The 115,397-nt window shown below is 40.3% G+C and overlaps 6 protein-coding genes and 1 non-coding gene across 8 annotated transcripts; 4 read left to right on the top strand and 3 right to left on the bottom strand.

Annotated features, from left to right (window-relative positions):
* The first annotated feature begins 3,058 nt into the window (after window positions 1–3,058).
* Window positions 3,059–5,924, top strand: LOC139290197 (CD209 antigen-like protein E). The gene is made up of 6 exons (XM_070911897.1): window positions 3,059–3,176; window positions 3,500–3,589; window positions 4,126–4,203; window positions 4,862–5,004; window positions 5,163–5,263; window positions 5,422–5,924. The coding sequence occupies exons 1-6, from the start codon at window positions 3,059–3,061 to the stop codon at window positions 5,567–5,569; spliced, it is 678 nt and encodes a 225-aa protein (XP_070767998.1). The 3' UTR covers window positions 5,570–5,924.
* A 1,450-nt stretch (window positions 5,925–7,374) lies between these two features.
* Window positions 7,375–12,357, top strand: LOC139290187 (CD209 antigen-like protein C). The gene is given in 6 exon segments (XM_070911885.1): window positions 7,375–7,432; window positions 7,539–7,643; window positions 7,646–7,807; window positions 11,724–11,731; window positions 11,936–12,036; window positions 12,210–12,357. Coding segments are annotated over 5 exon segments (498 nt in total). The 5' UTR covers window positions 7,375–7,432; window positions 7,539–7,564.
* A 6,058-nt stretch (window positions 12,358–18,415) lies between these two features.
* Window positions 18,416–35,931, top strand: LOC139295056 (centrosomal protein of 95 kDa-like). Its single transcript, XM_070917135.1, has 21 exons — window positions 18,416–18,440; window positions 19,235–19,363; window positions 20,024–20,131; window positions 20,389–20,499; window positions 21,734–21,854; window positions 22,243–22,361; window positions 22,788–22,987; window positions 23,788–23,857; window positions 24,104–24,171; window positions 24,533–24,732; window positions 24,882–25,011; window positions 25,355–25,472; window positions 25,884–26,086; window positions 26,558–26,653; window positions 27,513–27,663; window positions 32,450–32,619; window positions 32,782–32,856; window positions 32,988–33,140; window positions 33,556–33,702; window positions 33,845–33,916; window positions 34,368–35,931. Exons 1-21 carry the CDS (start codon window positions 18,416–18,418, stop codon window positions 34,542–34,544), a joined length of 2,643 nt encoding a protein of 880 aa, XP_070773236.1. The 3' UTR covers window positions 34,545–35,931.
* On the bottom strand, window positions 35,408–41,474 carry LOC139295065 (uncharacterized). Its single transcript, XM_070917147.1, has 7 exons — window positions 41,322–41,474; window positions 40,671–40,927; window positions 37,735–37,806; window positions 37,372–37,474; window positions 36,572–36,665; window positions 36,367–36,445; window positions 35,408–36,239 (listed from the first exon to the last, which is right to left on the bottom strand). Exons 2-7 carry the CDS (start codon window positions 40,904–40,906, stop codon window positions 35,987–35,989), a joined length of 837 nt encoding a protein of 278 aa, XP_070773248.1. The 5' UTR covers window positions 40,907–40,927; window positions 41,322–41,474; the 3' UTR covers window positions 35,408–35,986.
* A 5,072-nt stretch (window positions 41,475–46,546) lies between these two features.
* Window positions 46,547–105,602, bottom strand: LOC139290153 (E3 ubiquitin-protein ligase SMURF2-like). The gene is made up of 20 exons (XM_070911850.1): window positions 105,551–105,602; window positions 80,376–80,414; window positions 77,324–77,432; window positions 71,813–71,946; window positions 67,972–68,037; window positions 67,325–67,409; window positions 66,704–66,787; window positions 64,668–64,879; window positions 62,297–62,381; window positions 60,549–60,707; window positions 59,324–59,380; window positions 52,319–52,532; window positions 50,128–50,231; window positions 49,792–49,906; window positions 49,147–49,325; window positions 48,525–48,662; window positions 48,214–48,334; window positions 47,780–47,981; window positions 47,450–47,525; window positions 46,547–47,324 (listed from the first exon to the last, which is right to left on the bottom strand). Exons 1-20 carry the CDS (start codon window positions 105,600–105,602, stop codon window positions 47,225–47,227), a joined length of 2,331 nt encoding a protein of 776 aa, XP_070767951.1. The 3' UTR covers window positions 46,547–47,224.
* Window positions 105,603–106,749: 1,147 nt separating this feature from the next.
* Window positions 106,750–113,670, bottom strand: LOC139291101 (importin subunit alpha-1-like). 2 transcript variants are annotated; one of them, XM_070913026.1, is made up of 10 exons: window positions 113,605–113,670; window positions 113,345–113,485; window positions 112,700–112,788; window positions 111,865–112,133; window positions 111,295–111,389; window positions 110,046–110,333; window positions 109,618–109,851; window positions 108,911–109,093; window positions 108,128–108,277; window positions 106,750–107,449 (listed from the first exon to the last, which is right to left on the bottom strand). In XM_070913026.1, exons 1-10 carry the CDS (start codon window positions 113,668–113,670, stop codon window positions 107,360–107,362), a joined length of 1,605 nt encoding a protein of 534 aa, XP_070769127.1. In that variant the 3' UTR covers window positions 106,750–107,359. The 2 variants fall into 2 exon arrangements, with proteins under 2 accessions (XP_070769127.1, XP_070769135.1); XM_070913034.1 differs by having other exon boundaries at window positions 110,046–110,309.
* Window positions 113,671–114,455: 785 nt separating this feature from the next.
* trnar-ccg (transfer RNA arginine (anticodon CCG)) lies at window positions 114,456–114,528 on the top strand. The gene has a single exon. It is a non-coding gene; the product is annotated as a tRNA-Arg (tRNA).
* The last annotated feature ends 869 nt before the right edge of the window (window positions 114,529–115,397 follow it).

The following is a 115,397-nucleotide window of genomic DNA, read 5'->3' as shown; positions in this document are numbered from 1 at the left end:
ATACAGAGAAGGACAGAGACGTTAACACCAACCCTGAATCTGATATAGCTGTTAGTAGCATCTGAGACCAGTCAGTGTTACAATAGCTTTCACGCAGTGGATGTGTCAGTCCTGAGCAAGGCTTTATCTACTGTAACATACTATAGTTAGCTAATGATGGGTTATAAGTTTTGGCCTTGGAAGTCATACTAGTGTCAGGTCACTACTGTAGGTAAGACATTAGCCAGGCGGGCTAATGTTTGCAGTTTATGTTAGAGCAGACAAACATGAAATCTATTGCTTAAGCTACACTTCTGCTCTTGAATTGTTGGTTTTGGAAAGGAGATAAAAAAGAAATACACAACCCTCTAAACTCTTTGGATACTTAGGCCTGTCGTGCCTTGGTACAGTTGCTATAGCTATGGTTGTCAATCACTGTCTACAAAAATACAAGTTGTAGTAAACCAGATAACATCCTAACGTAGGTTCGGTGTCGAAACACACATAAAGAGTTGACTCGTCCAGTAAGGCTGTCAATGTGGTCGAGTTTTAGTATTTTAACATTAGTATTTAGCTAGTATTTAGCAAGACAAACTTAGCATATTAGTGTAGCTTACTAACAATTGCATGTTATCATGTTATGTTGGCATTCAAAGGTCCCACTACTTCTTTAATGTGATTAATGTGATAATTTATTCATACAAGAGACCATGCAGGGTTCACATCCGGAGTCTGTGTGGTTATGTTAACTACTTAACTTTTGAATTTGCTTTTATATGCATTTATATTTTATATTTATAAATGACTATTAAATTAGCAATATATAAATGTAATTTCAGAGACAGAGACAGGATTGTGGGGCCATGCTACTAGTGTAGCTAAAAACACTTGATGATAGAGTACAATTCAATTGTTGTTAAACAGTACACATACAATAAAATTATGTGTGTTATTACCTCTTTCTTTTGCATCCCCTCTGCCTTTCCGCTGACATCTTGGTTGCTCATTAATATTTTCCAATGTCTCCATTCCCCCCTGGTTGCGTTAACATTTAGTGAGAGATTAAGGTCAGGGTAGTCTGATCAGTGAACTGTGTGTTTTTAGCTGAGCTAATACACTTATTACAAAATGGTAACAAAACAGAAAGTCAGAATAGAGGAAGAAACAATTATGTGGCAATAGATCAGACATCACACTAAAATATGTTCCACTTGAATGACTGAAATATAATAATAATAAGCAATTTCATTTTCTTGTAGGGGAGTTGAATATAATTCAAAACCTTTAATACATGCCATTTCTTCATCTTCCGTTTACCTTTGTAGTTACTCTGGTATACTCTAATAGACAGTGTCATTTTTCAAAATTGCCTTACAAGTCATCTTCAGGCACCAATGGAGAAAAAGAACGGTGAACTGATTGTGAATCCCAATAACAGTACAGTCATTGTTATTCTTATGCTTGATGGGAGAAGGTGCCTGCATCTATTGGGCAGATTGAGGTGTTTTACTGTGGTTGTTTTAGTTGTTGTTGTTGTTTTTTATTGTATTAAAATGAGTAAAAATCAAAAATATAGAAAAATGAAGCATGAGCAAGGGTGCAAGATAATGAAGACAGAGAAAAAAAATTGCTTAGTGGTACATATTGTGTTACGTGAAGTTGTGTGTATATATATAACACATTCATGACAACTCCTCCACTATTGCCCATCACCAAATTAACTATAAGAAATATGCGTCATCTGAAATAACCATACTTCTGCATACTTCTCGAGCTCAACCAGTGATGACGCATTGTGTTTCAACATAGCACATATTGTTGTGGTGCTGTTGTCATATGACTACGGGAAAAAAATATTATTTCCCTTTTATTTTATATCTAAATGACTCACAAGGGCCCAGATGTCACATCTATATAATCTATTATTGCAGTAAACATCTCTGTCCAATATTTGCAAAGGATTTAAATTTTTTTTTAAATATTACTGTTTAAAAATGGGTTATTTTTTCATTTTTTTAATGGCTCAGAGCCCATAGATATCCACTCCTTTGCAGTGAAATGTTTTAACAAAGCCACATGTGTGCTGTTGTCATTCAATGACTAATTTAATATTTTATCAGTAATTTAATAGGTACATTTGTCCTTGATTCCATTCTAATATGATCTATTGATGATATACATTGTAAATATTCACAAACTGAAGGCTAATTGAGTATGAGAGAGTAATCCCGTGATGTTTTCGAGTGTAATAGTTGTGTAATATTAAAGAAACAGAAATTATGAAAGGACAGTAGAAGACTGCACAAGGACGAGAATTGTATGAAAATGTGCTTGTTTCAAGGCAGAAAGAGTAACAGAACATTCGACGACATAAAACACATCAGGAAATACCCTACTCGTGAATTTTGAAGGTTTAACGTGTCTTAAAAAAGTGGCTAAATGAGACTACAGAGGTTGTCGAGGACATTAAACGTCTTCATGCCAAACACAAAAACTCATCTACTCACTAGTCCACCTTTACAGGTGTTGTGTTGTGTTTATACTCTCTCTCTCTCTCTCTCTCTCTCTATATATATATATATATATATATATATCTGGCAATTCCATTTACGCTTCAAAATTCATAAAAGTGGTGTTCATTTGTGAAGATTATCTTGCTGTAAAAAACATGTAAATATCATAAATATCTGTTTGCCACAGAGCTTATTTTCTGCAATAATCCAAAATCCAATATGCAATAATCCAAAATCCAATGTCGAGGGAACCAGTCTGACGCTGACCTCCGGGTTGGCCTATAAGAATATGTCATCCCTGCAACAACTCTATTGGAGGCGTCTTTGAAGTGTTAAGATCTTCCATTTTGCAGGTAACCAAGAATCTAGTTCTGGCTGGAGCAGCAGTCAAAGGCTTCAGTATGGAGAAGTGGTTTCAGTCAAAGAAAAATGGGGAAGAACAAAAATGTGTTGCATAGTTAGCGAAAGAGAAAATTAGAAAAGATGAAGTGGATTACACATCAGTATCATTCTTAGAAAACACGTTCTTTATCACTGTTGTCACTCTCCAGTCCAGTGGTAAAAATATGGTGAGGTTTGTCCAATCTGAGCAATCTGAGATCACTATGGATTACGTGAATCTACCTGATGCATCAGACAGGAATAATGCCCTAAAGAGTGGTGGAGTGACTGCAGCAGTGCCTGGTAAGACAGTTTAACAAACATTTTAACCAGAAAAGCAATATTGATAAAAATGTAATTTTGCTGTGTGAAAATGTACAATGTATAAATATTTATAATGGTTTACAGAACTGCCTGACTTTGTCCTGCACACATCCTCAGATTTGGTAAACCTTGGATTTTACAGTTCCTGTGGATTTTCAGGAACTTGTGTGGTTGTTAAACCCAGATGCCAGGTCACTTGCCCACATACAGTCCTCCCAAAATGCAAACAGAGCTGAATTTTCCTGATAACTGCTTTTTGAAAACTTATTGTGTGCGCATGTCTGTCTGATCTCTGCACTCAGAGAGAAAACTCTACAGACTGGTTGCTGTGAGCTTCGGACTCCTGTGTATCCTTCAAGCTGCTCTCAACATTTCCCTGCGTCTTGCTCTCCGTGAGTGACATCTATCATGGACAACACCTCTGCACCTTTCTGTCTTTGCTGCTGTGACTTGTAAATTTCCCCGCTGTGGGATTAATAAAGTCTAAATCTAAGTCTAAGTCTAAGTCTTACATCCCAGTTCCTCATAACTTTTTGTTATTGCATAAGAGTTTGTGTTTTGCTGAAATTCAGACAGATACAGACGAGTTGGGGGAATTTTAGAACCAGATACAATCACGAGGCATAATAACAGTACTAGAAAGTTAACGTATTACTGTAGCAAATGAGAAGATGATGGGACTGTCCAGTTAGTTCATGCGTCTTATTTTTTGCCATTACAATAACATTAAACCAAAGTCACAACTTTCAGCCCGTAAACTTGCTTATCGTCCTACATACATTCAAGCATGGTTATACCCCAATCTCCTCCAGTCCACGCGTTGAGCAAGATACTGAACCCAAATTGCTCCAATATGCATGTGGGTAAAAGTGTCGGTTTAATGTAATGTAACACATGAATTCTGAATGACGTATTTCTGCTCTTTCAGACAGTTCTGATAGTACAGTCAGCTGCAAAAACCTGACTGAAGAGACTGATGAGCTGAAGAGAAAACTGACTAACTTTGGTAAGTATGAGAATGAAAGTAGTTGTACCAATAATGAGAGTTTGCATCCAAATGGACATACAGTATATCAGATGAAAACACACAATAAGTCTTGTCAAAGCCAAACAGACTGATATGATTATCTACTCTTGTAAATAAAGACTTTACAGTCATAGTGGGGTTTTGTTTTTTGGTTAAAGGTGGTGTTGTACTGGAGGGGGACAAAATACTAAAAACACCTCACACCTGCAGTCCGGTACAACACCACCACTAACTACAACCTCAGTGCTAAAACATATAATTGAATTAACACCTCTATGGCAGTGTCAACAAAAACTGAACATCATAGGCATCATAAAAGTAGACTTTAAGGCAGAATTGTATTGGATGGTGTAAAGGGACTACTGAGTGTAAAGAAAATATTCAATTATTAATTCATAATTTAAAGACAGATGTAAGGACATGGAGTTATTACATTTACTGACCTTTTTTATGATTGTCTTTGTTTTACTTTTAACTTTATTATGCATCATTTGCATTTGATTTTAATTAATTCATAATCACTTTTTGGTTGGTCCAAACATTGGTCAATTTATTAACTGATTATAATCAAACACTGCTAAAGTAAGTAAATAAATAATGACAAACAAATTTTTGGATAATTTCTTATCCATAACAGATAAGTATTTCCAGCAAGGATGGGTGTATTTCCATCCCAGTTTCTATTACATTTCTTCTATCAAGAAATCCTGGACAGAAAGTAGAGATGACTGTCTGCAAAGAGGTGCAGATCTGATGATCATCAACAGCAAAGAAGAGCAGGTGTGTATATTATGAATGAGTGAATGAGTATGAGTTTGAGGTTAAAACAGGCAATAATAAGAGAAAGAAGAGAAGTATATTGAATGTGAGGTGCAGGGTGATTGAAATCAGTTCCATTTCTGTTGATTACTGATTACTGTTTTTTCTCCGTAAACAAGGACTTCACAAGAAAATTGCACAAGCTCATGTGGGTCGGACTGACTGACAGAGAAATCAAAGGGACGTGGAAATGGGTGGATGGCACTCCACTGACCCAAAGGTTCACGCATTTCCCTTAATTTTCTTTTTCTATAATGAATCACAGGAAACATTTTCATTCTGCGACTTAAATATGGCCACCTTCCAGTATGTTGCTGTCCATCAAATGCTTCTTGGGTTGTGTTCTTTGTTTAAAGATGATTTGTTTCATGTTTTCAGTTACTGGGGCCCTGGCGAGCCCAACGGTTTTAAAGGCAAAAATGAAGACTGTGTAGAAATAAACTTCGATGATTTGGACAACAGCTGGAATGACATACCATGTGAAAGTCAAAACTTCTGGATCTGTGAAAAGATGGTGGCTTTATGACTCAGCATGTACAACCCTGTAAATTCACTCTGTGTTCAATCTGAATGCACAAATTCACATTTCACATACAGTGCTGTGAAAATGTGAAAACCATTTCACCATCCAGTGACTCTGTACATGTGAGTGACTAAGCTGTACCCATGCCTTTATGTTGACAATAACAATCGAGCTAAATGTATGTTGTCAAAGTGTTGTTTCTATAGATAATGATATTTCTTGACTCAAGCCCTTATCTATATTCAGCCTTCAGGTGGGTTGTTGTCATTATAGTCTTTCATCCAGAACAACAGTGCTCTGAATCCCACCTGACCAAGGTGATATTGGTAAGGACAGCTGATGACTACTTAATTAAGTAATTTACCAACATTTCTGCTGTCCACATCTCATAATAAACCTTTTGTCTTTGAACATGAGTGAGATGATTGCTTGGCATAATGTCAAGGGAAGAGAGGTGAACTACTAATTAAATCTATCTGCGAACCCCGATCAGTGCCAGCAGATTTGTCCTTTTGGATGGCCTTCATTTCTGCTATAGCCTCTGGCACAATAAACGACTTGTTAAGTTCTGCTACTTGTGCTGACAAAATGGCTCAAATGAATCAATACAGATGTGTAAAGGTACATATACAAAACTTTGGTATCACAAAACAGTATTGAATATTGTTTCTGTAGTGACATCTGTGATAGAGCTATACTTTATATGATTTCACTGTATTACTGTTTGTGATATTGTGTGGTTACAGATTATCTGTCTGATTGTGTTGAAAAGCAGCCGTTACCTTATTGTGTCATGTCGGACAATTTTAATAATGATTGAGGTTACCAGTGCTGTGTCACCTGTGTGTAAATAAGGCAGCACTTGCTTTTCAAACATCATTAAAAGTGCAACAGACAGACAGACAGATAGATAGATAGATAGATAGATAGATAGATAGATAGATAGATAGATAGATAGATAGATAGATAGATAGATAGAGCACTAACCAAAACGGAAAGCACCGTCATACATCTGCAACTTACAGGCCAAAGGTGGTCACACCACCAGCCCCCAGTTTCCTGTTAAGTAAAGAGTCAAATGCGTAAATACAAAGTAACTTTCATCGTTTCAAAAGCACACTCTGCAGACCAAACTGCACCGTCCGTCAGTGCAGCTGAACATCATGGATGAACTGTTGGATATCTATGTTAATATAGAGAGACCGTCAGGTAATCCCTGCAACAGGAAAAGGGAGCTGTTTTTTGACACTCTGGAGCCGAACAGAGCTGAACCCGCACTCTCAGGTAATGAACACATGCAAACAGGTTAACATTTTGTACAGACTGGCACACACATGCACAATACACTATACTAACAGCTTGTCTAAAGGAATACAAAAACTGAAATGACCTGTGTGAGAAACAATAATGTGGAGAAAGAGTCAAACAGTCAGGGACAAATACTGTCTATTAGTAGTTTAACTAAAGAACAGAAGAAGCCCACAGTACATGACGACATACATTTATGTCGACTCATACAATACTTTTGGATGGTTGCATTTCAATGGGTGACTTTTGCTCCTTTGACTATCATTAAAATCACAAACCTCCCACGCTATCCAAGCACCCCAAACATAACACTGGCTTTCGATTTCAATTCACAGATTAGTTCACTCTCTGTTATGGGTTGTATTATGAGAAGCAACAATAGAAGGGCTTGATTTTATTTGACTTGACTTGACATTGAAATACAAACAAATGACAAACATTGCATTTTACCTTCAGCTGCTAAAGATGTAAAGAAGAGTTCCTGCAGAGCTGCTGCAGTGTTTCTGGTTCTGCTGTGTCTCCTCCTTCTGACTGGACTCATAACTCTGGTTTTTCTGTGTGAGTACTTTGTTAGCACGCTGATAAAGCACTAAGAAGACAATACTGGTTGACAGTGTTTATATATTTGTTTGTTTATGTTTTTATGTTTATGTGTCAAACACAGTTACCACAAGCAACTCTGAGCAGGAAATGGAGATGGTCCTGTTACAGACCAGCTACAACAACCTGACCAAAGAAAGAGACCAGTTACAGACCAGCTACAACAACCTGAACAAGAAAGACACCAGATATAGACCAGCTACAACAACCTGAACAAAGAAAGAGACCAGTTACAGACCAGTTACAACAAACTGGTTACAGAGAAAAAACAGCTGCAAGAACAATTTGAAGCCCTGACCAAAGAGAGAAATGATCTTCAGAGAAAGCTTCAAAGTAACTAGAAAATACAGTTTCCAAAGAGGTAGTGGTGGGACTGCTGGCTGCTGAATATGTATGTGTGAGTAGAGCAATGAAAGGTGTTTTAGTGTGAGGACTCAAATGAGTTTCAGAGTACGGAGAAGGAGTTGATTTACATACAAGTGTCTTAGTTGGAAAATGGGTAAAACAGCTGAGGTTTTCACAGAAATGTCAGTCGATTGTTTTTTTTATACATTTAACAATGTGTGCATGTGTTTCTCCTATATGGTGGACATGTATGTTGAAAACAAATGCGTTTCAAGATACTTTATTTTAAATGAAATACGTTCAAAATAAAACAACAGGGACTGTCCAGAGGGTGTCTATTTATTCATCAAAATAGAGACTGACCTGAAAGTGTCATTCTTTATTCATCAGTACGTGTATCTGTGTGTGTGTGTGTGTGTGTGTGTGTGTGTGTGTGTGTGTGTGTGTGTGTGTGTGTGTCAAGGGACTCCTGGGTCAGACTGGTCACTTACTAGAGATTCACATGAGCAGGAAGCAATGAAATTAGTTGAGATTAGGCCAACCTGAAAGATAGCATCGCCCTGGTTCGCTTGACAAAATTCCAATGGGATTTTTCCATTGGAATTTGGATTATTGCAGAAAATAAACTCTGTGGCAAACAAACATTTATGATACTTACACGTTTTGTTCAGCAAGATAATCTTGCCATTTCAAGTGCAATCACAATATCGGTTTTCCTGAGGGGAGATGGCAATAGGCCTTTTTCACATCAGACATTTTGGCATGACATAAAAGCACAGGTGTAATTGATAACATTAGAAATGGCTGCATTCCATTTAGTTGAGCTAGGGTCCTGGTTTTGTGCATGCTGGCTTTGCTTACTGGAAGACTTCATGGAATTGAGCCATCGTTAACAAAATGTGTTTCACCTGTGCTTTTCCAGCTTTGCGAAGTCAAAGTGTCTACTTTGAAAAAGGCATATAAGCAAGTGAAGTGAAAAGACGTGCGCCACTTATTCAAATGTCCAGCAGGTGGCACTGAAGTATTAAAGCCTTAACAAAGAATAAGGCTTAACTAAGAATAAGGCTACTAGACATGATCAATCTGTCTTTATTAACAGGCTACGTACCACAGTCCTTTAAAGTAGCTGTAATTAAACCTCTTCTTAAAAAGCCCACTCTTGATCCAGAGGTTTTAGCCAACTATAGACCTATATCTAACCTTCCCTTTCTCTCCAAGATTCTTGAGAAAGCAGTCGCCAAGCAGCTGTGTGATTTTCTACATGACAATAAGTTGCTTGAGGACTTTCAGTCAGGTTACAGAGCTCATCATAGCACAGAGACAGCACTGGTGAAAGTTACAAATGACCTTCTAACTGCATCAGACAAAGGACTTGTCTCTATACTTGTTTTGTTAGACCTTAGTGCTGCATTCGACACCATTGACCATCATATCCTATTACAGAGACTGGAACATTCAATTGGCATCAGAGGAACCGCACTAAGCTTGTTTAAGTTGTATTTATCAGACCGATCTCAGTTTGTACATGTTAACGATGAATCCTCCATGTACGCCAAAGTCAGTCATGGAGTTCCACAAGGTTCTGTGCTTGGACCAATACTATTCACCTTATATATGCTTCCTTTAGGAGATATCATTAGAAAACATCTCGGAGTAGTCTTTGATCAGGACATGTCCTTTAACTCTCACGTAAAACAAACTTCAAGGACTGCCTTCTTTCACCTCCGTAACATTGCAAAAATCAGGAAGATCCTGTCTCAAACAGATGCAGAAAAATTAGTCCCTGCATTTGTCACGTCTAGGCTGGATTATTGCAATTCCTTATTATCAGGCTGTCCCAATAAGTCCCTGAGGACTCTCCAGCTGATCCAGAATGCTGCGGCACGTGTACTGACAGGAACCAGGGAAAGAGATCATATTTCTCCTGTATTAGCTTCGCTGCACTGGCTCCCTGTAAAATCTAGAATAGAGTTTAAAATCCTTCTCCTGACCTACAAAGCTCTTACTGGTCAGGCACCATCATATCTTAAAGAGCTCATAGTACCCTATTACCCCACTAGAGGACTGTGCTCCCAGAATGCAGGGTTGCTTGTGGTTCCTAGAGTCTCCAAAAGCAGAACAGGAGCCAGAGCCTTCAGCTATCAAGCTCCTCTCCTGTGGAATCGGCTCCCAGTTTGGGTCCGGGAGGCAGACAGACTCTCTACTTTTAAGAGTAGGCTTAAAACTTTGCTTTTTGATAACGCTTATAGTTAGGGCTGGCTCAGGCCTGTCTGGACCAGCCCTAGTTATGCTGATATAGGCCTAGACTGCTGGGGGACTTCCCATGATGCACTGAGCTTCCCTCCTCTCCTGTTACTAACTTTATATCTTCCCCGGAGGTTCTTTGTGCTTTGTCGTCTCGCAGGTTCCTGTGGATCGTGGTCCTGGTACACCTGGCTGCTGCCGCCATGGGCCTGCTTGACTCTCATCACTACAGTTATTATGTTCAGTTGTAGTTCTGTCACTATTAAAGCTGTTATTGCTATTATTAATCTCAGCTATTATTACAGATGTAACTACTATTATTAGTCAAATCATTTCCATTATTATTATAATTATAGCTGCTATTTCTACTGCTAGTGCTGCCATACATCTCTGCCTGTCTGCTTGTCTGATCCACAGGCATTTTAAATATGGAAAGAAATCTTTCCTTCCTTTTTTTATTCTCCTGTTAGTAGCCTCTCTCATTTTGTAATGTGATGCTGGTTAACAGTATTTGTCTGTTGTTTATGTGCCAAACACAGACACCGAAGGCAACTCTGAGTGGAAAAACCTGACCAAAGAAAGAGACCAGTTGAAAGAAGAGTTGAAAACTTGACAAAAGAGAGAAAAGATCTTCAGAGAGTACTTCAGGGTAATTTTTTATTTCTTAATCCTAAATTACATTCCTAAATTATATTTTTAAGACAGTTTTTTTAGGTCTTGGGATGTTACATGGGCTCCACCAATTTTGTACATCCAGGTGAAACACACATTGAAGGCTCCTCCTCCGAAATTTTTAGGGGGGCGCTATCGAGCCCCCTTGCTACAACTAAGCCCAAAACCCATATCAGACAACAAAATAACCCCTTCTGATGTGCGTGCCATGTGTCGTCAGTTTTCAAGCATCCCTAGCTCTTCAAAAACAGCTTCCTGTTTCATGGCGAATAATGCCTTGCTGCAGCACTATCGTGTGATGAAACCTAAAATTTAAAAAAGTTTTCTCAGTCAATGTGCAGGTCTGAAGAGAATATTAATGACTATGTTCTTTTAAAATGTAACATTCAGTCCAACCTCAATCATTTTTGTGCAGTTCCTAGCCTTTGTGTGTTTCTGTGATTAAAGACTGTCTGTAATTGTAATTGTATATTTTATAATTGTAGTTATTGTGAGCATGTTAGCATGCTGACCCTAGCATTTAGCTCAAAGCAGCGCTTAGCTTCACCCAGTCACTAACATGGCTGTGGACTCTTAGGTTTGTTGGGATATAAGTGATAAATAAGTGATAGTAATGAAGTATTCAATGATTCTCCTTAAATCTATCTATTGACTGATCATGTAATCATTGTTTATTTTTATTTATAATTTCTAAGTGTTAACCCCTTCAGTATGTGAAAACTGCAACTTGGTTAAACCTGTTTTGACTATTTTGTAGGTTTCTGCTACATTTATACCTCTTTGGCTCCGAGTATATATTATCTGTCTGTTCTTGCATAGATTTCTTGGTTATCCATATTTCCTCCTAATACAATGCACTTTGTTGCCGGAGAAATTAATAAATTAATTATTTTTGTTACTGAGATATATGTCCTCATTCACAGCTCACTATAACCGACAAGGATGGGTGTATTTTAATGGTAGTTTCTATTACATTTCTTTTATCAAGCAATCCTGGTAAGAGAGTAGAGATGATTGTCTGCAAAAAGATGCAGACCTGATGATTATTAACAGCATCGAAGAGCAGGTGTGTGTATTTATGCGTATATTAATCCATGTGTGAGACAGAAACATAAAAAAATATTGAATGAATGCAAGTTCACTGAGGTAGAGGTTGGATTCAAATGTAGTATGTTAATGATTGTTTCTCTCTATAAAAAGATTTTCACAAGACAACTGAAGGATAACATGTGGTTTGGACTGACTGACATAGAGACAGAGGGGACATGGAAATGGGTTGATGGGACCCTGCTGACCACAAGGTTCACACATTTTTCAATCTCTTGAGCTAGAAGAAAAAGCTTTACATATTTTTGTATGCTAGTATCTGACTACAGTTTTAGAAAAAAACATCACTGTCAACAATATCAGTTGATAAAATGTTTCTTGGGTTGCGCTCTTTACAAAAACCTTATTCTTTGTTTTTGGGTTTCAGCTACTGGAATCAAAATGAGCCTGACGGCCATGAACTCAAAGAAGAAGACTGTGGAGAAGTAAAAGTCCATGAAATGGAAAACAGCTGGAATGATAAACCATGTGATATGCCAAACTTCTGGATCTGTGAAACAAAAGTGCCTCTCTAACTCAGCCTCCAAACTCACCAGACATCTACACTATATTGCCAAAAGTATTCACTCACCCATCCAAATAATTGAAATCAGGTGTTCCAATCACTTCCATGGCCACAGGTGTATGAAATCATGCACCAAGGCATGCAGACTGTTTCTACAAACATTTGTGAAAGAATGGGTCGCTCTCAGGAGCTCAGTGAATTCCAGCGTGGTACTGTGATAGGATGCCACCTGTGCAACAAGTCCAGTCGTGAAATTTCCTCGCTCCTAAATATTCCACAGTCAACTGTCAGTGGTATTATAACAAAGTGGAAGCGATTGGGAACGACAGCAACTCAGCCACGAAGTGGTAGGCCACGTAAAATGACGGAGCGGGGTCAGCGGATGCTGAGGCGCATAGTGCGCAGAGGTCGCTAACTTTCTGCAGAGTCAATCGCTACAGACCTCCAAACTTCAGATTAGCTCAAGAACAGTGCGTAGAGAGCTTCATGGAATGGGTTTCCCGGGCCGAGCAGCTGCATCCAAGCCATACATCACCAAGTGCAATGCAAAGCGTCGGATGCAGTGGTGTAAAGCACGCCGCCACTGGACTCTAGAGCAGTGGAGACGCGTTCTCTGGAGTGACGAATTGCGCTTCACCATCTGGCGATCTGATGGACGAGTCTGGGTTTGGCAGTTGCCAGGAGAACGGTACTTGTCTGACTGCATTGTGCCAAGTGAAAAGTTTGGTGGAGGGGGGATTATGGTGTGGGGTTGTTTTTCAGGAGCTGGGCTTGGCCCCTTAGTTCCAGTGAAAGGAACTCTGAATGCTTCAGCATACCAAGAGATTTTGGACAATTCCATGCTCCCAACTTTGTGGGAACAGTTTGGGGATGGCCCCTTTCTGTTCCAACATGGCTGTGCACCAGTGCACAAAGCAAGGTCCATAAAGACATGGACGAGAGAGTTTGGTGTGGATGAACTTGACTAGCCTGCACAGAGTCCTGACCTCAACCCGATAGAACACCTTTGGGATGAATTAGAGCGGAAACTGAGAGCCAGGCCTTCTCGTCCAACATCAGTGTGTGACCTCACAAATACGCTTCTGGAAGAATGGTCAAAAATCCCCATAAACACACTCCTAAACCTTGTGGAAAGCCTTCCCAGAAGAGTTGAAGCTGTTATAGCTGCAAAGGGTGGACCGACGTCATATTAAACCCTATGGATTAAGAATGGGATGTCACTTAAGTTCATATGCGAGTCAAGGCAGGTGAGCCAATACTTTTGGCAATATAGTGTATATAAAACTCAGGACAATACTAGTTTTACAAGTTTCACCAATATTACATCCCCACTAAGCCAGCTAAATGTGAAAACGCACTTTTTTTCTTTCTGTTTTGGCCTCACAGCCACACTAAGTCCATGTGCAGACGCACTCGCGTTCTGTGTTGCAGTAAAGAGGAAAACTTTTCTGCTCCCGCTAAACTTCTCTGTGATCGCCATCATCAGCCAATCACACAACCTTGTCATTGATCTGTGTTTATTTTGCCAGATGACTTCATGGTGTAGAGATTTGATCAACTGTCAACATGTGAAAATGTGTTAATTGTTGTTTCACAATAACATCATTTTACTTTAAACTAAGAGGAGGCATGCAACATTCTCCAGCACTGGAAATGCTGTTCACTTTAGTTAACAGGTAGGATTTGTGAGGCCAATCAAATCCCAGTTTTATGCTCTTAAGTTGTTTGACAACTGACTAAATTGTCAGTTTGGTCGTATTAAAACACAACACAGGTGATCATGGAGGGCAGGAGGGGACAGAACAGGCTGAACCTCGTGAGACTCAGCAAAGACACCTGCCTGTCTGTCCCAGTCCTTACCACATATTGGCTGTGATGCACGTTTTTCTGTTGTTTTGGCATTTCAGTGTGGACTTCACAAAAGCAACCTGAATATGCTCGTGTGGACACGCACATCATTTTTAGGTGTTAACAGCATTTTCAGATTTTCTGGTTTAGTGTGGATCTAGTCTGGAACACAGCACTATTACTACAGGGCTGCAGGCCCATTAAAATACATAGAAACAAATATCCAACTAGGTTCACTGCTTTGGTTGTAAAAACATGTTATACATGCTTTGATTCACTGCTAAATAAATGTCTGCTTTTTCCTCATTAGTTGAAATCATACACTGACTGACTTTAAATCCTATAAATGTTTACCTTAATAACTATAATGCAGTACAAACTGGTGGTCCTGGCCGTCAGTCACTCTCTTCAAGATTCCCTCTGTTATCAGAACTGGGTACTTTCCAAGTAAGACTGGGATATTAACCAACAGATGCTTGGACAGTCATGATTGATGCTTTGCTGTGCTGATGCATTGTGGTTCCATTTCATTCCTGTGAAAAATACTTCTAGAAAAAAAACTTATGATGTCTATTCCACCTCAGTATGGTTAAATTACTGTAAAACCAATCACCACGAAACTAAAATGTTTACCAGTTCCATTGAAATGAAAAGTTGAATCCATTTACCGTTACTTAATGCCAGGTTTTCCTAAATGTTAAAATATATTATATATAATATTTATTGCAAAATCATGTCCGTTCATTGTTTAAACATTTACTGGTACAAACGGACATTTACAATCTATCTTTTATTATCTTTTCTGTCATAATTATAATACAGCATTACAATGGCAATTTAAATCACACCTATTGTGCATCAAAATCTGCCTGCAGAATTTCAGTGCATGTTCTGCCACGTTTCCACGGTGTCATAAGCTCTAACTTCTCTGTGATTTCACTTCCTTTAACTCTGTGTCAACTTGATATCTATTCCTTGGTTTCAAACCCTCAGAAGCAGAAGCAGGCAAAGAAATGTGCAAAAGTGGACCAGAAACTGTACTAGGTGCCTGTTGGCTAATCTAAATGACAGATGTAACCAAGTGATAATTTAAGAAACATTATTGTAAAGATGACAAACAGACATCTGTTGTTGGTCTGTGGGACACCTGAAACAGTCACTTCCTTTTCCGTCTTCTTCCAAAACACACCGGCCATCAGATAACCAGGGTACTTAAAATCTATGTCCTGCTTTTCCTGCTTTCTTCTTCTACAGCAGCCTTCCTGTGTACTTGCTGTGGATTTGTCCACAGTTTCCACTACAGTGTCAGAGATCAATGGCAACTCCTGCACAGACAAGTATGACCTGAGTATGTACACAATAATTGTTGTGGATAGTGAGCACACACACTCGCAAAGGTGATGGAGCATGCTGAGAGCTTAGGTGACTCCTAGGATGGACCTTACCCCCCTTTATAAGCCTGCATGTTTGCCTGTTGTGCAGTTGCAGCCATACTGTCCCACTGGAAGCAAGAGGAGACTGAGCTGAAACTGTGTCATGTGCATAAAAACGTACATTACAATGTGGAATGGCATTAACAATATAATTTATTACAAGTAGCAATGTTGTTTTTACGCCAAAAGGATCGATGTAGTGATTATTCGGTTAAGAGCTCAGCAGCCACCTATTTGCAACAGGTTATCACATAATACTTATTTCTGTGGCTTTCGCTGTCATTCAGGAAGCTTTTAAACAGGGAGGAACACACTGTATATCACGGCTGACCTGACATCAGTGCTTTTTTTGCAGTGCTGACACACTTAGACTTAATAGTTAATATCAGTGCAGTTATAACAATTCTAGATACTGATGTTGGATTGAGGTTTAAATTCGGCCACATGCTTCTTTGGTTGTGCTTTCTGTTAATAAAACATATTTGTTGTTTGATCAGCTACTGACACACTGGGGAGCCCAACAGCTATCAAGGCAGAGATGAAGACTGTGGAGAAATAAGGGTCTATAAAAAGGAAAATCAGTGTAAATGGTGGCTCTATAACTCAGCATCCAAACCCACCAGACTGAGCTGATGATGAGATAACATAAGAATATATATTAAGTGATATATCCCATGAACAGCCACATGTTAGCTTTCCTAATTTGGCCATTTGGACCACAAACTAATTTCTCTCTAGTAATGCTGTCAAAGGTTCTTGTTTCTGGCCTGTTGGTAGCCAGGTGCTTGAGTTTGGTTTTAAACTCAGTTTCTTTAGGTTGACCTGTAATCCTTTTTCTCTGGACGCTTTACTTTTTTTAAGACACTGTCTTGAGTTCTTTTGTTGTTTACATGTTGAAAAAACTGAGTTTGAGACAGAACTTCTAAACAAAGAGAGCAACTCTGAAAGTTGAACAAATAAACAGAACCCATAGATTAGTCTAGTGTAGACTTTGAATTATAATGTCAGCAAGTAGCAGTCCTAGACTCGCTGCTGCAGCTTCCTTCTACCAGAGCTCAAAATATTGTCAATTATTCATGAATATCTGTCCTCATCTAAACAACAGCTTCACATCAAACATTAAAGTATCTGTCATGTGCATCACCCTCACTGTATTAGGCCACTGTGTCATTTCCTCTGTACTGATCCTCCGATAATGAACTTTTTGTTGCTGTGTTGATTTTGCCACTAGAAACCTGCTAGTACACAGATTTATATCTGACAGTTCTGTAAAGTTCAGTTCAGACCTTTTAATCTTCTCTTTTGCTGCGGGGAAATAGATGTCTATTCTTGAGAAACTGTTCACACTGTTACAGCTCAGTTGGCCACCTACTGTATCTCTAGAGGTGGATTTAAATGCATCTTGCAGGCTTTGTATTTCATAAGACAGTGAGTGAGTGAGTATGGGTGACATAAGGAGTGAAATGAGCAGTTCAGCTCATCAAAACTCAACATCTTGCGTCTTCTCCAACACACACTAGAAATGCATCACTTGTTGTTATTGGTTTGTTACTATTACTACGACTTCATGTTCCCTTTATTCAGTAATGTTGTGGCACATGGTAGAGTATAGCCACACTGGTAACGGTAGAAGTGTTTTAAAATTACACTTGACTATTGCCAAAGTGGGCAACTTCCCCAGGGATCAAGACCACCAAGGGCCTCAAAAGCCCCATGTTTACTGTGTGGCAATGAGTTTGTCACTTGATTTATTCCAGCACTACTATGCACTACTAAAGCACTATAAACTGACGTGGTGACATGGACTTATGTGACTTATGCATTTTATCTTATCCATCGTTAATGTTATTAGTAGCACTAGTGCTTTTCTTACTATGACAAGACAAAACGTGTGCTGTGAAAAAGGCCTCTGAAGCTACCACTGTACATAATTGGCACTTGAAGGCAATTGGATACATTTTCAAGGTGACACTATGATTAAATGTGAATTCCTTACTATTGTAATTGATTGCTCACAAAAACAATGAGTTGAAGGAAAACTAATAAAAGGCAATGTGAAGTGAAGTACATATTCACACTGGGCTGATGTAAAACAACAAAAAACAAATCCACATTCAAAGGATAATGTTGAAATATAAATTAAATGTATCCTATGGTTTAAGGTTTATTTGACAACATTATCACCTGCAGACAAACAAAATCTGAAATACAGATATACATATTTATCACAATAGACCTAGTAATCATTAGGATGGGTGTTCAGTAGGTGTTGTTCATCCTGTTGGTGTTGGACAATAATATATCATAATACCCTTTAACCTGTGAAAGTGTGGAGGCTTTCCAGCCTTGATATTATCAGCTGAGTTGATTAAAAAAAATGTTTTAAATGTTTGATGAAAAAAATTGAAAAGAGTAAAAGCATTTAAATATATTCTTGTTGGTTTGAATGACAAGAATACATTGCTATGTAGCTTGCTTTCATAGCATACATTGGAATTGGTGGTTGCTGTTAACTTTATTAATGTTATGTTATTGCCTGCGTTATATACAGTGACCAGCAGAGGGCAGTACGCACACATCATAGGAAACTTCCGGAAACAACGAGCGTATCATCCAATCAAATAAGACTTTTATTTTAAATTGGAGGCGATAGTTCCTTCTCCCCACAACAGAACCAAAACTGACCCCAACTGTTCAGGACAGGGCCGGGGCTACGGGTTATACGAGACTCTTTTTCAGCTAGTCAGTGTATTTGAGCTCCAGCGGCCTCTCGTCGACAGCTGTTTCATGGGAACCCAGGAGGGAGACAGAGGTAAGGCAGCCGATACTCGGTGCTCCAGTTCGGACAAAGCTAACGACACGTAACGCTAACTTACAGCTAACGTTAAGCGCTAGCTGCGAGATTAGTGTTGCTTTCCTGCTGTCACCGAGCCTGTCATCACCTGTACATGCATTGATTACGTTTTAAAGATAACTTTTAGTATAAGGGTCAGAGCTAGAGCTCACAGTTTAACGTTCTCTCGTAATGTTCCCGTTAGCAAACATACCGAATTAGCAACGTTGGCTAGCTACTTACGAGTAAACTCAACCGGTAAAGTTGTGGTAAAACACGTTAGAGGTGACTTAAAGGTGGCAGGTAAGTCCTTTTGTCATTCCAAATCTACGGCCACTTTGTGTTATTTGTTAAGACTTAAATGTATTTCATCCAAACCAGCTAGTCTTTAACGGTAGCTAGTGTAGTGAGTAGTTGTGTGTATGAGACGGGGAGAGATGACTCCCCGCTCTCTAACTTAAGTTTGCCGCGGACGGGCATTAATGATTGAATTACCATCATCACCTCTACAGGAGGTACTGAACCTGGTTTGCGAATAAATAACCAGTGAATATCACCAAAATAAGCTCTCCCGAAGTAAAATTATTCTTCATACATGGTACACTAATGTCTCCTTTTATTAAGGAAGTATAAACAAATTAAGATGCTTCAGTTTTAAATCTATTTTTATTCAATAGGAACACTTTCTAGATATTAAATTCCCACTTAAGGACTTCACTGTTGGACATAAACAAGACTTACCCCCCCCCCCCCTTTTTTTTTTTTTACTACAGATTGGGTAGATGTGGCAAATGACCTACTCAGCAAGTGTCACATAAACCTGAGGCTGAGGAAACTGACGGACTGTGATGCAAATATTTTCCTTTCTCTGTATGAAAACATCTTGGGGGAGAAAGTTCCAGGTAAGAGCAAGCTGCAGATCTACTAAATGTCAACACAACAGGTCAATAGATAAATAGTATGTATCTATTTTCATGAGGGATTACTTGTTTTGGTTATTTTTTAAGCATCAAATGCCAATTATTCTCTCTGTTTCCAGCTTCTCAGTTATTGTTGTCCCAGTTGTCTTATGTGATAATGAAGTGAATATCATAAGATTTTGATGTGTTGGTCAGACAGATAAAACAAGTAGTTTCATTTAATTCAATTAAATGTTTCATTTATAGACATTTATAGACCAAGCGATTAATAGATTCAGAGTAATTGATGATGTAAATAACCATTATTTGTAGCCCTAACAAGTTCATTTAAATTCTAATCATAAGGCCGAAAAAAAACTTAAGGTTAACAAGTTGTGAGGTTTTAGTTTAGAGTATGATCTCCTGAGTGTGCTTAGTTTGTCAGGAATGCTTCCTAAGACCATCAAACATGGCATCATGAGACTGTTAATGTCCCTGAGCTCTTTCCTGCATTGTTAAGTACAGTAAAGGCCCAAAGTGTTCCAGGAAGTGTGAACGCATGTTTCTGGAAGCTTGGAATTGTTGTGTGCATTTCACGGTTTCTGTGGTCTCATACATGCTTTGGTTATTCACATTAGTGTGTGTGTGTATGTGTGTGTTAAGATTACATTGCAGCACCATGCAGTCAAGAGGATGACGTCCATAACGTTCAGTCTGTGATTGATTCACTGTCCCTGGATTACCTTCAGATCAGTCTCTCGCACATTACAGGTATAATAAACATTTTCACTCTTCACAATAATATTGATTAAGTCATGTGTCTGTATAAGAGAAACACAACTATGATTCACTGCTACATACAAGCATACCTTTCACTTGGATTGAGTTGAGATGGGAGAAATATTTCGCCATCAAGTCACTTTATTTTGGGCTGCATGGCCAGAAACACAAGGACAATGCAATCCCCTGTTTACTTCAGCAATAAAACTGTACTGAGTATAATGCTGAGGGTGGCTGTGTGTTGATAGGAGAAAATGTTGTCAGAGGGGACAAAGAGTCTATCAACAACCTCCTGGAAATCTTCGATGGCCTCCTGGAATATCTCAAGGAGGAGATAAGCGAGGAGTCACAGAATGGGGGTAGGAAGATTAATTTGTCACTTTTCCCTCATCATCTTAACAGATAATATGCGTTTTTGTTTTTAACAAAGGCATTTATGAAGATATGGATCTGAACTGTATTTTTACACCCAAAATGGCTGTGTTTCATGTTACAAATTGGTACCTTATCATTTTTAATCACATATTTTAAGGCTTCATAATGTATTAAAACTTTCCAAAACAATTCTTAGGGTAATTTTTGCTTTGTTTGGTGCTGTGCTAATGTTAATTAAAGAAGAACACCAATGCACAACAAAATTGTTGTTTCCAAAAACAGATATTGTAAATATCAGATTATTAGAACTGAATATGTTTAAACCTCAAGACATTAATACCATTAATACATAGTTTTCATCATTATGTGGCAGAACGGCAGCCAGAATGCCATTTTCATGGCAGCCTTTAGCATCTGGTGTTTTCAGTTCAGCCTGAAACGGCTATTTCTCCTTTGTACTGACAAAGACATAAGTCTCTGTAGAGGTGAGATTATTTGTCTGTCCTTCAGCATGAACTGGACATAATGTGTCCTAAACCCAGTTTAAGACCAGCTGGTGCAGGACTTTATAGAGAACAGTCAGCGCTCTTTATTTGGCAGAACTGAGCATGCCTTTGTGTGAGGGGCCGTCCCTCAGACCATTGGCAAACAGCAATTAGTTAGTAGTTAATAACTGTGTCTGCACTTACAAATGTTACAGAGTTTATAAAACGCCTGATTAAATGTCCTGGATGTGGAACAGGGAAATTGGTATTGAGTACAATAGAAGCTAACAGTGGTCTATTTACTGTGATGTGAATGCAGAATGTTTGAGTTGTTAAGGGCTGAAATGTTTATTAATCTGATCTGTGGTGGCATTGATACAGTGTGGTGTCTGTCTTCAGTGACAGTGACAAGTTGTGCTTCTGCTTTTAATACTTAGTTTAGTGAGTAGTTGCTGTATTTGGCAAAATTTACTTTTGTGCTAAAAACTACAAGATGGCCTCAGTTGTTTGTCAGACTTTTTTTTTTTGCTGAGAGGTTCAGGTTTTCAAACAGTGAATTTCCACATCAGTGTATTATCAACATTTTGTCAGTTTATTGAATTAAAGGTCATGTGTTTTTGTTCCTCTTTAAAATTCCACGGAAGTATTGTTTTCTCTTTGTCGTTGGTTCTGTTTTTTCTTAGTTGTCTGTTTCTCCCTCTGGGTCACTTGTACTGTTGATGTCTTTTTTCAGAGGAACTGAATGACAGTCTTAATGATGATGTTTCTGGTGAAACCAAGGAGCCAACAAGTTGCAATGCCACAGAGGACAAGGAGACTAAACTGGGGGGAGCATCGTCGTCATCCAGTGGAGAGTAAGGGCTTCTGAGAGAGAGGGGGAGGGAGGGAGGGAGGGAGGGATGGATGGATGGATGGATGGATGGATGGGAAGATCGCAGTTACACAGGCCTTGCTCTTTTACCAAGAAAGGGCAATGCATGGTAGAATGAATAAAAACCTCTAACAAAGTCAAAGAATACCAGCTCTCTCTGTTTAGTTTGAGCTCGTCCATAAACCAAAACTAAACCACCTGACAGTCAGGTTTGTTCCACATGATTCTGACCATATCATTCAGCTTTAGTGCAGATCCGTGCTGTAAATCCTGTTGTGGTTTGATTAATTCAGAGCAAGCATGTCAAAGTAAACATCTGTCATTTTGATATATAATACTTTTGGTAAATAATATTATGTCTTATCATTCAGGTCTGCTGTCCATTCCAGTAAACATTCCCTCCATTCCTGGGACGCTGAGGAGATGGGATCAACTAGTGAGCTCATTGGGCTGGGAGTCTCGGCACGCACATTCACAGCCAAACAGGAAGGTAAACTCAGCCCATCTTTACTTGTCTCAGTGACACTTGCTGTGTTTTGGCAAAATGCCATGCCTTGTTGTCTTAATGCATACAGACTCAACCATGTTACTTTTGAGAGGACGTAAGTTGTCTTATGCACTGATTAAAGTTGTTGGTGTTGTTGTCCACGGTATACAGTTACGTAACCTGTCGTGTGGCTTTGCTGCAAACCACAAAGATATTTTAAGACCATTTTATTTATCAAGACTGTGAGAATGTTTGGCAGACGAGCCATAACCATGTTGACATGAACGAAAACCGTGATGTTGCCTTCAAGTATCATTTATATTTTGATTAATTTATTAATATTAGATTATTAAAGAATTTAACTTGTAACTTTAATAACATTCAATAAATCTCCTGATTAATCTTTCCCTCCCCAAACCTTGGATGCAGCCACCACCTCTGGTCCTCTGGACACCCAGGATGCTCCACTGACTGAACCGCTGCACTCAGCCATCGCTCTGCAGCCACCCAACCAGAGCAACACCCCCCACAGACCCGACACAGACCCACACTCACCCAGCCAATCGCCCACAGCTGCTGGTCTCAGCCAAGGGCACGCAGGGGAGGAAGCTGCTCCTGACGCTACAGAGGTAGCTGTATGATACAGCCTGATGTGTTTCAATTCATTTACCTGTTATTTGCATGCAGTTTGAAAGGACATGCAAACGTTGTTATCTTCCCAAAGTTCTAGAGGTAATGAGATATGTTACTATATAGCCAGCAATGCAAGACTGTCTCTCTCTGTCTTTTTCACACACACACACACACACACACACACACACACACACAGACACACACACACACACACACACTTACACTTCCTATTTTAGTGATTCCAGGACAATATAGGAAGGGTAAGCGTATGCTGACTGATTCAAAATGGCTGAGACAAGGAGTTACTTCAGTAATAAACTCATGTGTTTACTTTTTTGACCTGACTTGACTTTTTAACAATACTGTACTAACAATGACTTACCAAACTTATTTAGGGCCATTTCAAGTGATAGTGTTAAAGAAAACATTTTCAAATCCAGACAGACTTACACCTATTTATCACTTTTTAAGGAAATTACTGAAAACAGAAAGTGCCGTCTGACTGACGGACACCTCAGCACACTTACTTAATAGCAGGTCTTGACATGCACAAGAGCTTGGTGTTGTGTGGCTGCTGACTCGCACACAGCTTAACCTATGGCCTGCTTCTATGACTGAGTACACAACAACCTCTTTATTTGAAATGACTTGACCCATCACATGATTTTAGAAAATGGACTTTTATGAGCTGCAGATTATGTTCAGTACTAAACTGTGTCCCTCTGTAGTCAATGTTAATGACCTCTGCTCAGCTTCACAGTAATTGTTTTCTTGCTCTTTTCCCTTCCTCACATAGACCTCTAGACCGGTAGCTGAGACAGTTGTTACCAATGGGCTACAGTCTCCTCCCCTTTTCCAGTCTCCTGGTGAGTAAAACAAATGTGCCTTCATCCTTATCCAGAACAGTTTGATTTCTTTAACTCTACATCACAAATCATGTGATTACAAAAGCCTCCTAGCACTTGATGGAATTGATAGGAGTTGATCTCCAGCACAGCTAGCAAACTGTACTTTTTTATCTGCTCTGGCCATGTGACAGCTAACAAGTGAAAATCCCCCTTCAGAGTGAAGTGTAACTTAGTTCTTGATGTCATCTTTTCCTCAATTTCCAGCTGGGAGTGAGAAGTCTTTGTCCAGTCAGCAAAGGGCCAGGACAGAAGTGGAGGGGGAGGCACTAGAGGTAAGAGAGCAACAAGCCTTCACCCATGCAGACACATTTGTTCATTGATCATGCCTCGTAAACAACCCAGCTGGAGGTCAGGTTTGGAGCTGTGTGTGTTCCACTGGTTGCTCTGTTTAAAAAGGGTGGACACAAGATGATAAACTGATGCATACAGTGACATACAGTATGTGACATTTGTTGGAGATTATAATATTGTTGTCATGTGAAGGTAATATCGGCCCTGCTGATGTATCCACGTTATTGAGAGGGAACAGATTCATTCTACACAAATGCCACCTTTTCTTGTTTTGATTTTCTATTTTGGGTTCCTTTATGTTCACCAAATTAACTTGACTCTCTTTTTTTTGTCCAATCTCAGCCAACTAACGGGGGTCCCAGGAGGGTTTTGTTCCGCACCCAGCCAGATGTGCTCTTCCTCACCCTGCAGGATGAGATGGCGGCCTCGACTCCTTCTCCACCAGACACTGAAGAGGAAGAGCAAGATGAGGAGGATCTAAGTTATACACAAAAACACCCGGACAGAAGGACAGGTCACAGAGATACGGGGCCCGGCCTCAGGTAAGAGAGGTGCAGCTCCAGAGAGCAGTAGGAAGCTATAGAACAAGGATGTCCCCGTAGAAATTATTGTTTTGTATGTGGACAATGTACTAATGCTTATTTCTCTGACTATTTCTCTGCCTATCTCTGCTGCATGGTGTCTCCCGCAGCAGTAGCAGGTTGGAGGAGGAAGGTTTTGAGGAGCCTCTCTTGTATCGCAGACAGAGGAACAAGCAAGCGGAGGAGGAGCTGCATCACATATCTGAGAAACTCTCCCATCGACTTGAGGAACTCGATCAGGTGTGTGTCCCAGAATATTGTCATGAATGTTTTTTGTATGCAAGCAAGAGAGATTTTGATGTGTCTCTTTGTTCGGGGTGGGTTTAAGTATGTTTACCTGATCTTTATTTATTTTTAAGTGCAGGTAGGTATGGTCAATTACATGCAGATGGCTTTATTTCACCAGTATAAACCATTCAGTATCGGTATTGACAACTTTCCTGGGTCCATACTCTTTAATCTTTAATTGCAATTACTTTACAACCATCAGAAGATGTACTGCGTGTACTTCTGACATTTTCGTATTTGTGTATTATCCCTTTTTATGCTTTAAACAACAATGTGGGACATGTAATTCCCGTAGATGCTTAAACGAGTTATGAGTGAAAGTGGAGAGTCCAGTGAGGTCCGAGAAGAAGACAAGCAGTCCCACCACAGTGACAGCATCATGGAGTGTCGCAGGACTCCCAGACAACACACAGGTACACACACATCATGGCTAAAACACAGTGAACAAAATTATTATCTTTTTAAAGAGGAAATCCAACTGCTGCCTTTTGTGTTTTAGCTCATTAACTACAGTACAAATTGTTTATACTGACATTATTTTCAGCAAAAACACCACAAAATGTTTAATATGAATTTCACAATGTCTTTTTAAGAAATGTTCCTAATAATTAAAAATATATATATTATGTTAACCATTTCAGATCTCATGCTGTGACAGATTTTGGTCAAATCAAGGTCCTAGTTCATACCTCATTCAGACTGAGGAACTGTGAACCACAGCACCTCCCATATGAGAATTTTATCACCACAACACAGTAGATTTAATTAGTGCTCTGCACCGATACTGAAAATAAATATTGAATTGTAACATTTATTTGTTTCAGGAACACCTGACGCTGAACTCACCCACCGCACACGCTCGTTATCCCCCTCCCCTCCACGGGTCCGTCACTCCCTGCAGGGACAGTTAGAGGACGCCATGGCAGAGGCCTTGAGTCTGGATGATGGGAGACAAACCAACCTCACAGCTTCTGATCATTCAAGGCGAGAAGCGTTTCACAGACCGTCTCACAGAAAACATAGCAAGGTATTAACATAGTCATTGTTTCCCTTTTAAATTCAGTGTATATAATATATCTGAGATAAAACTGTTAAAGTTCCCATAACACTTCCTTTTCGTGAATTACATTTTAGTGTTTTTCTTGTTGTTTTATTTTATGTTTTAAATTAGAGTCAACAGCTGCTCAATAATAGGTTCCACAACACTGGCAATGTCAGACCCGGCTGTAATTTGCAGACTGCTCAATAGATTTAAGTGCTACGTTGAAGCCTGATTGGGAGGATTCTAGCAGTAGTTTAGAGACAATCAAGACCAAGTTGGGGGATTATGTGTCTGAAACTGCCTGTAAAAGTGAATGCAGTTTAAAAATGCAAACACTTCTTCACTGTCTAAAACATCTTTGATTTAAAGCTAAAGTAATTCTTTAGCTTCTGCTCTTGTTTCTATTCATCATGTAATGTACCTAATAAATTAAGAATGAATCTCTCTCTCTTTCAGTATCTGGAGAATAAGGCCTATGAGGAGGAGTTGAAAAGATATGAAGACAAAGAACGGGTAGATCTAGACAAGGCGCGCCTCAAAGCTCAGGAAGCCGTAAGTCATTAGCATGATGTCTCTCTCAGCCCACCCTTCCTTTCTCTACATCACATCCCTGTTTAGGACTTTGAAGCAGAGCTTTGTCTGTTTCTCATATTGATTTATTCCTCATCACATGATTTTTAAAAATATTTTTCACAATATTGGACAGTATGTTAATCAGGGTCTACACACCATTGTGACCGTGTTACATCTGTTTCATTTCTGTACTAAGACAGTTTCAGTTTGAATATGTGCTACTATTTACTAACTCCATTCTTGTCTATGGTCGCTTAGACAAGAATAGTTCCTTACTTCCCCTATGTGGAAATTAGTGACTTTAAGTGATCAGTTTATCAGATTTTACTGTAACCAAGGTATTATACAGGCAGAAATTGCAACAATGACCTATCGAACAGTTTACTTCACAATGTGATAAATAATAAGTCACAACCTTGAGATAACAGAAGAAAAAAAATTGTTATCTGTCTGTGCACTTGTACATTACGCTGCACCAGTGGAAGCAATTTGTGAGTTAGTCATAAAACAGTTAAAACTTTAGGACACGTTCAAAAAAACATGCATTCAAACAAAAAAAAGAACGCTTCCTCAATAATCAACGTTCACTATGAAAATATAAATTTCACCTTATTTGTTAGTTTGTTCTACTGGAAATTGAAGGAGAGCTTAACCCCAAAAGTTGGTATAAAATGGAAAGGGGGTGGGGGGGGGGGGTGGAAAATATTAAAGCGAATTACTGACTGTGGGGCAATTTGTCCCAGTTTGTTAACAGTTTAGTGTGTGTGTGTGTGTGTGTGTGTGTGTGTGTGTGTGTGTGTGTGTGTGTGTGTGTGTGTGTGTGTGTGTCTGTGTGTAGGAGCGACAGTACAGAGAGGCCATACTAAGGGATGTTTCTCAAGCCCCCAGACCGTCCCCAGCTAGAACAAAGGCCCCGCATAGGTCACAACGCAACACACAAACCACACCAGGACGGAGAACGCAGGAGGCCCCCAGGAAAGCTCCATCAAGTAGGTTAAGACTACATGGACCTTTCCGTACAGCTCTATTTTCCTGTGTATTAAACATGTCTTCCATTCATTCATGCTTGGACACACTGACATATAGGCCTGTATGTAGTGCTGCAGGAATATGGCTAAAAGTAAAATTTCTATTATTTTTCTAAATATTATAATTATCCAAAATGTTTCCAAACACAATGGCACCTTACCATATATTCACTGTAGCATTTCTTACCACTAGTGAGCTAAACTATGCTTATCTGCCTTTACTGCTTTACTCTAATTGTGTTCCCTCTAAGCAAATGAAATGTTATTACTTTGGTCTGACGCTACAACGCCACAGAAAGCTTTACATAATTGTTTGTCATCAAGCATCTCCAACTGCATAATAATGATCCACCTTAAGGCACATCTGAAAGAGGGTTCATGCCCAAATTCAGATTCATGTAAGTCAATCACATCTAAGACAAGAGCACCAGACACCAGGCTCCTCAGGTGTCTAATGGGTCGTGGGAGTCCGACACTGAGGATTCAGAAATGCTTGTCTTATTAGGTTGTGATGACTGAGCCTTGGCATTTACAGACACCTTGTCCTTTGGCTGAAGTTTCCTCTTGGGCCGTGTGTGTGCCTTATGAGTGTTCATATTTATAGCTTCAGGCTGGTTGGCCCACTTGCGCTGATAATGGCAGAAGTAACAGCTCTGGTAGGCTATGAAGTAAGGGCCGCGCGTGCGTTTGCTAAAGCGGCACTTCCTGTTGCATATCGGGCAGTTCTTCATCAGCTGCAGGATGGCCTCCTCATCAACAATGTAATGCAGAGTCGGTCTGTTATGGGCAGAAAAGAAAGCTGAGAAATGATGATGATGATGACGTCACACAGGTTGTATGAAGCACGACATACACAAGTTGTCACTATGGATATATTGTCGCAGGTGAAGCAGTGGTAAAGGGGCTTTAACCTGCATCACTGTAACCAAATGGGGTGTAAAAAAGCTCTGAATGAATATCCTGTTTCACAGAACTGTCTGCTTTATTTTCAGCTACATTGTTTAATTAGCACATTAGGGGAACATGATCAAAGTTACTTGCTGACTTACTTCTCCATGGTTGCAGTGCATGTCTCAGGTACATTTACTTGAATGCCTGTGAATTAATATCAGTATGGTCAGTCAAAATTATTATTATTATTAACTAATTTTAATAGTCATTTTCCAACAAAGTTAAAACCAAAAACATAATTTATAATAGAGTGGACAACTTTGACAACATCAGCAGCAAACAGCATCCATCCAAACACCAGGCTGAGGAACATCAGAAACTTACTGGACAAATATTGTTTGGATGCAGACGTTCTCTTGATTAACTGTTTGCATATAAATACCTGTCTCTTCCACACCTCTCATGACCTGTTAACACAACAGTTTACTGACTGTGTTGCATTAACTAGGTCCCATGAACAGCATGGCTGCCATCTTTACACATATAGCACCTATTGTGTTGCATTAATTGATCACACATGCACCTGTAAACCACAATAGACAGTGAGGATCATTCACGGTCTCACCTGTGCTTCTGACCTGGCCTGGTGGTCTGTCCATTACTGCCCAGGTGTCCTGCAGCTGTAAAATAGCACCCCAAACAAGTATTCCACTACTACAAACGTGGAAAGTCGTATGGTGGGGAACTAAAAATATCACCCCACTCCGCTCCATTTTTCTCCTCCGTTATATACCCTGTATGTAATCCTTTCCTTTAACCGTGCCACCTACTGCATACCCACATTTGTATGATTTTTCATTTTAACATTGTAAAACCAACCTATTAAATTCATAGTATTCCTTACATTTTTGTTACAAGTATGTAGTATAGTATAGGATGTAGTATAAGTAAGTGGCATATTGTGTAAGTAACATCTTGGGAAACTACTCTATTGTATTAATTGGTATACTAGTACATTAAAAACTTACAGATTGCCCTTGATCAGATGGAAGGATTTTGACTGGTGTTGATGGCAGAGTTGTCCTCTGTAGAGGCAGTGTCGAGGATGCAGAGGACGGTGTCCTGCCAGGTCCACCAGTGTTCTGTAAAAACAAATACAATGGTAATACAACATGGTTTACATCAATACTACATTTTATTTTGAATGCATTGCACTAAGAGACAGACTAAGAGAAAGTTTGTCCAAACTTTTGACTGGTACTGTATGTGGTATGCGATTTATTGACTAAAGTGAAGTGTGACACTTGTGAGGTATGTCTGTGATGCAGAGGAGGGTGTCAATGTGCCAGGTCCGCCAGTGTTGTGTAAAAACACCAAAGAGTGAGTCACGTTTAGAATACAACTGAAACTAGTGCAGATTTGCAATAGCTGCGACCACATACACGCATGCATCCACGCGTACAGCCTTACCTGTACGCGACAGCGTTTAGCAGAAGGCAGCTTCGGTTCCTCTTCGTGCCTATCAATAGACGAAACCGCAGTTTCTTTCATTTTTTTCCACCTGTCCTATAACTTTTCCTACTCCAGCAAGCCGCTATATGGAAACAGACTTCGCCGCCAACTTTTACAGACACACGGGAAGCTCTGGTCAAGCCTATCCAATAGGAGCGGCCTGGGCAGGCAACGGGCCCGGTGCACTGTTGTTGTAGGTTTTCAGCCCTTTATTCTCTGGTCATGTGAGACCGATTTCAAAACTATTTGCAGTCTTCCTACTGCATAGATAGCCACGTTTTATAAACAAAAAACAAAACTTTGTGCCATCATTGCACACTTCAGCTAACCTAGCGGCTAACATTAGCTAGCCAGTACTTCTACAATAAAGTCTACTATCGGTCGGTGCCCCATCAGCTGTTAAATGTATGTGCTCAAGTCAGTGGTAACACATGGCACATCTAAGACAGGCTCACAGCAGAGTCACTTACCTGAGGTGGTACTGCACGGGTTGAAAGCACAACTTCTCTCGGACGACCTGGTTCATTAATCACTGGTACGCCATTTTTACATGCAAAATAACGTCATCTAATAGTCAGACTTGTCCTCAGCATAGTGGAGACTTTTCGTCTGTCTGTCTGTACTTGTGTCTGCAGCGATGATGGGAGGGCTGGCAGTCAGAGGAGGAGGAGGAGGACTCTGATCTGTGTTTACCGCACACACGCACACCACGTGTGCAACCTCCCCTGGTGTGTTGATACTATTCAGCTTGTGCAGATGTGTGTGCACCAGTAAGGAAACTATGAATCCCAGATGGTTCCACGTTATTTGTACGTCATCTTAACATCGTTAAACTACAAGTAGAAACCATCTGACAAAGCCTCTACCACCACTGTCTTAAATATAATATTCGAGGAAGAGTTTCCTGCTTTTATTTAGTTTTGTGGTGGTTGACGTCCAACTTCATGGCGCAGTTACTGCTGAACGTCCAATGTTCCCACGTCCTATCAAAAATCCCTGTTTCATTTAAAATCACTTGCTCCAGGTCCCCAATCCCTTTACGACATGCAGACACAGAAATGTAGGACGATAAAGCTATGTGTTATGGTAGCAGGGATTAGCTTTGAGTTTAGCTACGTGATTCTGTAGCTACTAGCTATCTCTTACCTCCGCTCCCACGTCGGGTTTGGCGACAACAGGAACAGCTGTAGGTTTCAGGTAGTAGTGTTAGGGTGTTTTTGATCCGACCTGGTGTAAGTAGTCATCCCTGTCGAAATGTTCACTACATACACGATAGTCTGCCCCTCGTAGTTCTTTGATACTTGTATTGGGGTGTATTTGTAGAGCAGCTAGCCACAACTTGAGTCTGTTCTTGTCGTAGAATGGCAGCCGATGAAAACTGCACGGCGTGTATCTTGTAATTTTATTTGTGCAATTCGGAAACTTGCATACACGAACCATCTTCTCGCGGTTGGTACATTCGAGGAAGCACACAGGCCAAAACGATAGTGAGCCACATCACCACACACATGTACATGACCACGGCAGGCAGGTCAGGATAGCTCAAATAACTGAACCGGTCTGTGGTGACATCCATCAAGTAGTTAATGTAAATGAATGTCAGTTGCAGCTCTAAATATGCATACAAACTTTCTGACATTTTCCCCTAGAAAACAGTTGGCGACAAAGTGAGTGTGAACTTCTGAAAATGCGGGGGGGGGGGGGGGGGGGGGGCAGTATTATATAAGTATTATAGTTCTATAAGAACGAATGACTGGTATAATTGACTAAAAAGCATGTCAAACATTAGCATCACATTTCCTCCAATCAAATGAACTACCCATTTTGAAGAGATTAACATAGCAAGGCCTCATCGTGGTGGAGACATGGTTTTAGTCATGTTAAATTGAGGCATTGATACATCTTACTGTGATTCTTGGGCACTGAATGGCCGATACTTTGTCAGGTTTGTGCTTTGAGCGTACAATAACTATTAACCAGCAGTGCAGTCAGCATCCTTACCTGTGCGCTTACAGGTTTTACAGCATCATCCATTCACAAAAGTACTTTTGCTATTGAAGTCTTACAAATTGTAAAATTCCTATGTGAAATCAATTGAAAAGGTTTAATATTTCACAGCAACTTTTTACTAAACAAATGTCTTATCTCTTGTCTACTACTGAGTGTTCAAAACCCTATGGAGGCGGCACATATGCTGTATGCAGGGTTGCATGGCAATACAAATATCAAGAAATTCCTGTTTTTGTTACACAATATTACATGTATTGTCAAAAAAAAAGAAGTAATGTGATGTCAATGTAGCTTTGATTATACTGGTAATGTTCTGGTTTGTGTCTCTCTCCAGTGAAAGTGAAGGAGAATGAGCTCCTCCCCGTGCTCCTGGAGGAGTTGCCCCACCTTCATATCTCCCCCCACGCCCTGGGTCGGATGTGGGAGCAGCAGATGCAGCAGGTGGACAGACTCCACGCCCAGTCATCCTCTCATAGCCAGCATCGCAGCAAACTCTACAGCCAGGTAGGACTGTGGCCATTATAAGTCACAACCAAATTGACTTGCCAAGTGAAGTGAAATGTACTGGCTGCCCGACTTTAATGACTTGTCTTTCATGCTCTTTAAAATCTGGAATGTGTGATTTGGTGGATGGATAATTATGTAAAACGCCTGCTTGTCTGCCAGGTGGAGGAAGCCCAGAGGAAACATGACCTGCTGGTGGAGATCATCCACAAAGACCAGGACCACAGCAGGCGTCTGGTGAGCATCGATGCACACAAGTACACAACTCTAGGCATCCACATGCAGACAGACTTTACCTGCCTGTTCTGGACATACAGTATTTGTCACACCACACTGCCCAGTTACAAGCTTAAATGTTTATCTTCCAGAGGGACTTCAAAGAGCGCATCCAGCAGCAGAAGTCGACCCAGAACAGACTGAGGGAACAGAGGCAGCAGATAGCACGCGCCAAGAAGTACCACAACGACTACCATGTGCAGCACCGTGCCCGCCTGATGAGGGCACGCACCAAGGAGGAGAGGGTGGGTAGTGAATGCCATTCATAACTTTGTGCTCCAGTTGTCTAACGATTACTTACAGTATTTATCTTTTCATCATCATTTTCAAAGCAAATCAATACGTTTTAAAAGCTGGAATCAACAAATGTTTGGCAATTCTGATGGCTTCCACAAGCTACAAGGACTCAGTGGACTTGAGGCTGTTTACACTGTCTTCTTATCCAGCTCTCCAAACTTGATTAGACAAATTAGGTCCCTCTCCCTGTTGTCACTATATTACTATAATATTTAGATGCAGAGTATTGTTTCTTGATATCAGATTCTATTCTTCTACAGTTCTTCATTCCTAAATTAAAGATTCAGTTACAGACCATGTGATTATCTGGCATTAGTATTTTGGGCAACATGATGACCCAAGTGTGTGTCTGTGTGTGTGTAGATGTTTCGACAGCTGTTTGAGGAAGGTTTGGAGCTACAGAAAGTCCGGTTGAGAGAGCAGAGAGCCTATGCCAGAGAGCAGCGGCTGGAACACCAGAGACGACACGAGGACCAGATCAAGTCAATGGAGAACTACTACAAAGACCAAGTAGGACACACACACAGACAAAAACACACACAGTGAGCTATGTAAAAACCAGCAAGTCACACACTTTCGTAATGTTTTAAGATGGACTTTACAATCTACTCATAAATTCCAAGTGAGCTTTAACGTGCCTTCTCTCTTTCAGTTTTCACTACTAGCTGAAAAACTTTCACAAGAGCGGCAGGAGATCCAGGTTCGGAAAAAAGCTCAAGAAAAGGTAAACCCTTTACTTATTAAATTAAAAATATATATATTGAAATTAGTTACCTGTTCAAACAGTCTGTTGCACTTATAGACTGTAAATGTTGCCATTAGGCTGCATAGACGGCATTGGCAGATTATATATTAAATTAATTTCTATTCTGAAAACAGTGTATAGGCACAAGTTAATTGGTTTTAGGGAATGTCTACTTGTTTACATCTGTAGCTACACCTGTTGAGAATTCGTCGAGCTTGCATCACTTACAATGTAGTACAAGTACTTATTAGGGGTCTCTGAGCAGACCTGCCCCCCCCCCCCCCCAGGTGCAGGTCCAGCTGCTGTTTGGTCTGTTCAAGTTTATGTTTAGATTTGAAGCAGAACAGATGATTCACTTTTCCCTTTTGAAAAACAATTTAACCCGGTTGAATTTTTAGTGAAGAACATTCACCATTCCCATTGTTTGTAGGCTCTGTTGAAGATGAAGCGAGAGCTGCGTTCCAGGATGGAGCGTGAGATTGGTGAACTGCAGAAGATCATCATCCAGAACAATGAAGATGACCATTTCCAGGATCTGGAGGTCCAGAGGCTACGCAATCGGGTCCAGATGGCCTCCTTCCAATACAACACTAGCTATCTGCACTGACCAAGGAAGCGAGACACAAGGCTGTTTCAAGCTCCGCTCAATCAAGGCTGGATTTACATCCGAGGAACGTGCCGCAAAAAGACTGTTTCTGCCATTCTCAACTAAGTGTATGACTATATCTGACAGCTGAACAGTACTGTCTCCTCGGCATCTTCCTGCAGAGATTTGCACAGGAAGAGGAAATTCACATTGTAAGAACTTGTACAAGTCCTGATTATTATTAATGAACCAAACACACTCCGACAAAATGTAGCTATTAGCTTATTTAGCTAACTCTTCCTCTCACCTCTGCTGCTATACCTGAAATTCATGACACCTTGGACCAAGTCCCCTTCTTCCATGGGTTTTAGTACTTGATACCTAAGAATGTTTTAAAGTGGCTCCATCACTGTGCAGTCTTAATGTGCTGATATTGTAGCAGACAACTAGTAAAAATGTTCTTCCTCTTGCCAAATAGGGACCACAGATGCAAAGTTAATAAGTATGAATGTCACACACTGACAAGAGATTTTTAACTTCCTTTTTCCCCCCCTTAAATGTGCGATGTCTTCCTTTTAATGTTTTAACCATGCCAGTGGATTATTTATTTTTTAACTTTAATGTTTGATTTTTAATTAACCTGGTGTTGTGCTGTCTGATCACCAGGTGCAATGATAATCAGTCCTGACTTCTTTTCCTGATAATTTTAAACCAATACACAAAGGGTTGCAATGTTAAAACACTGTCTACTGATGTCCATTGTATCTAACGAGCACACAAATGTCTTGTCATTTATTAAATGTGTGGGCTCACTCATCTCCTCTGGCTGGAATGGGTCACCGTTAAAGGTTCTGTATTATTAGGTTATTTGCATGAGGTGCAGGTTTCTGTTAAGTGTTTTATTGACGTTTAAGGTTGATCCTAATACAAGTGACCAAAGTATCAAAAACATAAGTCACTGAACAAATCCGTGCCGAACAAATGACTCAGTGGATTACCACTGAGTCATTTCAACATTGTGCAATATTGCTTGAAAATTTGACAACAATCCTTGTTTGAGCAGATGAGTATTGTGAAACTATATATTGGCATAAGGATGGAAAAGGATCAAATGATTACTGACATCTTGAAGTAAGAAATCTGAAAAAAGTTTTCCTTGAAAAAACAAAAGAATGGTCTAGATTTCCTTGGGGAACCAATGTGGCAAGCAGAGGCAACCTCTCACTTGCACCAGATGGTTCTTTGATGTGTGTGATGGCATCAGGACATAAACACACAGAAGTTGACGACAGCTTCGTGATATTCCAGAGAAAAACAGCCAAACTCCACAGAGGCAGCAGAATAACCACAAGTCCAGCTGCTGAGTCCACCGTGTCACAGGTTAATAAAAACAAAGATATTCCTGGTTCATTGTGCTCTCAGTACAGCCGCAGTCCACTTGGAGCATCATTTCAGATACTATCTTAACTAGTATTACTGCTTGGCGACATTGCTGAGTTGGTCTGTCCGTGTGCTTTTCCATTTATCTGGAAATCATCGTCATCGTCATCTGGCAGATTAGTCCATTTACACCGGTTTTGACAGAAACAGCACGTCTGGTAAACCACGAGCTTTAGTCCTTTGACGTGTTTTCTAACTGTACATTGTCTGTTGCATTCCTGGCATGACTTGAACAGCTGAAGGATGCACTCTTCATCGACGATGAACTCTGATGAGCTGAGAAAGTTGGAAAAGATGCATGAATAGCACGGCAAGCTCTTATTTTAATATGCTCCGTAAACGAAGTATCGAAATAAGGCTCTGTATGTGAAGCGGGGGATGATATGAGTGAGAAAAAGCATACCTCCCCAAATCCACCAGGTAGTGTCCATCTCCCACACTTAATGAGGTGCTAAAGTCTTCATCCTCATCTTCTTGAATATCTGTGTGGATCCATTTTAAAACAGATACCAGTTATTACTTAACTTTTGCTGCCCATACACAATTTTCTTGCAATCTTTAAATTGTTTTTTTCTGGAGGAGGACTTGCTAATGTGGAGATGACTCACCTCTATTTTCTTTATTTTCTGACATCTTGTTGGTTGTCGACCACTCGTCTTGACTTTTCGGTCTTTGACAAGCAGCATCTTTTTTCCCTGACTCCTTCAAAATGGGACAAGGAACAGCAATCCATCAGTACAAAGCGTAGTGAAAACAGGCAAAATAATTTCATTTATTTAGCACATTTCATACACTACAGCCTCACAAATTACATAAGACATAAAACTGATTATAATTAAAATCTATCAAAAAATAAGTTTAGATATAAAAAATAAGGCCCATAATTTGTAAAACTAAAGTGCTTTGTCTGCAGCTAAAACGTTGCAGATCATCAACAGAGGTGGAAGCAGAACATATGGAAGCATATGTTTAAAATTCAAATGAAAATCAATGATGTTTGATGCTTTCACTTGCAGCGCACAATGTGTTTCGGCTAGAAATGTCTGAACGTTTGTGCTTTAAATTAACTAGAGTAAAAAGCAAGTTCTCCTATCTGTGGGATATCACATTATCTTCTGGGTACTGCTTTGGAGGTGGAGACTATACTGAATATTCTTCAGTGAGGACATCCACTTTTCTCAATCCTCAAATGTTCCAAAGATTTTACCCCTACAACTAACAAGTAATTTTCACTTTTGATTATACTATAAAATCCACACATTAGAGAAGCTGTAACCAAAGAATGTTTGGTGTTTTTTTAACTTGAAAATTGAGAGAAACAGTCGATTGTCATAATAGTTGGCAATTCATTTTCTGTCAATTGATTGAGCGACGTTTCAGCTCTACATGGGACATATGTCACATTTACCTTTCCATTGTCAGACAACTGGACAGAAGGAGCAGCACATGTTTCCCGCTCAACTTCATTTGGTGAACTCATCATAAACGGGTATTCATAATGCAAACTTTCACTAAAGAAACAGACAACAGAGAAGCACAAGGGTATAAATTAAGTTTTACCTCCGTGTGTGTGTGTTTCGGCAGGATTAACATGTTATACTATTATTCACCATTATTGTCAAAAGTACGATAAAAACTACAATGCGAATGTTTTCAGATGGCTTTTATCAGTTACAGACAGACACAGTAATGTTAGCACAACTATTATATATATTATATAGGAAGTGGTACTAAAATTAAAACTAACAAATATACACACAGGTCCTCTTACCAGGTTTCAGTTGAAGAACTCCTTAGAAGACTTGGCCGTTCAGGTCGAGTCTCTGACTTGGTCCGAAGATAACTACAAACATAAAACATGTTAGTTAGCTTGCTGGCGAATTCATATAGACACATACTGTATATGGAAACACACAAGTTTCTACATTTCATTAACGTTAGTTCACATTATGGTTAGTTACGACGATACAGACCTAACCTACCTGTCCAAGAGAATAAAAGCCATCTTTGAATCCGTTTTAATACCGCATAGTTTCTTAACTTGTTTCCACTTTGTAATTGCCGCACCGATGGTTACTCTAGTCTTACTGCGCCGTTTGTCACTTTCTCTTTTAGCTCGCTGGCCTTCCTCTGATCTAACCCTCTTCTTCCTAACGGAAAAGTCTGCAGTAAGTGACTTTTGGGGAGCTTTGGGCGCCATATTTGTTCATCCCATCATAATGACATCACGTCCGGTGCACCGCATTTCTAATAAGGTCGAAGAATATCACGTTACACCTTACTGATAATTCAATGACTTCTCTAGCTTTATTTTATGAATATGTACTATTTTGGTTCTTAAAAGGTGGGTTCAGCGATTCTGGAGACTGTCGATTTTCGAACCCAACAGCCAAACAAATAGACCCCTCCCTTCAGTGTGCCCCCCAAATTCATGGACGCACATTGCCAAGGCAACGACACAACTGGGCAATATGGCGGAATCCAGTCAGTCTCTTTCTCATAGCTGTAGCAAAACAAACATTATAATATGAAACGTCATCAAACAAACGACATGCACGCAAACAAACACAGCGGAGAAAAAACTAGCGAGAGTTGGTTGTTTAGATTGTTTTTACAAACTACTGTGACTAAAGACATAGTCGTAGCTTTGTAGCTAAGCTAACAAGGAAGGTAACGTTACCTAGCACAGCATTTAGAATGATGCATCAATCCAAAAACCCCACTGTGCAAGTAAACTTGTGTTGTGTTGAGGTCTTCGAGGCTATAAACCCCGTCGCAAACGTTGTATGGACGAATACAATGATAACAACAAGTAACGTAACTAACCTTAGCTAGGTTGTGGGTTAGCAAACTGATGCTACAGTTTCTGTTGCGAAACTAACGAGGACGAGTCAGCACACCAGCTCCACACAGCGACACTCACAACAACAGCATATCTTGCAAACTAGAAAGTAAGCTGAATGTCCGCCGGCAAGTAATTTAACGTCGTCTTACACACAAATCACACACAATCACAACGGGACAAAACAATGCTAGCCCATTGATCCTGTGAAACAAAGCAACACGAATGTTACCCACCTATCTAGCAGAAACAGGGCAACCTCCGCATCAGAGTTCATGTCTTTCAACTCTCGGAGGTCTCTCCACCGATGGAAAGCCTTGCCGATGTTAACGCGGCTCTTCGACCTTTCCTGATCATAAAACTTCTTTTTTATTTTTTGTTCTTCTGAAATCCTCTTTTGTCGTTTCTCGGCCATTTTTCCTTCTTGACAATGCGTTTACACGTTTGCATGTGCCAGATTTAGCGTCCCCCTAGCTCCTCTGCCATTCTCCTGCCCCGAGCAGAAGCACGAGCACCACCTGTTGCGGATGGGCTGGAATAGTGTTGTGTGTCTCGGTCCGAGCCTTTGTTTGCTTCTCACTTACAGAGCCACGGCTGTGTACAAACATTGAATGTTTTTTTCAGCGCACACACAGAACAGACAGCTAGTGGACTGTGAGGATATATTTCCTGAATTTGACAAAAAGTGTATTGAATTAGAATCGGTGACCCCACCTTTAAATCAGAATCAGAAATACTTCATTGTTTCCCGGGGGGAAATTACAGTTACAGGTGCTCCCATTCAAGAGTAGAAAGTAGCATACATTTAGAAATGAGAAGTATGTACAAATATAAGATATAAAAAAAAAAAAAAAAAGAAATATACATTTACAATATTCAAGTGAAAACTAAAGGTACATTTTTTTTATACAATAACAATGTATATGTACATATATATATATGTGTGTGTGTATATATATATATATATATATATATATATATATATATATATATATATATATATATATATTTCTGATTGCGGCAACATATGAGAACATCCATTAAGAAAATAAATAAACTGCAAAACTCGACAATTATCTTGATAATAGATTAATCGTTTGTTATTTTTCAAGCAAAACTGCCAAACATATGTTCAAGCTTCTGAAATGTGAGGATTTGCTGCTTTTCCTACCTTATCTAACATTGTAGTGAACTGAATATCTTTGGGTTTTAACTGTTCGGACTAAAAAAAAAAAAAAAAAGCTCTTCTAAAGACGGCAACTTGGCAACGGCTCTTAAGAATTGTGATGGGCACCTTTTACAGAAGATATATCTATATATCTATATATATATATATATATTGTGCCAATGTGTAACCAATTTTAACTGTTAACTTCTTACACACTCATAGGTAGTTTACTCCTTTCTTTTGTGTGTAAAAGTAGTATATGCAAAGCAAATTGTGACTTCTTTTTACCACACTATAAATAAATGTAGTGGAGTTAAAAGTACAACATTTTCCTCTTAACTGTAGAGAAGTAGAAGTAAAAAGTCGCATGAAATGGAAACACAAAGTAATACAAGTACCTAAAAACCTGGATTTAAGAAGCCTAGGGTACTTGAGTAAATGTACTTCGTTACTTTCCACCACTGCACAACAGCCACAGTATTTAAATCACTTAAGTCATACTTATTTGATTATTATTTAAATGCTTTAAGAAACACAATTTCCACGCGGATTTACTCATGAAAGCCTGGTTTAACAGGTAATTTTGCTTTATGAAACATCCCTAAGCTGTCTGTCAGTCTATTGTGGGAGCGAGGCACAAGAAATATGCAGGAGATACCCATAGATATGTTTCTAACCTCACAGGTATTTTACTTACATGTTTATGAGAAAGAAAGCCATCTCAGCGTCAGTCTTGAAGCCATTCTTGTCCCGCAGTTTTTTCCAGGCACTGTACGCCGGGCCGAGGTTTACTCGGGTCCTTCCTCGCTGTCTGTCATTCTCCCGCTTCGCTCTCCTGGCTTCCTCCGATAGCGGCTTCTTAGGTTTCTTTACATGCGGTTCAGTCAATGAAGGTCCTTCTTCCATGCCGTCACCGTCTTCCATTTTCACCATTCATACGATGTTGTCTTGTAGCTAAAACATGATAAATTCAGGCTAAAAACAAAGGCTAAACTGTGGCTCTTATTTTTCCTGTTTTGGCTCCTCTCGTCTGCCGTAAGTCAGAACGTGTTTTTTTTAATCGAAACTTTAATGAAACCCGTATCACAAAAGACAAAGGCAACGGAACCAAGACATCCACTATACATGTATGTATATATAAACATATGTTTTAATACATGCAATACCCGAAGATAACCTGCAAAGGGTATAGTTATCCCACTTGGATGCAGTGGTGGACATTAAGTAAATGTACTCAAGTATTTAAAGGCAGAATGAGTGGGATTTGTAGGTTAGGGTTTGTAAACAAAACATTCACAGTTGGCCCCTCCTCCCTGGCTCAAGGACACCAGAAGCTAACGTCACCTACCTGTCCAACAGAAAGAACGCCAACTTCGCGTCACTCTTCATCCCCATCCTCTCCCTCAGTGCTCGCCAGCGGGTGAAAGCCAGCCCCAGATTCACTCTCGTTTTGGAACGAGCTTTGTCCGACTGCTGTTTCGCTTTGCTATATTTGCGTTTTTTCGGCGCTGTGTCTGCCATTTTTGTTGCTTCCTTTTGGACGCCTACTTCCGATTTGAACCCGGTCGCTCCGGGGCCCCGACTCCCACAACGCCCAAAAACTGACGCCCAGAAACGTCCCGAACACAGGCCGAGGGCAGGCTCTCTGTTGATAGAGTCTGACTCACAGGATGTGGGCTGGGAGTATAAACCTGCCATTATATTTATATTATATTATATATCTGTCACAATTAAATTCTCCCCCCTTCTGCTATCTGCATGTTACGGTTTGTGTTGATATTATTATCCAAAATTCAAGTACAAACCTTTATGGCATATTCAGATAACCAAAAACGTATAGGCGTGCTGACACATTATTTCATTAAAAAAAAAACAACAATACATTCAAACAAGAAATTCAGTTCGATTAACAGTGAGGCTCTTATTCAAGCAGCATAAACAAGTCCAATAAAGAAAATAGAGTGCATCTGTCCATCATGCATTGAGGAGATTTTGTAAATAGCTTGAGTCCATTCTTCCATCCGTTGATATGTGGCTTAACCTTTAAATATGTACACCTAAAGTGCTAACCGAACAAAATCAGGTTGTTTATCAGAAGATCCAAGCTTTTTGTCTATACATTGGGTTTGTTGGGCCCAATACATTGTTGAGCTTTTAAATATAAGTCATAATGTCGACTTAATCTCAATTGCAAAACAGCATATATAGTTAATATTTACCATCAGATGAGGTTTATCTGTAAAAAACGCAATTAGTTTTTGTGATAAAATGTGATTTTTGTAATAATGATGTTTATTGCTTCGAATTGAACATTTGAACACAACTGAAAAACAAGAAATTCAGTTCGATTAACAGTGAGGCTCTTATTCAAGCAGCATAAACAAGTCCAATAAAGAAAATAGAGTGCATCTGTCCATCATGCATTGAGGAGATTTTGCAAATAGCTTGAGTCCATTCTTCCATCCGTTGATATGTGGCTTAACCTTTAAATATGTACACCTAAAGTGCTAACCGAACAAAATCAGGTTGTTTATCAGAAGATCCAAGCTTTTTGTCTATACATTGGGTTTGTTGGGCCCAATACATTGTTGAGCTTTTAAATATGTCATAATGTCGACTTAATCTCAATTGCAAAACAGCATATATAGTTAATATTTACCATCAGATGAGGTTTATCTGTAAAAAAACGCAATTAGTTTTTGTGATAAAATGTGATTTTTGTAATAATGATGTTTATTGCTTCGAATTGAACATTTGAACACAACTGAAAGACAAATGTACACACAATAAATTACTGAACACAAATTTATGCTGGTCTACATACCACATGACAGACAGTCATGAGTTTTACTCTGGGTGCAGCAATTTCTTGCACTTGATGAATGTGCAGGCAAGCAAAACTTTATTTATATAAAGTTTCATTCCAGGTGGAAGCACAACGTGCTGCACAGAGCGTGAGCTGCTACAGAAGTTGCAGCCACAAAAACTATGTGGATAGTGTAAAGATAAAACATTATCCATAAGTAAACACAATTAAAACAGCAATACCACATTGTAGAAATACTCCATTACAAGTAAAAGGTCTGCATTCATTTTTTATTTCAGTAAAAAAGTACATCCATCAATGTGTGCATCACTTTACTGTTGCAGCTGGTAAAGGTGGGGCTAATTTTAATTACTTTATAAACTGCTGGATAGCTTTACCTTTTCTTGACCTATGACAATACATCATTTATTTGTTTGTTTTTTGTGGGTTTGGTCATTTTTCCTTCCACTTTTCTCCAAAAGACCTCCAAATTAGTGCAGTCCAGAATGAGTTTCTGGGTGGTGTCTGGGATGCAAAGTTCAAAAGAAGACTATCCTGCACTTGAGTAGCCACCATCTGCATCCTTACACAGTAGCTACAATTTTTAGGTATTTTCCTTGAGTATTTCCATTTCATGCTCCTTTATACTTCTATTCCACCACATATCAGATGGAGATACTAAACATTTTACTTTACTACATTTATCTGACAGCTATTACTAACTTTGCAGAAAGTACAAACAAAATGCCACATAAAATGTATTGCTGTAGATTTAACTATGTAGAAAATAGGTTAAATTATCTCTGTGCATCAGTAAATAATCCAATAATAGAGTATATGATAACACGCTAAAATACTGATAATTATTCTGTAATTTTGCTTTTTACTTGTAATGGAGTATTTTTAAACTGATAATTGATACTTTTACTTGAGAATCTCAATTCTTCTTCCACCACTACTTAAAAATCATTAAGGAGCTCCTGAAGCAGAATCATATTATGGGTAAGTTGAAAGGCTCACTGTAATTTCCAATTTCAATAAATGATTCAGGACATTTCCCCTTTTGTCCTTTACACTTTGAGCGGGAAAGACGACAGTAATACACATGGTACTATAAAACATAATGCTGTGAGGTCCAAACAGCATAGTTTTATTGCTCAGCTTTCTGCAAGGGTACAAGAAGTTTATTACTTTGCTTCTTTAATGTCCTTATGTACAGGTGTCAGTTACAAGCTCACAGAGCAGCTGATGTGAAAAACTATGAACACATATACTGTAATAATAAATACAAAAACAGATAGGAAATCAAAAGAAATAAAACGTGGTGCAGTTAAAAAAAAAAGTTTTCTTTTTCTGTTTTGTACTGAATTCAATCAAAAGTCATTTACACACACACAAACAAAGAATTTGCACATAAACCTGTAAAGTTGTACATGAAAGTGTGTGTGTGTGTGTGTGTGGGGGGGGGGGGTTGCTGAACATTACTCAGCTTGTTGTGATTTGTAACCAATGAAACAATCATTAAAGTACATCATTTTAACTGGATGTATTCGTAATGTATTCAATTAGATTCATCAGATCAATCAGAGACAAAGAAATCTCTTCATATCACAGGCGTTCAAAGCATCATTGTCGAGAATGTCGGACCAATTTGTTTGCTTAACTGAGGGGTAGTCTGATTCCCCCTCGTCACGAAGCACTCAACCCCCACAACTTTTGCACTGAAGACTGAGCCAGCCAGAAAACTTGGTGCCGACAAAGAGTTACAAAGAGCAGAAGTGGACTGTGTGCACTGGACAAACATACATGTGTGCATATCAAGAACATGTGTGTGTATATATATGTTAACTACATAAAAAAAAACAAAAAAAACAACCAGTCCATTAACTATTTGGTAAATAGAAGGAAGTGTCTGATTATAACTTGGAGCCCAAGTATGCATAACGTGTGCAAAAAAACTTGTAATGCATTTCTTTTCTGCCTCTGAGTCAGGTTATTAAAAGGTAAAATCAATTAAATTTCTCTGTAACTGTACAAAGATGACAATTTCAATGTATTCTGCTTTGTTTCTCTGTCTTGTCTCATGGTGACCACAAAATAAGTATCAGCTATTGTTCATGGTTACAAATAAATGCAGGCAGCATACATAGAAAGAAGAACATTTAACTGGTGTTTCCAAGTCCAAACGTTTTCTAAAAGTAATAATTATAATGCAAATAAATAGGCTTTTATCTGCTGAGCATCCATTCATGCACAGGGTTTTCTTTGGATGGAGGCTCTGGTGACGGGAGGTGTTCCTCGCAGTTGCCTCTCTGGTTTCAAGTGACTTTTCATGTTGGTTGAACATTTTCACCGTGGTAGCACCCAGGAGTTCAGCAGCAGTCAACCTCCAACATTTGCAGCTCTGAGGTCACCATCAGCATTCAGTCTGTTATATATAATTCATGTTGCAGACAGACTGCTCTCCCGTGCGTATGAAATAATATTGCTGTTTGGTATTCTGCGGTAACGCAGACCTCCAGAGAAGCAAATATGGCCATTCAGGTTCTCCTATGACGGTATGTGTGTGTTAATAAGTGAAAGTGATTGACCAAAAGAAAGTGTCACTTTAAAACTGCCAACCTTTACACTCTATCATGGGTTTAAAGACAGGGCCTCTGAATTAAAGTTTCCATTAAAACCAGTTTCACCCCTCCTCACATACTAGCCTAATAAATGTAAAATAAAAAAACTAACAATTTAAAAAACAAAAAGGACAACTTCACCTGAGAATGCAAAGAGGTCTGTGACAGACACCAACATGCTTGCATTTAAATTGAACAGAAAGAACAAGCAACAATATACAAAATAGCTATGCATTTGTACATATATACTCAAAAATTACAGGTGTATAGATACTTTTTACTCTGTATATTTCTAATGTAGTCGTATAGCAAATGAAACATGATATATTTTAATCTAACGTGAAGAAAGCACTCCTGCCATCACTGCTCAGTTTGTAAAGTGCTCTAAAGTGACAAGACAGAGAGTTAGAAATACTCCTGTCTTTTAAACTGATGATGTGACTGAAAATAGACGCCTGCCTTGAATAGCTTTTTATTAAGCCTGGTCCCATGGACAGTTGTGCCCTTTTCACATACGATCAGGCAGGGAGTTACGCTGGGTTGGACTAAAAAAAAAACATGCATATTTGTAATTACTGGAGACAAATGTGTAAAAGCGGGAAAAGGAAGACGAACCAGGCTCAAAAAAGTGAGGTTCAATCAGCTCTGCAGCTTCAAATACAGGATACTGTGCTAGTAGAGATGATGGGGAATTCATCTGTAAAATGTCTACCTTCCTAGCATTCACACGCACACTTGTATACACATGCAGAGACATACAGACACATGTTTACAAGAGCTGTGGCCACACTGCGGTGATTCAGGGAAAAAAACCAAACAAGATTCATACCTTCTTCTTAACCAGAGTCCGTCCCTAATCTTTAAACAACCCACGACAAGCTCGACTCAAACACGCCACAAAACATCAGACCCACATCCAAGTCAGTCAGTGTGAGCTCCATTTCAAAATGATACATTCACAACTTAAATTACATGGTTTTACAGTTACACAATGACTGCTGGTATGGAAATTAAACTAATTGAGGAGCATTGCTGTAAAAAACGATTTTCTATTCTGACTTTGAATGAGCAACTTTTTGAAAGAGAAAGCATTTTGGAATGAAACCCTTCAAATATCAAAGCATTACACTGAGGTAGGATGAATTTGTGGCACTCCTACAACATGAAGCACACCAACTCTGCAGCCATGAGGACAGGAAGGTGTATTGGTTGAGGTTAAGATGGCTACTAAGGGCAAGATATGGCTACCTGCAGTGTTAAAGATTCAGTAGCATGACAATGATCAATTCAATCAGTTTCAATTGCAAAAACAAAACAGTGACTCACTGTTCTCAAATGCCTAGGGAGAGTTTTAAAAAGAAACACTTTTGTAAGATGATGAACTGTAAGTTGATAAACTGCTTCCTGATTGGTTTAGATTTAATGTGAGCTGACCGGGCGGTGACGTTTCTTCTGACAGCTCACTCGCGACAACTCACAGCTGCTGAAAGTAACGCTGCAGCTCTTAACTTAACATCTCTGAATTTGCTCTCTGTATTTCACACAAACTACACCAAAAACAAAAAACAAACAAAACCCAAACAAATAATTGAATAAAAAATAAATGACAGGGGTCGACTCTTTAGCAGCTGTTCAAACAGATATCGATAAGGAAAGAATGTGAAGAGCTGTGGGAGAAGTGGAAGACTGCAGGCTGGTCGAAGACGCACCTATCAGCCTCTGAGTGAGCCTGTCGGCACGTCGCAGTAACGGTGATAGCCTATCAGAGTCCTGCACACAGTTACACATGTTCACACACAAGCACACTCTCCAACGTGTCTCTCATTCCACTGCGAAGCCACAGGTCTCCTCGATGGCCGTCAGCAGCTTGTCGTACAGCTTGTCGTAGCTCTCGTAGGGCGGAATGTCAATCCGATTGAAGCTGGAGGGAAGAGGAAGAGAGTTTATATAAAAGAAGCTGTGAGAGATTGAAAGGTATCGTTTTCCATTATCATGATAAAGATTTTGTGCATTTTATGTGTGTCTGCAGGAGCATGTGGCACACACCAGGTATGGGCTTTGGGCAGATTGTTGGTGTTGGCATCGATCTGATGAATGGTGAAGAGTCTGGGCCCCGCAGCACCTGCAGCCAAAACACAAACAGGATCCATCAGGAGCACTTCAGCAAATACAGCCTCTGTTCCATTAGCCAATGCCAGATAAGTTGCTTATCAGAGAGAATACAGAATATTCTTTGTGTGTGTGTGTGTATATGGCTAACATTATAATCAGTATTTTGCGAAAGCTACTGGAACAGATGCTCAACCAGAAGTGTGGCATGACCTCAGCTCTCCATAGCTCGACTGGGAAAAACAGGTTAACACAGAGAGTAAGTACCCTGTAAGGCCTTGAAGCCTTGGAGCGGGACTCTGGATGAGCCAGTAACAAACTGCAGCAGCCGGGCCCTCCTCTCCTCGTCGAACGACTCCACGGCTTTCCAAAACCACTTGACGATGTTGCTGTCAGGGGTGCAGTGCTTCAGACGGGTGTTGGACTTCCAGTCAGTGATGTCGATCTTTCCCAGACCACACACTATCAGCTGAAGGTAGAGAGAGAGATACTTAAATATTAACTTGTATTACATTATATCAGAAAACTGTGTTATTGTATTAAGGAAGATGGCATAGATAGAATAGAAAATATATTTTTTGTCAGCAGACAGCAAAAATAACAATTATACACATGAGGGTGTGACTGTGTAAGAAGGGATGCTGGCGATAACTGAGACTGTGAATGGACCGCTTTTATTGTGAAATATTCGTCTGTTGTACCTCCAGTTCTTTCTCATCGAAGGATTTCAGCAGGTGTTGAGGAATAACCTCGTTGAAGCCTTTCTGCAGGGCCAGAAACTGAGCCTCGATGCCATGCAGGAAACGCCAGTTCACATACAACCTGCAGAGAATAAACACATAGGGAGTCCGTCAGTTTGTTTAACACTGACACAGATTCATCATCGTGTCACTGAATTAATGACAAGTCGTGTGACAACAGTGAATATATGGTAATTTTGAGGGCTGAAACTGAACCTGGTTGCTTACTGCATGTTGTGGTCACACCCGTGTCTTTGTGTGTGTGTGCATACCTGACATACTCCTTCTTGGTGTCCTCTGAGACGGGCATACTCTTGCCGTTGGGTTTGAGCTCATGTTGGATGATTTCTCCGTAGGCATTGTGCTCTACACAGAAAGTGTGATCCAAGACGCCAGTGATGTCATTATCCCTGAAGAGGAGGGAGGACAGGTTAGAGATGGTCAGTGATGACTCAGCAGAGATTACGACGTAACAGTAGGTGACATTATCATAAGTAAGACGTTTTAGGTCCTGTCAAGGGAAGATCGTAGCAGCGTCTTGATGTGGAAAACACTCATTCTTAAAAATAACTCCCCGCTGTGTCAAAACACTCAGTTTTACAGTTGTCATCAGCTTTACTGGCAGCAGAGGGCGCCACAGTCATTACAAAGTTGAGGACAGTCTGTGTGTGCATCTTAAGTGTATGTGCTTTTAAGTGTATGCCTTTTTGGTACAATAGGAAAACCAGTATGTAGTCACAGGTTACAGAAAATAACTTTAAAGTAAGTAACTGCTGGGTAACCTGTATTTCTACATGACAATTGCGTTTGCACTTGCACTTAGTGTTAATACCAGTAAGTAACCAGTGAGAGAATTTAGAAAATGATGGGTTGCCTGGAAACAAAGAGTCTTACAGGATCCAGACAAGGCTGTTGTGGAGGTCGGGGTCGACAGACTCCATATCGTCCAGCGTGATCGGTTTGCCCAGCAGCTGTTTGTAGAAGGGCAGAGTGAAGCCTCCGTCGATGTAGTGGCCGTGGAACACCGCCATGCCCATGATACGACCCACGAAGTGGAAGTAAGACAGGTGCTCCTGCACATTAAACAGGGGTATTGAAATGAAGCCTTTCATTCCTACCAGTTTTTATATTATATACATAGATTCAGATTACACAGCTTCAGTTTTTACCACAATGCCAGTACCTAAGAGGAATACCCAGGTTCATTTACAGCATGCATTACCAAAACAAAGTTATATCATTAAGAAATGCTAATTAAGACAATGAATCCCTCATAAGCCTTTTTTATATACACATGAAATTCATGTGATGTCACATGACAGATTAAATTAATCTGAAGACTCGCTGCCATATAAACTTTACGGAGCATTTTTAAAAATGTGTTTCTAGCTTGATCATCCCAAGATATCCTCACAGCATCCTTGTAGATATTCTAATAGAAAGACATTTCAAGCTTCTGTTGGCATCTGATGACTGGTTGAATACATAAATTATTATCATTACAAGTTATATATGATTATAAAACTAAATCATTCCCACCGGGTTGACAGCAGAGTCAGGGTTAATCTGTAGAGTGTAGATGTCATCTCTGGAGTACTGGAACAGGCCGTAGTAGGGGTTCAGCATCTCGTGGGACAGCAGGTATAACCATTCCCTAACACACACACACACACACACACACACACACACACACACACACACACACACACACACACACACACACACACACACACACACACACACACACACACACACACACACACACACACACACAGAGATTCGCTGTGAAAATGTACTTCAAATAATGCTCAAACAAGTATAAAACATGTTTGCTGACATTTAAAGCCACAGGAAAATAAACACGTGACAAAGTACCTTGCTACCCCGCCATAGTCCAGTCCCTCTTCTCCTCTGAATTTGATCATCAGTCTTTTCCAGAGATCCTTTGGACGCATCTTCATCACCTGCCGGTACGACTCCTACAATTCAGCACATACAGAAAATTTAATATGATGCAGAAAACAAGACCAGCTTTAATATCACAGAACATGACTCTACAATATCATTTGAAGGACAGCGCTATTACCTATTAACTTTGGAGATTATCTGGTGTGTGTGTAAAGCAGTTTAACTTTTTAACTAAGTTTAACTACAAAGCTAAGATTGATACGACACCAACACACACCTTCAGAGACACCAGGCACTCACGGTGTGTGAAGATAAACGGCCTGCTCTGTCCAGATACATGTGCCGTGTCCCTACACTTTGGTTAGACTGAGGTATGCTTAAGTAAGTATGCTTTGAATATCGTATTATCTAATTTTTGGACATTATTAGCAGTCAGTAATAATCCAAACTGCGTATGGGACCCTTCTTCTTGATTTTCCAAAATTCTTTTTACAATACACATTGAAACCATTGAAGGCTCCAGTGAGATCAAGCAGCTAGCAGCAGTATTAACGAGAACTATACCAATAAGTTGTTACTAGCTAGTGATGGGAAATGATCTGATTCCTGCAGTAGACGTCCGTAACTCAGCTCGAGCCTGACAGGGCCCGCATACTGCACACTTGGGGCAGACTCTAGCCTAAAATACAATAAATATTACGAGCATTAAATATTACTCGTAAATTATTGCTTTAAAAATAGTAAATCGATTCAAGAGCATCCTGGTAATTCTGTCTCTGCGTCTCTTCATCCAACCTCTCCCCCCAGTTATAGTTAATTAAGTAGTCAGTGTGTTTGCTTTTTACATTACATAAGAGTCATCTCTCTGTCTGTCCTCTCAGAGGAGTCCAAAGACTCCGAGGTAAACACAGCAACAGCGCTGCTGCAACTGTGAAAGCCTGACAGAGCTAGGCCACACAGAGTCGGCTGTAAGATGCTTTTAAACACACACACACACACACAAACTAATCTCCATTGAACTAATCGTGGAATGGACACTGAGTGAAATATTTAATTTGTGTTAAGCACATGTCAACTTGTGGCACAGAACACAGACTAGAACCACTTTAAGTACATGCACACACTCGCATGAACACACTGCCAGCTGTAAACTGTAGCACTGATTCCTGCATGAAAACCTCAAGTGGATCTGCAGGGCTGGTTTTCACACTTAACTTTCCCCTTCCACAGCTGTCACGTCGAAGGAGGATGAAGTCATATTTTTCATTGCTTAACTTGTAGTCATGAAGTTATGTCTGGCCCCGAATACTTGCCACTGCTGCCTTAGCTCCTTTCTTCACCCGCTCCTTCCCACCCTCCCCTCCCCTCCCCCTCCATCTCCATCTATTTAGCAGCTGAAATCATCCAGAAAAAATGCCTTGCCTTGGTAGAACAAATGATTGGGAGAGCAAGAAAAAGAGAGACAGAGGAGGAGAAGAAAAGTAACAGAGAAATAGTTTTTTTGTGGTGTTTTCTGTTCTGCTTTTCCCTGGAAATCATAAAGCGATTCTAAGTACTGGTTCTGTGTTGCCCTGGGCCCTTTTCTGGTGCACATCGTAAATGGGGTGAAAGAATGTCAGTAAATGCACAGATCTGGTTTGTGAGCGTTCCGCTTTTGTTTTCATGGACGTTCAGAGTTTGCATGACGCTTTGAATGCCAGATAATGGATTTTACAAACACATGGTCAATGCACATTGTACACATTTATGGTAAATTCTGGGTTGTTATGCATTCGTTTATGTGCATGTGTTCGCAGCTGTGCTTAGATGCCCTTTAACAGTCAACCAAATGTTTCCTTTTATGGTTTAAAACACATCAGAAATTTTTGTTTAAGGGTGTCATGTTCAGGAGTATCAAGAATGTTTTTTTTTAGCTGAACACGTGCACTCCTGAAGTGGAACATTTCAGACAAATTAAGTGTCAGGCTCATGATGTTTCATAATCTATAAACTTAAAGAAAGGTAGTGTTTGTCTTGCAGTTTCCTAAGTAGCATGACTGTTCTTAATAGCATTAGGCTACTTAAACAAGTGCATTGTTAACATGTTGTTTGTGTATCAGTGTATGAAAGGGTCATCCTCTATTCAGGTGTGTAGTTTGTCTTTTTTTTTTTTTTTTACCTCAAATATCTCCTCACGGCAGACCTCGATGCGGCAGTGGCCAGCCTGGGGTTGTTGCTGAGAAAGTTCCTGCCGCAGGATCTTCAGCTTCTGCACCAGGTCTCTCTTGTATTTGGGCACCGTCAGGCACTCTGCCTCTTCAGGCAACTGGGCGGGTGACAGAACTTGCTGAGGGACCCCAGGACCACTCTGGTCCTTCGTCTGAGGCGGATGACTGGTGGGGATAATGTGGATGAAGGAGAGGTTGAGGATGAGCCGTCAAGGAGGGATGGAGGGAGAGCAACAAGGTATGAATGGGCAGATGAGTGACAAGAAAGAAAAGAAGAGTCATATGTCAGTAGGATTCACCATTCACTTAAACAGCAGTATTAAAACAGTTTGTCCTGAGCTGCTCTCCAATTTCCCTTTGATGTATTACAGCTGTTTACTGTCACATGGTCATTGGGATATTGTATTTGTCTTGTGCACTGCTTTGACTCCAGTGAAGGAAACAGATTTATACAAAGATAGAAGAAAGAGGGATATGTCCTGTAGGGAATTCCCCAGCCCCTTCATCTCAAATATCCTCTAACCGCTGAACTGGGGAGTTTTGTAAGAATTTCCCTCTCTAGCCCTCACCCTCCTCTCTCCTCTCAAAGCAAAGAGCACTAAACAGAGCTCTAAGCCCCGAGTAAATCTGATCCAGATCTGTGAACAGGCTGAGGCTTTGACCAGACGCTTGGTAAATATCACCACCAGGAAAGACCGAGAGAGGGAGATAAACCCTGAGTAAGCAGAGAGAAAGAGATACACACAGACGAAAGGAAAGAGAGAGGGGAAGAAATATACAAAAGGAGAGCGGTGTAAGAGTAGCTGGCGCCTCTGGCTAGCTCAGCTGAACAGATAAGTTGATGTGTTCTCTTTGCTCTCCTTCATCACGCATTTCTCTCTGACATTTCCAACTTTAATCATTTGAATTCCCCCCTAAATCATTACTCCAGCTGCGTCTCTGTGTCTTCAACTCGTGTCCATCCCTAGACATCTTTGCTTCCTGTCGGTTGTTTCCCAGTAGGTACCCCTGCCCACCACGAACTGCAACTGGAACTTCCATCATCCGACCACCCTTCCTCATACTAAGAGGTGGAGGAAAAATAAAACAGCATTTCTGTAAACTTCAAGTCTCGTTTTCGTCGACTGGCACAAGCACTGAAGTTGACTTTCTCTTAGCTGCAAATTCATGTTCATGTTTGCCTGACAAAAGTGCAGCCTTGTTTTGTAATTTTGCAATTTCAAGACAACAAGTGTGGGAAAGGATGCGAGCTGGGAAGCATGCCTGTAGTACAGTGGAATGAGGAACTAAACTCGAGGAACTTAGCTCTAGACCTTTCGCCCCCTTTTGCTCTCTTGCCTTTCAGGGCCTGTATATTCTAAAAAAGATGGGACAACTATAACATTCAATCTTGACAAAGGTGGGCCATGGTCAGTGTTTTAGTTCAGCCCTCCTCCAGCCCTCATTGTGGTGTTGGTGGTGGGATGCCTGGGTGGGCCCCGTAAAAACATAATCCATCTCTCCCTTCAAGAGGACAGCAGCCCTCATTTTCCTGTGAGCAGACGCTGAGCCAGCAGAGGACTTCTTTAAAAAGAAGCTACTGTCCTCCGCTGGGAGTGTCGAGGCTGCTGTCGGCCAAACAAAGAGGCCTAAATTGGAATATAAAAAGGAAGGAGAGACCTTCTAAGGTAGCAGCACATAGCCACCCACTTATTCCGACACTCGTTGCACACTTGGGTTCTCTGGTTCAGTGGGTTGAAAAAGGCCTCGTCTATTTGGGCTTTCCAAACTAAACGGGTGCAGTGTTTCGCCAGTCTATCCCTGTACAATCAAGTACGCTACTATTTATTTTATTGGCAGGCGCTGGGGCTCCTAGCATGTCAAAGAAAGGGTAAGACTGCAATGGAGCAGTCCTGAAAACCACTTTAGGAAGGAGGAGGGGAAGAAAAGATGGCCTTAAAACAAAATGGAATGAGTTGCTTTTGGCTGGGAGGCTGAAGAACCATATAATAAAGCGTAATTTCAGCGCACTTTTTTTTTCCTTCTGAGGACACAGTGTAATTAAAAATACGTTTCGACATAGTTCAGCGTCTCTGGTTTCCAAACGGGACGAGCTCTGCATATTTGATGGTAAATATAGAAAATACAAGCACAGCAAAGCTGAAAATCTGCTCGAGCCAAAAGAGAGAAATGGTTCCTATTGCTGTGACAGCTCGGGTGAAATACGACGATTGGGGAGAAATATAAACTTTCAAATTCAATATAAGAGCCAGAGGACTTTATTATTGTTATTCCAAGGTGGAAGGAGCGGGAGGAAAAGAAACTGGAGAAGTCAAGTAATGAAGGAGTGAACGCTTGCCAGAACTGGGTCACCTGCACCTGAACCTGCAGAGTCATGATAGGCATCCATCCTCTTTCTGTGTTTGCAGGGAGGCAGACTGGGTGTGTGTTAGGTGAAAGAGTGCAAGCACGAGAGCACAAGGCTGTGTGTTTGTGTGTGTAAGAGAAAGTGAACTTGCTTCTTTTCCACAGCAGCTGGCACAGGTGGGCTGAAATTAGTGTTAAGTAGGTGTAGTGGTGTTAAAGCCACACCAGGAACCCAAACACACCCACTCTGCCCCCCACCCAGCCCAGAGAATCAAAGGGCCCTTTATGAGTCGATCTGGTCTGAGTATCAGCTGGTGCCTGCTCTTTTACACTTGCCTAAATAGCAGGAGAGGACAGAGAGGTCGGCCAAACACTGCAGCCAACTCTACAGAACGTAGAGGCAAAGTGCGTGTGTGTGCATGTGTGTAGAGAATGATTTACTTGGACAATATGTGAGCGCTTTGCCAGTAAACATGTGATCTCTAACATTCTTCCCACCTACCAAGCAACCACATCTGTACACTTATACCAGAAATACAGGAAACCAGCAGCAGGCAGACTGCAGTGATGAGACTGCCTACTGACAAAAATATGTTGCATCTGACAAAACCATGAGAATACCAAATGAAAGCATTGCAAAATGTTGCCATTACAGAAGACAATCTGCTGTACTTTCTGTATGCACACTTTCTCATAAAAATATAGACATTACATAAAATATGGCAAAGTCACAAACCTAGAACAGGCAGAAATCATACTGCATACAGCATATGAGAGCAAAAAACCAGTTCACACCGACTACAGACTGCCGTACATTGTCAAATAGAACAGGAGTGAAATTATTTTTGTATTGACTTGATCTTTCAACTACATGACCAAGGCCCTGTAATCCTGCTCACTCCCATACAGACAGCCCTACAATGTTCCACATACAGACAGATTTACCCTGCTATATATACTGTTTAGACGGCTGGCATTTACTGTACCATCAAGGCACATGCAAGGTTTGAAAAGTACAGTAGATATGTCAAATCCTGTATATATTGTACATATATACGTATACTGTGTGAGGGCTTTATTGCTAAACCAATCATTTGCATTTATATTTATCTTTCACAGGTTAAATACACCACACACCTGTAATGTACCAAATATAATATATAATCACCAACCCTAACCCTTAAAACATCAATGCAAATGTTGATATAAATGTCATGAAGAATAATAACTCGGTTGGGAAAATACCTGCTGATGCCCACTAAACCTAAATCTAGCAGCAACTATAAATACCTTCAGCAAACACTGATGTAATCTTTCAGACATATACTATGAGCTGGTTCAAGGGAGGAAGCCAAGTATGTGAGAGACAGTGTGGCAGACCACAGTAATGCAGCTGTGTCTGACTGTCTGACAATTCAAGGCCTTCATCAGTCTAAGGTCGATGGCAACAGGGCTGTCTGAGTCACATTTAAACCAAGCTGTGTCCTGGAGGACTCTGTAGACTGAGGTGCAAATTGCAGATTCACAATGTTGTAATGTCAAATCTGTTCCACGCCGTCTAATCTTGCAGACAAAACACAAACTGTTTCTACAGACGAGGGGTAAAACCCCCCACTAAATAACAAAATGGGTTAAGAGATGCAATGTAAATTAACAGTTGTTAAGTTCTAGGCAACAAAAATTTGTCTGCAGTTTTTGTTAGCGGGACGATGAGGACAATTTTCTAAATGAAACAAACTACTGTAGTCAAACCTATAAACTTGACAGGCTTCACATGTATCATTAAAATGACTACCTATGGTTAAAGGAAAGCTAGGAAAGCTTTAAATTGATTGATTTTTTGCCTGACAACACTGGGGAGGTAGTGACACTGCAACACTTCATTGACAAAACACCAGGCACTAAGATGCATCCCAAGAGCTCGGTCAACCATCACGTCTGGCAACTCAGCATCCAACAGTTTCCTCTGATAGAAACAGACTCATTATTTCAGTATTTCTACGATCAGTCTCTTTTCAGGTCGAGGCCGACAGCGCGGCTTGCTGTAGCGTTTTATTTCAAGTCAACACGTTTCTTTTTTTCAGTGTCTCTCCTGACTTAATCAAATCATGTCTCTCTCCCCTGTAACTGTTAAATTTGTTTGACTGACCATCTCTGTTTGCTCCTTTGCCAATATGCTGCTATATTTTATTCTTTTGATTTCATTTTGTATCTGTCTGCCAGAAAAGAAGAACAAGAACATTAAAAGAGAGAAAGATGCATCCCTACAACAATAAAAACATATTGCAATGGTACACAGGAAACAGAGGCACAACAGCTCAATGTTTCTCTTACCAGTATGCAAGAGAAATTTCCCTTTGCGCTCCCTCTCTCTGCAGTATGCATACTTTTCTTTGCAACTCCTTTCCACTGAACAAAATCAAAATACTATCTACAGAATTCTGTAGATAGTATTTTGAAGAAAAACACAAGATGCATTTTTGCTTAAGCCCCACACACAAGCATGAGGTAACATGCACTCAGCTGGTCCTGACATGCAACCCCCCTACAACCACCACCTTCAATCTCCCTATATGGAAACAGGTCAGTGCAGCGCTGCATTGTAGCAGGGTCATGGTGTGTGTGTGTGTGTGGCGGACCTATGTGGATGTTGGGTGAAATATTCTTAAATCCTGGCGTTGATAAAAGACAGATGTCTTGACACTGAGCCAGCAGAGAGGCTGATAACTTTAACAGTTTTTGGAGCACAGCAGAGGGCGGGCGGCAGAGGAGAGAGAATGAGTGAGGACAGAGGACAGAGGAGATGAGATGATAAAAAGAAATTAATGAGGACAGTTGGAAAGAGGAGAAAAGAAAAGGTAGAAAAGGTATGGCAGTGGTTTCACTAGTTGTACTGGTTTCTCTTGATATAGGAGAGACGGTACAACAACATTAACACTTTTGTTAATTGTCAAATGTATGTACAGTACAGTATGTGTCTCCCCATGTGGCCTCTGTATTTCTGCTTGATGTTGTTTTAGTTTGTGGGCCCACTATCAGTCACTCTGGGTGTTTAGAGTTCAGCCTCTCACCCAGTAAACAATCCACCATTAAGTCTGTGTTATTGAGACCATTTAGCACGCCCAATAAAATGTTCTGTTTCAGAGCCAAAGCTGAGAAAAAGCTTAAATTGAAGAAATTGTATTTTCAGACAACCGCACTGAACTAATCTATTCTCAGTCTCTCTACAACTTTGAGAAACATACATTTAAATAAAATACAGTTAGATGTTTTTAGACAATACACACACACACACACACACACACACACACACACACACACACACACAATGATACATTATAAATATTAAAATGTATTATACATTTTAAACTTAACTTTTAACTTAAGTTAACAAAATGATCATGTCAAGTTCTACTTTTGCACTACTACACTACACACTACTACTACTACATACAGTTGATTTGGTGAATAGTCTTAACGTTACAATAAAAATCTGCTGCGACACAAACTGTCCATAAAGAGTGTTTAAAGATTTTGTTTTCATTAATCAGCGTGCATCACGGCAAGCTGCATTCGAAATTAGAGCTTGTTAATTTTGACCTTCTCAAAGTCCTAAAACTTTGTCTGGACTCCCTCAAATCTCTCCTAATAAGGAATCAGACTAGAAGTTAATGATGCCGACTGGCTAACATAGCTGAGCTTCAACTCACAACCAGAGGCTGTTCTGACACATATGGATACTATTTGACCAAATGACCAGATGTTGATTTCCCAAACATGTCTATCGCAGCCAGCCGCTGTTATTGAAAGAAGTTTTGACAAAGAATTTGCACTAAAAAAGCAAAGGGGGAAAATCTCCACATCTCTCCATGTTCCTCTTGTGCTAATGATTCCTGCCTCACACACTGGCCGGCGGAAAGGGAGCTTCCTGACAGCCAAAACACCTGAAGAACAATCGTAGAAGTCGGTTGATCATATATCTAGATCACGAATGTCATAACTGTACTAGTTGTCATTTTCTCTAAATTACTCAGCTGAGGAGCTGCCACGCTGCTAAAGCATCTAGCCCGAGCTGCGGTGCTAACACGGGTTTAGTATCATTTTCCTGAGTGGGGTCGGCGGCTTCACCAGTCCTCTCTGCTGGTTTAGCTGCCTACGAGCTGATCTTCAGTGGAGGCAGACTGCTGACAGACAGCACAAACACACTGAAAGATGGACTGACAGTCCCCGATACAGACAGCCAGTGTGTGTGTGTGTGTGTTTTGAACTTGAATGACATCCACATGAAAGTCAAGCTCGAGGAAGGTTATGCACGTATACACATAAACACACACACAGAGAGACTGGACATTCCCCTCTGGAAAAGATCACAGTCAGCATTTTCTCTCATGATAGTGTAAGAATGTGTGTGTGGGAAGCTTTGAGTGACTGGCTGCTGAACCTGCTTTATACAGACAGCTGGAGTGTATGAAAATGTCTCCCAACCTGTGTGTGCTGGTTGCATTGTTCACATGCATGTTTGTCATAGACCATGTGCAAGAATGTGTATGTATGAACACACGTGTATGTCTGCACAAATGTCCGTGTGTGTGTGTGTGTTTGTGGGTTACCTGAGGTTAGTGTTTTGGCTGTCCATGGCCACACGGGAACCATTTGGACTTGGGCTGCTGGAGAAAACAGGAGGGGAGAAGGGAGGAAAAGACAGAGAAAGACAAAGAGGGCGAAAAGGGCATAAAACAGAATGGGAACGACAGGGAGGAGGATTGGAGCGTTGAAAACAACAGGGGACGGGATTTACAAAAGGGAACAACGAGGCAGGACAAAGAGAAAAAGAGTAATACAGAGGAGATAAGTAAGAGGACACAAAGAAACAGAATTAAAATCAAAAAGAGAAACAAGAAAATGACAACAGAAGAGAAAAGAAGCAGAGACATAGGAACATGGAGACGAATGCAGAGAGGAAATGGATGAAAAGATAGCAGCATCAGTGAGAAAGGCAGAAAGAGGAGGATGGGAAAAGACAATCAACACAGACATGAGACAGGCAGAGGACAGGGAGAAGGACAAGAAGAGAACAAAAATATAAGGTGAGATGAATGAAGCCAAGACAGCCATCAGTGATCATTTTACAGCAGACATATTAATTGCTGGTGAATTCATGACTGTAGTGTGTATCACAGGTTCCAAACTGTTTTTCCCCTCTCTTCAGGTTATTCCAGCATCCCCAGACAGGAGTCATCATGTCCATTTCCAGGACGGATAGTGTGAGTGTGAAGCCGCTTTTAAAAACACTAAGCCGCTGACACTCCTGCTAACAGTCATCAGTGGAAAATAATTCAGAGACTAAAGAGAGGTCCGTAAACTAAACCAAGACCGACAGCACAGTTGTGCGTCAGCAGTGAGTAGAGACAAAATACTGGACTTGGTTTAAAGCCTTAACATATAAAAATAGGCATCACATGAGCATAATATGTGCATTAACCCCACGATGTGTCTGAAACTTGTTTGAAGCATCACATTTTGATTTGTTGTGTTTCCTTTCTTTTCCAGTTCATTTTCCTTTATTTACATCTGTCATAAGTCTATGTTTTTGCCATCACTAATTTGAGTATTCAGGGTAGAAGGGACCGTTAACTATAGCAGTAAAGCAGCAGTAAATATACATATTTGCGTGCAGCAACATATTTGACCATTTCTATTTTGGAAGAGTTTAAGAGTTGTGTGTAATTATACTTGATGCTTTTATGTAGAAAAAAAGTCATTGGTAACACAAATCTAAACCACAATATTTCTTTGTTCTGGGGGCTCAAACGCATCAATGACTGATACACTCACTTGAGCACTAGATGCAGGTTAGCAGATAACCGCGGGTCTGTGAACTGTGTTGTTCGATTGTTGTGGTCGACAAAGTAGACGCGGCCGGTGGCTGTGTTTCTGATCTCCCAGCCTGGTGGCAGTGGGCCCAGCTCCTCACAGTTCACATTGCTTAGGTCCCTGAACGAAGAAAAAAAGACACATAGAAACCATTAGCGACAATGATAGTACAATTTAAATGTAATTCTAAATTGAACTATTAATACATACAAACACATATACTGCATAAAACAGGCCGGCTGACAGAGCAGCAATGATCTTTGACTAGTTTAAGTACTTTAGGATTATGATGCACTACTATATAATTGATTGGCCTCAGATGGGAGATAATTACCTCCTAACATAGATTATAAAGTAATTATATAATTAAGTTGCTTAACAAACTCCTTAGCTGCTGAATCCCATCGGAGTCACTGTCCCTTTGTGGTGTTCAGGATTTTCTGAAGAGCACAATTAAACAAGAGACCCTGCTCCACTGTGGTTTTACATTTTTACAACCGTCATTAGGTATGATGTATTGTTGGCTGCTTTTCTAAAGTTCAACGGTAAGTAGTAGTAATAAGTAGGTAATTGCTTTTAAAAACACACAACTACAATAAACCTGTTCAATAAATATTTCATTTTTAATGAAGAATAATTTAATAACTGTAAATAAATGTCATCCTTTCAATAGCAAATGTAGTGTTGTACTGGTAGAAGTGATGAAATATGGGTTGGCATTAACATTTATATGAAGCAGTACGTAGACATTTCCTTTACAGCATGTTCACAGGACTCAGCCAATCAGAACTCAGGACGAGAGCACTCAACAGACCCAAGAGCATCAGTGACATTAACCTCGCCATTATCCTTCTGACAAAGTAGTTGTTCTAATTTCTTGATTCCTCTTCTCTTCTGTAAACTGACATCCCTGTCAGGAGAAACCTCAGCCCTGATCTGGGACAACGCCGTAGCCTAAGGAGGACTTGTGCTTGTGTGTGTGTGTGTGTGTGTGTGTGTGTGTATGTATACTTTGTCCTTGCGTGAAGTGAGGACACATCACTCAGGGACAAAGCACATGCCTCGCTGCACTCATCACAACATACTGGGTCATTTTAGCAGCTCTGTCCAAAATGACCAAACCCAGAGGTTTGCTGCTGTGAGTTGGATGTTAAATGCATGTGCTTCATCGACTGAGCTGCAGCTACACCGAGACATGGCCAAAAGTGTAGCGCAATAGCACTGCTTGTAATCTCTGGTGAATTAACTTGTGGGCTATTGAGAGTTGGTTCTGCATTTGATTGAATGCAGAACCACTGGCCTGCGGTGAGTTCAGCTCAACATCTGTCCAAAAATGTTCTTCCAACTCTACATCGGACTCAGGGGTCATTAGTTTGGCTGGCTCTGACATGAGCCTGAAATTTGACTAATAAGACTGTTTTTGAACACAACTGAGCAATTAAGTGAGAAATTAGGTTTGATGCAGCCCAGTCAAGTCCAGTTTGGGCCTGTCAGGTTTGGGAATATACGTCAGGTTTTATATTAGGATTAAAAACAATACAGACTGTCAGCACTGCACTGCATTTATCATGTGTTTAAGCCAATGTGTCTCTGAGATAATTATGCCAATATTAATAGCTCTTAAAAACATTCATCAAAAGAAAGTACTTTATAAATGGATACAAATTTGGACCATGAAGATGGAAAAATATAAACACAAAAGGAGTTACCTGGGCACCCGGGGGTCATGCCAGGTGCTGACTCCAGTCTGTGTGTGGAGGAAGTAGACCTGCCCCTGCTGAGTTGTTCTTTGCTCTGAAACAGAGAGAAAAAAATGATTGGAATTAATATGTCAAAAAGGCAAAAACACAGCACTGAAACAAGATTGGAAGTGTTGTTCTGTAGTCTAGTCCTGGTGGGTACAAGCATGGAAATACAGTTTGTGTATTTTGGAGAAGGTGAAGTCTGTTTATAATTGATGTGACAGGCAAACTGCAGGGACAAGAGTTTCTTAAGGTGTGCGCCAATGTAATCAATTAGTTCCTCTCCAGTCTCCAGTCGGCCTGTCCCAAGAGGACAGGGAGAATAAAATGTGAGGGGAGTGTATCAAAGACTTCCATGAGTGTTTTCCCTTGCAGAGTTCCTCAATGCATCCTAGCTGCCTTGTTTTCTCTTAAAGGTTGTTGTGCGCTCTGAAAGTCAGCCCTTCCTATTAATCTCCCAAACCAAAAGGAAATGGAAAAAATGCTGCCACTTATTCCAAACCCACTAATATAATATATTGTAAACAAATAAGGGAACCGAGGACACCAAAAAGAAATCAGAAGAGAATCATTCGTCATTGGCTTGTTGGATATTTGGTTCCATCCAGCTCATGGATGATTGGAGAGTGAGTGTGTGAATGTTGGCACAAAGTGTGTGTGTGTGTGTGTGTGTGTGTGTGTGTGTGTGTGTGTGTGTGCGCTGCACGGGCGTGGTGTTCATGTGTGTATATTCACCCACTAATCCATCACAACCCCCCCACCCCAACTTCCTACTGGCACAACTAATTTCCTACCCACCTCTCCCTCTCTTTTTTCCCCTCACACACACACTCTCTCTCTCACCACACCCAGCCACTGGTTCAGAGGGTTCAGCTGAGAAAGAAAGCTCACTAGCTGTTGGGCATCAGTGACTCACTTTGTCCGACCTTGGCCAGCCTCAGTGGACACAGCAGGATTGCAAAGGGGGCACAGGTCCAACAATGCCATTCTAAAATCGCTGGCATACAGCACCACACTTAAAATAATAATTTACTTTACAGACTCTGTGGGTATTGTGGGGTGCACTGTGGCTGACTGTGAAAAGTACACTTTTTCTGAAAAAAACGTTCTGATGTTTGCATGCCGTAAGTAAGGCCAGCTTAAGAATTACAGACATAAAAAATAGCCAATAACCTGAAGTTATTCTCTGAGCTACACACCAAGCTATGAATACCCCGCTTTCCCTCTGTCTCTTCACTGTGGGAATATCAGTCTGCAAAGCCAAAACATTCCAACACTGGAAAGTGTTTGCAAACAGTAGAGGAGAGGAGAGGAGAGTATATTAACACATAGCAAGTGTTGATTGCAGTTGTCATGATGTGGTGCTGTGGGAAGGAGGGAAAGGAGGAGAGGGATGGGGTTAGTAGAGAAGTGAGTGAGCCCAAGGACAGAGCAGGGAGACAGACAGAGAGAGAACAGGAATAGAGGATAAAAAGGGCATTTAAACTCTATTCTCAACATTAAAAAAAGAAAATGCTCAACATATCACTGCCTCCAGGCTGCAAACAAGATACAAGGAGCAGGTCATCATGTCTTTGATGTGTGTATCTTGTATTTTTGTGGGTTAGGGCAGGGACTCAAATTGCCTTATGCCTTGATATCAGTAACACAGTTCTCAGGTGAGAACCACTCCCTGACTACATGCCTTGACCACCAGCAGGAGGTACCTTTGCACTATAGTTGCGCTGAAACATCTTATAATAAAATGTAAGCATCAACACAGTGATGTACTGGAAATTTTTGCAAGAACAAATTGGATGAAGTGACTAGTGACAAGGCTGAGCTGTCAAATGTAACCAGCATTTGTTAAAAGCATCAGACCGGGGTCTGTCAGGTGTGTAAATACATTTTCAGGTGACCTAATTGTTTTGATACTGAGTTTACACCATGTTCAATCCCTTTCCAAGGTAACAGCCCAAAACTAGATAGTAACTAAGTCTGTGTTCAGAACTAAAAGGGAAGAAGCATTCTGGCAGTGAAATAACCGTCAACCAGTTGATTCTTCCTCTTGATTCTGCTTCTTTTTATTTTTTTTTTACATACATATTTAGTGTTCAAAAGACAGCATAAATTATTTACATGCTTCTGAAACTTCAGGACTGTCAGCCAGCCAACACACTCCACACAAAATGTTCCACAAAAAACACATCACAGTAGAAAATGAAGAAGATTGCTTCAAAATGCAACAATTTATTGAGACCTTATCACTATTTTCCTACTTTACCAGATTTAATTTTTAAAAGATAAACAGTTAGCGAAGGTGTATGTGTGTGAGTGTGTTGCTAAGTGTGTCTCTCACCATAACCCTCAGGCAGGTCAGGCGGCGTATGCAGGTGCGTTCGACTCATGTAGTTACGATGCCGCTGAGATCGAACCCGTCTCTCCTGGATCCGCTGTTCGCCCGGTGGGACGCTGGCCTCGGCCCCATTAACAGGTGTCATCACTGGAGTGTTCTCGTCCACCACGCAGCTCAGCGGACGCCCTGATGGGCTGGAGTACTCTGACGCTGGCCTGGGAAAGAGCAGAGAGTGCGCATGTTCATGTATATGCAGGCTATGGTCTTCTTTGAGTGCGTGTGTGTGTGATCTTAAGTTTCTCTATTTTAAAGTTTTAATTTCTAAATATACATACATTCATATATCATATGGATACAAAATTTAAAGAGCATTTTGGCTAAATGATACCAACTAACTTGCTGTGATCTGGATGAATAAATTGATAAGTACAAGTAAACACAAGTGTTTGTTTTCATTCCTAAGAGTTACATGCATGGTAGAGTGTGTTAAATGAGTGAGTGATAAGTGGTTGACTTTCAGTTTTGGTGAATGTATGTGACTGTGCACCATGTTTTCCTCTACATGCAGGAAACTGGGTGTGGGGGGCGCAAAGAGGTGCGTTACTGTGTGTTATAGGTGTGCTGTGGGTCAAGTCACAGGTGAAGCCAGCTTATTTGTTCTTGTGATGTCTAGACATACACACAAGTATAGTGTAATTATTGAAAAACAGCTTGTGTCATCAGTCTTCAAGTAAAAAAATGTATTTCATGGTTATGGTTATGGTTTATGTGCTAGTTAACAGCAGGACTTATGAACAGATATCTGACACTTACTGTATCTGTATCTGTATCTGTGTGTGTTTGTGCGTGTGTGTGTGTGTGTGTGTGTGTGTGTGTGAAAATGTGTGCGTAGCATGTCTGACCACTGTCTGGCTGTCCAGAGTTACTGACGCCTTGGCTATCTAAAACCTTGGACCCTTGTCTGTCAACTCACAACCCACCTCCTCCTTCCTCCCATTTCCTTTTTCTCCCCCTCCCTCATGTCCCACCTCTCCCTCCACTTTCCCTGGTCCTTCCTCCTTTGTTAAACCATTCTTTTTGTGAAGTATTTTACAGCAACACTATCCCCTTTTTGTACTTGGTCAGTTAATACCAAATAAAATACTATATATAATTGTATGAAATTTTAAATAAGGTAAAAATGATTTATTAGGTAGGTATTTGCTGCTCCTGCAGCCGCATAATCAAGAAAAATACCTTATTCCTCTTTCTCCATTTCTTCTTTTAACTGTTTTTCTTCCTCTTCTTATCCTCTGTCATTTCTTCCTCCTCCACCTCCTGCTCATCTTCCTCTTCAACTCAACCATTTCCGCCTCCCTCAATGCCCTACCACTTAACCTTTTCTTCATGACTTCCTATCCGTCCTACCTCGTTCTGATATGCTGCCTAGGGGCCATTAGAGATGTGTAGTAAGACTGGGTGAGGTGGTGGGGGTGGGGGAGTTGGTGCTATTTGTTTGCTTACTTTCCTAATGGCTCCACTGATAGCGGCCAAGTAGGAAGGCGACAGTTGTTCCTGCAGGAACAGGGGCCAAGTAAAACCTGGCTGCCCGACTGGCTGGCTCGTTTATTTAGGTGTGTGTGTGTGTGTGTGTGTACAGCTATCTTTGTGAGAACCAATTTGAGCTCTGGAGTGAGAGCATTTTTAGAAAGTGAGGACATTTTGGCCGGTCCTCACTTTGGGACAAACCTTCAAAGGGCTGTTTGAGGGTTTAGACTGAGTGTGTGTGTGTGTGTGTGTGTGTGTGTGTGTGTGTGTGTGTGTGTGTATGTGTGTGTGTTGCAGTACGGTGGGAGGGCTGCTTTTTTGTAAAAGGTCATGTTTGTTGTGCATTATATTGGCATGACTGCTGTACATAAGGTAGTAGAAGGATTAAGGATGATATGATTTGGGCCATGGAAAAGCTCCCATTTTAACACGGCCCACTTTTAATATTATATTATATCATTATTTATCTTTAGTCATATTTGAGGATTTGTGCTCTATGTGTGCAGATGTACCTGGTAGGTCTCTCCCATTGCGTGGTACGTGTGATGTGGTTCAGGTACTGTATCCTTCCAGAAGCTGTCCTCCTCTCTTCCCAGCTGTTTCATGACAGATTAAGACAAACGGGTGAGGAAAAAAAGCATCATACTTGAAATAAAGAAATCAGAAATGAAAAACAAAACAAAAAAACAATCACTTTTGTCTAGTTTTGACACCTCTAAAAACATGCTCATCTAACAGTGCTGTCAATAATGTGTCCTTTATTTTATAAATAACCTGAAAAAAGAGAATCGCCAATGGTCATACTACTGAACCTTAACACATTTAAAACACATCAAGCAATGCACAGGAAAAGAGTTAATGAAAAAGTTGATATTCTCTCCTTACAAACCAGACAAAAGTCTCAAAGGTAGGATAGAAATATTCACAACTACTGTTAACAATTATTAAATATACCTTACTTTTCAAATATACAATACACACCTCCAAACTATGGATTACTTCACTGATATAATTTGTCTGTGACAGAATCAAATGAAAATAGCTCCAGAAAAAAAGACTTCAAGCAAAAGCAAAGTACTATGCAGACTAATACGGCAGCTCATTTCTTTAAGAAAACCTGTGATAATACTGACCCATCGGGTAAGTCATTGTCGAACAGGCGACTGCAGTCCACCACCGGCCCTCCTGTCCCAATGCGATCTCTGGACTGAAGACTTACTACAGAGTTAACAAAGATAAGGAAGACGGTGGATCAATAACATTTTCCTCCCAATACAGTGCGGCTCAAATAATGACTGATATTTAGTACATTCATCATTTTGTATTAAGTCCCTATTGTATGTGGGTTCCTGTTCCACTAATGCTTTTTATACTTTTTTTGTCTTTTTCATGTTCTTCCCATTTCCTTCTCTCCTCTGACATTAATGCAAAGGAAAGCAAAAACATGAAAATTAAAGACTTTGTTGGTAACAGATATTAAATATATTCCAAAGCCAGAGAATAAAAACAAAAATTCCACTCTGTGGTTCAGTGGTTAGGTAATGAACTGAGTCAGAGTATTGAGACAGAGGATGCAGTCTGGGTCTATTTGTGCTTTCTAGTGTTTAAATAATGCAATGCAATGAAACATCCAGAGTTGTCTCTACCAGGACTTGGCTCAAATGTCAATCATAATTTCAAATATTGTTTAGTATGAGAATGATTAATGTTAGTTATTTGAGGCTGAATTTCTGTTTTGTATGGAACTGAAATTGTGCGTGTATGCATTTGTGTTTCTTACCGACTATTTGTCCTCTCACAGTATCATTGTCATTGGGGCCCAGCTTATTCAGGTCCAGTCTCTGATCTGCAGGGAAAAACCAAACAAGACACATAACCATTGATTCAGCATCTGCCCCCGTTCACAACCATCAACACATCCAGGTACTAAGCTGATGGGAAACTTGTTGTATTTCAGTAACTGGGCGTTCCGACTGAAAACATAACTGCAGAGGGCTGCGTTGGTGTGGGCGTGTTGAGACGATGAAACACTATCTAGAAAGGCCGGATTGAGAAATAGATCCATGCACAGTGGATGTTACCTTGTAATGTAACTGGATGTAACCCTGGAAAGTTATTGCGACCATAGCCACGTAAATAGCACCTTGTTCAAGGTAACCCACCGGGGATAAAGATGACCAGTGATGAAAAGCCTTTGGAACCATTATTTTGTTAAAGATAGCAATATTGTCAAGCAGAGATCAATTTTGTTTTTGGAAATACATACAAATTAATTCACAATGTTCTTTAAATTTATACAATCCACAAACACACAGGGCCTCAATTATTTTTTCCTATGCATGAGTCAAACAGGACATAGTGAAGTAGAAAGTTAAAACTCTGATATAATAAATTAAGTCCGTATACAAGTGTGCCTTTAAAATGTTAAAAATACAACAGTCAACTCTGCAGCTTCACCGATTGTGTGTGAAATAATTAAAACGTGGAGACACAAAATATCACAAATTCTGGATGCAAAATGTGTTTTGTCATTCAAAGGATAGCACTGCCAGACAGAGAGCACAGAAACACAACCCAGGAAGACTCTGAACAACGTCCAGACACAGATACATTCAGCAGCCTCTCCCCCCCCACACACACACCAATCACACAGGAAAACATGTGCATGACCAGAGTGATATCAATTGGTACCCATTAACAATGCAACCTGTGTGTGTGCGTGTGTGTGTCTGCAGGGTACTGGCTTACTTAAATATAAAAAACTGAAACATATTCAGACATAAGATGTGTGAGAGGACAAGGAAGGGCAATATGCAGAAAAGGCGTGAGTGAGTGAGAGAAAGGAAGATAAAAAGATGCCCCAGTTATCCACTAAAACCAAAGTCAGACTGGATTTGTCAAGTCTTTGGTTAGCCTGTACGATGTCGCCTGCACATAAAACGATGTGTATTTGCATGTAAAGACTAAGCAGATCTAAACAACCCTATAGCTTGTTTCCAGGAGAGGGAGAGGGAGAGAGAGAGAGAGAGAGAGAGAGAGAGAGAGAGTGTGAGAGTGAGAGTGTGTGTGTGTGTGTGTGTGTGTGTGTGTGTGTGTGTGTGTGTGTGTTTGTGTGCGCATGTGTGTGTGTGTGTGTGTGTGTGTGTGTGTTTGTGTGCGCATCTGTTCCGGATACGTGTCTAGACTAAACAGGGATGGTCTAAGCCTTACATGGCTGGAATATTAAGCAGAGAAGAGGGAAACAGAGAGACAGAACATTTACAGACCTTTAACCACAAGCCCTCACCGCACCATTCAATTCCTCAGAGCTCAGAAAACTGTGTGTTACAATGAACAAACTACATAAATGTGTGTTAATGTGTCGGTTAATTTAGCTTACATCTGTCTCTGCATGTGTGTGTATATGTCTGTATGCATATGTAAAACCTGTGGTATCAGCTGCATCACAATCAGTAAATATAATTAGCCATTACATCAACACTATAAACACTACACACAAATAAACAACAGGGTTCAAAGCGGGTGTGTGTATTCAGTCAAGTCCTTTTGAAAAACTGGTGGTGTGTGAGTTAGTGAGTTTGAGAGTTCATAAGTGGGACAGAGGACTTAGAGGTTTGTGTCTGCGATGCTACAGGAAGTGGAGCTCAGTGCAGAGCCAGACAGACTTCTAGTAAACTAGACAATCTTGCCGGATGCCCTTTTGGTTTGCAAGAGTGTGTGTGTGTGTGTGTGTGTGTGTGTGTGTGTGTGTGTGTGTGTGGGTGGGTGGGTGCAGGAGTGAAACTGTTTTGTGTGAGTTTGTGTTTGCCTTGGATGACAAAGTGAGCTATGTATATGAATATGACTTCTAGGAACCAAGGCAATTCCAGTAAAGTCTGTGTGTGTGCTTGTGTTTTGACGTTTGTCTGTGTGTGTGTGTGTGTGTGTGTGTGTGTGTGTGTGTGTGTGTGTGAGAACGCATCTTGGTCAGACCACAGACTGGGCACTGTCCAGCACACAGGACAAGGACAAAGGGATAATGTGAGCACTGGTGTCTTGTCATAGATCATGATCATGTCTCCCTGTCCACTTCCTGTGGCTGCGATCAAGTATAATTTCTGCCATGTTGGCTGCACAGTAAGTGGCTGGTGTGGAGCCTAACTGGAGCCTATACAGTCTGTTTCTGGATGTTGTGGGTAAATCTAAGGGCACGTCCTTTGGCAATCAGTGGGCTAAAAGTATGGCACCAGGCTTCCATGGCCATCAAGGTCCCTTTTGTGGCAACACTGAGGCTGTTGTGGTTTTTGGTGGATTAGGGGGTGAACTTTATGAGCCAAGAATGCCATTTAGGAGTCTTTACATTACAGCATGCATTAAAGCATAAGCATTTAACTTGACAGTTTGGAGTTTGGCGTAAGAGGCTGTTACATCAGGGCCAACAAAACTACAACTACCTCTATTCATGGAAGTATCCAACTATACAGTTTGGATAAAAAAAGCATCCAACAAATGTCAATAATATTCGGACAGATAACTCCCTTAAGTAGCTGTGGGGTGTGACTGGAATGGATGAATGGAGATAAGGAAAATGTGACTCAGTGTGGTGTGTTGAAGACAGGTCAGGAAGATGTATTGAAGGAAAGGAGGAGAATGAGCGGAAGGAATGTTAATTTCACCGTATTTACTACAGTTATGTGTGTCAGTATCAACTGACTGATACTGCCAACAATGCAGACAGGGCTAACTAGCATGTGGCCATGTGGACTGCACAGAGAAAATAAGTCTGAAGCCATGAAATAAAGAAACTAACCATTTGAGAATGTGTGTCTGTGCAAAAATCATAGCTGTTCCTTTGTAGGTTACCCACGTAAGCCTGAGATCAACTCTGTGTTCTACCGAGGATTATCACTCAAGTATCCCAAAACAGCATCCTTCTTCCTCTTTTTTTGCATCTTGTGCCAAACAGTGACAATAAATATATCAGCAGGACTATGCTTCTAAGAATAAAAGCAATTTGTTTCCCTGACAGAACGTCACATTGCTGTAAAATGAATTGTGGCTATTGATTTAGTCCCAGGTGCCAGATGTCTGCAGCAAGCAATATTTCTGATATGTGTGGCCTAGAGGAGTTGCTGGTGTATTGTGCCTATAAATCTTATGGCAATGAATAGCTGGCACTGAAGCAGCAGCAGGCTGCGAGCTGTGGATGGGACAGCGGCACTGTTGAAAGAGCTACAAAATGTAGCAGCAGGCTAGCTTGCTATCAAACTGCTGCAGCCAGATAAAACAGAAGCACAAGCAAGGTTCCCCTGATATGAAGTTTGTGTTGTTGTTGGAGACACTAGGTCTGGTCTAGACATTTATCTGTCAGACTAAGAGTGCCGAGTGTAGGATGTGTGTGCATACATGTGTGAAGAGAGGTTAACATGGCTCACCCAGCTGCTGTGTAGTTATTCATTTATTCATTCTGTATTTCCCAGAGCCTCCCCATCACCTTTCACTAACAACCAAGACTGGCACCTTAGGGTAAAGACCACAGTGAGCATGCAGAGGGAGCATGAAGAGACCAGACATCAGTGACCTGAGTGTTCAAGGACACAGAGGATTGACACACACAAACACAAACACAAACAGGTACTTACAGCCAGTGTCTTTGAGTCTGTTGATGGCGTTGGACAGGAGGCGGACACAGCCCAGGAATCCTGCACCCTGCTTTTTGTGGATTTTCTTGTGGTTCCATACACTGATGGTGATTGAGTCTGCCTTTCCAATGTATCTGACAGGGGAAGAGAGGGAGCAACGGAAAACAGGTTAATAAGGCATTAAAGAGGAGTAGTTTGTAATCCTGACAATGTGTATAAAATTTCAAAAGGTCCAATGAGACATGGTGTATGCTTGTGTGCACATTGTTCTTTGAACTTTGAGCTCCCCCGCAGAGTAGGTTTTCATCAACACACAGGGTATGAAAGATTGTTAATTTAATTAATAATTAAATTTAATCATAAGCTACGACACGCTTACAGGCAACACATTTTCCAAAACATTAACAAATACACTGACTAAAAACACAGCCAAAAACTTCTATTTCACATTTCTTCCAGCTGCTTCTCCCTGACAGCATGAGAACAATGTACACCGTGTTTGCGGTGTAGACTTTCAGACTGTGTAATGAGGCCTATTAGCTGATTTTAAAGTAACTTGTGTGTATGTGCTTGCGTGTTTGTGCAGATTTAGCGTAGCTGAGGCTAGTCTAGTCGTGGTTAAAGAACAGAGGAAGTCCCCGTGATGTGCTCCACCACTGTCTGAGACCCAGACAGCTCCCGCAGTAAACACAGAGTTCAACATTCAAATGCACAATTACACACACACACACACACACACACACACACACACACACACACACACACACACACACACACACACACACGTAATTACAGCCTTGCTGCCAGCACTGATACCAAGCTCTATATTATGCTTTGTATGCACTTGTGAGGAGTGGGGTTTCCCTACTAAACACATGAAAACATATAGGTTTGGTATGTACGCCAAATCACAGATGTTTCTGTTGCACTGAAATCAAACTACAACGTGTGTGGGTTGCACTTCTTTTTTTAGTGTCCAGTGATTCAGTCTCTCGCTACTATCAGACAGACTGATCAGGATGCAGTAGCAGAGCATCTTGGCACTTTCACTCTTTCTCTCTCAGCAGATGCTTTTGTGTTTAGGCCTGTGCTTTACTGCACATGTTGATTATGATCTAATTCTAGCCATTTAACACTATTAGATGACAAATGGATGAAAGAACACGCTGTTTGTTGCAATTAAAGTTTCAATTTTCTTCTCCAATAAAGGTGAGTTAATTAAAAACTTATGTGCCAATAAGTGGATACTTACAGACAGATAGAAACCACTGTAGGTACTCTGATCCAAACCATCTATCTTGTAAAAGGCTTCCATCACACCACAATATGACAGTGGTGGTTATTCAGAATATTTCAATAGTTACGACAACGTTTTTACTCAAAGATGCAATGAGAAATAATAATTTGATGAGACAAATTTTGACCAAGCTCATCCTTGATTCTTAGAACAGATGTGCTAAGCATTGTACTGTTATGCTTCAATCTGGCTCCCTGCGTTTTGTGTGCTGTGGTGCAACTCATATTGTCTCTCTGAGGACATTATAGTGTTCTAAATTTAATCTCATGCTCTTCCCTTCACACAGTATGACTGTGAGATTAACAGGTGTGTTGTACAAAGCACAACACATCTAGGAGCACAAAAAAGAGAACTGAAATAGCAGACAATGACAGAGTGTCTGACAATAAGATAACAGGTAGAAAAAAATATGTTATTGCCTCACTCACAATAACTGTGCTAAAAACAGTGTTAGGGAATCTTGTCCTCTAACATAACATTGCAGCTACTGAGGTAACTATTACAACACTGCTATCAACAGCAAATGTATACAGATGGGGGTGGGCTGAACTGCTGCAACTGTCAGCACTGATTAATAACTGGACTCCAATGCTGATAGAAGACGACACAATATAACTACAGACTGAACTGACTGTGACTCACTGTCCTCTACAGACGGATGTTGGCAAAAATACAAACTCTCAAGGCCACAGTATAACTTGGTGTGGAAATTAAATTAATTTGCTTTGCCCAGACAAAAGGAAACACTGGACCACGTTTCTGAAGAGGACTGCTGTCGAACGCACGAATCCAGAGCTGCATAGACCAGTTCTCACTTTGTGACCATCTGAAACTGGTCAACATCACTTATTGGCTTTGTTACCTTGAAGAAAAGTGTTCATTAGCATTATTTGCATCTCTATCCTTACATGTTATCCTTAAATATTTCAAAACATGTCTAGGCTTGGTTTTCTAGGACAATTTTGCAAGTGATTACATAATACCTACTAGATGACAACAAAAATATTATGCCAAGATAATGTTATAATATAGACAACATCAATTAGAAATTAATTCTTAATTAATAATGTGATAATAATTCATTGTTAGATTCATCATTTTATTAGGAGATTCCTCTTGTGAATGCTGCTCAGGCTTCAAACAAAACAGTATGTGCAGGGTTCTCCTAATGTTCTTGGCATTTTCATTTTTCTATTCACTCCATTATTCAATTCCATAAGAAACCACTTAAACCTTCTTCGTAAACAAGAACATGAAACAGAAAATATGATGAGCTACTAAATGCTAGTGGTCAAGCACAGAGACAACACAGTTAGAAACAACATCACACACACTTCATTAAGTGGTTACGGCCACAACAAAAATAAGGATTAGCATTCCTTATCCTACAGACAAGAGCAGCAGAGGGAAAAAACTTCTTGGGTCAAATCCAGGTTAGCTTTCCAGGACATACAAAATCCAGACATGCACGACTTCCCAAACTTTTTCTTGCCAGGGAACCTACATTACATTGGGAAATCAAAAATAATATTTCTTTCCAGATTGGAGATATTTCATATTAATGTTGGACAGCCTTCAGTTGTTAACATCTATAAAGACAAAAATAAAATCAGAGTGCAGATTCTACAGCTCTGACGCATCCATATCACGTACCTTGATCTCTGATTTATGTAAATTGAGTTGATGCCAAAGCATTCTTCCTCGATTCCCTCAAAACAGATCTTTGCTATTACATTAAACTAAGCACCCCATTTCACTTCTCTTCATCCACTTTTGGACATGAGCTTCCACAGACATTTCCTGCTTCTCATAAAGGAAAATTGTGAATATTTAAACAATTATCTCACTTGCAAAGCATAATGAGTTGGTGCTTTTTGAAGGTGGTTGAATTGTGCCAGTCAAAGACTGAGAAAGACACAACACTTATTGAATATACAACCAAAACCATGCCTTCTCCAGGCATAGAGAAACAATTTGCTTTCTGTTAGCAGTGTCAACCCATGTTTTTACTGCGCCAACTCACTGGAGACAGGGATGAAGCAGAGAGAAATCTTCCCCAGGTTAAACCACTACCCATCAATGTCTGGAGTTACTCACTTTTTGATTATACTGTAGGTGGGTATGTGTGCCATACAGACCTCCAAGGCTTCTGATAGGTAGGTTGTGATGAGAGTCAATTTGTCAACTACTTCCAATGCATTTTTAATATAGATGGACATAGGGAGAGTAAAAACTGACTGTAGCAGTGCTAGTGCCACTGGTATGTTCAACATTTTATTACTGTGGACAAACCAAATCTTGCTCAGGCAGTATGTGTGGAGACTGGTAAGGTAACACAGGCTCTCATGAGGGGGACATGGTATGCACAGCACAACATGTACAGTATTTAATATGGAGCGAAGGCAGAGGGAGCAGAGAGTGAATCTGACCCTCTAACCAAAGCAATGTGAAGAGTTGTACTAAAAGGGCTGGAAATTGGAGGCCAAGCATGAGGAGGCAACTTGCCAAAACCAGACCTACATACAACTGTGAGTTCATGAACTTTCGACATTTACAAAATGTTTTCAAAAAGTTGTCTGGGTCTATATGTCCTTATACATATTTTTGCACAGGATACCAATATAAATTATAGAGCATCAACTGTAGTTAAAACTATATAATTTTTGTAGGGTACGTATGGTACATGGACATAATGATATATCAGTATCAGTGTCATGTGGAGAAAAGACCCCACCTCCTAAAGCTGGAGGCTGGAGATGGGGGTGTGGCGAGATGGCAATCTGCCAAGCCCACACTCCCATCTGCTTTCTGTGGCATGTTAGCCATTTCCTGAACCAGAGGAAGAGGCCAGGGGTCGCTGGCGGGAAACACACTCCTCCGTGAGGGCGGGGATTGAGGAGGAGGTAGAGAATTATGTAAAAGGAGGAGAGGATCTGGGGTTGATGTTGACAGGGCACAAGAGGCATTACAAAACAGGTGTGTGCTTGAAAATGAAAGTATGCCCAGGAAGGTAAGATGTTTTCACCATATAACTATTCATCATCTTTTCTTTTGTAATTCATGAGTGCACCCCTTCCACCTACCGTTCCCTTCACGGCTCTCTTTCTCACTAATGCAAATGTCCAACTCTTTCTATCAGGCTTCCATTTCCGCTTACTCCTTCTTCTACTACTACTACTGTTTCCCTCCATCTCTCACCACTACATAAACTTGGTCGCCAGTGGGTCCTTTGGGGTGATCACTCCTTGTAACGGCCTGTCGACACAGACCTCAGTTCAGGGAACATTCACAGCACACAGCCCCAGTGAAAACACTCCTCCTGCCACCGAGTCAAGTACATAGTTTCATAGGTGCACTTGTGGAGTGCAATGGTCATTCTGTTCTTGTCTTTTTGTAGGCCATAGCTTGAGGCCAATGGACAACAAAATGACCACATGTTGTAACTTTTCTCAGCAATGTGAAAAGCAAATATGAGAAGCTTTTCCCTCCTGCATCCCTTTTGGTTTCTTTGACCATTGTATTATTCATGGATTTAGTTTGAAATACCAGTGATTTGCATTTACATTTCTGAGACTGACAGAAAGTGAAAGGAGAGAAAAAATTCAGGTTGGAAGAAGAAGATTCACAAAGGTTGATACGTGGCTTACCCTAAAAGAGATAACTAAAATAAAGTAGCACTAGAAATGTGTGTTGGCCTATTTAAAGCCACATTTGGCTCAGTGATAGTGAGCAAGCCAGAAAAATCCCAATTCACAGAGGACTTTGTTCAGGAGTGCAAAACTATTTAGCAAACCCCATCTTCTAATACCCAAAATAGGAAGAATCTATGATTTGAGAAAGAAGGAATTCATATCAGTACGAGTTATGTTTCCCCCCTCCAAAATAAATCTCATATGCATACGTCCTGGTGAGGCCTGAGATACGGAATGTCTACAATCTCACTCCACAACATGTTTTGTTCACATGTAAAACAGCTCAAAAGCTTTATAGATGGGTGTTTCTGCACACAGTAAAGAGGCAACTCAATCTACATTCCTGAAACTCTTGTCAAAGCAGTTCCACACAGAGACATACTAGAGAGCAAATCCAGTATGCTGTTTCAGGTGGTGCGTGACCACATACACATATCCACACACACACATTTGTTTCTTAATGAGGCATAAATGTCATACCACAACACGTCACACTGCTCCACAGTGCTCCTGTTGACTTACAGATCATAATGTTGATTCCACTTTGGGTCCAGCGTATTTCTCACAGTATCCGTAGAGTGGCATTGTCCTGAGCCGTCCACCACCACTTTGGCAAAAGGGTCTGGCAACCCTGTAAAAAAAAAGACAGAGGCAAGTGAGAAGGCTTTGTTTGGCAACTGTACAAACCTAGTGAAGTCACCAATACCCAATACCCCTTTCATGAAGGAAAATGTGTGTGATGGTGTGTGCAACTGTAGATGTACACACTTCACTCTTAACCATAAAATCACACAGAATTACTTCACATAAGTACCTATTAAAGTTCCATTTCAGGTCTTTCCAAACACTCCCTCCCTCTCACTTTTTTGACTAATGGGGTAGTCTGCTAACTGCCGTTGAGCATTACATTTTATCCCCATCTCTACAGGAAACACCACAACCAAACAGTGTCATGAAACCAGGTCAGACTGCACATGCTGACACTTTCACCCTGACCACAGATGTAGGCTTTGCTGTGTCCAACTGAGAAGGCTATATGAATGAACACCATAGGAAGGTCACTGGCCTCACTGTGCAGGTGTCTTCTTGTATTGATCTTGGTCACCTCACTATTTCATATGCTTCCCGATATTCTAACTTGTCCAACCACTCCAAACATCGTGCAGGACATGCAGGTTAAACACAGTGTTTTGTGAGGTAAAATATTGCTCTTACTCTTCATCTGTGATAGTAATCACAAGATGGCGAGCAAATACTGTTGACAAAACCTTCTCCAAAGAATTCTGTGTCTGAAACATCTACTCAGCAAAGAGATGGAGTGCAAGTGCAGGCATATGTAGAACAAATGTAGAGCAGTTGTAGTCTGGTCGCTGCAATTGTGGCGACGCGTAGCAGCAGTCTCCTTTATTTGTTATTTTGCTTTGTTGTTTCTGTTTGTTTGATACTCCCTGCCAGGAGAAGGGGAATTTGTACAAGCTGTTGTCTGATCCATTGCCATCTTACGATCATGAAGGTTTTTTTTTGTGATACTGGTCTTTTTTTACGGCCATTTTTGGCCTGCAGGAGCACAACCATCCTCGCAGACTCAAGTGCAGCCGAGAATTTCTGAGAACCATGCACCATGTTATACATCTGGAAGGAAGGAAGGAATGTACCCCACTAGAACCAGGACTGTTCGAGTGAGGAAGAAGGGAAGGAAGGGAGGAGTGCTCCAGAGACTACGAGACAGATTATGCTCACTAATGTGCAGTATTTAAGGTATAAGATTGGATATGAGATTGGATCAGGAACCTAATAATACTGGTACAGTACAGGGAGGGGGCATGTGTTTATATGTAAAGACCTGCTGGTGTGAAACAGTGTGCAGCCAGGAGTTATTGAGTTATTAACTGTTTCTCTGTGCACTTTTTATCAAGAGCCAGGAGAATTTCTGCAATTATTTCATCACAGTTGTTTATATCCATCCTAAAGCAAACGTGGACAATACGTCAGCCATCATTAAAGTGATGCAGTGTTTACAGAGCATATCCCCTGATGCACCTAAGCTTTTTATGGAGGACTTTAATTGCTGCTCTGTGGATAAGTCCCCTCACTTTTTTCCAGCATGTTACCTGTCCTATGAGACACGTAAGATGCTGGACCTTTGTTATGGGACCATCAGGGGAACTGAAGCTCTGAAGCTTTTTGTCTTTCACTGCTTTCTCTAATGGTTTTGGTGACAAGTGGCAAAACCAACAGTGACGTTGGCGTTAACCTGTATTCTTGTGTTTACTTGTGTAAGTATTATATGTACTGTATGTGTATTGTATCGATCGCCATTCTCTTTATTTGAAAATAATTTTTTGGGGCATTTTTAGTTTTAGTCTTCATTGAATAAAGACCGCTGCAGAGAGAGACAGGACATTAAAGCTTTACTCAACTCTACAATTATATGGCAAGTTTTTACACAGTTTCTTATTCAGTTGGAAATCTGATACGGGATTCTCCTCACAGTGTTAATCTGTTTTTTCTCTGAGCATGCATGTGCATTTTAAATGTGTCAGAGTATATACCTCTGGGCACCGATACTTCACTCAAGCCAAACCTGTTCAGTCACCCTTATTCTTTCGTGGGACTTCCCTCTTTGTGTGTGTGTTAGACAAAAATGAACTCGCTTTTGTCTGCATCCATGGCTTCCAGGTTAATGGAGAACCAAACTACTAGCTAAACACCCAGCTACTGTTGCAATTTAGTGCTTTTACTGTGGCCACAACTGGCAATTAAGGTAAAAAATGTGAGTTGCTTAGGGATATTCTTTTGTGAAAAATGTCTCATAAGTGAAACTAAATTATACATCTCCTCTTACATTAATGCCAGCGGCAGAGGGTGGCCTCCTGTCCTGATCATCTAAACATAAGTTAGTGAAACGGCCTAAAGCAATAGTAAATTAGAAGCCACAAAGAAAACACACTTCCTCCTCCCTTGGATGACATCCAACAGTCAGCATTTAAATCTATGCATGTTTGTGCGATTTTTAACCCATCAAATTCCATTTTACTAATGTGTCGTGGCACTCTACAGTTTCTCTATATCCACATTAGCTTGTGTTCTAATAGAAAGCCAAAAATGGCTCAGCAGGGTCTACTTGTACCACTTACCAACATATTCAAGTCTCCTTATTTTCCTCCACTACAAAATTGGCAGGATTTGACATGCTATGTGATGTTTTTATGACAAAATGCAAAGTCAGATGTCTTCTTGACTACACTGTGAAGTTCGTGTTTATTCTCATGTAATTGCCACTCCTGACTACATACGGTGTAATTTCTGTCCAGTTTAATTCAAAGCTTTTTAATCAAGTCCTGTGCTTCTGTACCAGTGGATGTGATACCTATTGCTAGAAGTTAGGTTAGCGATGGGTCCCTGTGCGTGCCAGGCCTCCTGGTGTGTATAACTGACAGACAGCTCCTAAGGGACTTCATTTCAAGCATGGCTACAAAAGCCAGCAAGCTGCCACTGCTGACAAAGCCCATTCTAATGCACGAGGGAGGGAATGGGACAGGAATAGCACCATGTAAAAATAGACTCTACTTACGGAAGAAGTCTTTCTTTGCCAGGTTCTTTGCACACAGGACTGGAAGAGAAGACATACAGAGAGACGTTAATGACAGGTTAAAAATCAGATCAGATTAGACCTAGATTTAAAGAAAAAAATAGGCCAAAGAATGTTTGCACACAAAAATGTGGATGTCCCCAAATATAAATAGTCAGCTTTCAGTGGTATGTGATTTTTACACTGAATATTTACTCTAAGAAATTATGCAGTATTTCACATTTACTTTTGAAATAAAAAAACAAGCAGCACTCCAAGAGCATGTGATCTATTTATATAAAACACATCCGCAGTGGCAAATGTGTTTCAGTCTTTACTCATCATCAGTGTGTAAGGCAGCATGTTAGTGCATCATTAGCCTTCTGTCTGCTTATATAGCTGTTTTGCACTTTCTTTAGTCTTCACATCCTCACACACTGCTAGTGATATTACAAACTCTCAAAAAGATTCTACTATTTAATATCATTTGAAAAATGCAATAGTAACGTGTAAACGTGAGCAACATTTTGATTAGGCTAACTGTAACTCTGATAATATTTTTAGAAAAAGTCAAGCTAACTCAAAGATTTCATTATTTATACATTTCTGTCTTAGCTGTAAAACTTGACACAGTTTCCTTTGAGTAATCACTGATGTCTTTTTGCCAACATATTGGTTTGTCCATCCTCACTGTCCCGTCTCAGGCCAGGAGACCAGTTTTAAGAGGTTCTCCTTGTAAAATATTGAGTAGAAAAGCACTCTCTCCCGTATGAAGCAAGTCCCGAGGGGGGGGGGGGTTGCATCACAGACAACATACAATGGCTTTCAACAGAGACAGAGCAAGCAAAAGAGTTAGTCTGTGTTTGGGTTTGTCTGCTGTTGTCTTTTTTTATTTCCCTCCCTAAATGTCTCCCTCCTAGTGTGTTGGAGGGCCTAGGTGAACTGAAGCAGGCAGATGCTTTGTTTACAGCTGGCTAGACAATCCTGTGACAATTATAGAGCGAGACAAAGCAGGCAACGCATCAACAATTAAGAGCAGTGGCAGAGAAAGGTAATAAAAACCACAGTGAAGGTAATAAAAACCACAGTGAACTTTAAAGATGTAAAAGGGAGTTAAATAAACATCACGGACTGCCAGCAGACAGATCAACATCCTAATTACTTGTCTGATTAAATTAATTATAGGCAGTTCTAAGAGGTCTTGAAAAACTCACACACAATCTCTCTGCAAGTGCTTCCACACATCCATCTTCTATATTCAGTTCTTTCATCTTCTACATTCAGTTCTTTCTATTCACGGTCATGGGCAGGCACTTCCACTTCAAAATCAATACAGGCACAGGTGACCCCTCTCTCTTTTTTTTCCCAGCTGAATCATGGCCTTAGTCTCTGGGCAAAAGAGTAACTACCTCACTTAATCTTCAACTACAAGATTTATGTACAGGTTAAACAAAAGAAGTAGATATTCTGCAGCTCAATGTGCTTTATCTTGCATTATTTTCTGCCACTTCCCCTCTACCACTGTGTAATAAAGCAGAAATAAGGGTAAGTTTGTGTAGAGTTTCAGACGTCCTTATTTATTTAAGCATTGTGCCAATGACTAGACAAACAGCTAACTTAAACCTACATTATGAAAAGCGCTATTGCAATTTCAACTTTGTATGCTATAACGACAATTTATCACTAAGCTGGTTTCCCACATGAAAAGCTTTGTTGTTACTCCATCTTTCAAGCACATTAAAACACCTACGCCAAAACAGTGCTGTGCTGGAGACATCATGTACATGGATTACACAATAGATCATGTAAGAGTATGTGAACCTGCCACGAATGAGAAACAAGCACCACTTCAGAAAAAAATATGGACATGCCTGGGAAACCAACCTAGCATTACACCCATTCAATGTGGAGACCGTGACAGTGACCAAAATGACACAGTCAGACAAATCAGACAGAATCACACAACATGGGAACAGACGATCCCAACACAAACCAAATTACACCAACTGGCCCGACAGGATGAACACTAACCATCAGCTTGTCAGGGGAAATTACACTGCCAAAGTCGACAATATGGGCGCAGGCCAAATCGGAGGCAGCCAGAAAAGCCTCCTGTGGGATAAAACGGACACCATGTTGTCGGCAGACAGGAGAAAAACAGGAGAAAAAGAGGCCTGAAGTCTTGGCAGGACATTTGTGGACGGAGAATCCAACTCTGAGACAAAAATCAGCCAAAGTTTAAATGGGTCATCATCTTGGGCCTTATCCCTTGCCTTGAAGATATATGTATGAGCCTATTTTGTGCGCACGTATTCCAGGGTATTAGCAGCAGAGGTTTAGTGACAAACTCTATTCGATCTATTCGTTTGAAAATCTTATTTATTTTTTATTTTTTTAATCCTGCATGTTTTATATCCACATTTACCAGCTGGCATTCTTCTTCTTCCCAGCCTTTGCTGGCACCCTGGGGCATATCTTGGCATGTTATCGCCACCTGTTAATCAGTGGAATAGTGCGTCACCTGCATGTGCACTAACAAAACAGGGACCCAGCCATCGAAAACCAGCTTCATAGCACTACTAGAGGTCAACTCCATTGCGAACCTTTAATACTGCATACAGTTTCTTAGTCAGGACAAAATGCTGTGATTGAGTAAAAGCTTGATGCATAATGTGTAACAGGCAGACAAGTAGCATGGCTTTAGTTTATCTCTGATATAACCTGTAATAATCACAAGTTCCAGGCAATGGCCAACTAGCCCTAAACCGGAGTGTGTTATGGGTCAATTTCTTGAAGATATTCACTCACAGGGAGAAACCTGAATCTCATAATATGACAAGATTTAGCAAATCTTGGCTCAAGGCCCTAATTTTATGGAGTCTGAACAGAGATGGGCTTGAGAGTAGGTTTGTATAATCATAGTATAATAATCTCTAAGAAAAGGTTTTAACTCTAGCAAACTATATTCATTTGTCCAACTTTATGGCAAATCGTAGCACAGAGGACTCAATTGAATAGGCTCCAAAATATGCCCTAACTATCTGATCATCTGAATTGCCATTTTGTTTCACTTCATTCATTCAGTTCAACTGCTGATCATATAAGAGATGTTGGCTATGATTCAGAGGTCTGGACACTCCTTCAAAAAGTGTTTAAAAATGTTCTGTGACATTCAGCTAAAATGTTATTATTACTAAATTTTTGATTTTATCATAGCCGGTGTCAATGTATTCGCTGTGGGTGCTCACGATTGCTGAAAAGCCAACACTGGTAAGTAGCCACTAGGTTTGTGTGTACTGAGCACTAAGACTTGGCTCTCTGGTTACCAAACTATGCTAATGAAGATTAAGGGATTAACCTGCACACTGCTCCACTGTCTCAGCTACAATTACCACAGAGGGAAAAGCCTCTCTCATTGTCATCAACTGTGCTGCCAGGCACAGCAGGCTGCTGCTACTGATGATGATGAATAGGTTCAAAGGGGGCATACACTTAACAATGGAGCAATAATGACAGGCCAGTGTTTACAATGATAAAACTACCATTGAGGTTTTCATGATTTGTGAAGGCACAAAATTACGGTGAAAAAATGTTCAGATTCTTCTAAATTAGTGCTACAACAGCCTGTCTCACATAAAAAACAGATGACAAGGTACCGAGAGTGTATGCAACAACAAGGTGCACGGTGTAGCCACCTAGACATGTGTGTTATTAGCTTTAAGTGTTCTTTACACTTGGTTTTCTCTATTCAATGTTTAGCTAGTCAGCAGCACTGAGTCACTGTAGAGAAAGCATTGACGTCACTACTAGAGCAAAGTACAAAAAGAAATTAAAAAAAAACAGAAAAGTTGAAGAAAAGACATCAATTAACATAAGTCCTAATTACCACCTAAAACCTCACGAGTTGGAAGGTGAGAGTACTGCTTCTAAGAAAGAAAGAAATATTTTTTCAAGCCCTAGTTTCGCCCACCAAAATGAGTAGCAAGTAGTTTATAATGGTCTCCCTTTAATAGAGGAAATTATAGAGTTATAAAACAGTTATATTAACAAAGCAAAGCTGACCTATTGTACAATGTGGACTAAATACAATGTAATGTATTTGTAAAACTTGTTTTCAATAACCCTGTGTCACCGCCTAGATTCATACATGGTTGTAAGACCTTTTTTTGAAAACAAAAGGTGAAATGTTCAGAAAAACTCTTTGAGGTTTTGCAGCTAATCCTCCCCCCACGAAGTTTAATATCATTATACAGCAGCCCCACAGGGATTTTGATAAACATGCCTAAATATGTTGATAATCTTATTTGGGCTTATGCAGACTCTACCACTGTGGACCTTAGCATCAATGAGGAATCAAATCTCATCTCTGCGCCCTGTGGGGATCCAGCAGTGTTGAATAGCTGCCACGTGAGCTGGCAGGCTATGGTGACCCAGGGCTGGCAGAGGACCAGACTCATTCAGATCCTAACACGGAAAGCTAGGTCAACTAGGAATCAGTAAATGACCAGGAAGCCCTGGGGTGAAGCGGCCCTCTGTGTTGACTGTGTATAATCGTCCCCACCACAGACTCTCACTTTAACAGTAAGAGGAGAGACAGTAAATATGGCTACACACCAGTGTCCTGCAAACAAATAAGCAGAAGAGGAGATGACAACCATCCACCATCAACAGAGACTCTCCTAAAAATGATCTCTGATGACTTCTGTTAGATGAAAAGATTGCCATAAATTCCCAACCTTTTGGATGGACAAAGGAGGAAAAATGTTGTCTTATTTTAGCCCCTTTTTTAACAACACTATGGTTTCAAAACCAAAGGGCTATAAACAGCTGAGTCACATCCTAAAGTTACAATTAAACCTTTTAAATTTGGTTATCACTTCTAAGCAAACCCGTGACGATGAGTACCGTGTCAGCGACGTGGCCTCACGACTAAGTCCTCAACGGCTCTCTACCTTCTCTGGTGTTGATGCCACACTTCCAAAAAGGAGTCCAAATTACGTTCTCACAAACAAGACAAAGACAACGAATTTCAGTGCACCGATAATATGACGTATATTTCTTTAGTCAAATACGGCCCACATATTCCTCAGAATTTGGTCAAAATCTAATTGTGCTCACATTCCATGTCTGAGAGCATTTATTTAGGAGAAAATTCAGCTTCGAGAAGAGAAAAAAAACTATAAAGAGCTCACATTAACTTCCGTTTTTATCTGAATATTGCTGATTTAGTCATTCGACCACCCAAAGTTGCCCTCACCTTAAACCAAGCTGTGCTAGTAGTTAAAGGGTCAAAAAGGGGTCAACTCTGCTCCATTGTGTATTAAAAAGATTTGAAACAGCTGCTGTTTTGGGACCATATGTAGGTGAGTCACCCCATGCCACAGTCTGAAACAGGCCATAAATCAGTCACACCAAACCAAGCCTATCCATTTAAGCAACTAACATGCTAGGATAACGCCTTTACCACCGTCTGGTAGCTAAGGGAGATGGAGACAGACCGTGGCCTGTCATTGACCCAGACAATATACCCTTAGGCTTCAGAGGTCAACCACAGCTTCCCATGCCCAGGGGAACCGGTAGTATACCCTTCAAGGCAACACCTTTACTAAGCTTGCAAACCAGAATTTCAAGACAATAAAAAAAGAACACATGAAAGAAACAAATTTTGATGTCTTGGTACCTCGAATATGTCAATCACCAGCGGGGCGTAAAATCAGTGCCATATGATGAGTACAAGGCTACAAATGACTCATAAATAAATGACAGTTAAATATGTTTCAAAGATCTAATTAGCTTTATGTGTGAATATCGTGCTCATCCTGTGGCCTCATGTTAACAGACAGGACACCAAACAGAACAGCTATTCCCTGTCAAATGGGTAAATAATAACAATTCAACACAACACAGTTGGGCTCAGCAGAAATTTCTATTTACATATAATTTAATATAATAATATGCAATCATTACATTTTGTAATATGAAAAATCCCTCTGCAATAGGACTTTTTTTATATAAATATAAATACAGCCCCAGTAATGTCACACTGCAATTTACGTAAATCACTGCTCAAATATGTATGATAATTGTGTATTACAAAAAGCAAGAACAAAATGTGCACAATGTACCTCAGACCACAAAGAGAGGCAGTTTGAGGGGCGGGACCTTTGTATCGTCTCTGTGTCTGATTTCAACAAAAGTCAGGCTGAAGGTTGGCGTTAGTTCTGGTCAAAAGGTGAAAGGTCGTAAAAAGACAGAGGCAGTGGGGTGTCGGGGGATTCCCATTTGTTTTCTCAAGGGAGTCTCCAAGTCACCATTTGCACTGGTTATTTAACGCCTCTGTTCGTTGATAAAAGGGGGTAGGAGGTGGGATGAGTCTGATGTTCAAATCCTTTAAACCCAAACAGGGCACTCTGTTTGGAAACTGCATCACAGTTTGATGGATAAAGTTATTTTTGGTTGATACATATGTACGAAATGAATCCATTTTAAACAAGAACATATGCTGCTGTAAATGCTGTCCCAACACACTGATGAAGACACATAATTCTGAGTGGTGTGACTCATTCATTCATGGTGGTATTATTCACGCTGAAGAAGAGATGAGAGCTGTGACAGTTGTGTGCAAATTTGCAGCAAAGGTGCGAAGCTTCACAGCTTAATTTTAATCATAAGATATTGGTTACTTCTAGAAAAATGAATTGTATATTAGGAAACTTATTTTGTTGATGATGGTTGATGTTGTGACTACACACAGGAGTTTGAATGGTGATAAAGCTTGATCAAATTGCCTGAAGATCCAGGCACTGTAAAATAATTGTGGAAAAATAATATTGTATTTGTTAAGAAAGAGGGTGACAAGACAAAGGACATGAGCTGTATTCAAGTTCACAAAAGTGTATGATTTGCACTGTACAGTCCACTGAACCACCAGCATGCCTCTAGCCTCTTGCACTCTGTTAACATTACCAAACCACAGAGTTGGGTTGCTCTGTCCTAGACAAAGGGTTTGTGGTCAGTAACTCTAGTAGACGATAGCGTGATTGTGCACTGCCAACTCCACGGTCAAGCACAGCCATTTTGTGGTCCATTTGTTCAATTAATTCTCCAGCAGCACTACAAGGACGGGACAGTGAAGCCATGCTGCATTAGCATCCAGTTTCAGAGCTTGGATGCTGACCCTGTTATGAAGAACACTGTTTTGTAGTAGTGGATCTTTTTATTTCTTCTTCAGTTTAGTGCAGATTTGGTTCTAGTGCGGCTGGTGTATAAGGACAAGTTGAGATAAAAGGATTCGTTTTGTTATCAGAAATCAGTTTAATGGGATTGCACAGGTGTATGTAATGAAGTCCAATGGACAATGACACATTGCACACATGTACATTGGATGGCTGTGTTCATCAGCTCCAAAAGGCGCTGCACAGCAGGAATACAATGCAGCTGCTTCCAGTGGACATTATGTTATGTTACACATGTCTTAATGTAAGCCGAGCGCGCCAATTTTCACATTTTGTATTTTCCACCTGCAATACAGCATAACATATTGCAGCCAACAACATTGAAAACAATATTCATGCTTACATTTGTTATGATTTAAACTCTGTGTCATTAATCTACTAAAACACACCTTCCCTCTACATGGAACTGTCATCTAAATCTATCATTAGCTTCCTTTAACTTTCTGGCAATACAACCCAAACGTAAGTGCAATAATGATACAATTTTGAATCTCACACGGGTAATAAACCTGTCAGTGAGTGTCACAGCCAAACCATCAGTCAAATTCAAGTTGTGATTCTGTAATGAGTTTGTTTAGTGCTGTACTGATATTTAATCAACAAAACATCACACCCATAAATGTGAACGGTGAACCAAATATTAGCATGGTCAACAGTGTGGTGGAGTGTTGTTTAAAAGGAAGTGTTCAACACACAGGAGTGTGACTTTGGCTGTCTCGGAAGCCTGAAAAAGGCTTGAATCCCACAGCTAAAACCTCCTCAGGCCAACATCTCTCAGGGTGAAAAAAGGCTTCTATTCTTGTAGTATTTCAAATATTATTTAGCAGAACGTTTGTCCATTTTCAAAAATAGACAGACATATAAAAAGGTTTAACCAATTTGCAACAAAACACAAGGCAATAGCAAACAGAAAGTTTCAATGAGCCAACAGTCACTACTTCAAAACAGGAACTGGAACATGGCCGAGCTCAATTAAATGCAACCTAAGCAGAGAAAGGAAGACAAGTCAAATGTAAGTCAAGAGACTTTGAGACATTTTTTACAGTTTATGGTGTGGTATAAAGTAACTAGATACATTTCCTTATAATAGAGTGCATAAAGCCAACACAACCCCACCCTGTCAAAACTGAAAAGTGTAGGAGGACAGTGAGAGATGTGGTTGAAAAAAAACTGCATGCCTAACCACAAGTATGCAGTTATGACAACAATGTTTTAGGCCTCAGGTAGCTTCACTAACAGAAAATTGTACCAAAACAAAGTGGGAAGATTAACAATATAAGGAAAAGGTCATACGTTGAAGGAACATCCCTACTTCTCCAAAATCTAGATAACTAAGTAATGAGATGTACATGTGGCAAAAGCCAGCATTTGAAACTACTAAAAATGCTCCTAACACACCCACTGACCCCCCCCCCCCCCCCCCCCCCCCCCCCCCCCACACACACACACACCCCGCCCCACCCCGCCCCCATCAAGTCATTAATGACAGTCATTCAGATTTAAAAGGGAAGGCCCACATCCTTTGCCTTTGCCCCTGTTATGACTCTTGCTACAGCCCCATGCTGTCTCATTCACAGCATTGTTCAACAGTTAAACAAAACACTTCCTCTTCCCGTACTCACGCCTCCCTGACGGGCTCGCTCACTCACTAGAACACACAGAGAATACATGTTGGCAAAACGTCAAGCACAAGTACACTGTGTGTACGTGACCAACTTTATGTTGCTGCAACAAGTACACACTGTAGCAAATAATGATGGCGTGGTGTGAATTAGCATTTATGGGTGTCCAAAATGGGGCAATGTTGCCAAACTGGGAATCTAATCTACATTGCACTTCCTCTGGAAAGCCATTACTCAATTTCCCAACCTCAGCCTTTCTCCAGCCCAGTAAATGCTCGGGATGCCAATTATGTCATTCATTTGTGAGGCCAGCAGTCTACAGCTGACACTCCCCCATCCCCCTCCCCTCTGCTCCCCGAGGAGACGCCAACAATCTGGAGTCAGGAATGGAAGTGGAACGTAGTCACTACACAGAGGAGGAGGGCTGGGTTGGTGAGGGGTGAGAAGGTAAAGACGAAATTGTTCATCTGCAGGAAGGAATCTACGGTGGAATGGGGAAGAAGGGAGGGAGGAATGTGAGGAGGGGTGGAGAGAGGTCTATCTCGAGTCACAAATCTGTGGAATGCAGACAGTAGAGGGGGAGAAAGGGCGAGAAATATGGGAAAGCAGAGGGAGAGAAAGAAAGTGGAGAAGTTAATTTGGACCAGGGAATTTTGACAGTGATGACACTCTGGCAACAGTGGAAACACTGAGGGGGGAGTAGCAGGGATGGCGGAAAGAGATAAGAGGAGAGGAGAGGAGAGGAAGGATACAAGAATGAGCAAAGTAGACCAGAATATGTTTGGAAATGTATGGTGTGCACATGGGATATTTAACATTTGTCAAATCAAGTCTGCACTGAAATCACCAAGGCTGTATTATTAGGAGGATGTCCTAAAACCTTTGTTTGTACAAGTCTTGTTGGCTGACATTTACCTACCATCCAACTAAAGTTCAACCTTTTCAACTTAGATGAGATGGCTCATAGATGAGTTGGCTCATCGATCAACATGTATGCCTCTCTGAAATACAAGGAGCACTTTTTGTCCATTATTTTGGTTTATAATAAATGGGGTCACATTACTATATTAAAACTAGCACCAGTGATGCCGTCAAACCTAATGTAGGTGTCAGAGGATAATATAAAGCTTAAAAATGTCAGATGTGAAAACAAAACAGGATTTCCAATTTATGTATAGCTGCACTGCAAGCCAAGGAAAAAAGGCCTGTTAGCAAACAAGAATAAATTAACTCTTGCACGGCCCACTCCATTTACTCTAGGGCAAAATGCACAAAATTGCCCAGCCTTTGCCGTTAGATCATTCATTAAGAAGCTGCCATAGCATTCTGACAAAATATAATAACAGAAATGGATAGGAGGTGATGTGTAGAGAAACTGAAATTAGGAAAGAACACAGGGAGTAAATTTGTTTTTAGGTGGAGGAAAGCTGCCAAATAATTAACAGATGGAGAGCTTGGATGGTAAGAAACCAAGAAAGAAAGGTGACATGAAGCAGAGAGAAAAGGATGGAGGGAGGGATACAGAAATAAAAGAATTAAGGGGGTTAGAATAAGCCGCAGTGAGTCAAGCTCATCTAAAGACTGAGTCACAGAGTAAATGGAAGAATATGCATACAGGAAGCATTCAGGCTGACGTTTGATTTAGATACAGTCAGGTGTCATATCATACCACAGGAAAGTCCTTTCCATATTACTCATTAGGTACACTAATGGTGTGTTTACATGAGAGGCATTTCAGCCCATTTTTAGTCGTCCTTCTCACGCGTGTCTGAAGGAACAGATTAAGGCTTGGCTTATTGGAAATGTGACAGCCCTGGAACAGACACCCTCAATCCAGCTGTCTACACAGGCCGCATAACGGCTAGCGTTTTACTTGCGCTATACACATGTTAACATGAGGCAAAGTGTATTTTTACGTTTCATGTCTACTTTCTTCCGTGAAAATATGTGCGTCACCACAGAGATTGTGTATTGGGCTCTGAGTACTGCCAAAAACTGGGTGACCTACACTCAATGTTGATACACACAGAGCACTGAAGTGGCTGCTGTTCTGCCAACGTGCTGCTCACACTACGCCTCCTGTGTAGACATGGTGTTGTGGCTGGGAGATATATTATATTATATTATATTATATTATATTATATTATCCCTGGCATGCTGTACCATACTGTATATGATTCATGCAACAACTGTCTCAGGAATGCAGCGATTCTTGTCACTATTTAAGAGCAAGGGACCACTGCATATGATTCACACAAGGTCAAACTATCTGGGTTTGGACTGGAAGAGGGTTTTCCTTGCCTTGGTATGAGACAAAAGCAGGGACAAAAGAAGACAGCAATATTTTTGCTATATTTTTGACAATGATTATATTATGTGTGTTGGAGGTTTGAGGCTCACCCAAACTGAAATTACTGCCTGCAGCTGCTCACCTGACAAGTTCAGTAACAAAAAATGCCAAAATGCAGGTTTAGACAATCTTAGTTAAAATTTAGTTTGGTTTGTAACTAGTTTTAGAAGCTGATTTTCATTCAAAACTGCTAAAACCTGCTTTTTGTCCTTGTGATATTTACATAATCTTAAAAACAACAAAAGGGTGTAAGTATGCCATAGCAGCAGGCATTGCACTCTCATTAAAGTGTTAAACCACAACTACATCCGTCCCCCAGGAGTGTGTGTGTTTGTCTGGGCATAAAAATAACTGTGTATATGTCCATGCTACATTTGTGTGTGTATGTGTGTTCATTCCCATATGGGTGCCAGGATTCATTAACTAACTTTCTATGTATGGACTATCCGCCCAGAAACAAGGGAATGAGAGAAGACAGGGGCAGACAAAGATGACGACCATGATTATGAAGTGGAAAACTGTTTTCAGAGGTTGGGGTGGGGAGGAGGAAAAGACGGCAATAAAAGAGGAGAACTGCAGTGATGGAGGAGAGGATAGGGAGAAATAAAACAGAAGAAGAAGGCTGAGAAATATGACAGGGAAAATTAATGAGCAAAAAGAAAGAAAAGGCGATTAAAAAAAGGGGGACAACAAGGGACAGCCTACGTACTGAACAAACTGGTTTCTACCGGAGACCCTACAAAAGCCATCACAGAGATAAGGCTGGGAGAACACATCACATCAAATCTCCACAAGGCTCAAGTGTGCCCTAATAACAAGAGGAGTGTTATAAAGTAAAGGCAGAATGCACAACATCCAGTTCATCGCTGATTTTACACACCACAAATCTAAGCAAATTCTTTGGTTTTGTTTTGAAAAAATGTATTTTGGCCACCATTGATTTCCCAATTGATAAACCACCGTTCAGCATCCAGTGTTGTACTAGACCAGGGGTTGGCAACCCGCGGCTCTGGAGCCGCAAGCGGCTCTTCAGCCTCCTTGTAGCGGCTCCCTCTGGCCTTGACAAAAAAACATGAAAATAAATAACGGTTATTTCTTAATTTAATTTTTATTTATTTTATTTCTGTTTATGTTGTACAGTTATTTGGGAGTTCGAGGTGATACTTTAACATCGAATTAATAAAAAGTTTTAATAATTTGTCAACTAAAATATGCGTCACACTCACGTCTACAGCCCTCGCCTTTACCTGCAGGCGGCTTCTTCAGTGTCCGCCCCTCGCCCTCGGTAAGCTAACCATGAGTAAATCCAAAAAAAGAAAAGTCTCAGAAGAAAATAGAGAGTTTAATTCTGTCACATCTTACAGCCCTGACATAGAGAAGATCTGCAGCGATCTTCAGAAACAGAAGTCACATTAAACAGGTGAGAACACTAGCATTTAATAGGCTATTATTTTTCAGAAAAACATTCATTTTAGAGCCGGAGCTGATGTGGTTTTGTTTGTGTGTTCAGGTGCGTCGGTTGATTGCTGTACGTGACAGAAGAGGATGACAGCACACTGAAATGGACTTTAGTCACAAACATTCCTAATTGTATGTTTACTTTTTTTAAGCTGTGGCTATACGTTTTATTTATATTAAAGTGGGCTAGTTTCTATTTTATTAATTTTACACAAATATGGGAAGGACTCAAATAAGCCTGCATAGTTCAGTGTTTAATTCATGTCAAAGTTGGCCTCCACATGCACACTACATTTCTGTATGGGTTTTCCTTTGTTATAACAGTTAAAAATAGAAAAAGAATAAAACTTATAAAACTTTATAAGCTGTGTTATGTTTTGCGGCTCCAGACTATTTTCTTTGGTGGAAGAGGGGGCAAAATGGCTCTTTTGATAGTAAAGGTTGCAGACCCCTGTACTAGACAGTTCAATCTGGCTTATTGTCAAAATATATTGGAACTTGTTCAAGTTCCTCAAACTGTGATATCGTTCCGAATCATATACTGCTAACATTGCAAGTTTCAAAAGGATCATCCTCTACAGCTTTGGCCATTCTACTGCTGTCATGCAAGGATCACATAAACTACAATTCACCCACAAATCCATGTTGTCTACTGCTGGTAATGTAAGTGTTAGGTGCAAGTGGGCAATTAAGGCAGCGTGATACCACTCAGGTGAGGTACAATAAATATACTGTAATTATAAACACAAGCGTTCACAAGCACATAGACACTGCCTTCCCTTGTACATATGGGGATATGACTGTTCATAAGTCACCATCAGGCCCACCACCCACTGACAATATGGCACAGCCACTGGGGAAAAGCCAAGTCATTAGAATGAGTCTACGTCTTAAATACGCCTAACATACAATAAATGCAAGTTGTACCTAGAATCTCTCTACTTATGTTGTTATTCTGTTCACTATCCTGTTGACAGAAGAGCAGGGCCTGAGGAGCAAGCTCAGAGGCAAGTGGATGTGTGAAACAAAATGGTGAGAGACAGGCAGCGACTGTGAAGATGGAGGTAAAAGAGGAAGACAGCGCAGCAAGACAGAGCAACAGAGAGAGAGAGAGAGGTTGCAGTCGTTTTCCTTATTTCTGTGTACACATAAATATTCAGCTGAGCCTAGCGGAGTTTGATGGTGGAGTCCAGAGCTTTTTGTTGTCTGTGGGTGGAGAGTGGTGATGTGATCTGTAACTAGACTGCAATAACCTGACACTGACCACATTTAGCTTACATGCTTATTGCAATAATCCAACTACTGAACTTCTAAGTACTTTAATTAGTAATGGGGAAACATTGGTTGCATACAAAACTATTCATTCTTATTTCCTGCAACAGATCAGCCAAGTTTCAATCCTTTCCAGTATCCAAGTTCAAACTCTATTCTCTTATGTTGCACAGAGCTCTAAAAGCTTCAATAAAACACTGTCCTTTGGGCTTGATTTTGCAGCTATATTGAGAAACAGATTCAAAGCATAAATTTGTCATCAAGCAGCTGGATTGTCATGTAAGTTGCAAAATGTTGGGAAATCTCTGACAATCAATAATATGAAAAATAGTGGCCTAGGAATGCAGCTCTTTGGTGTTCATTTATAATTAGCATGTGAGCTCTTGATTTCTCTCAAAACATTAAATAATCCCCCTGATTCAGTAGTAGCACCACAACATGCCTATTGTTGGTGTCGCATGCTTAGGGGGGCATTGAAGGAATCGTTTTTCTTTACTTCTGGACCGTCAGGTGGGAAATCCTGCTGTTATTGTGATTATGTTAAGAGTGGGATGGTGTGGCACACCGGCGCCGTCTGAGCGACTTGATCCTCATCACCGCGATAAAAAACGCTGCATCACTCACGTTCTCCGACTGTCTCTCTCCCACACTGAAACTGAAAACACAGACTCAGAGAGAGGGGGATGCAATATGAATGGGAGTGTGTGTGTGTGTTTGCATGTTCGTACAGAGGACATATTGAGTGGTCTACCAGACACACACACACACACACACACACACACATAGACTGGTGGGCAGTCTGACCGCAGAAACAGTAGCAGGAGAACAGTGAGGGGGAGGAAAGTGTGATCCTTAAAGTCTAACCTGCCTTCCAGCTTCAATTGGGTTTATAAAAGTGAAAGCCTTTTCTTTATTCACTAGTTAATATTTACAACTCTATCCTGGCAACAGTGATAGATCTGTGGGCGTTCTTTGACGTTGCACACTGATATTTTTCATTTACTGGGAATCACACAGAAAAACATTTAGGCCGATTACAGGAGCAAAAAACAGAAGAAAACAGAAATTATTTTGATTCGCTCATTATAAACAGCATTTCAGTGAGTTCTGGTTGACGCAGTTTTAATGTCAGTTTAGTTTTTTTTTTTTAATGAACAGAAATTTTGGCATTTCTTCTAGTTTCAGTTTTTATCAACATGGGTGCATTAACATTACTCTACTGAAGTTAAAGGCAACACAGTCTCTTACAAAAAATACAGAGATTGAGGCCAATCATGAGGCTACAAACAACATCCTTTTAATAGCATTACTTGCATTCTTGGCCACATCAATGGCATGCTTTAGTTGTTTAAGATTTGTGTAAGATTTCTGATTTTAATATACAGGAACATTTTTGTTGATCTGGCATTAAATTGTATAACTATTAACACTGTATAAAAAGGTAAATAATAGTGATAAAAGTGACACATTTTTATGCACTCTGTTTTTTTAGGGAATACAATTACAATGACTATTACAAGTACTATCTCAAACTGCTCGTAATATTACAAACACAGTTCTTTTACATTTAAGAGATAATGTACTGTGTATTGTAAGCAGTGGCATTCACATAGTTTAAGCACTACTGGCAATTTACAGTGTGTTTCTGTCATACAATAATCTAGTAGAGCGATTTAACCAGGTAGGAAAAGAGAAGTTTCTGGAAGTACTTGCAGATAAGAAGTTGTATTATGTCTACATCTTATAATGTGGCTGATAAAACGATTATACTATCTGGAACATACAAGAAGTTGAATGCGATAAATCGTCTAAAATTGTGGCAAATATGTGAAAGAAACGAGGGGAAAGCTCACACACTATAAGATACTGCATAGATACCATCACACACACACACACACACACACACACACAGTGAGACTCCACAGAATCCAGTTGTTTAACAATGCTAATAATTTGTGTTGTAAATGTAAAACTGAAATAGGAACTTTCCTACATTGTATATGGGAATCTAGTTTAGTCAGACCACTTTGGATCCATGTACTACAAATTTTAAATAGTTTGTTTGGTTCAGAAATCCCTTTAAGTCCGAAAATTATGTTTGCTGGGGGCAGGTCCCAAATACCAAACATATAGCAAGTGTGCATTTTCTGTTATTATTGTGGATATAATAACAGTCTGTCTAGTTATTTTCAAGACACTGGAAGAAAATGATATATATAAAATATATATATGATAAAAGAAAAGATATATGTGTGACGTGTTTTCCCTCTGTTGCTTCGATTTTGTTTTTTTCCTTCTGGATTTAATCATTTATTTGTTTCACTGGAATACCCACACAGACTCTTTAAAGTCCCCAAACAAACTTTAAGAAACACTAAGTACTGCATTGTGATGAGGGACCGGTACAGGAAGGGTGTGTGTCTGTGTGTGTGTGTGTGTGTGTGTGTGTGTGTGTGTGTGTGTGTGCGTGCGTCTGTGTGTGAGCATCTGTGTTTGTGTGTGTGTACACATTACAAGTTGAGAACAGATAAAGAAAAGAAAAAAACACCAAACTGGAGCCACACCAGCAGAGTCGTCTGTCAGCTGTCTGGACTAGATCCGGGGGTGAGTGAGGGAGAGGAAGGAAGAGAGAGAAATGACAGAGAGATGAGGGATATCCTGTTCAAGACAGAAAAGAGAGAGTAAAAGACAGAGTAAAAAGACTGAAGAAAAAAATGCATGATACAGCGGTACACAATGAGAGGCTGCAGTGGAGAGGTAGAGTGTTCAGGCAGTGAAAGGAAGAGGGACAGGCAGGAGAGCTGCAGTAAAGAGCAAAAGCAACCAAAAAAAAAAATCACATTTGTAGACCAATTACCTGCCTTTTCACATGTTCCAAATTAAATTTTTAATACTCTGAGTTTTTGACTCCCCTCATAATTCTCAGAGGCTGTCAGAAATATTATGCTCTAGGCATATGAAAAGAGGAGATGATATTTCTCCTCCATATTCTGCAGGAAAATCCTCCTGAAGCACTTGGAAAGTTTAATGTATTCTGCATATTGAAGACCACCTCCTCTCCAGTCAGAGGCTGTTATGCAATAGTGAGGTGTTCAGTCTTTCCATTTTCCTGCTCAGAGGCACGCTGATGCCACCAAGTTCAAAAGTAATTTGAAAAGCAGATAAAACTGAGGGTTGACTGAAACAACCAAAGTCTAATTGTACAAAGCTATTTAGAGACGGCATATTCATTGGAGATATAGTGATGTAGTATACAAGAAACCAATACAGAATAATATAAATGCATGCAATTGACCTGTGTGTTGCAGTAAAGTCTTCCCTGAGCCCAGTTTTCAAATGTCCTATGAACAAAGGTTTTAGTCCAGTAGAAAGCATGTAAGCTCCCTGTGTGTTATGTGGTAAAACGCAGGTCATGAGTGGAGAACAATAAAGCTGAGTTATGAGACTGGCAGCGCCCTGTGAGATTTCATTACTGAGTCACAGTCTCCTCATATGCCAAATTCTTCCTAAAACACGGTGCTGGGTTGAGATGCCTGAAAAATGCTAAGCCAGCTTGAATTTGTCATTTTTAACAGTAATGTTACAAAACAAAATCATTACGGCCCGATCAGATATCAAGTAGCATCCATCTTGAGCTAATAGACAGTTGACCAGCTGCACACAGCTGACATGTCTCCGGAGCAATGCTGCTTTATGTCTGCTTTGCTGTGGTTTTGTTAAATGTGCTAAACCTAATAGGAAAATCCACAAGTCAACTGAAAACAAACGTATCAATGAAACAAAGGGGTATAATTCAACACACCAGAGACCCGGGGGTTCACCCAGAGCACGAAATATGAGCACAGAGGAGAAACTGAGATGACCACAAACAGTGTGGAGCTCTGTGTTCCCTTTTCACTCGCATTATGGAATTACATCCCTGTAAATCCAAAACAAAAACACATACCAAGAGCTTCATTTCAATGGGCGATTTGAAGATGAACAGGGTAACAACAGGAGGAAAAGGGGCTGTAATAATAAAGTATTTGTTTGTTGCACCAGGTCAAAGGTTCAAGTGGATTTAGGCATTTTATAATTAATTCCAGTTAAAAAAAAAAAAAACTTGTAGCAAGGCCGTGATGTTAACTGTGATAAAACAAAAACAGCTTTTTGTGTGCTATCATCAGAGACCCGAGCTACTGCTGGCCAGGTGAGCCATGGGTTAGATCAATACAGCACTGACTCTGGCTCAGTATCTGCAGATTATCGGAAAAGGAAGGAAAATAGGTCAGCCAGCAACAGTACTGCTGAACCATGAAGTGATGTTAACTACTCTGCATTAATCGTTAAAGTATTACACAGACAAGGTCAGACGCTGGCTAAGAGAGTATCACAACAAAGGTGCCCTAACCACAAACAAACATAAGCATCCTCTCATTGATTATCCACATTCCTTCAACTTAATATAGTCATGGTAGTGTGTCATAGGCAGTAACATTCAGGAGTAAAGCAACTGACGAATAAATGCTGGAATCAAGATAACCCTATCTGTAATCATACAGCACAGTGTGCAGTGTAAGTGCACATGTGAGTACAGTTTCTACATGCAGAGGCTTATGCATTTACACAGCAATATAATTAAATACTATCAACGGTTGAGAAAGAACATTTTTCAAAAACATGGACAACAGGCCTCATGTATTTTGTATTTTCAATTAAAGTTTTTGCTTATCTTGGGGAGGTAAAATGGCCCAGATGGGTTAAGACTTAACCCATCATCTAATATCACCTCATGACTTAACCGTTAAGTCATGAGGTGATATTAAAAAGAAGATATGTTAGTTAAGATATATACATTTGTTGTTTGGGATTACCACATGTGCAGTGAGATTGATTCATGTTTTGACTACTAATTAAGAAAAATGTCTGGTCACTTTGTCTGGTCTGCAGCATCTGAAAACCATAGGCCCTGTATTTTCTTTTTAGATACACTGATAACAAAGGATAAATACAGCTGGAACAGCTGCATCATAAAGGAAATATAAACATTTCCATATGATGACAAGGGCCACATGAAGACTGAGTGAGTGTCTAGAACCTGTGTAATGTGTGTGTGCGTGGTCAATTGAAGTATATGCTAGAGATGCAGACTAAACAGAGCTGGAAGAAGTTTGGGTATAGAGCTCTGTACTGCATTACAAAACCTAACCACAACACAGTGACCCCAAAGGCTGGAGGCAAGATCAAGCAGACATTCAGACACACACAGATACAGGAGCATCAGCTCTTTCCTGACAAGCACCGTGTCTATAGTACTGAATATTTACACTACAGGATAATTCAGCACAGCATTCACAGCCTGATGAAACAAAGTTCATTAACTAACCCAATTATTCTTGCCACAGACTATGCATTTTACAGAGGCTCTTGTGCATCCCATAAACTAAGACCAGTTTACACTTTACCAGAGTATTGTACTGACTTCTGCCTCAGATGCCCAGGGCAACAGTCAGTGCAGAGTCTTTCTTGTGTCAAACTTCTCACTGCTGTTAGATTTACCCAGTGCAGTAAATGGTGCAGGACAGTCCTGTATTTTGTCCCTTACTTCAAGATCACGTTTTGTTATTACATTGCAACATGTTGATGAAACCTCTTAACATAGGATTCATAGACATAGAGCAGGTCATTGTGAGAAACATGGTTTTCTCCATTATCATTAGTTGTTTCCTAAAGTGAAATGTTCACGTATTTTCTCCGTAGTGGTTTCTGATGCATTAACTTGGACAATCCAGCTACAATATGAATAACAAACTGATAGTTGTTTCACATGTTAGACATGTGTCTATGAAAAACTAAGACAGAAGCCGCACTCAGTGTTTTAGAGGAACACATTTTTAAACTCTCAAATCAATTATATCATACTTTCTCTGCAGGTGTTAGGATTAGGAACCACCTCCGTACAACCTCTAGAAACATTTCCACTGTACGCAAGTCATTCAAGACCTACATACACAGAAGAGACTGCATATGTTGACTGATAACTTGAGCTTCAGATCTTTAGGTAGTCAGAAAGTTTGCAAACTAAACTAAAATAACATTCAGTGCTTCACAGGGAAAATTGCAACAACTAAAAAAGGATACTTTGGCAGTAGTTAGTCAGAGGGGGCAAAGAATAAAATAGGACTTAAGCAGTGGAGAAAATATGTTACCAGAGGAGAAATGATAAGAGATATAAGTAAAGTACGAACATGAGATGAGCTGATGGAAGGTGATGACGCCCGAAAGGGCTGACAACAGCAGTGGGGGACTGCCCCATATGGGCTGATCTCTTGTCTTGGCAGATCAAGTGTAAAAGGTTGAGCTGAAGCACATAAACTCAAACACACACAGGCCACCAAGCAAGAATGTACCGTATATACATATACACACACAGACACACACACACACTCTCTCACACACGTCTGTGTGTGCGTGCATACACACTCTCACCTTCAAAAGACGAAGATTAACACATTGTGCTACACCGCCTGTTCAGAAATCACAGTGACAGACAGGCTCAAAAAAAAACCAAGGAGCCAAGTCAAAGAGGACGTGTCTAATTCCAGAGAGCAGAAAGCCAGAGGTAAGCAGTATGGAAATGAGCATGTAGACTTGAACACTTCATACTTTAGTGCCTGCTGGCTTAAACAGCACAAGCCCTGAACCTCAGACTTCAAAAAGGCAGTGGACTGCAAAGACGAATCTCCCACTGACCTCCACAAACAACACACTGCTTTTTCAATTTGGCGGAGTAGAGATATGAGATGCATACTGAACAGCTAAGGCTGAGTGTCTGAGAAGCTCACGTTTACGAGCAACCTTCTACATGGGTACTTGCTATGAGGTTGAATCTGCTTCACATTTGCAGATTACCTTCTCTCATCTTTCCTAAGGTCAGAGGTTTTGTTTTCTGTAAACGCACCAGTTAATCATCAATGTTGTTGGTGCAGCTGATATTTTCAAGGCAAACATTTTCACCTCTGTGTGTGGGGTAGCACAAACGTAGATACATTTGGTGACAATCTTAAGAACAGCCGAGTATCTTTGAGGCGATTTCTGCACTTTTGAACAGTGCCTATTAATCATTTCGTCACTGGGTCAAACTGCACTTTCTGCAACACCATTGCTTGTTCCTAAATTAAGCTGGTGCCAAGGATACATAAAACAGAGAGCAACACCACAAACACGTCACTGTATGACTCACGTCCATTGTGAGCTGATGAATCATAATCACTACCTCTGGTCCACATTTCAACTGTCAAAACTCTGTATTGTTTAAACGGGAAAGGGGCCACTTGGAAATGAAACAGCTTAGACGTAACAAAATAAATTACACCACCAGCACATGCATAGTCCAAGTCCTCACACTACCGGCAGCTCACAATGTGTTGATTAAATGTGACTATCACTATGTAATCAGCTTTCATTCAAATCATAAAGGGAGGCCAGCAAGACCGGCAGGCAGAAGTAATGCTACCAACTTAATCCACTTAAGGTGAGGATGAAGACATGAGTCAGAAACGGAAGTGAGACTGATGTTAAGATTAAACTGTGAACAAAATAAAAAGGAATATGTATAACACACCTGGCAGATTCAGGCATAGAGAGAACTATTTCCAAATAATTGTGTTTTATTTCCTCTCATTTCAAGCTGCTGCTTGATTAAGGAAATAATCCACAAAGGTAGTAAATATTTAGCATTTAACAAGATAAATACATCTCTCATTATACATTTTTAAACATTCTAATGTGAACAAAGCTGATCCATAATGCATAAATATCTTGCAACCTCAATTTAAAACTTGACAACTCCTGCTGATTTCTCACTACCACCATAGTGCACTCCCTTTGCAACATTCATTCCTTATATTTTAGGATGGGGACAAAAGCCCTAATTTAGCTCTGCATCGCGTGCTGACAGTACATCCTGTGGAAGCTCAACTGTGTATACAAGTTTGTCTGTGTGCGTGTGAAAGTGTGTGTTTGTCTTCTGTTTTCAGAACACAAACATTGCGCTTGCACATACAAACAAGCTGACACACACAGCTGTACTTTCGGAGAGCTGACAGTGAATGCTGAGACAGTGGTCCCTGATAACTTCCCTAAAATGCACTCTGCCCCGGTGCTAATGCTGGACTAGGGACGGAGGCTGGATCTTTATCTTAATCACCAGCTTCCTGGCTTTACCCCACTACAGCACACACATAAGCTCCAGCAGCAGCTTCCCAAAATGTGAGGGGGACATACACACACAAAGCATGACAGTCGATGAAAAATGTACATGTGGATTTCCTTCCTTTCCTGAGTGTCACGTATGCCAACTGGAAGCTGATGGAGGAAATGGATCAAATAGACAGACTCCCTTCCTCACAGCAGAGGCAGCAATAGCATAGAGTAGCCAAGAAGCCATATTTGAAAAGGGGGTGAGAGATGGATTCATCCCCTCGTACATCTCATGTCATTCACCTTTGCGAAACTCCAAATTCCATCCACTGAAGGAAAGTCAGAGAAAACACCCTGTTCTTGTTCAAATTTCAAAATCATACAGCAACTCTCACTGTGCAGGAGACAGAGGGGGAACTACACCAATTGTCGGCTCCCTGCAGTGTCAGGAATAACAGCTCTCGAAATCCAAGATTGCTCTCTTTTACAAGCTTGGCAGCAAGCTCTTTGGGGACAGGACGACACACCGCCTACCAGCAAAGTCAAACTAGGATGTTTTTTTTATTAATTTAAAGCATCAAAGAGCAGCTGTCCCAGATAAATGTTCTAGACATGAGGAGGAGCTCCAAAAATTTGTTAGAAACTGGAAGGTGGCATTCGAATGCAGTGTGGGATGACTAAACTGGGGATGACTTCGATCAAAATCGTACAGTGTATGTAAGCCCACCCTAGGTTAGCTTGTAGTATCACCAGAGCAAATCAAGCTGACTGTGGAGAACAAAAATTGAGATGAGAAACAGATAGTGTTATTGGTGACAGCACAGTGATTAGCCTTGGCAGTGCTTCTGTAAAGACCTGTAGTCACATAAAGACAACAAGGAAGGTTGGAGGTTAAGCATACAGCAATTTACTAAAGAGGTACTAGCAAACCAGAAAAAAAGACTGACTTTGAAATACATAATTGTGTAACAGATTTCTTAATTAAAATGGCCCTCTGAGGCAAAGGCCCTTTTTGATACAGAGCCATTGTTTTACTGTGACTGGCTCACACTTAAACAGAATGCCTATAACAGATGCATTCAAACAGTACTTTAACAAGTCACCAACCAGAACAACAGGTAAATCATTTTGATTTAATCTGATTTCAAACACAGATTTTCATCATATTATTCTTCATACAAAAATTGAAGATGAAACCCAATAAAAGGTAGAGTTTGGCCAAATGGGCCATAAGCCTATTCACATTACTGATCAAATAAACTGTTCTATAAACATAAAACCTGAGAACATTGAGACAAGCAATCATGAAGCACAGCAATAGTTCCAAATCCTGTTGCTTCCTTAGATCCAAGCTTTTGGTTTACCTAATTTTAATTCTCTCTGACAGAGAAAAAAAGCAAACTATGAAAGAGACCACAGAGCAGACTAAGTAAAACTGTTAGGTCTAAATGCACACGTCTCAGACACATAAATTAAGTGTGGCCACAACTAAACACACATGTAAAGATTAAATGAATGCACAAGCCTAAATGTAGACTTAGCATCACTGAGCATCACTGTGAGAGCAGCAATTCTGGTCACTCTCTGCCAAATTAACCCCAATTTCTCTATCCCCTCACTCTCACTCTAACACAGACACAGTTTTCCTTATCCTTTCTCTCTTGTGAAGGACAGACAGAGGATGTGTCTGTGACCGGGAAAGGCTCAGATTTCCTCTCTGAGGTTTCACATTCCTGGGATTCTGTCTGAAGACCACTGCAGCCCATTTAAAACCATTCCCCATATGGAGGGGGGAAAAAGACCCAGGGCAGGTGAACAGGAAGGATGGGGTAGGTTTTTGAGCTTGGAGAGTTAATTTCTCTTTTCAGCATTTCCCTACCTTCCTAGGTAAACAAACCTTCACTTGTAGCACACTGTGCTGAATGAGAGGACACTTTACATGATGTAGCTTATCCTTTTAAAACTGTTATACTGCTCTGCTGTAAGTCTTAAATCAAGAACAATAATAATAATAACAATAAGAAGAAGAAGAAGATATCTCATCACAATGAGACAACATTAGGTTCTATGCTCTCTCCTTCAGTTCAGCAGTCATATCTTTTGAACACCATCAGATTTATCATTTCATGTGGGTGCCACCACAAGATGATGGGGATGATGGGTTGGAAATCTGGTCCCCGCATAAATCCATCTATTCAGGTTGAATATAAAATGCTACAAATGCCATCTCCCTCCTAGTAAGACCACAGCTCCTTTATGGAAACCAGAAAACGTTTGTCTTGTTACAAAATGCATATACTGCCAATATGTGTGTACCATATTGTACAGTGGTACATATATTCTACGTTGCTCCACTATTCTACTTTATAAACCACATTGAAAGTCATTATCTAAATACATGACGGTCATTGAAAATTGCACCAGAAGGTGTGATAAGATGTCGGCTTTTTTTTTTTTTTTTTTAATCAATGGTAATATATGATTCCACATCTACTAAAGCCCTAGTATGAAGCTACACACAATATGTCCTCTACCTTCTGAAATGTCCTTGGAAAATGATCCTAATCCTAATGATTAATGACAAGATGTAGTTCTGATTTAATTACTATACCAATAAACAAGTGTTAAAAACATAGCAATACATGGACATTAGCACAGACTTTCCGATATCAAGCACAAGTATTTCATCTAAGCTAACCTTTCTGAGTAACCCTTTAGTTACCTGCCAAAAGTAACTTAACGTTAGCCAGCTAGGTTAATACAACATAAACAGCGTTGTTGTCACAGCTAATGTTTGCTAACGAGCCAGGCTCATTGACTGCCTTTCAGTGCTACTTACTGCGTTAGCGTGAGCCACATTCAGCTAAATTTCACGCAATTAAATGCGATAAAAATATATATTTTTAAATAGAATATGAGTTGTACAGTTTTTATAACCACACAAGACACATGCGCCAGTGTCCAGCGGTACCATAAGCAGATGTTAGTTAGCCTGGTTGGCTAGCAGGCTAACTTGCTAACGTTGCCGAGCGGCGCAGAAGGGGGTTTAAATTCGCTTACCTGTCAACCGCAGCTTTACTGGGCCATTTCTCCTAACTCCTTGGCTAGACATTCCCCTTTGTGTTCCAGCTTGATGAAAATTCACAAAATCTGTCTAATTCATGTGTCGGCGGGTGAGATTTTCAAAAAGGTATCTCCCAAAACAATCCCTCTGCTAGCTCGGGGTTAGCTTGTAGTATCACCATAGCAAATCACGCTGACTGTGTATGCAACATAATCGTATCATAATCACATCGCTGGAATAACACTCTCACTTGAGTCCCTTTTCCGTAAAAAAAATGCAAATAGCAACATTCCCAAATTCAGTTCACGCCGCGAGCCACAGGTACTGACACAATTCAAGTGAACAGTCTGCCCTCCCTCCGGACAGGCGTCTGCGCTGCCCGTGCTGCTTTGACTGAAGTTAGTCGTGATGATGGTAAAGACTGTGCTACAGCAGGCGGGCAGGGTCAGGGAGAGAAAAGAGCACATCCTGTACAATCTTTCAAAATAAGAGCAGCATCACACAACGTGTTAACACATTTTGTTAATACTGGGCATGTTTACTTCAGGCTTTGTTGTAAATTAAATGCAATTTCGCCAAATCGTAACCGTCTGTAACCATTTAACAAAACATATGTAAGATGGCCTTGTTTTAAGGCTGCCTCTATTGCCTCCCATTGCCTCACTTTTACAGAAAGTAACGAACGCGACACCCACTGGACAGTTGTAGATCTTGGAAAAGGGCTAAGGATGTATACACAAAATATTAGCAAATGTAAAACATAATGAGCATATCACTTAAGTAATTTCCCACCTGGTTACAGTGGTGCAAATGATCCGGTGATTATTTTGAACATAAACCCGTCTTTATCCGGTCTTCATCTGGATAACTTAATGCAGTTTATGTCGACATGAACGAGCTAAAAAAATCCGTGTGTACTGTTAGAATTTACAAATTCAATTTCTAATCTAAATACATCAATATTGCCACACTGTATGAATACTAATCAGTAAGAGGTGACTCAGTGAGCAGGGTAATTGCAGAAGGGAGCATTTTGGGGGGCTCATTTATCCATCCTCAGAGAGCACCGTGTCAACCACAATTTCGGAAGTCTATTATACCTGTCTTCACACGTGAAATATGTTTCTGGTATACATAATACAAAAATCAAGTCACAAACAATCACACAATATTAAAATCATATCATAAGGCCAGTTTATATTAGTGTCTGCCACATGCAACCAATAAGCCCCAATAAGCATAATAAGATTTTTCTGAGGGTAGATACTGTAGATGTAGGTCTACTAAGGAAAATGACTTCAACATGAAGTCTCGGAGTGTGATTCTGCTCCTTCCTGCACCCTCCTGAGCCATCATATTGTAATATATTGTAATTTACTGTGAATGCACTGAAACACAGATTTCATTCAGAAAATTGTTTTACAATATACTACAGACACAACAGGGTCCTTATAACATTTAGACTCACCACAAGCACACAGAATAAGCACAGCATCACCTAGTGGTGACATGGACGCTGAATCATCAGATTCCCTATTTCCCACAACAACCCATTCTTAACACCTCACCTCCTTCACACACCAAATAAATCAAGCAAGGTCCCCTGTTCATAGCCTGTCTATATCTGAAATAGCCATCAAGAAAAAAAAATCTTATGCGTGAATACAATTTATTTACAAATATTTCTTTAGAACAGGGGTATTGTGTCTTTGTACTGTTATGAACAAGGATGAAATGTCTAAAAAAAAATACAAAAATATCAACAAGGTAAGAAATGTATATTTTATGTTACGAAGGGCAAGCTGTTAAAACTGGAAAGTGCTTTGGTCTTCAGGGATCTGGAAGGCATAGCAGTCTGCTGTGGCTTCAGGAACCACAGACTCATCATCTTCATTCTGAAAGACGAGGGACAGGAGCAGAGCAGCATTAGATGAATAACATTATGTAACATCAACCCTCAGTCCTCAGTTAACAATTTTAAAAATAGATTGGATAAATTCTCGTTAACAAAGGATTAACTATAAATTTTAGAGATTATTTGTGAAATTATTGTGATTTTTAATCAAGTATAATGTGGTAGTTTTTGTTGTATGGTTTGTAGAGTCTAGTGTGGAGGATTTAATCCAGTACCAGAAAACCTGATCATGAAAGCAAAAGAATGGTTTTACTTTGAAAGCCTTTGGTCATTGATTTGACCAGGAAAAGCATATATTAAACATTAAAATGAGTGGTCATTATCTTGAAGGTAGCCTTGCAGAAACCAGCAAACATCTAGCTCAGGCTACTGTATGTTGCACCACACCCCACATTTATTCTTTGGCAACAGTAAGTAGCGAGGAGTGATCACACAAGCAAGTTCTGCCACCCTCTGCCAAAACTACAGTAATTTAATCTGTGAATGAGTCATATAATTGACAATGTAGTCGCACTGTTTCTGACAGTAATTCTTTCCATGTTTGTATTCTGCTTGAATTGTCGACGGAAGAGGTTACTATCATAACTACTCTATCAAAATGTAGCTGTGATCTCTGCTCGGCTAGTCTGAAGGGACCCCTGTTATTAGTAACACTTACCTCTTCAGAGAAGAATCTATCTATGATGTTGAGAGAGGACTTGTAGACCGCCTCGTTGTTGTGGGACTGCAGTGCCTCAATCTTGTCCAAACCACCCAACTCCTCAATCATTATGCACAGTTTCTCAATCTCACCAGTTTTGTATGCCATCTGTGGAGAAACCAAAAGAAAAATTCTGTAAGACACCAAGAAATTAACCTGAGACCATCCATTTTAATCTGCGACTGTCAAGAATCCATCGGTGTCATTCAATCTATATAGCATGTCAGAGATTAAATTCTGCAAATCTTCATGTTTCCTAATCTCAGAAACCCACAGTGATAATCTCCATTTTTCCCCCTGGGACCTAAAAACAAATGTCTGCAGGCAGAAGAGTTTGTAAGGGTACATTTAATGCTAATTTCTCTCTAATTTAATAAAAATTTTCTTTCTTGCAGTTCTAGGCAGGAGTCTACCATTAGCCCATAATCCTTTGTGCATAGCTTTACTGCAGTTGACCATAATTAGGACCATGCCAGTGTTTTGCATGTTTTATCCAATTTACTTTGAGTAGAATATCTACAATAAAAAGTATCACCACACACAAAATCTCTAGATGTTATTCATTATTTCTCTGCGAGATAAAATTGTTTTCTGGATGAAAAAGATGTGTTTAGGAATCAACCTTTTCAGGTTGCTCATAAAATGTACTTGACACATGACAGATCTTTGATTGCACAATAAAAACAAACTTGCTGTGAGAAACTCCAATGCAAAGATAGCAACAGGGTCTTGGCAATATACCTGTAAAATATTGTAGATTGCATCCAGGATAACCAAGATGATTTTGCCGTCTTTGGCTGTCAGCAGGTTGAGCAGAGGCTCCAGCACATTGCAATGGACCAGGTAGGCCACTTGCTCCACTGTTCCACCACTGGTGTAATTGGTGACAGCCCACACTGCCTCCTTCTGGGTCTTGTAGTCTCCCTAAACAGATATTACATTGGATGCTTTAGGCCCGAGAAAAGTATAGAAATATACTAGAGACACATTAAATTACAGAAAGGCCAAGTTTCATGACTGGTTTGTAAATCCCTTGGATGTAAATAGTTGGTAGTTTCAGTCTAGTATATGCAGCAGAACAAAAGAAAAAATATCAAAATATAAGTGATGTTATTCATTGTTTAATATGTTTATTTGACAACTTTCTGATTCTGTGCTTAACACAGTAAAATATATATGTGCACCCGAAATCCTCTGCACGGCCATATGATGCAATCGGTACACATGCATGTATGTATATATTAATGTTACATATTAACAATACTTCAAGAACCTGAGTTGGTGCTGCCCTGTGGCTGTTCATTATTCAAGGGAGATCATTAGGATGGATAAAATGCAGAAAACAAACATCCCCACCCTGATCAATAAAATACAACTTGAATTAATACATTTCATTTGAACTATTATAACAAGCCAGCTATATTTTCTGTCTGCTCTTGCGTTCTGACCTGTTGGAGGACCTCCACCAGGATGGGCATCAAGCCAGCATTGATAACCTCCTGGATCTGGGTGTCCTTGCCAGCAGTGATATTGGACACTGTCCAGGCTGCCTCTTTCTGGATATTGGGCTTGAGGTTGCGCAGCAGGCCGGGGAACATTGCCAGAGCACCTGCATTCAGCACACACTGGGTCTGCTCATCTGTCCCAGTCACAATGTTGCCAAGTGACCGCAGGACAGGAGTCTGGGAGATGACAGAGAGCGAGTCAATTATCTGTAGTATTCACGATTAAGGAATGACATATAGGAGGAATGATGATGAGAACAATGATTATGATTTGATATCTAAACACTGTATGTCACACACCTATCTTAAGCCACTAACAATGCAGGCAACAGCAGAATAACAAATCTAACTTTTGACTCAACACCACATACCACAATGGAGAGCTCCCCACAGGCTAGCAGCTGTACCAGGCGGGGCACCAGGCCAGCCTGCACCACCACCTCTATCCTCTCATTGGAGCCATCGGTTAGGTAGGACACGGCCCAACATGTGTCGGCCAGAATCTCCCTGTCGTTGTGGTGCAGGAGGCGCACCAGGGCTGGAAGCAGCTGCTGCACCGCCGTCAAAGGAGGTGCCGGGTTCTTGTTCCGACACAGGTTGGACAGGGTCCAGGTGACGTTGCGCAGGAAGCCAGACTGGTATGGTGAGTTAAGAGTTATCTTAGAACATCAAAGCGTCATAACATGATAGTTGTTAGAGTAACGTATACCATGATACTGACAAGACTCAAGTTTATTCAGAGCCATATTCAACCAGATCAACCTCAGGGCCTCAGGATTTTTAGCAATCCATGAAGCCAGTCAGTGACTTTGAATAAATAAATCTCTACTAACGACAGCAATTTAAATAAATGCTCAGTAAAAGTTTTATATTGGGAGCTATTGTACCATTTGTATGTTGTGAATAACCCCAATAAATAACTGTACTTCCAAAAATAACATATCTAAGGTGACAGCAAAATCAAATTATGGACATCTCTGCTGTGTGCAAAAGGCTTCTCAACTGTACATTAACCTCTCAACAGAAATAAACATATTCACATCACATGCCTGCCTGATAAGCTCTGTAGACACGCAAAAATGTGTTTCAGGTGAAGTAAAATTTACTGAGGCCTGGCCTTTGGTCTGGTCTGTAATTATATAATTACAATATCCTTACCATGCAAATGACAAACTGCTCATTTGGATCAAACATTTTCTAAATATTTCCTTTTTTGTTTATTTTTCAAGTTGCAAAGTGTACTACACATGTTCACATCCTCGCTGCAACTTATTGAGTAGTTGATCAGATCAGGAGTGCACAGCTCTAAATAACTGCATGCAAAACACATAAAAGAGGAATTGGGATTCTAATTTGGTAGCACATACAGACGAACACATGCACTCCAGACCACACTAAAGAACAGTCCAGTCAATTTTGTAGTATTAATTACATGACAAATCAGTTGATTTGCCTACACCACAACAGTCTTGGTATTTTGGAACAGCAGCCTGTCTCAACTGGACCTAGGTAGTGTGGATGTATAGATCTGGATAAAAGATACTAGGTCAGGGCTGTAATGCCATGCAAAATAAAAGTGTCTTAGAACCAGCAGAGCAATAATGTTTGATGGAAACTCACAGGAAACACGGACAGATCAGGGGCTGCCAGCAAGGCTAGGAGTGGCTGGAGTCCACCATGTTTGATCACTAGGTCTCTGTAGTTGGATCCATCACCTAAAATTGGGAGGGAGAGAAGCCATTTACAGTCATCTCCTGTCAGCGGTGCAATCACAGAACAGGAAAAAAGCATTTCAGAGCTAGCCCTACATTGAAAGAACCTTCAGCATGTTACTATATTATTACTATAATATGCCAGGGCTATTTTTCACCATTATCTGTTCTAACACCTTTACTTACTGAGAAAACAGCCCAACAAGTGCTGATACTCTGACAGACCATGGGTTCCTTATTATCTGGCGTGAATCACCTTTGGATCATGAACTTGATGTCTCAACAACACACTTTAGAGTTTCAGGACACGCCCTTTTACAGTAATTCAAAAGCCCTCAAGTTTACAGCAGGTCCTCACATCAGAACTATCTAGGCAAATAATCTGAACAATATAAACAGTGCAGGGTGTAGTAATGGAACAACAAAAGTAAAACAACTCAAACACAAAGAGACGTTGAGTGTCGTCAGCCTACAGTACCTGCAATGTTACCCAGGGCCCAAATGGCCTGCTCGCTGATGTGCGGGTGGGGTGATGTCACCAGGCTGATAAAGGCTGGGATGGCTTCTCCTTCCACTACGGCAGTGGTCTGGTCTGAGGTACCTGAGGCAATGTTGGTCAGGGCCCAAGCTGCCTCAAACTGGATAGGGGGGCATTCAGACAATGCCAGAAAACTAACAAACCTTTGGATGAGGCCGGCAGCAATTATGCTGTCAATAGGCGGGTGCTTTTCTCTGGAGAGGAGCCTCCTGTACATCAGGAAAAAACACAGTTGGAGAGTTAATGAAGGGAAAGTAACTTCAAGGAAAGAAAAAGTCAACTTTGCATGGTTAAATGTCATTAGAGTAACCACTAGCTGAAGGGCTATACAGGGGATATCCTGTTTAACACGTTTGGGAACAGACAAATTGATTTTCTTCTCAATAGAAACAAGCAAGATGTCCACAAACGAATAAGCTAGAAACCAGAAATTGATGTGATGACAATTTAGCAATAATATATAGGAGAGATATGTCCACATGACGAAAGACTGGGGGAAAATAGTATGCACAGGCAAAAAACTGGTCTACAGATGCTGGACTAAACACCATGGCAAAAAGTAGAATCCAAGTGATCTAAGTTGAAACATTGCACAGCAACAATAACTAAAAAATCCTTGTGGGAGCAGAGAACAGTGTGCGGATTCTTCATTTTGCCAAGATGACTGACGACACCATGTCTTTGGTCATGTGGACTGTAAGCATAAAATGCCACAGTAACAAGATGGGAACAAGTTTATTACATTAACACATCAAAACTCTTCAGTCAAGGTCACCTGGCTGCCTGCGTGGCCTGCAGCTGATGATCTAGATTCTGGCTGTTTACACCTCCTACGATCTCCTCCACAGACCAGTGCTGAGGAGGCTGTGGAAACAAACAGAAGAGGATTACTTACATGCCCCATGAACCTGGGTCAAACTGCAGTTAATAATAACCCTCAACATTCACTAGGACATACTTGGACTATGTTTAGGTTAGGGTTTTAGGTTCAGGACAGCAGAGCAATTGTTAAGTTGTTCTTCTCATTATTCAGAACCGTCATAACATAGTAACAAATTAATATTGACAGTGACTCCTCTTAAATCAACTGGGAAGCATTGTAAACTTTTGACTGTCATCATTAGGTAGACACTTAAGTTTGCTCCAAATTTCTCATTGACCTCTGGCCACTGGGTACAAACAGCACAGGCTTCAGCCTTATAGGTTGAATTTGACTAGATTTTTTCCTCTTATGGTAATGTAAGGTGTTGACATAGAGGCTCATTCATAGCCAACTAACGTTAGCTAAATTATATAATCAAATGTTTCAGACATGGAAAAGAGTTGAATGTATTTTTAGGTTCGTCCTGTTTACGGTCCCCGGCCAAATCCAGTGGCTAGTGTGTGAAAGGGGAAGTAGAGCTGATCAGCTGCTGTCTACCTGTGCGTTGGGATCTATCTCTTGGAGAGGAGAGGTTGGCTCGTCCAGAAGGCTCTGGACGTTTCTCCTCTTCAGGATTTGATCATCTTTCTTTGCTTTCCGGAGCTCCACGTTGACTTCCGCTCTCCGGCGCCTTAGCTCCTAAAAAAGTTGACCCCCATAAAAATATAAGAGGACTAGCTAGCATAAATTACGATTAGCATGCCTAACATAATGCAATAATGCATGTTCTGAGGTTGGCTGTTATTGGCAGCACTTACATTGGCATCTTTCCCTTTGTTTTTGAACTGGGTGAGTCGAGCTCCGTTGTCGTTTCCAGCTGACATTCCGGACCGTTGAATAAGACAATCGATTCCACTAACGTTATTGACACTCCCTGTTGAAAAACGATCATTTAACGTTAAAAAGTAAACGGCCGTGATAACGGCTGCTTTCACTACCGTCCTCTGATTAACGTTTTGTTAGCTAGCTAGCTAGCTAGGAGGCGGTGAATTAGCTAGCAGTTCACTAGCAGCTTGTCTTGAAGCCAAGCCGGTTATCTAACGTTAACACCATGTGGCCCATCTCACACGGAGCCTGTCTGGTAAACCAACACCCAAAAACCCGCTGAAATCCATATGAAGAAATATTATATATTTAAATTAAAAGCAAACCAATAACTTAAACAATCGAAGCAACGATACGTTTGTTTAAAATGTACATTTGGCCAGAGAGCATGTGCGACGTGCTTACCTTACAGATTTCTTGTATTTTTTTTTTTTTTACAATGGCCGTGACGTCATTAATATACACGGCCCTGTTTTTTCTGAATTTTGATTGGTCAGTTGGACTATAAGCACCTCCCCGTTACCTACGGTTAAAAAAACGTATCAAACGACAAAGCCGTTGTCAAAGGCAACCACTGTCAGTATCGCGAGATAAATCTGCCACATGTTTGTGGGCTGGCTGGATTAATACAGCTACGTGTGGAATGCCTATTGTGCCGTGGTTAACATTTTTATAGTTGACAATATGTAATCCAATCGCAGAGGCCTAAATTGACATCATATCACTGCTTTTAATTCGTGCTATTACGGTAATAAATTCTGTTTTTTACATTCTACTACGTAATGACCCAGTGGCCTAATGGATAAGGCATCAGCCTCCGGAGCTGGGGATTGTGGGTTCGAGTCCCATCTGGGTCGCATTTAGCTTCCTTTTCAGGGCTGAAATATACAGTAAGTCGATTTTCGCTGTGATTTCAATGAAGGGACAAAGGAAATCTTCCATAATACTGCAAACACTAATTGGTCCCTACTGCACTAGCTTGGATAGATAAATTAATTCATTGTAGCCAGATGACTGTGGACAAGTCCAGAAATTAATGCTGAATAAAGCCATTTTTTAAAATACAAATGTTGAAAATTGAAAAATATAAGCAGCGGTGTACAAAATGTGATGCAAAACTATTGATATTCCATACATTTTTTCTATAGCTGGCCCTCAACGTTTGCTCAAATGCTGTGACCAGGGCTTACATTACAAAAAATGTCATATCTCTCAAACACTTTGTACTATTGCAACCACATTTGGTAGACATGTGTAGATATGATGTCTGAGTGACCAAGACACATTTGATAAATCTTTTGTTTTGTTACCTTTTTCCTTCTATAGATATTAATTACTCTACATTTATGCATCTATTTTTTTATTTTCTTTCTTCTTCTTTCTACATGTAACTTCACTACATACTTGTATGTTTTCTGACTGTTCTACTGTATGTTCTTGTTCTTGCAATTAACCACCAGGGAAAAATTAGAGTCTCATATTATGTTAATTCATGTTCTTTTCAGATTGCTTCAGTTTGTTCACTATATTTTGAAAGTTCATCCTGGAGGTCATAGTAGGCCATGTTACCATCGGTTATTTTTTTAAATATAAATTTAGATTTAAATTTAAGACACAACAAAGTTAAGGTATAAGGTATACTTTGTCTCACACCTCATTTTTATGGTCAACTAAAATGTTTTTGTTTTTATTATGTTTACGTTAAATATTGTTGGAACATTTAAAT

Source organism: Enoplosus armatus, chromosome 2 (genome assembly GCF_043641665.1).
Source record: "Enoplosus armatus isolate fEnoArm2 chromosome 2, fEnoArm2.hap1, whole genome shotgun sequence".
NCBI classification, from domain to species: domain Eukaryota; kingdom Metazoa; phylum Chordata; class Actinopteri; order Centrarchiformes; family Enoplosidae; genus Enoplosus; species Enoplosus armatus.
Note: the sequence above shows the minus strand (reverse complement) of the source record. Positions and strands in the feature narration are given on the sequence as shown.

Coding starts and splice junctions, on each gene's coding strand:
- LOC139290197 (XM_070911897.1), top strand. CDS start 3,059: ATGGTGAGGTTTGTCCAATCTGAGCAATCTGAGATCACTATGGATTAC. Junction 3,590..4,125: donor TTCCCTGCGTCTTGCTCTCC/GTGAGTGACATC, acceptor CTGCTCTTTCAG/ACAGTTCTGATAGTACAGTC. Junction 4,204..4,861: donor GAGAAAACTGACTAACTTTG/GTAAGTATGAGA, acceptor TATCCATAACAG/ATAAGTATTTCCAGCAAGGA.
- LOC139295056 (XM_070917135.1), top strand. CDS start 18,416: ATGGGAACCCAGGAGGGAGACAGAG. Junction 33,141..33,555: donor CACGCACCAAGGAGGAGAGG/GTGGGTAGTGAA, acceptor GTGTGTGTGTAG/ATGTTTCGACAGCTGTTTGA. Junction 33,917..34,367: donor GGAAAAAAGCTCAAGAAAAG/GTAAACCCTTTA, acceptor CATTGTTTGTAG/GCTCTGTTGAAGATGAAGCG.
- LOC139295065 (XM_070917147.1), bottom strand. CDS start 40,906: ATGGTGAAAATGGAAGACGGTGACGGCATGGAAGAAGGACCTTCATTG. Junction 36,446..36,571: donor AGAAAATAAAGAAAATAGAG/GTGAGTCATCTC, acceptor GGATCCACACAG/ATATTCAAGAAGATGAGGAT. Junction 36,240..36,366: donor TACCTGGTGGATTTGGGGAG/GTATGCTTTTTC, acceptor CAACTTTCTCAG/CTCATCAGAGTTCATCGTCG.
- LOC139290153 (XM_070911850.1), bottom strand. CDS start 105,602: ATGTCTAGCCAAGGAGTTAGGAGAAATGGCCCAGTAAAGCTGCGGTTG. Junction 49,907..50,127: donor GACTATGGCGGGGTAGCAAG/GTACTTTGTCAC, acceptor TGTGTGTGTTAG/GGAATGGTTATACCTGCTGT. Junction 49,326..49,791: donor CTGACTCTGCTGTCAACCCG/GTGGGAATGATT, acceptor TTTAATGTGCAG/GAGCACCTGTCTTACTTCCA.
- LOC139291101 (XM_070913026.1), bottom strand. CDS start 113,670: ATGTCAGCTGGAAACGACAACGGAGCTCGACTCACCCAGTTCAAAAAC. Junction 113,486..113,604: donor ACAAAGGGAAAGATGCCAAT/GTAAGTGCTGCC, acceptor CAACTTTTTTAG/GAGCTAAGGCGCCGGAGAGC. Junction 111,390..111,864: donor GGCCCTGGGTAACATTGCAG/GTACTGTAGGCT, acceptor TCCCAATTTTAG/GTGATGGATCCAACTACAGA.